The sequence below is a fragment of the Takifugu flavidus genome, chromosome 2, assembly GCF_003711565.1.
Source record: "Takifugu flavidus isolate HTHZ2018 chromosome 2, ASM371156v2, whole genome shotgun sequence".
Lineage (NCBI taxonomy): Eukaryota > Metazoa > Chordata > Actinopteri > Tetraodontiformes > Tetraodontidae > Takifugu > Takifugu flavidus.
In genome coordinates this window covers 7,089,820-7,233,998 of record NC_079521.1, presented here as the reverse complement: position 1 = coordinate 7,233,998, position 144,179 = coordinate 7,089,820, and the positions used below count along the sequence as shown (strand labels likewise).

General features: G+C 42.4%; 3 protein-coding genes and 2 long non-coding RNA genes across 15 annotated transcripts; 4 read left to right on the top strand and 1 right to left on the bottom strand.

Moving 5' to 3' along the window:
• The first annotated feature begins 28,965 nt into the window (after positions 1–28,965).
• On the top strand, positions 28,966–33,925 carry aktip (akt interacting protein). 4 transcript variants are annotated; one of them, XM_057025785.1, is made up of 10 exons: positions 28,966–29,097; positions 29,740–29,845; positions 30,416–30,621; positions 30,725–30,789; positions 31,010–31,110; positions 31,218–31,306; positions 32,133–32,231; positions 32,387–32,494; positions 32,615–32,675; positions 32,827–33,925. In XM_057025785.1, the coding sequence occupies exons 2-10, from the start codon at positions 29,798–29,800 to the stop codon at positions 32,917–32,919; spliced, it is 870 nt and encodes a 289-aa protein (XP_056881765.1). In that variant the 5' UTR covers positions 28,966–29,097; positions 29,740–29,797; the 3' UTR covers positions 32,920–33,925. The 4 variants fall into 4 exon arrangements, with proteins under 4 accessions (XP_056881765.1, XP_056881764.1, XP_056881767.1 ...); XM_057025784.1 differs by having other exon boundaries at positions 28,979–29,097; positions 29,737–29,845; XM_057025787.1 differs by lacking the exon at positions 28,966–29,097 and adding an exon at positions 29,114–29,228.
• A 488-nt stretch (positions 33,926–34,413) lies between these two features.
• On the top strand, positions 34,414–86,676 carry chd9 (chromodomain helicase DNA binding protein 9). Of its 7 annotated transcripts, none has more exons than XM_057025779.1 (39): positions 34,414–34,570; positions 38,294–39,931; positions 54,182–54,597; positions 61,960–62,068; positions 63,781–63,924; positions 64,448–64,516; positions 64,600–64,655; positions 65,420–65,537; positions 65,873–65,959; positions 66,237–66,374; positions 67,252–67,373; positions 68,136–68,379; positions 69,859–70,035; positions 70,226–70,369; positions 70,605–70,860; positions 70,984–71,194; positions 71,889–71,973; positions 72,075–72,257; positions 72,985–73,170; positions 73,287–73,397; positions 73,482–73,681; positions 73,823–74,022; positions 74,123–74,282; positions 76,104–76,193; positions 76,601–76,704; positions 76,873–76,990; positions 77,112–77,169; positions 77,253–77,301; positions 77,730–77,976; positions 78,074–78,279; positions 78,738–79,607; positions 79,699–79,859; positions 80,145–80,375; positions 81,207–81,384; positions 81,592–81,740; positions 81,858–82,088; positions 82,270–82,419; positions 82,599–82,703; positions 83,012–86,676. In XM_057025779.1, exons 2-39 carry the CDS (start codon positions 38,408–38,410, stop codon positions 83,972–83,974), a joined length of 8,850 nt encoding a protein of 2,949 aa, XP_056881759.1. In that variant the 5' UTR covers positions 34,414–34,570; positions 38,294–38,407; the 3' UTR covers positions 83,975–86,676. The 7 variants fall into 7 exon arrangements, with proteins under 7 accessions (XP_056881759.1, XP_056881758.1, XP_056881757.1 ...); XM_057025778.1 differs by having other exon boundaries at positions 71,778–71,973; positions 80,145–80,324; positions 81,210–81,384; XM_057025777.1 differs by having other exon boundaries at positions 71,778–71,973; positions 80,145–80,324.
• Positions 48,009–50,049, bottom strand: LOC130521912 (uncharacterized). The gene is made up of 2 exons (XR_008949489.1): positions 49,932–50,049; positions 48,009–48,846 (listed from the first exon to the last, which is right to left on the bottom strand). It is a non-coding gene; the product is annotated as an uncharacterized LOC130521912 (long non-coding RNA).
• Positions 86,677–86,915: 239 nt separating the features above from the next.
• Positions 86,916–93,050, top strand: LOC130521910 (retinoblastoma-like protein 2). Of its 2 annotated transcripts, none has more exons than XM_057025781.1 (14): positions 86,916–87,005; positions 87,727–87,818; positions 87,890–87,981; positions 88,657–88,760; positions 88,869–89,006; positions 89,182–89,346; positions 89,488–89,557; positions 89,664–89,725; positions 90,004–90,180; positions 90,242–90,313; positions 90,405–90,450; positions 91,012–91,157; positions 91,241–91,405; positions 91,487–93,050. In XM_057025781.1, exons 1-14 carry the CDS (start codon positions 86,931–86,933, stop codon positions 91,646–91,648), a joined length of 1,566 nt encoding a protein of 521 aa, XP_056881761.1. In that variant the 5' UTR covers positions 86,916–86,930; the 3' UTR covers positions 91,649–93,050. The 2 variants fall into 2 exon arrangements, with proteins under 2 accessions (XP_056881761.1, XP_056881762.1); XM_057025782.1 differs by having other exon boundaries at positions 86,943–87,005; positions 87,732–87,818.
• Positions 93,051–93,249: 199 nt separating this feature from the next.
• On the top strand, positions 93,250–94,062 carry LOC130521860 (uncharacterized). The gene is made up of 2 exons (XR_008949472.1): positions 93,250–93,646; positions 93,921–94,062. It is a non-coding gene; the product is annotated as an uncharacterized LOC130521860 (long non-coding RNA).
• The last annotated feature ends 50,117 nt before the right edge of the window (positions 94,063–144,179 follow it).

Sequence of the window (144,179 nt, the reverse complement as noted above, 5' to 3'; positions counted from 1 at the left end):
GACGCTGTGAAGAGCGGAGAGGAGTACGATGGCTACTCGTCAGACTAATTAACCATACAACCCGGGCCCAGCGTCATAACCCAAGACAATTCCAATCTGAGGGGCTGTAATTGAAGTGACAAGTTAATTACAGGCTGATATTATCGTGCGTTCCTTGTAAACCTTCCCCCATCATCTCCTTTCCCTCCTGTCCTGCTCTCATCTTTGGAAGTGCTCTGGTTCCCCTCCTCGGATGTGTCAATTAGAAGCAGTAGCCCAACAGGTTTGGAGGTTGCACATGTGTTCCTCTGTACCTCTGACCTTTTCACCTGTGCTGGATGCATAATTAAACAGAAATGAGTCCAATTTGTCTCATTTTCATTTACAACGTTTATGCGCCTTGTCGATTCCCAACTCCCAGCAGCCACGCCGGCTTTGTTGCTGTAGCCAGATGCTCCTTCCGCCCAACCCTCTGCACGATCCCGCCCGCACCTCTGTGCACCTCTGTAATTAGCATTAGCATCTTTTTTAAACAAGCTACATAAAGTTTAGTGGCAGGATTAAATCAGATCATTACCATAATGTGGCTGTGCAATTTGCCCCTATCTCCCGGTTTTTCCGCCACATCAAAGCCCGATGGAGCTCTGGTGTAATTGGGCCATGCTGCCTTGTCAAGATGATTCAGCCTGATGGCTGCTCCTCTCCCTAGAAACCTCCTGGGCATGATAATTAATGGAGAAGAAAGTCAAGTCAATGGAAGGAATAAAAAGGAGAAGGAAAGAAAAGAAATTTTAAGAAAAAAAATCAAAACTTAGGACAGCTCCGCATGAATATTTCACACCTCTGACTTATTCAAAATGAACATTACCAATTTGATGTATAATGAATATTAACTTTGTCAGCACGGTTTTCTACTAATCCAAGCGTGTTTTTCATTTATTCTCCGACTGAGCCCTCATTCTGTGACCTTTTGAGCGTCTCTAATGATGTAAGCGTGGTGAAATCAAAGTTTGTTTGGCTCATTGTGTCTCTCTCAGATCAATGTTGTCATTTGCGATGAGGTGTCGACATAAGGACAGCTGCCATTCAATAAGTTCACATGCAGACAATCGCGAAGCTGATTTCCCTTTGGAGTTAAGATAACAAACAGTGCCTTGTGTATCTATTATAATTTCCTTTTCAAATAGTCTCGGGGGACCAACGCCAATGACATTACAGCAACCTCTGCATCTGACACACAAAATCAGCTTTCTTTGATAATTTCCATCATTATGTCACCTCGTAGGAAGCATGCAAATTACAGGCCTGCTGAGCTTATGTTGACATGCTTTGCCAACACACTTGTGTTAATGAATAAGGCAAAGCTTCAAACACAGACAGGTGCTGGGCGTATCGCAACGCTCAATACGAATATCCAGCGTGGAAAGTCAGCCCGGGTCACCGTTGATTTGTTGCAAATTAGCACCATATGTTTTATCTCTGCTTTTACATATGAATGAGTCAAAACAGAGCGAGAGGCTGGAGGTGGGCGACGGCGTGAATGTCGATGATTCCTCTGTGGAGCGGCGGCGGGGGCGCAGAACGCTGCCTGCCATTCAGATGTCCGTCATGTGTTCAGCCAGTGAGGGAGCGGAGACAATGCTGGTGACAGTTGGTGACGGGGACAGCTGGTCGTCCCGCCGTAGCTGCCGCCCGCGAGGTGACGCGCCGCCCCAAAGAGTGAATAGGAAATGTGGGGAGGAAATAAAAGCTGGCTTTGATTAATCAAAACTGCGGGGCCAAGCGCCCTGAATGAGCCGACAGGAGATGCAGGGCCACGAGGAAGCCCAGCCCAGCCTAGTCAGACAATACCGTCCCCGTGAAAGTGGCGCGCTACTCTTCTGTCCTCCATCCATTTGCCCTTCCCGGAGCGTTCACCTACCAGCACTGGGGGCACGGGCGTTCTCAGCTAAACCACCTAACCTTTGCGCTCTCTCATTTTTTCCAGCCCCAATTTGAATATGAAAAGGGTCGTCTCTTTCCCCGTCAAAGACCATCACTTTAATGACATTTGGCAGTCATTTGATTTATTAGGTTTTAGAGGGAGGGGAGAAGAAATCCACTAAATATTTCATATGCCATGCTAATCCTTGTAATATTGCCAGCTGAAGCCATGTACCTGCGCCGCTAAGACGGGAGGCACACGGATTTCTCGCCGTCAGAAGGCTGCAAATGCCTGTGAGTCTGCTGAATAATAAAATAGGTGTATTGAAATATTTAGACTTTGATTCCCATTAAAGGAATCTTTAAAACATGAGATTTACATTTCAGGGAAGAAAAGAATAGTGATAGCGGAGACAGCAATCACAACACACTCTCACATAACGACCTTCAGCCAGTCTGGAAAACAGCGTCTCCCCCTGTACTCGCGCCGGGGAGCAGATATGAAGGAAGAAGAAGCCACACGGGTTCAAAGAAAGAGCGCGCAGCCGAGCAAATGACTCACAAGAAACAGTTTGTGTGATAGAAGGGTCGCGCTTCAATGATCGGAAACCACAAGTGACGAGAGATAAAGACCTACACGTATATAAAATATTCCGGGACTAAAGTTGTTTCAGAGCGGCGAATGAAAGGAGATGAGGTGTCAGCAGTTTCATTTCACTCACACACTTTGCTCATCTCAGCCCTGGTTGACGTTTCCTCAACGGCTCCTAGCGGCAAGCCGAGGACGCCGCCGCTGCTTTTGTTCGGGAAGCACTTTGTCCATCCGACTGTGCTCCACAGAGACCGGGACAAAAGACGAAAAGGAAACACATAAAGAAGAAGTTTACAGTCGGCCTCCCGGGCGTCACAGCTTCAGTCTGCTGACAGGATATATTATAGGCCTGACGTGCAGCTATACTGGGCCTCCTCTCCATCATACTGGGTCGAGTCTTTTAAATGGAAAGGTGGACGTTACTGAATAATGTCAATTGTGTGGACATTCTTCAGCTTCTTCAAAGACTGTCTGAAAGGCAGAAAAGAAAAACTAGAAATGGTTGGAATAATGGGCTTTGACTTTCAACTCTGCAGATGGCACCAAAGTTTAAATGGACTTTAAATGGTGAACAGTAAAAACTGTTTTGAAAGAGTAATGACTTGCTGTGGAAGTACAAAAATGAAGTCCACAAACGTCCAGAAGACGTTGAAGCTGTGTACGTGATGGAGTGCTGGCCGACACCTACGGGTGCTGGGTAAGAGAGAGGACTGTTCTCTTCCATCGCTGCTCTCTAGACGGGGTTATTTTTCTCTCTGGCAGCCACTTCTCCCTCTTTCATATTTGACATTGACCCGACTGTGACATCACCCTCTCAGGGGTTGTTGCGGCGACCACCATGGCGACACACCAACACAAAAGCGTTTGTGACCTTCTTTTGTTTTAAGTGTAAGAGCAGGGGCGTTCAGGAGCCAACACACCAACTTCATCGTCTCCAGCCGCGTGGCGCTACAACCTGCAGCCACCCAGCGACTGAAACAAAGGCGGCTGCGCGACGGCGCCCTCTCCACATCTTACATTTCACTCGTCACCAAGCAAAACCAGCGTGCTTTTTCACGCTGTTCCACATAACTGCACTGCTGTAGGCTATTTGCAATATGCAATACCCAAAGGTTTTGGAGCAGCTAAGACGAGAATTCACTCAGTTGCCTAGAGAAGAAACCATGATCTTTGTGTTCCCTGCAGACGCCTTCACTTTGGGAATAAGTGTCACAGCGGCATGTGTCACAGAGCAGTATTTGTTTAGAATAGTGACATCTGAGCTCAACGGCATTCCCTTTAAGATGTCTTGGGCGTTACGTGAATACAGAATAGATACATGTTGTACACATGCATAACATCTTTACAGCTTGTTAGAGGTTAATGTATCTTATTCTATAGCAGGGAACAATAAAGGCCGTGTTAAAGCTAAAAAAGCAGATGAAAACTAAAAAAGAGGTATGTACACGTTTATACATGCACTATAGGAGTGTTGCAGTGCTGCTAATCTTACGTGTGCATCTGAGCTATAGTGTTGTAATTGGGCATAACAAGCGTCACTCAGGTGGGATAGCTGAGAGGTGGCGTGGTTGCTTTAAGGTCAACACATTTGCACGCCGCGTCTATCCGGCAACTGGAGGTAAATAAACGAGCCGAGGAACAGTAGCCGCCACACAGCCGCTGCTTCATTTGCCAGCAGGGCTCGGGAACCTGGGTAGCGCAATTACTGCCCGTCGTCTCTCCCTAAATTGTGAAGCGGAAGAGAAGTGACACCCATAAGGCATACATCACTGTAATCGAATCTAAATGAAGGCAGTGCATAACCAGAGATCCCACCTGAGACAGCGCGAGAGATGTGACCGCGCCAGCCTGTCAACACCGTGTCAACATAGCCGTTCACAGCCCCGTCCGCATGCATAATCGCGCCCGATCATTACAGTGTCAATGGCAATATCGTAAATATAAAGAGCAGAGGCAGAGACGCAGAGGAAGAGGAGGGCAACAGCGCCCCAGACGAAGCAGAGCTATTGTAGCTATAGGAAGGAACAATGTTCAGGTTCACTTATATATAAATGAAGAGTATGTGCCAGCTATATGATGTAACTATATGAGTATTTTTAAACATCCAACTGGGCCATATGTTACTATCCAAAGATAATGAGCTACGTGCACTTGGTCTGACATGTTTGGACTGTGACATGCGTGGCACAGGTCACTGCATGTGGCTCTATCAAATAGCTGGTTAGCAAAGTAGCTTGTTAGCTCGGAAATGCCGCACAGACAATGATAACTCCTGTCACAAAGCCAATTACTCTTACTGGGAAGAGCCGTGACACGTACGCCTTCAGTATTCTTGATGATGGTTTCCTACGGGGCGACTGTGCCAGCTCAGGGATGCTGGGAAAGGGGACATGCTACAAGTATTTGTGGCTATTGTAGCTCTGTTTAATACTTTGCTGCAGTTGAATGGCTTGCTTAGAAAAAGGTTTGGTTTCTTTCTCTTTGGCATTGTAAATGACTTATGGGGTCTATAGAATGAGCCAGAGAGGATGTTGAGTCTCAAGTTTATTGCTTTATTTCTGTTTTAATAAGCATAATAGCTCTTTATACAATAAAACCCAGTAAATTTCAAAAGAGACCTACAGTAAACCAGAGTAAAAGTAACTGGTAACAAGAGATTTATTCTAGGGTTTTAGTAATGAAGTGTATCCATCCTGGACGAACTCGACTATATGTTCATGACATTGGTTTTAAAGTGTTATGGGTCGCAGTTTGTATTAATTGTAACCTGGAAATGTTTATGGTGGCACAACAGAGGCTGAAATGCTTGTTTTCTCTGTAGCTTTGACATTTTGATGGTTTTTAATGATGGCTTGGTGACCAGCTCTCTTTGTTAGGCCTGACGGATCAATTGAAGACGTCAATAGGTTACATGAGGCTTCATTTACAATAACGGCGAGTGCGCACGTCTCTGAATGTGTGTATATGAACTTCTTCACCATGGCAGGAGTTTAAATCATCGCTGGTGTCAGAAGGGACGTGCTCTGTGCCAGTCATCATCATTATCGCCACTACTGCGGTGCTAAAGGGGAAGCATTAAATCCTCTCCACCTCCCAGCGATGGAGGCCGTCATTAACCTGAGGTGACTGTGTTGGGGGCCACTTAGCCTGTTAACCAGAGTCCCCACAGACACCCAGACATCTGAACCTCCTGCAGAGGTGAAGCCCAAGCATAAAATCTGAAGATTCCCAGCAAAACTTGCTGACCATGAATCAAACTTCATTCATTTTATCTCATTGAGGATGAGTAAAAGAAACTCATTTCAATTTAAAGCCCATTTTCAATCCAGGTTTTCTAAAAATCGTTCCCAGGATCACCGTCACATCCTCTGATTGGCTGACAGATCTGCGTAAATTCAAACACAACGCAGGTCTCTTAAAAGTGAGCATGGTGACACCCTGTTCGGCGACAGCGTGCACTTTACGTTGAAATGTTGCATGTGATTTACGGTACGGTGGGTTTTATTTTAAGGGATCCGACTGCCTTCCCGGGTGATGATGAAGTATCAGCGCAGGGAGGAAGTGGGACAGTCTCTGGAGGCTCTGACCAGACATGTTTTCCCTCTTTCTTTAGTCCACAATTAGAAGCGATAGTCTCCCACTCCTACGACGGCTCCCTCTCCTCAGCAGAGATATATTTATCTGAGGATAATTGGCCATTAAATCCTCACTTGACAACTGTGAAAATGCCACCCCAAGAGTAATCTGGCTGCCAGAAAATGACAACGGTTGGCAGAGCTGTCGACTGCAAGGAGCCACATCAGGAATGGATGGATCTATTCCACACACACACACATACACACACACACAGAAGAGCTGGCTGTCCTAATCAAGTTCTTTCCTGTTCAGAGGCTTGTGGCTTTATTTATTTTTATATGTATTCGAAGGAAACCTGTGATTAGGCTGCACAAGGGATAAAACGGCATCCCTTTAAAGGCCTCTGTCACTGCAGAGAAATAAGCTTTTTAGCTTTATTTATTTTCATTAACTGTACAAGTGCCCCACTTTGATCACCTTATCGGGGTACTCAAGATTCAATTTACGTGATGTCGCACTTCTTCGAAAGCGCTTATGTAAATAGGATGTTGCTAGCATAGCATCTGTCGGACTTAAGCCGATCTGTATCACCTGTTTCGGAGCTCGTCGGCTTTTTGAGGCTGTCCAGCTTCAGGGCCAAGGCAAGTAGGAAGACAAGCATACCTATATTAGTTTCTGCGCTGTTTTGTCCGAGTCTTGGCTGGGTTTCAAGCCGCTAACACAAATCAGGCCAAGAAGCCGATACAGTGTAATTATTACTCACAGGATGAAAAAGATAAAAGATCTTTGATAACATTTCAAACCCTGACGCGAGTTATTTCCTGGATGAGCCTCATCCTGTATGTTTTCTTTCTTTTTCTGATCAGTTCCACACTGAGCTACTTCACTTATCTGTCATGCTCTTATTTCGGTTTTTAACACACACAAAAAAAGAACTTGGAAAAGGTTTTAACTAAAGTGAATAATAACCAGTGAGGCTGGAGCCGCACTTGGGGAGAAGGTGCTTGTGGTTTTATTGCCTGCCAAGAAAACCATCAGATATATCAGGCGCTGTGATCACACAGGAGGTTAAAGGCTTTTTCTGAATCTGATAAAGGTGTTGGGAATGAAAGGACAATTGTGTTAGTGTATTTGTGAAGTGTGAGGTTATGGAGCAATGGAAACTTCTGGAAGACTGTTATAAATTTATGGCTTTTTCTTCCTGTCCATGTCCACTGTGGCAAAAGATTTCACACTGGATGAAAGTGCCGCATTTCCACTTCTCTTTAAATGTAGGCCGAGAGCACGACTCTGGCACCTGTACACGGAGAGGACTCGGCTGAAGGTAGCTGAGGAAATGGGGAAAGCATGCTCGAAGTGTAGCCTGTCTGTTTCGATGTCATTTGCGTTGCAGATTCGGGAAATCACGGCGCCCTGCCAACCCGTGTCTCAGGAAACACGCGTCCGAGAGGCTGAGAGCTTTCCGTGATATCGCTCGAACGACCACCGAAACAACGGGCCCAGGATGAAAAGTAATATTCCTAATAATACAGCGAGTAGTGGGGAGAAGTGCAAGATCTGGCTCTGAAAGCTCCAGACGACGTTGTTTATTAATTCAAAACAGTGTTTCAGTTTCACAATCCGTGTTATCAAAAATTCCAACATTGTCTTGAGTGCAATCTCATGTTGGAGCGATAATGGGACGGAGAGTACGGCGGAGGTGATTTGAAGGTACCTCGCATCAACTATTCAGGAGGGTGCAGAAGATAGGAGGGCCTGGCAGAGAGGAAGTCATGTTTTTGTATTTCCGTACCTCCAGCCTCTGGTGACAACACCCAAAACAGATGCACTTTACGTTTTAACAGTTTGTCGAAGAGGCTTTTGTTTGTTCTATTGTGTTTTTCTCTCTTTTCATGCCCCCGTTGTTTTCACACACCCCTCCTCACACAGCAGTCCTTACCTCTGGAGGCTTCCCCAACCGCTCACAAACAACAACGCTATCCCAGTCGGTGCCGTTTGATGACCTACATTACATTCTCTTTGCGCGGAGGTACAGCGGGCTTACATGTCGTGTGTGCATAAACTGCGGTGTAAATGACGCGAACAAAAGGAAGGAGCAGCCGAACGAGGAGGGAAATGAAAACGCGCGCCACTGTAGGGGACGCGCCGCATCAAGAGAGCCGAGTGTAGTGTAAACATGGCCACTGAGGGTTTGTGTCACCGCTGACGCCACACACTGTGCAACTCTGAACAGATTTTACATGCGTGTGTGTGGGTATATGTATGGTTCACACAAGTGTGTATGTGTGTTTGTTTGTGTGTGTATGTGTGTGTACTTATCGGTTTGTCCTTCACTCGTGGAAAGCAGCTAACGCTCCTCTGGGACAACGTGCAGTGTTCCCCTCCCTCTGATTTATGTAAAAACACCTATTTCTTTACGGTGGCGGGGTGTGGGAGATTCAAACGAGCGGTGGTGTAGATGCAGAGCTCCAGATGAGTTTCATCTAGCTGGGTGTGAAAATACCCGAGGTGCTCAGAAGTTGGACCAAACACCAGGATGAAATCATGCGCTCGCTTCTCCTGCATGTGAAGTGATTGTGCTCGACAACCCCGCGTGCCTTTTCTATAAAAACCCCATATGTTTTGTATGGCTGTAAAGTCATCTGCGTAATGTTCATCCCTTTGATTGCTGGTTTTTCTTGGTGCTGCTTCTGCTCAGCACGGCCAGAACCCACCCGCAGCACCGTTGTAGATTGTGTAATGTGTCATGTGGACGTCTGTTCTCTTGGAAGTAAAAGCTCACGTCTCGCACAAATTAAGCCCCCTTCGTTTTAGCCTTTTCCAAAAACTAAAAGTTTTGCTGTTATCCCTGAGAGCTGCGCTGAAGCAGAAAGCCAACTAAGCCCCATTAGGAGGCTGCGCGCTGTGACGATCTCACTGGAAGTGCTGGATGAAAATTGCCTGGATTAATGTGTTAATCCGCCTCTTTAAAATGCTAATGTCCATTTTATGCCCATTAAATCTCAGTGTGCGTTTTCTTTGATGCGTGCAATTTCTATCAATTAAACACAGAGGAGGGAAACAGGCAGAAGAGAGATTAGTCCCCTCGCTTCAAGCATAAATTTCTTCGTTTGGTTTCATATTTATCTTGAATAGGAGGGGGGGATCGGGGGGGTCGGGAAAAGGTTTGTGAAATACAGAAGGCGCAGCGTAGCGATAGGAAGAATTCTAGGAGCCTCGTGTGTCTTTCAAAGCTTATAACAATCCTTTAAACATCCACTAGCAACAGGAAGTGTGTAAACATATTATTGACATGACTTTATACTTCAAAATTGCATCAGCGATATATAAACGGGACTATAAATTTAAAGACCCTTCCTGTTCACTTCCATCTTCTTTTATAGCTTTTTCTGTCTCAGCTGATCTGTTGTTATTGCAGGTTTATTTTACATTCTTGCATGATAAACCTACCTTTTGTATTTGTGATGGGAAAACGCTGATTGTTCTTCAATATTCTTCCAAGAGACATTCTGTCTATACTGTTCCTATAATGTCATTTCTATACAATAGATTTTTAAAATGTAAGTCATTATATTTCCAAACAATGATACAGGTTATGTTGGCCATTTGCTGTGGAAATACTCATCACAAAATAATCAAAATTAGATCGATTAAAGCTGAAAGAAGAAAGACTTTTTTTGAAACTATAAAGTGACTGAAGCGGGTCAACAGGAGTAGTTAGTAACTACATTTATTTTTAAATCAATCTGGTTTACAGAACGCTGAAGCCATTTAAGGTCAATTACCAAAAACAGAAAACCTGTGAAAGCCACATTGTAAATTATTTCAAGCATCATTTGCAGAATGCAGAAACGCTTTTTCACTGATTTCACAAGCTAAGTGAAGATAAGCAAGACTCTGTGTTTTGGCTTCCGTGTTTCCATTTAAAACTGAACCAGTTACAGTCAACAAAACAGAGGATGCTTGTTTGACTTCAGACCTGATGGGACAGAAAAAGCTGTGTCTGAGTCACCGACAAACCCAGCAACCATTTAAGAAGTGGGCTGAATCATCTTCAGCAACAGTACGGTCATTAAATGCATCACTCCACACTCCAGTAAATAATGTAGGACTCAGAGAGGGAAGCTAAGTGTTCCCTTAATTCAACCTCCTCCATTATTTCCCACAGCTTTGCTGATATATTCTTATCCCAGGAAGTTTTTCAGTTCATTGGTCATGTCAGATTGGTATTTTCCCACTCAGAATTAATGAAAATTCTTTATTCCCCCGTGCTTTGATGTGTTGCTGTATACGTGTTTTATCATCATTTTATTGTCCTTTTTATTGCAAGTGATTTTGCTTTCCTGCCACATTAAACTTTTAGGTACCTTTAAATGTATCTAACACACCTTGAAATACCTTTTGGAGTTCTGTTTTCCATCCATCCTCCACCTTTCCATGGATGGGGTCACAGGGGGCTCGTAAGGCCAACCCAGCTGCCTTCAGCAGAATTGGGGGGGGTGCCAGCTGAGACAACCATAAACACTCAAAATCACACCTAAGGTGCACCCTGAGAGAGCCCACTCAGGCATGGGGGGACAGGTTTTTGTAGGGGTTCAAACCTGGAACCTGCCCGAGGACTGATTTTGTTTGTTAGTTACCATCTTTTATATAAAATGCTTTTTTTTTTTTTTTTACAGTACAGCTGACCCTACGACCTCTCCCTGGTGTTTCTGGTGAATCTGGTGAGTCTCAACTGGACTTCATGATAACTAAAATGCTCTCCACGGCTCCACTAGCTGCCATAAAGGTCCTGAAGGTTTGGAAAAGCACTATTGTCCTCAGCAGAGACCTTTCTGGAGTGAGAAACCCCTCTGAGGTTTATCTCTTCGAAAGGTTTCTGGTGAAGCTTGCGGTGGCAGAAGCTAAATATTACAGCCCACATGAAAAAAAAAATAGAAAAACGACATTACATTTCCTGGAACGCTCTGACTTTTTTATTCATTTGCTTTTTCTCGGGCCCAGAACTCTGTTGCGGGTTGGTTTCTAATGTGAAACGACGCAGAAGTTTTTTCCATTTGCAGCCTGTTGCTCGTGGCCAAGGGGAAACCGCTGACTTTCAGGCCTGGTTACTAACTGTTAGTGGAAGTAAGAACTTGTTCTGAAGATAATAGATAATGATATTACATGTAAGTACTGATTATGGACAACAGTCACAAATTACTGAGCTGAACCATGTGTTAGCGAGAGCCAACAGATAGAATAAGCAGTTTGGTTAGAAGCGAGCTCTGTGGTGAATCCTGTGGAATTTGTTATCCCACAAATGGCAGGATGACTCGAGGATGCCCTCGCTGTTGTGTAAAACCTTTTAAGACCAGGAGTGGCATAGCTTGTCCAATCACAGAGGCCTTTGTGGCTGACCATAAAATGCTTCCAGATTTGTCACACAGACTTGCACACATGCACACACGGACTCATTGTTCAGAGTCAAAACGCTTCCAGTAAACTCACATTTATCATGTGAGGACTATTTTTTGAGGTAGAACACAGGGAGTGATTTATGGACGCATGTGGACTTCTTTCTCACTCGCACGGGCAAAATATGCTGCTGTAAAAGTAAAATATACCCTGGTGTTACACACATGAACATGTAAATCATGTTTGCTTCACTGATGCAGCGTGTGATGGGGCCGCTGGGGGGCCGACGGAGGAGCCGCTGGATATCTGTGAGGTCTGGGATGCAAAGATTCGCACTCTTGATTAATGTGTGAAAAAGATTAAAACGCAGACTTCTTTTTGCAAAAGTTGACTATTAAATATACTTTTTAAAAATCAATGGATGGAAAATGTTTGGCCCAGTTTTGACAGAATTCAGCGTTTCCCTAGTCTGTGTTCCCGGACCCCCACAGATGTCTAGACCTGTTGTTAGCGCAGGGAAAGAAATACTTTATTTCATAAGCAAAAACTCCCAAGGTCCATTTCACAAATCAAAACTGGAATAGTGGAACTGACATTTGAACTTTTGTGTAGTTGAAATTCACAGTGACAGTATTTGTCCCTTGAGCTCTCATTTTATCACTTCTATAAATTCAATAAACAGAGTTTTTGAAAAAGACGTTTAGCAAAAAAGATAAGTCTTTTTAATACATCTCCTCCTTTAAGGTGACATACACATAAGTCCAGGTTCAATTAGTGGTTTAATCTAGTAGTTTAGAACAGGAGTCAAAGCTCAGACAGTAGAAATCACTGGTGATTACCTTCATTACTGTTACTGCTTTAATATTATTAAAGAAATATTTACAGATAAATCAATTAATGACTGAGCACAAAACACAAATCCAAGAACAAATTTTATATGTAAATATTCAGATTGTAAAACGTGTGTTTACCTGGGGATGGGGGTGCTCAGAATCAGGTTAGGGCCATTGGCAGCTGCAACAGATGTGATTCTATCTCTCAGCAGCTTACACTCAAACAGACACTTATATTTTATCCAGTCCTTTAATGAGGACAAAAGCAGCAAAATACAAATGCCAGATTCCTGTTAAAGTGTCTCCTTGTACTTGGTGCTTGGCGGTCACTCAGTTCAGTTATCATGTGTAAAAATTGATTTTAAATCAAAAGGCTCCTCAGATAGACCAGTTTAGATGGAGGAACGGCAGACAACTGCAGACAGCAGGAGGAAGCTAACTAACTAACTAACAACACAGCCTCTTAGGTGGACTCTGGGTCACATGACCTTTGAGGGCAAAAACACACAATTGCACCCGTGGAGGTCATTGGACCCTAGACTCAAATTGGACACAGAAGAGATGACCAACATTGGTTGTGACTCATCATTCATCTTATCATCTTCTTGGGGGGAAACAATACAGTCATTGAAGGGCCTGGTCAACACAAATGTCCTGCAAGTCCTGTTGTTCACAAACTTGGACCGTTCAACAAGTTTCTTCATCTTTCCTCAAGAGCTAATATGCTGCCATTCGCCTCAGTGGCTGTTTGATAAGGTGTGTTGGAAGGACGCCAGAACTGTACCTACAGTTTTGTTTTGATATTAAAAATAGATCAAAAACTAGGAGTTATGGCCATTAAAAGGAAAGGAAAGGAAAGGAAAGGAAAGGAAAGGAAAGGAAAGGAAAGAAAGGAAAGGAAAGGAAGGAAAGGAAAGGAAAGGAAAGGAAAGGAAAGGAAAACTGCATCATGTGTTGCATCTGGATGTATGGATGAATGAGAACATCACTCTTTAATTCTAATATGTCTTCCTCTCTTAACCTCTAATAGAGAGTGACAGTAATCTAATCCAGGATCCTGATCAGCAGCATCAACAAAGAAATCAAGTTAGCAAAGAGGTCTGTCAAACATGCCATGGCGCCAAACCGAGTTTTCTGTCCTCGGCTTGTTAGTGCAACTGATCCGCCGGCAGAAACAGTTGACATTTGAAATGGAGTTTTTCAAACAGAAAAACTGTTCCCGTCCCAGAAGGAATAAGTAGGCCTGCAATCCCATCCAGCCAGAGTTTTGTTTTGGGCTTTGTGCATGGAAGCAGACAACCCCTGGTTATTGTCATCTTGCTCTGGCTGTTTCGGGTTGAGTCAAAATTAGTTACAACTGAGCTTGAGGTCGTGCGGCGGCATGCTCTCGCAATGTTGAGGCCACCATTTATCATTATACAATTTGTTGGTACTGCTTCCAACAGACAGGAAGTCCCTAAAACCCAGGGAAAGAACTGGCAAGGCCCTTCCTCTTCCAAAAATGTATAAAAGGCTGATAAGATTGGACAGATTTGAGACGGTGTGGTTGCGCAGTATCCGATGGCTGGAACTCTCGCTTCTTACTTTTCCTGAGAACGGAGCCAGTAGATAGAGCCAAAACAGCCCAGTGCTCATTCCTCCATGTCTTCTGCCCTTGTATTCTCTCCCCAAAGACGAACGTTAATGCCTTCCAACATCTTCAGCAGCATTTAGGTTTTTCTTTTCCTCCTTCCAGTGGTTGCAGCTGTTTGTTGGATTGCACTCTGCTGCTTGCTCCTAAGGGGAGGTGTTGTTATGGAAGTTTGGGTGAAACGGACTGGATTTTTTTCCCCTTTCTTTTTCCTGACGCCGTTCAACAGCCTCGCTGTCTTAACGCCGCAGCTGTCAGCGGTGTCACTACATGATGAGCCTTGACACCGCTGAATCTAACAACGCTTTGTCACCCTGATACATTTAAGCATCGGTTACAGAGCCCGAGCTCGGCAACGACATGCTGTCAAGTGAGGAAAGACCATTATCTGCAATAGACACAAAAGTACAGGGGATCCCTGCAGACACCCAGATGATTAAAGGCTAAGTGTCACTCTTCCTGTCTCTGTATATTTTTTAAAGAGCACTATCTCTTACTGTCTTTTATACTGAGCACGTCAGACTTGGAGCAATATCCCTCATGCCAGCTCTGAAGGGACACAGACCCTGACAAGCGTGTTGAGAATTATCCGGAGGTAGTGGCCTTGGTCATACATCCAATCAAGCGAAGGGAGAGTGTTTGAGGAATGGAAGGGAAAGAACGGGGTCTCGTTTCACAGGCCAAAGTAATGTATCCGAGCTGCGTTGATGTGTTCTGGTTATTTGGTGTCCTTTGGAAGGCTGTTTACAGATGGGCTCCACAATACCGGGCGATTAACTAGTCAAGAGACTCTGGCTTGTTTTGAATTGAGCTGCCAAATTCAGTTTCAGTGGAACGATTGGAAGATATTTCTAACGTGCTGCTAAATGGGTGTTGTTTCTATACAGGAGGTGAGATGACGTAATCAGCTGCTTTACGTCCCATAGTTGTAGAACTAGAAAGTATGCAGAGGATTGGGATTTGACATTAGATTGTTGGAACCAGCATGTCCTCCCTCTCTCCCCCACCCACTGTCCAGATTAAACATCTAATTTTGTCCACAGATTCCCAGCAGCCATTTTTGTAAAGCAGAGATATATTTATATTTAACCACAATCGTGTCCTCTTGTGTAGGGAAATGTCCTAACGTAGACAGAAAGGACAGAGAAGACAGAGTTGGACAATGTTTTGGATCATTTAGACAAAATATTGGTGACCGTTGAAGACTCCATAGTGCACATTTTGTACATAGGGGAGATTCTACCACATCCAAATGCATCTGAAATCACTCCCTTGTCTACTCCTCCCTGCTCCCTATATAGGGAGTTTAACCGGAAAACCCATGTTTGGACACTAAACACTTGTGTTTACTGTTTGTTTGTGGAGGCCCAGTTGACTGGACCCATTTGACAGAATCACTGGTTTCAATGTGTTTAAGAATCAATCTGTTTTATGCCTCTATCACTTAAAATGCTCATTAGGCTAATTTAGGGTGATGGCACCATATTTATTTAAAAAAAAGATGTCTGGCTTTTCACATGGAAACAAAAGTCATCAACAAAAAGCTACATTAAAAATACACATATACAAAACACATTATCAATCAATCAATCAGTCAATCAATCAATCAATCAATCAATCAATCAATCAATCAATCAATCAATCAATCAATCAATCAATCAATCAATCTTTATTTATATAGCATATTTTACAATCAAAATTGTTTCAAGGTGCTTTCCAGAATCCCAGGGCCTGACCCCAGACAAGCAACAGTGGCAAGGACAAACTCCCCTTTAACAGGAAGAAACCTTGAGCAGGACCAGGCTCATGTAGGGGGACCCTCCTGCTGATGGGGGGGTGGGTAGAGAGAGAGGAGAAGGGGGAGGACAGGTAGAGGATAGAGTGGAGGAGAGGGGAGGAGAGGAGAGGAGAGGAGAGGAGAGGAGAGGAGAGGAGAGACCATGACCCAGTGGGGTGACAGAGGCCTGTCAGGTGATCATGTTTCCAAACCCCGGCAGCCTTGGCCTATAGCAGCACAGCTAAGATGTTAACCTAATGATTAGACGACCCCCTAAGTATGATAGTTTGTCTGTCTATGATAGTAACTGGAACTGCAGAATTAGCAACAATAAGCTAGGTTTTAAGGTTTTAAGTCTGATCTTAAAAGTAGCGATGGAGTCAGCCTCCCGTACCTGGACAGGGAACTGGTTCCATAGCAGGGGGGCCTGGTAGCTAAATGCTCGGCCCCCCATTCTACTCCTAGAAACTCTGGGAACCACAAGTAGACCAGCATTCTGAGAGCGGAGCGACCTATTGGGCTGGTAAAGTATCACTAGCTCCTCCAGGTAGGATGGAGCTAGGCCTCTGAGGACCTTGTAGGTCAAAAGAAGGGTTTTAAAAATATTCTCTAAATTTAACGGGCAGCCAATGAAGAGACGCCAGTACAGGAGTTATGTGATCTCTTTTGTCAATACCTGTCAAAACCCTGGCTGCAGCATTTTGGATCAACTGGAGGCTTCTTAAAGAGTTGTTTGGACATTGATAATAAAAGATACAATAGTCCAGCCTGGAAGTAACAAATGCATGGACTAACTTTTCAGCATCATGCTGCGTCAGTAGTTTCCTGATCTTTGTGATGGTTCTCAAGTGAAAAAAGGCACTTCTAGAGACTAATTTAATGTGCGAGTTGAAGGAGAGATTTTGGTCAAAAGTTACTCCTAGATTCCTCACAGAGAGACTAGATGTTAATGAGATACCATTTAGAGTGATCATGTGATCTAATCTATCCCTGAGAGGTTCAGGACCAAACACCATGACCTCAGTTTTTCCTGGGTTAAGGAGGAGGAAATATGAAGACATCCAAGACTTTATGTCTTTAAGACAGGTCTGGAGCTTCACTAACTTCTATGTCTCCTCTGGTTTCATGGATACATAAAGCTGAGTGTCATCAGCATAACAATGAAAATTTATCCCATGCTGCCGAATAATGTTCCCTAAGGGAAGTATGTACAAGGTGAAGAGGATTGGTCCAAGTACAGAACCTTGAGGAACTCCATGGCTAACCCTACTGTATGAGGAGGGAACACTATGGACATGAGCAAACTGGTATCTATCAGATAAATATGATCTAAACCAGTCTAGTGCTGTCCCTTTAATCCCAATCACATGTTCCAGTCTATGTAACAGGATGCTGTGATCAACTGTATCAAAAGCAGCACTGAGGTCCAGCAGAACCAGCATAGAGACCATTAAAATTTAGCAAGACTGTAAATTACATATGTCACTTTCATGACAAAAAGTGTTGATTTCAAAGTCAAGTGTCATCTTTTTAATGTCATAAGTTATCAGTTGCACAACTTTCCTACATTTGGGTCACCTCAGTGGGTTTGGCGCTCTAGTCTGCCTCTCCAACCTGGAGACCACAGTGAACCTACGTAGCAGAAGACGTTGCAGTGAGACACTGCAGCATCAATAAAAGATCTCATTTCCAGCCACACTTGAGCAACTGCGCCTCTCCCAGCCTACTCTGTGGGTATCAACTGTGCCCTGGATAATGGAAAGCAATTATGTAGCTAAAGAAAGCCGTGGCAGTAATTGGCTTTTGTTTTAATTTTATCCGCAAAATGAAAATAGATTCTGTGACTGTATGTGGTTTTTCTTTCTCTTGATCCACCAGGTCATCTTCGGGCCACACGCTACCTCACACCAGTCTGCCCCGGCCAGTGCGACGTAGGAGGCTCCAGTCCAGATGAATCAGAAGGAAAGTTGGTCAGACAATCCATCTAAATCAGCAGGAAACACAAGTCGGCTGCTTAGATTGTGTCTCCATTAATAATTCACACTCGCTGGTAAAGAAGCACAAATTATTTAGCAAACTGCCACAGCAATGCATGGGGTGGGTGCATGAAGCATGGCCTCCATCTGAGCTATCATAGGAGGCACCTAAACTGCCACTCAGGATTCTAGTCGGTTTAGCGAGGTGATCACACCATACAGGTATTTATAAATAGCAACATGTCCTTCTAATTAACATCATTTAAAGAATTTCGCTTTCATGTAACGTGTGTCATCTGTAATAAATACCGCTGTGATGACAGAAGTCCTTAATGCTTTTACTTACAGCAACAGGAGCATCCTCGTTTAACACCGAGAGCAACCACAGAAGAAGAAAACCCTTTGAGTTTTAGCTGCTTGGTACAGAAATTTCCCAAGATTTCAGAATCCAGGTTCTGTGACGATGGTTTCCAGTTGTCTCGGGGGCCTTGTTGAACATTTTTAGTAATAATTTAAGTAGAAATCAAGAGAAGACCGGTTGATTCAGGCTGGCCATTAGGGTAAACCCAGTGATCTTCAGTTTTTCTTGTATATGACATGTTTGCAGTGAGGGTTAAAAAAAGAGGAAATGCAGCTTGCTAAGTGCTTTGCCAGCATTCAGGACAATAAAATGAGAGCAATGAAAGTAAGTTAACTAACTGCCGCTGTATTTGCCAGCTCTAATGAGAATTGTTAATAACGTTTCCTCGGGATACCTTCTGGAGGACTCAAAACTTCATGGGCACTGGTCTGTTCACGCTTGGTCCTTTTGAAAGGAATCAGATGTGACAGTTTTGAACGTCCATCCAAACAGACACCTGCAGTGATTTAAGACGTCCTTTCAATTCTTAAACACGCTGATTTCCCCTGTTGATCAAAGGGTGGACTAACAAACCTGCATGTGGAGTTTTGGTTATAAAAATAACCCATGCGCTCCGCAGTGGCAGCCGTGAAGGAAGGCTAGCTGCATAAAGTTGCCTGGAAAGTGATTCATCTGGACGGTATGTCGCACCTTACATCCGTCTTTGACAAAGCTGCTCGTCATACCTGGAACTCGCTCTTGACTTGAACGCAGTGTTCCGTGACTATTTAACCTTGCCTCACTGGCAGCGATCAGAAAACCTGCCATTGTGCTGACTGTTTATTTTAGTCAGATATTCCACTGCATACGTGCATAAGAGCACTGTGTGGATGAGCAGGGCGTCCTGATACTTTTGATTTGATAAAGCTCTTGCTGACAAGCTGCTTTTAGTCTCTCCAGGTCACTCAATGTTTATTACGTGTGGGTAAAACCTAATTGTGCTGTAGCTGGATGTGATTTTGCGTTTTGGCCTCTCACACAAGCAGCGACGATGCGCACTGCTGTATTTCTGCAGCTGTGTCACTGGGAAAAAGTCCTGAACTTGATGACACACAGTGAAACGAGACAGCCACGTCTGACACTGTTATTGTCACCCTGTTATTTTTGTTGCTCTTTAAAAAGCCATATACTTTCCACAGCCACTCAATGTGTTATGATTGCAGAGCCTGCCAGCAAAAGAGGTGGGTTGGAGAGAGGACGGGACTGTTTTCGTGCACGTGTGCAGGTGTTTGTGTTAATTGTGAAGGTGATCGTGAGTTTTAATCTTATTAGCGACGACTGAGGTCAACGTGAGACCTCCCACAATAGGTCATGGGTGCAATTGCCCACTGCCAGGCTGACCTGTAAGCATGTGGAGACTTTGAGGAAGAGGAATGGGGAGGGAAACGCGGGGCCTTTGTTTGCAGCAGCCGCCACATGTCTGCATGTGTGGCAGCGCTAAGCGCTCGGGTGTGGAGCCTTGGCTTTGGGGAGATGATTGTTATAGCACTGGTGTTGGCTTTAAAAATGCCTTTTTAATGGGAATGCATTTCACAGGCAAGAGCAGCGTGGTTTGTGAAGCCAACATCACAGCAGAGGGGTGCAGAAGTTCAGCATGTGTGCGTGTGTTCGTCAGGAGACGGTTGATCAGTGGAAACACGCTGCCATCTACTGGTGAACACCAGAACAACAGGAGGTCCCTCCAGATCATCTTAGTCCGTTTTTATAAAACGGGATCGGTGATGGACCTTTGTCATTCCTGGACACCCTAAACACAGAACATAGAAAATAATTCAAAATATACATTGCGTAATGTAGAATTTTGTAGCGTGACATATACAAGACCTTTTGGGGCCATTTGTTTAGCCTGGTTTGAGTTCTAGGATCTCTCTCCTTCTTTGTCTTTTCCACATACTAATTCCACATGTAAACACACATGATGTGCATGTCAGCAGCCATGTAACTGTGCTTGTAAAGTAGCTTAATTAAAGATCCATTCAATGAATGACCTTTTCTACTTACCTCAAGCACTTTCAACATCTTTCCTTAATGAACAAATGAATTATGCAGTAACCCAGGACCTCCAACAAAAGGCAATTGCTGCCTAATGTGTTTGCCTAAATAGGAGTGAAGAGCAGGTCTACCTTTTAAGTGGATAAGGTACCTCTGTGCAGCTTGCAGTAAGTGTCTAGTTTAATTTAATTCAATAATCCTGATAAATGAAATAAATCCCTTTTGGGACATCCGTTCCTTGAGTAGTGAGATAATATAAAATGAGGTCAAGAGCGAAAAAAATTAGAACATTATGGTTGATTGAGCTTTTACAAAAAGCAGAAATATTAATACAGAGATCTTCTTTATGTTTATAATTTTGCAGTAATGAATGAAGGCATCCAAGTGGAAAACAATCAGAGCTGGAAGAGGATGACAAAGATTGTGAGGCTTAGCGAGAGAGCGCATTAGCATTTCCACATACTCCCGATGCAAATTGTTTCACTTAAACTTTTTAAATACCATTCTGTGTTCGGACTTAATTTTAATAAGGTGGCAGATAAGGAGGCAAAAGCAGCCCCGTGAAAGGCAGATCGCGTCTCTTTGCAGCACATTTATTCACTGTTTGATTCATGAGAGGGAAGCGGGAAATTGAAAAGAATGAAAGAACACGATTTTCTTCCAGAAATAATACATTTAGTGCTGAATCGACATGATTTACAACAGAGTAAAAATACCCAGACTGAATATTAGTTTAAATTCCACATAAATGCTTCTATAATTGAATCGGCCCACTCGGCACGGATGAAAACAGGCCTGTCTGGAAGGTTGCTCTGCCAATACAGAAGATATTTGACTTTTATAAAAGTGTGTCTGTTTGAAACCTATTGAACTGATACTAATATCTAGTAATATTTCCATCAGGTCAATATCATCAGGTGACTTAAATTACCGTAAAGGCTAACAGGGTTATTGTTTTGCATTTTGCTGATCTGACCCGAATGAATGTCTAATTCTGCATTTTCTCTGTGTAAACTCTATAGTCAACCTCTTACATTTAACTCTGCCCCACTCCTGCTCATACTTATTGTTTGTTTCCAGCAACTGCAGCCTCTTGTAAGTCAAATTGATTGAGTCGTCCTTGAACATCTGTTGCTCAGCTGAGCCTCAAAGGTAATCCTGCTAATGGCCCTCTAAGCTCTCCACATAAACACACACATAAATAAAAATGTTTCCAAAGAGATTTGGTCATTGACTCACTGCTAATCAATTCTGCAGCCGCATCTGTTGATGAAGCTTTGCGAGGTATGGAGCAAGATATATGTAGCGATCAATGCTTGGCACTGCGCGGGCCTGGTGGTGACTGACAGTCATAGCTCCGCGGGGAGACAACATTTACACACAGATGGAGAGGTTGCAGCGGATGTCTTGGCAGAAGGCTGCTGCGTGCAGACACACACACACACACACACACACACACACGCCGTTAACACTGACCAAGAGAATGTTGTCCATCAGTGACACGAGAGCGGAAATTATGGGCTCTCGTGACTCCGTTTTCATAAAGTGAAGGAGTGCTTTCATAATCTGAGCTGCTCACGCTGGCACAGACCAGACCGATGTGGCTGCAGCAGGATGGATGCCACTTCAGGAAAGCCAAAGCGTCGACATTTTATTCAAATAAAGAGACAATCGGCCTTTTAGATGGAGGCTGTGGGTCCATATTTAGAGTCTGGGGGCATTTCTGCTCTGCTTCCATGTTGTGATGATCATCTACAGATAATCCACTGGTATAGCCTGGTCAGGCTTGGCACAACCTTTAAAGAGATTATACCCCCCCACCCCCACCCCCACCCCCACACACACGCACACGCACACGCACGCACACACACACGGAGGCCAAACATTTTGCATGACTGCCAGTCCATTCAAACCATGATATTATTGCTAAGAATGATCATCCTTCATTACTTTCTCCCAACTCTTGTCATGTGTGAACAACACACTAAAAAACACAAAAGAAATACCTGCAGCTTGAAGAACACAGATGTTCGGGGAAAGGAGGAAAAAAAAAACTTTCAACAGCTGAGCTTACAAACCAAAATGACTATCTGCGTGTGACGGGCCAGACTGAGCTTTTTTGGATCACTGCTGAGCAATATTCATAAATTTAATTTCCAATCTGCTCTCCTTTTATTAGTTTGGGTGTTATTAAATGAGATTGCTTCATCTTATTATAATATATCTCCAGGAAGTGTGAATGTGGCTAGGAGCTGATATTCAAATTCAATAACATGGCCTGTACTTAGTGCATGGCACTAATAAATGCCAACGTATGATGCATATGAAGATGGGGCTCAGCGTGGAAGTCACGGCGGGCAGTGATATTGCTGTGAGTGTCCTTCAGTGGCGAGAACATGTCTCTCTGAGCCCACGTGCGCTTGAAGAAGCCTGGCTGTTCTACATATAGGAGAGGAGAGGCGGCTTTTCATATTTCCACGTGTTTTATTAACTGGACTAAACAAATCCCTGATGAATATAGACTCCGGCTTCGATGGTGCACGCCACGGAGAGGGCCGCGTATGTAGATCAGCCTGGTGCAGCCGACCTCACAAGGAGACGGGAAGTGTTCAGATGAAGAACCTCACACTGGTCGGGGAGAGGACAAAGGTACGACAAATGACCTCGTCTCTTGGACTCCTCAAGGTTAAAACCCGAAACTTCACACTTTTCGATCAACGTAACCCGACTTTGCTCCTGCAAAGATCGCAGCTTAGGAAGCTTACCTGCAGGAGCGACTGACCTTTACTTTATTATGAATATTTCTATTTCCCTGTTATTATAGAGTAAAATCTATGCATACGATCAGAGCAATGGATTTCTTTTTCATTAGTTGTATAAAATGCCACTCAGAGGGGCAGCCAGGGCTCGCTGCTAGATTAGCTCACCTCCGCTTCTTCCTCCTCCTCCCTCTACACGAGAAGGATCTGACAACTGGAATTAATATGCAGGCAGCTTTAGTCTCTATTTGTTGGCTGAGGGTCTCCAGCCAACTTTATCAGGGGCAACATTAGCGAGATCCTTTCTGGGAGCTTCTTCATCATGCTCACGTCTGAGTCTTCCCAACACTTGTCACTGTCAATCACAGGGCGATAACACGCGGACGAATCCCTCATTTGGTTTAATCAAATCTCCAGGCTTATTTCAACTGCCGTCATTACAGCAAATAATTGCTGCATTGAGGTTTTAGCCAGGCCTTGGCCTCAGGGAAGAGGAAACACTATCGCTGCATGAAGGATCTACCTGTTATTTTATTTATTTTTACTATTTTACTCCCCAGTTGTTCATATTGCTAAAATGAATATCAGATTTGAATCTGGGTCTGGCTTTTTTTATTCAAACTAACATAGTTAGTACATATTATCTGGACACTGAGTCATCTTTTCTCACTTTTTTATGCCTGCACCATCAAGACAGGTTCCACAGGAGACCACCTATTGTAATTCTTTACTGTCACATAAACAAGATTTTAGCTCTGGATGAGTGGCTGTAAAATCCTCTAAAGAGATGGACCGACGGAAGGGAACATATTTCATGTTAAATTTAAATTCAAATGCCAGCTGTGCGTGTGTAGCTGGGAAATAAAAATGCTGAAACCACAATATTTAAACCTTTCGGGCCAGAACAACAGGCAATAAAATAACTCGTTATATACTTGATATAGACACAGCAATGAGAGATGTTTAGGACTTACTCCCAGTGTGCGTTGGACTCCTATTGTGGATTTGTGACATATTTAGAATCTTTTCCATTTAGACTTCTGTTCATTTAAATGAACTGAAGGTAAAGACAAATTTACGGTTCCCACTATAAACTGAAATGCAGCTGCAGCAGGTCGAATATTCAATTAGTTAATCTGCTCTCCGCTCTTTAATTACATTCATTAATATATTGTTTGACCAAACAAGGTCACGATAGTTGATGGGATACAGAATCACTAGCAAAGAAAAAAAACTCATTACAAAAGCAGTGGTGTGAATATTTGCACCCTTGTCAGCCAGTTTATCTCAATGTCGATGGAGCCAGTGCAGGCATGAACTTATTTGTTTGAGGATGCACATGTCCAAAGAGTGATGGTGACCTTGCACCACTGGCTGCTCCAGTAAAGACAGGCCACTAATTATCTTTGTCAGTGAAGTGTACTTGGGACAAATATACAATCAGATAATAATAATGGAGTCAATCATTTGTATTTACTCTCAAACTTGGACAATGTCATTTCTAACAATTAATGCATTCACCCATGCATTAAATTGCTTTTTTTTTATCCCTCACTGGAAAAATAATTAGGGGTAATTGTTAGGAAATCAATCAATCAGTAGAATAAACCGCCAATGAAGCATGGTCAAAGCTGAAGGAAAGTCTGGCACAGATGGTCCGGATGCATCTTAACCTCGGGGGACATTTGCTGTGCAGCGCACTGCAGCACTATTATTTACCCTTCACTAAAGTGTGTGGTCATTTCTTGATCATCGATGTGGCATAAAACACTCTATACAGAGACTTTCTGTTAATTTTAGGACTTCCTGATATTGGAAAAGAAGCAGGCAAATATTGATTAACCTATTACGTTTCTCATAATAAGGAAATATTTGAATAGTTTTTTTTTAACTATTGTATCTTCATCAATGCAGCAGAAGTGAAAGATAGGATATGTAAAATCAGGACCCCATCAGTGTAAATTGTAAATCTAAATTTTGTTAAACATTCCAAGAAAACGCCGTCTGAAGGAGCCATTTGCACCTTTGTGGCCAAAGCTGGTACTGCAATCATAATCCAACTGCCGTGAAGCGCGGTATCCCTCCGCTTCCACTCACGCTACAGGTTGCCAGTTAGGTTTCTGGATCCGGCAAAATTTTGTCACAAGGGCCTTGCTCATTTTGGAACTATTTCCACAGCATCTCATCATTTTGCCAAACAAATGGGCTCTGATAATGCTAATGTTAACAATGACGAGTCACCGCTTTTATTTCTCAATTTAATACCTAGTAAATTCGATAACCCACCTTTCTACGTGCTACTATAGGAAACAAAGGTAAATAATATTATTCAACTGAGGAGAATATTTGAAGTGTCCCCGCATTCATTAATTAGAAGTAATTTAGCTTAACTTAGCTTGTCTAGGAGTAAATTCGCAACTTCGTCATTGGTGTTCATCGCCTTTTCGACTTTCCGCCGTCTCCATCTTTCAAAGTCATCTCCTCTGCAGACCCTTGTTTTGATCCTGACTTTGTCGTGATATTGTTGGGAGTTGTAATTTGGCCTTTTAGGTTAAGTAAGGTCAGACATTAATGATTGGAAAAGTTCACAGCTGCAACTCAGAGGTAACTGGCAACCTGGCCTCGTGATTGGTGGATCAATGGAGGGCGGGGCTACAGGGGGCGTGGTTACAGACCAAAACACAAAATGGAAATGTTAAAATTATTAATGAGCTGACAAATCAGATTCAGATTCAGATTTCCTTTATTTGTCCCACAATGGCGAAATTTACAGCACAACAGCAGCAAAAACACACAGAGGAAAAGACATTTGGAATACAAGGATAGAAAAAGAACAATATGTAATAATAATAAATATATAATACAAAGAAATATAGAAAATATATAGGTAAATGCAGCCATTGTTCTACTTTGGATTTCTGTCTCTTGTCTTGAGCCTTGTCCCAAACTGCTGCAGATTATTATTATTATTAGTATTAGTATTAGTATTAGTATTAGTATTAGTATTAGTAGTAGTAGTAGTAGTAGTAATAGTAGTAGTAGTAGTTTTAACCTGTGACCCCATATTATGGTCTTTGCTGTATATTATGAGCCTCAGCAAACCTGGTCTCATCTATTGCTGCATGCTTCCCTCTGCTGGACACTTGAGGCTTTGCTTTAAAAAGGAGCAGCAATCAGCTCTCAGGCTCTCCCTTTCTCTCACTCTGTCTGTGTCTAGGTCACTCTTTCACTGTCTTTTTCTGATGATGGTGTTGGTAGTGTTAAATTAGAATTAATGAAAGGCTAAATACAATGAATAAAGTTCTGTCTGCTCTAATATTTTGAATCACCTGAATAATATTCTTTTCTGGTCTGTTTATTTACACAGACATTTACATTGTTCCGTCATTGATTGTTTAAGGGTTATTTTTATATGTGCATTGTTTGCTTTGTTTGAGTTTAAGACATTTTATCTTGTCTATTTTCTGGTTTATTTTAAAATACTTCCTGTCTTGTAAACTCTGTCTGTGTCTCCCTTTGTCTTGTTGTGTTTTCATATGGCCACCAGCATTTTTCTACTGAAGATGGTCACTGTCACTGAGAAAGTCAAGGTAGAGTTTGGTTTAGGGAGTATTTGACCTTGACCTTTTGAAGAACCAGTCTTGTCCGTATTTACCACGACGGTCGTAAACATTACATTCATCAAGTGACTTTAATGCTCAGATTGTTCCTTCTTACATGTGCTTATGGATGTGTGGTTGTCAACAGCAGCAAACCTTCAGGACTACCTTCACATTTCAAAATATTCCAGTACATTATGTATTTTTAGTTGTGTTAAGAATTTGATAGTGACACATTTGATGAAAGGCCGTTGTGGCCCAGAACAACTCGAATACTTAGTCTGAGCCAAAAAGCCTTCCTAACAAATGTGCAGCTAGGCTGTGTGTGGGTCTGATGTTGTGTAATGATTTTGGTTGCTACTAGACCTTTTTATGTGCTTATGTGATGAAGATTAAGTGCTTTTTAATCTAACTGTGATGCTAAAATCTTCTGTTTGACATTATTGCTCTTCTGAGATCAGATGATCTATGTCAATCAGTGTTGTTATTCATAAGTCTTATTTAAAACTGTTATTAAAGAACCTTTAAACTAGTTCTAACTGATGTAAATGGTCACTTTGATACCTCTCTTTGTCTTTGTGTGTCTGTGTTACTGTTTCTGCTTCTTTCTACTCTACTTGATTAAGATACTGAAAAAAAAGTCTGACTGAGGTCACTATAAACTAATAGTTAGAACATTTGGTGCTTGAACAAGAGGACGGAGAGTTTTCAGGTGCTCTGAGAGTCATATGGATCAGTTTATAGGGAGAACAACTTCAGCTCAGGACTATGAGCTGTAGCAATGTGTGATTGGGTGGATGCAGAAATAGTCAAAACTTGTGCTATTGATTGTGAATGGTGTAGATGAGAACAATTAAGTTTGAGTTTATTTATTTAAAATGGGGACAACACATACTAATGAACATATACATGTAAATATGCAAGATTAGCCAACGGCTAATTTTGGTCTTGAGTCCCTTGTTCTTCTGCATATCACTATGAGTATGTTTGAGTTAATTCCATTCTGAGAGACTGCCTGGAGTCTCCTTTGGTGGCTTGGCTCATTACCCACATCTGATCAGAGAGTCATGACTGAATTGGTTATTCTTTTAGAGCTGTATGACATGAGCAGAAGCTCTAAGCTCTCCAGTGTGGTTTTGTTTGTTGTGACCATGTGCTCCAAACACATCATACCATCAGATATCAGCTGCCTCATTCCTCACTCAGCCTCGCCTGCTTGCAATTCTGGAAGCACAACCTTCTCTTCCCAGCAGATTGGATTGGACTGATAAACTAAGGCTTTCAGTTCATTTAATTCATCTCCATATTGACGGTTACAACAAGATTCAAATATATAGTTTGCCAAATCTGAGTCTGCTTTTAGTTCTGGATTCTATATTTTTTGTTGTGACTGATACCTGCTTTAGTGGTGCACACATGATGCCCTACAACATGCACAAGGGCTAAATGGGATAGAAGCATCTCTTAGCTAGTTATTGCAACTTCCATTTGTTTGAGTATTTCCAACTTTCCTAGTCAGGGTTTATTTCCGCAGTTGTCAGGTTACATAGGATTTCCAGTTTTTGTGCAATTAGTACTTCACTAATTCAAATAGTACACATTTTTGTTACCTAAAATTAGACTAGTATAGAAACATTTAGGCCATTTAGGTGACCAAGGAATATAGAAAAGAAAATTCAACCCAGGAGATTTTCTTTATGGTTAATGTTAAATAACATGTTGACAAACAGAGGCAACATGTGTCTAAGCAACACAAAACAGTGTAGATCAAATGGAAATTTAATTTACTTGATAATCAAAAGCATAAAGGGATAAAGGAGTCATGTGGGCAAAAGTTGGTTTTTTTTGTTTGTTTTTTTTACAACATTTTACTATTACTAAACAACTATATGATTTTTTTTCCCTTTTTTTAACATCCAACTGGCTTGGTGCAGGGAGCACAACCGGAATGTTTAACATACCAGAGATGCTTTAAATAAATGCCGGAGATTCCGAGGTTGGGGCAGGGACAAAAGTCGATTTGCTGTTTTTGTGGCACATACTGTCCAGATACATATAGTGATATCTTTCTAATAAACCAGGATTTCTCAAAAACATCACTGCACCTCTGCCTTTACGTACTGTAACATTACAAATTGCACGTAGTGTATTTATTACTCATTATTATATCTGTACTTGCAGCTCCTTTCGCACTTATGGTTAGATGCTAAACTGCATTTTGTTGCTCTTTACCTGCATGTGCAAAAACAATAAAGTTGAATCTAATCTAATCTTTGAAAAGGAAAGGGAGGTATTTTTAGTAATGCGTGTGTGTGGTGCGGTCTGTCTTTTTGTGAGTCTTTCTATCCTTTTACTGGATTATTTAAGGATTCATGTTCCTTCAATCAAATGTAACCTGCCACAACTTTGTGTGTTAGTGTATTTATTTCTCGGACGGTCACGCGCATATTGCCTATACTAGATTTGCGTGACAGAAGCGCAGGCAAATGCAATTTCAGGATGTTCAACTTGTCGACCAATGAAAAAGCGCCTTCAATTCAAGGACCCGCCCCTCTATTGTTAGCTCGAGCTCCGATTTCCTGGCTGTCAAATATTTAGCTAGCATACGTGAGCTAACAGGAATGACACCAAAACGAATTGCGGGCAGCTGAAGACCTACAGCAGGTTAATGTGGTTGTTATACATACTTTTAAATATTGATAGCGCTGAGGTGTACTGTTACTGTGGTTATTTTAATACATAGTCTAATTCTGAGAGTAAAAGAGCAGCCTTCTGAAAGAAAGCTACAGAATGACGTGAGTGAAGGAAACCAGGCGAGGTGTCATTATATTTACCAACATTGATAAAGTTAAGCGAAGACGGGTCGATTTTATTTAATCGTTATAAATGCCTTCAGTAGAAATGCATTATTTTAAATGTCCAACCAAAGGCCCATTGTGTCTGCTAACGTTAGCAATGCGAGCCCAGCCGGAAGGGTCTTCGGTCTGAACTACACCGACAATCATATAAAAGTGTGTGTTAAATAAGGGGACGCATATGTGTCTTAAAGCAGATTTATATTTGAAATATATATTAGCTGCGCAATAGGCTTATTCAACGCCGACAATTGTTGGCATCAGCGAAGATAGCACGAAGCTAAACTACCCCAGAACTTGGGATCATTCGACTTTACCCCCATCGTCATCTTGTCCTTATGCACAACTTTCGTCTTAGCTGTGTACATTTTTATTCGTGCCTTCATTAGCAATTGAAATTGAGTGCTGAAAAGGTGATTTGTGCCATATGTTCTATTTTTATCCTCAGCAGCGGATGGCACTGACAGCATTTGTTGTTGTTGAGGTCAATCTGAACCTCTGAATGCGGAATGAACCTCAACCCCTTCTGGATCATGTCTACCACCACAAATCGCAAGGTGATGTTCAACTCATTCAACTGGCAACCAGGTTCAGAGTACCATAAAACCAGGGGAGCATCAAGTACACTCACACCATGTGCTTGGTTTCTTAGAATGATTAGAATAAACTCTTGTGTTCAGTTTGGGAAATTGGGGTCAGTCGTTGAAGTACTGTTGGGCCTGACTGCATGGCACCAAAGAAGAGATTTTGGATGTTCTTGTAAAGAAAAGGCAAACGGACTAGCAAACAGGCAGCACAGTTGTGAGCTAACTTTGTCCTGCCCCGTCAGTGCGACAGCTGAATGCTGAAATCACTGACTGTGCACGTGTCAGCCATTGAATTGTTGCAGTATTCATCACAAACATTCCTAGCATAGCTGTTGGCTTCCATATGGAACACAATGCATGAGATGCTCTCTTAGTTGTACTATCTTGTCTACGCTTTGCCTCCTGATAGGTTTTAAACCTGATGAATAAGTAACCTCAGGGGTAACTCCTCTTGACCTACTGGTTTTACCATTTGTTGTGGCTATAAGATTGTCCAACTAAGTTTATTTTGCTTGCGTTGACATGTTATGTCGGTTTCAGAGATCTGATGAAGACCAGGCTGGGCTTGGGGAGCAGAGAAACAGTCCAGCCCGGCTACACTTTGGGAAAAAGCAACTTCCACCCATTCCAAAGAATGCTACCCCAATCTCAAAGCCTGTATCGACAGGCAATCCTGCCCATTCTACCAATGGCACACATGCATCCTACGGTCCTTTCTACTTGGAGTATTCTCTTCTGGCTGAGTTGTAAGTGTTGGGTCAAAGTTCAGTTGTTGTGTTCTTGTCCCTCATGTTTTTTTGTTGTTTTTTTTTGTTTTTTTCCCAACATAATTTCTTCTGTTGTCTGCAGCACACTTGTGATTAAGCAGAAACTCCCAGGAATTTATGTTCAACCATCCTACAAATCAGCATTAAGTAAGAACTATGAAGTTCATATATGTTGTTTTTATTTGCTACTTATAGATTCTCAGTTGAATGTTCAATCTTCATCCATTAATACAACACCTGTCTCTGTTCTGTGCCTGAAACTTAATTCTATTTCATTTTGGACACTGTACTTGAGACTTTGTATGCTTTTACGTCATGTGATTAATGACCTTGTTAGTAAAAATCTGAATTATTTCTTCTTGTTTAGTGTGGTTTGGAGTAATATTCATTAGACATGGCCTGTACCAGGATGGAGTCTTCAAGTTTACTGTGTATATTCCTGACAACTACCCAGATGGAGATTGTCCAGTAAGTAGTAGTTACTAGTTTGTAAACGGCTGTTGGTTCTCCAAATCTTCAAACATCTTCAACTGTCCTCTTGTTTTTCTGATCCACTTTCATCTGCTTTTATTTAGAAATTAGTATTTGACATCCCGGTGTTCCATCCTCTTGTTGACCCCGTGTCAGGAGAGCTTGATGTGAGAAGAGCTTTTACCAAATGGAGGTATGTATGGACAGACAGATGAGGGACCTGTAGAACCAAACAAGTTCTACACCATCTGAATAGCTGCTGCTGATTTGATTTTACTAAATTTAATATTCAGTTTCACTACGTAGAAACGGTTGTGCCGTTATTTACCTGTTGGATGCAGTCAGAAATGTGGTAAAGGTGTTTGGATAAAATTAAGAGATTTTTAAGTTTGAATACTCTCAAATGTGATGTTTCCTGGCAGCAGACCCACATAGTGACACAACACAGTCCAGATGAGGCCGATGCAGTCGCCTCTGAACAAATTGGTTAATAATCACAAGCAGTAAAGGGAGGATGTATTGACAATTGCATATTTTCTTACTTAAATTAACTTATTTCTACTGGATGTAGTTAATTTAAAATCTATGCATTGGTTTCCTAATTCTATTGTGTTGGTTAGATCCTGGTCTAAGTATGGACATTTCTCTCCGTCCTGCTCATGATCTATGCAGGATAAATGAAGCCCCTTCATAACACTGGAAATCCAGCTTTTAACCCTCCAAAATCTCTAGACTGAAGCAGGCTGACCCCTTATAATCCACCGCATGTGTCAGAGCATGTGTCCACAATGCAATCACAACCGGTATATCATCAGGGGGGTATATGTCAACCTTTTGTTGACTGTAAATTGGAAAGAGAACTTGACTTTTCATTAAAATTATCCATATTCCATGCATGTGCCAAATACCGTATCAGTGAGGTGAGGTTCTTTTCTATTTAGTTATATTTTAGATGACTGTGTTTTAGTGTATATGTATGATGTAGTGTGAATATTTGACCTGGTATTGTCCGCTCCTAGACGGAATCACAACCACATCTGGCAGGTCTTGATGTATGCAAGAACAATTTTCTACAAGATCAGTACCACCGAACCGCTCAATCCAGAAGCTTCTGTTCTGTGAGTGCTCCTGTCAGTGTTCAATATAAGCGAAAACCACTCGTAAACAGATATGAATTGCCTCATTCTATCACTTATAACCACTTTTTTACACAACCATCATAAGTCAAATATCTTCTTTTTCTAAAGACTAAATGTACCTAAATGTATTTCAGATATGAAAAGGATGTCCATTTGTTTAAAAGCAAAGTGGTGGATAGTGTGAGACTATGCAACAGTCATCTCTTTGACCCGCCCAAGATCGATGACCCCTACGCAATAAGGTTGGTTAACCGTCGCCATTTAACACCTCACGCCTCAGCAATTCACTCTAATTTTGTGTGTTTCTTTTCTGAGAATCTCATTTCCCCTTCGCATTAACCTCGACATTTACGTCAATCTAGTTTTTCACCGTGGAATCCGGCTGTGCACGAGGAAGCAAAAGAGCGCATGTTCACATATAAGGTATGTTTAAAAACAGGGAACAGACAGTGAGGTTTTGTGTCTACTGTCGCTGCTGTTTTGGTGCTTGAAGCAAAACCCACAGGGAGCTGTGAGCTCTGTGATTGGTCTCACTTGCTGTTGCACAACTGCTGATTTGGTTTGGTTTCTCTAGAGACGTCCAGAGAACCACCACAAGGGAACGCTGGTGTCAGGGTTGTCTTGGGTGAAACCCGGGTCAACGCAGCCTTTCAGCAAAGATGACTGAGCTGCTCAGAGCCCGCAACTCCGCGCTGTAGCCACTAGATGGAGACACAGTCACCTGCTCTCACGCCCCACGCTGCCCTCAGCAGTTTGGTTTGAACTGGAACCTCAAACAAATTGGGAGGATTTCTCAGCATCCAAAGCTTTCTAGGTAGTTCATCATCTGCTTTAGCATAAAGAACTTTGCTCCATGCATAAATCGGCAACGACAAGTGGAGGTCTGCAACAACATTCAGGAAGCTTTCAGGATCACACCCAGGCCCTGGAAGAACTGATAAGTATGAGTAGATCATTTCATGTTCATAAAGGATGTAAAGTAGAGGACATGATCTGTATCACTTGGTGAAACTGGCTCAGGACTGTTCACTTGTGCCAGACAGAAGGTTGTCATTCACAGTGAATTAAACTATCCTTTTCACTCCTGTTGCCCCAAATGACCGACATGCTTTGTATTAGTGTCTTATTGAGAAATGATTTGACTTTTACTCCTCCAATTTTTAAACTTATTGTCTTATATAGATGCTAATATAATGCAGACACGGTAAGTGGTTTTAAGTGGGATGCTAAATAAGTAAGCTTATGTATTTTATTGTCTGACTTTAATTCTTTTGTTTTATGTATCATCGGTTATTAAAGTTTTGATGTGTAAATAACTAAAATGCTGTGGTAAGGTTTGACATTGAGAGGTTTTCTAATCAGTACAGTAATGTTGCGGAAACTCCCTTATAGAAGTCCAAATAGTTCCCCATACTCTGAAGGGAATTCAGAAATGTTTCTAAAGTTTCAGATTCAGCATAACAGAAATTTAAGGTTAGGAGATTTCTTTGGTTTTAAATGTGGTGCTGAAACCTGTACACAACTGTGATCAAATGCAATTTCCTTTGAAAATTTGCTTAATTTCTACATGGTTGAATGGAGGGCTGGAATCATCCTCCACTGTGGCAACGGACACTACTGCATATATACAGGATCATTCTGAAATCAATAAAGTTAAGCAAATGTAAAACTGACTGCTTGTAAGTGTTTCCTTGATTTAGATTACAGACACTCCCTCAGAGGACTTCACACCTCTAAATAACCCGAGTTATGTGCACAAGTCTCGCTATATTTTAGTCTGTCACGAAACGACAATAAATTGTCGGACCTCGACTGATCAATTTACCAAATTAAAAACCGGTTGCCACCAGAGGGCGCCAAACCCCTACAATGCAACGGCGCTCTCCTGGCGCCCGCCGTGTTTGCGTTGAGGAAAGCGCTGCCGCGTGCAGAAGTAAGACCTCTTCTGATTGGCTGCCGAACCAACGCGGCCATCTTATGCACTCCGTCAACATAGCGACTTTGGACATGTATCCGTCATTTAATCGTCCGCTCCCCGATACAGTTTGGGGACGACACCGCACCTAAGCACAAGAATCGGGGCAAAAATGTGTTGATTCCACCTGAGAGCGCTACATGGTGGTCAATTTCCAGTGGCCCTATCAGGGAGGAGATGACTACTATGCAAATTCGGCGTTATCACAGTCACGTCAGCAGCGGCGGTAGAGCTGCTGCGCTGTGGTCGCCAGCAGGAGTACAACTAACAACACAGTCCCAACTTCGCCGATAACACTCTCCCTACATTAACGCCCGAAGTTGAACTTTTGGGCTTATTCCAGGTAAGAAATGGCACTTATTTTGTAGGAATTTAAGAGCCGTGGTTTATTCGAAGGGTTCCGTTTCATTCAGGCGGGGAGCTGTCAAATGTTTGTCAGTCAGCGGGGCTCGGCTCAGCTGTCTGATGACACACCGCCTCGCTCAGTGCGTATCTTCCGGACACAAATGAGACAGACGAGCCAAACTTGTCGGCGCCAGTTTCACACCAGTTCGGGCGTAGAACAGCAAATGTCCACGCACTTTCTAGCAGTTTGCCGGGGAATCGAAAAGTGAATCCTCCGGGGTTATTCAGCCGCGGTGGTCCTGAACTGACAGCGACCAGTCGAGCTCCGGCTCCGGCAGCGCGTTTGTCTTTGGACGCGGCGGCTGCTTTAAGCGCTTTGGTGGCGTAGGTCACTCGGACCGCTGGAAAGGTGAAGAAACTAGGTCGGCGACGGTAAACTAATTGTCTAATCACGGACACCATCACTGTCGACCTCTTCTTGTATCTCCGGCCTCCTCCCCCTCCTCTTCCTCAGTGAGGAAGCGTCACGACACCTCTTCAGTCCTGTGGCTTTTTAAGTGGAGCTTCGGTAAGCAGCACGTGCGGGCCATCTCAATTACTCCGCGGTGTGCCATTTTAAATTTAAACCCAGGTGCTCGCCGTGCCTTCATGTAGTTTCCACTTGGCGAGCAGTTGGGCTCAAAGTAGCGCAACACATTGCCGCCTCACTCGGTTTATCAGACGGCGCTCTCGCTGAGAGCCGGAGCCATGGAGGATGCTGCTGCTGTCGCTGCTGACTTCAGAGGTGAGCCTCGTGACTCCTAACATTTGTCACCAGAAAACCCCAAAGATAGCTGTGGAAAGGCGGTAAATATAGATGCCATTAGTCGCAACCATGCGCCTTATTAGCACAACTTGTTTAGCGCTGTTTGCCCAAGGGGCGCAAAAACCAGAATTTTGCCAGTTCCGGGCTCCTGTTGTGACCTCGAGACACTTACGTACACAACTCTTTTGTTGACACAGGGCGTGAGTTGCACGTGCCTGGATAATGGTTCCAAACGTCACAATGGTGGATAAAAAAACAGCTGGAAGGCGATGGGGGGCAGGGGGGTCCTTAGCTGCGTCTTTAGCCAGCAGGATCCGGAATATTCTGCCCTGGTTCTTCGCAAAGGCTAAGAAATGGAGGTCCTGGGGTGTATTATATAGTTCAAATCTGATTTGTTTGTCCCCTATATGTGGGAGGAGGGGTATCAACAAATATGATGGTCATATGGTTATGAGATAATTACAACTCTATCTTGAATGGCGCTTTAAGGCCAAGGCCATTGCTCAAAAGTTACTCTTAGTACATTTATGCTGAGGAAAACATCATTATTTTACTCGAGCTGGCCCCCAATGCATCATTAACCAGTGTGCCCAGCTAGTTGGGCTGAGTTATCTTTAGATATAAGCACTAACCTTAGTGGGGGACTGCTAATGACAACAAGTTGTTGTTGACATTACCATCAGGACGCAGCAATTCCGAAAACCTTGTGAATGTTGATAGAGAAGAGATGAATCTATTAATTTACTTCCCATTTGTTTTTTGTTTTTTTTTAATTATTATTTCAAAGCCTCAACGATTGTATGGTTTCATTTGGATGAGGTCCCTATCTGGGGTCCTGGTGACTGGAGCCCTGAGCGTTTGATGACTTGTTCTGGAACATTTATCCTCAGTGACTCCACATTATTTTCCTAATCCATATATTATCCTATGGAGCTGCAGAATTGCAGGAAAAATGTGCCACTGATGGTCCTTGTTGCAGTTACTGTGACTCAGTTCTATGAAATGTCACAGTGACAGGGAAGCAGTGTGCACCTAAGAGGACCTCTTCTAAAAGGAATGCAGCAATTTTCAATACACTTGTGCATTTTCTGCTCTAAGAATGTGTTCACGGGAATCCTTTCAGAGAAGTTATCGACATACAAGAGTGCTGAAAAGAGATCCGATCTCATTATTTCCCCCCAAAAAAATCAAGAAAAGGATGAACAAAGTGAATCTGAGTTTGAATTCCACTGTGCGCAAAGACATGTAGAAGAACAGGTGACAGGTGATTTATTGATGGGAGAAATGGTAAATGATATTCAGTTTTATTTGGTGAAAGTAGAACTATAGTTGAACTGGTTACTAGTTTCTGGCTGTGAACAATCCAGTGAAGTTGTTCACTTCCATTTGTATAGGAACAGTCTGCTGCCTCACTCAAATTCTGAATAGACCAGTTCACAACACATTTAGTCTGGCTATACATTATTGAAAGGAATTATTGTCTTTTAAGACGGACATAATTTTCCGTATATTCATAGGACAGATTTGTCTTTTATCGAAACTAGTGTTGCCTTCTAGATAAATATATTTGAACAAATAGGATGTTGCCACCCCCGAAGGAAAAATCAGCAGCACCGAAGTGATGAATGGTAATTGAGAATAAAGAGGGGGCTGAGTTTCCCCTCACTGTTCAAACACACACACACACACACGTTAGGTTAAATGGTATTGGGGGCTGTTAAGGGGTTTACCCTTGCTACTGATTTAATGTCAGTTTGAACAGGTTTACACCCAACAATATGTAACAATGTATTCCTCCATCTTAATCCATTTAGTCACACACTCATACCAGATTTTCAACTTTACCTCCAACTAGTTAAGTGTGGAGTTGCTTATTTTTGACTCCTGGTCTTCTCAGGCATGACCAGTCAATGATCAACAGGTGACACGGGTGGCACTTCTTCCCTGTAGAAAGGAAGAGTTGGTGTTGGAAACAACCCCTAGACTCATCTCTAGAGTGTCGGAATATTTGTTCACCTTTTATGAAGAAATGTGGGTTAGTTTTGTGGGTGTTTTTCTATTCCTAGAATGCTTTAATATGCTAATATTACGCAGTATGTTTTGCTCATAAATACAGAACAATACACATACCTACAGAGGTATGCCTCATCCAGTAGGTATATGTATTGGATGAGGCATAAAAATATCTTGATGCTTTGACATATTATTTAACTCATATGAGTAGTTGTGTGCTTCATCTTAGAACTCTTTAAATCAGGATCCAAATTGTGGTTAAAATGATCTAAAGTGTCACCAGCCTAAGGTATTTTCTGCTCTGTCTCTTCTTATTTGTACTTTGTATGGCAGGACAGTCTATAATGACTGACCTGGGAAGGCTTCTGTCATTTTCTGCTGCTCTGTGGTTACAGCACACACACACACACACACGCGCGCGCACACACACACACCCCTCATCTGCCTTGGTCCCCAGTGGATGAAATTCTATCAGCTGTCTGTGCCTCCCACACATTCTGCAGTAGCAGGACAAGCAGCTTCACTGGAGTACGTGTGTGTGTGCGTGTGCGTGCATGGGGGGGGTTACAGGAAGAGGCACCTGCTGATAGCTGCAGTTTATACCGGTCTCTGCTCTGCTGATGGTTAATAAACAAATTTCCTCTGAATTGGGGTGACCCTGCCATTACCTGTCCTCAGACAGGTTTGAGGACCGTGCAGTGGCACCCGTGATCCTACATGAGGCAGTGATCATTGATTAGTGTGTGGGAAATGATAATGCTGTTGATATTCTTTTGGAATTATGGCAGAATTTAAGCTGTTCGCTGTGATGAACGACTGTTTATTGCCATATACATTTAGATTTCTACGCCGTAAATGCCGTGTTTTAATATTCCCTCCATTTTCTTTATTTTTTAACCACAGATCTGCAATGTAATGGATGCGTACTAGCAAAGTAAAAGGTGAAGGTGAGGGTCATTGGGACCAGCTTGGATCCAGTGGACTTCAAAGGGTTCCCATTACCATCCGAGCTCTGCCATGGACTTCTTTAATGACCCCAGCCTCTTTGTAGGGGGTTTGGAAGGTCTGGATGAAGATGATGGCTTCCCAGCAGCACCATCCCTTGTGGATGAGCTTAACCTCAGTGCTGACTTTGAGCCGCTCCAAATGGAGCCTCCAGGTCAAGAGAAGAACCAGGACATGATACCACATGTTTCTACTCAGCAATCCCTTCCTTCGTACAATGATCAAATGGGTCATTATATCGGCATTAAGGCACAAAATCCTGTCGGGCAGCCGTTTACTGGTGCCGGGGCTGCAGGTGTTGGAAATGGCCGTATGATTGGAAACCAACACGGTCAGTACCACAGTGACATGCGCCAGATGCCTGAATCCAATGGGATGTTCTGTAACAGAGGCAGTCCAATGTGGGGTAACCAGAACCAAAATGGGAATATGTACCACAACCTACCGCAGCCTCCTCAACATCAGCAGCACCTCCACAACCATCAGCTCCACATGAGACAACAAGCACAGCAGCAACACCATCAGCCGTGTTATCAGCAGCCGGAGCAGCAGCAAAGAATACGTCAACAGCAAGGACATCACCAGCAGCTGTTAACTCAGCACCAACAATTGAACACGCACACTATTCCCCTGCAACAACATCACAATTTCTCCTTTCACCAAGGAAGCCATTCTCAGAGTCATCAGCAGCTTTACCACACTCAGCCACAGGTTCAGCAGCATCTAAATAGGCCGAGGTTTCATCCAAGGCCTCTGCCAAACAAAGCTTATTTAGATGCTCAAGGTGCTGCTCTTAGTAGCACTTGCTTACAGGCGCAGCAGCAGCAGTGTAACTACCAGCTGACGGGGGCAGGTCAAACGTTCCCTGGACCAGGACGCGAAGATCCTAATGTCCTTTTTCCCATGCAGTCATCATCCCTGGTTCACTCCCTGCCAACACGCTCAGTTGGTTCTGCGGCTGCTTACCAACCGGCACAGTTCCCCTCCTACCCTGCAGAGCCAGATTTACCCGGTCTCAGCCAGCAGATTTTGCCATCTGTGTCAAGGCCCACCGCTAATAGTGCAGCCCTTACTTGTACAATGCCGGGACTCTCAGGGCCAGGATCTCAGTTTCCATCCACTGACGTTATGAGTCAGCAGCACATTAGGGGCCCTGTTAGTCAGCCAGAGGAATGCCCTTTTCAGGGCCTACGTTGTTCTGGAGAAACCCAAAGAAATTTGAAGTCATCTGATATGTTTGGCAAATCTATGAACTGTTATTCCAGCATGGCCAGCCCACTGTCCTCTGAGCAGCCTCAGAGCTGTGGGGCTATCGGTGTGAATGGATACCAAGCGTTGGGAGACGGCCTCCTTTCATCGGGGGCCCATGCTGGAGACTTGGACGACCTGGAGCCTCCTGACCTGCTACCCGACTTACTTCCCCAGCTGGAGGCGGCTCTCAGCCAACAGGATGAAACCAAATGTTCATGGACAACTTCCAGCCAGGAAAGGGGACACGAGCACAGGAAACCTCCACCTGATGAGTATAATAAAGAGGTAGGTGGTGTAATGTTGCATTCTTGACGTTAGTTGCCACTGTGTAGAAGCAACTGCATAACTGGATATTGTCGTCTCTCCGCGGCTTGAAGAGTCGATTCAACTGCTTGATCCCAAAGAAATTATAGGCTCTGTCTCATGAGTAACCCTCAGTAGGGCATGACGAGGTACAAGGGTGCTTTCCAAGTTTCTGCCTCACACAGTTGTCTTGTTCATGTACAATACTTAAAATATAAAATGGCCCACATTTCTGTGAGTGATCAAGTCCTAGCGTGACGGTAGTAAATGGGCCGAGGCTCCTCAAGCATGCTCTGTCTCCAGGCCAGTAAGTTAGCTAATTGTTTTGTCAGCAGCATTAAGGTACGCTAAAGTGGCTAACGCTAGGCATTAGTTAGCAGCTAGTGGATGGCCTGAGTGGACTTGTCATGCTGACGATGCTATCGACAGTTTGGAAGCTCCATCCAACCCCAACCAAGAGACTGAATGTCAGCAGGCAGTCGCAGCAGCAGGCCCAATATTACCTGATTACCTACCGTAACTTAACACATTATTGTCTGACTTTACTCCTACGTCCTATTTTTTTTAACTTATCCACTGAGGGCAGTTATCTCAATATCAGATGTAAAAGTGGTGAAAATGCAGTTAATATAACACTTTTAAAAAGCACACTAGATGCACCTGGTATTTCAGGTGAACTGTATCACACATTCCCAAAACACATAGATCATAAAGGTTCCATAGATCCTTGTGATTGTGTGATTGATTAAATATTCTCTCTCATGTCAGAGAACCGCTGTTTGCTGCCATAAGTTGGATTGTTGTGTTCTCCCCAGTACAATATGGTCTGCAATCTTGCCATTCATGTAATGTTTAACTCTTTCTGGAAGAAGAAGCGTTTTTTTTTTTTGGTGGGAAACGTGTAATCAGTAAATGTGTGTGTTGGGGGTGGACAGATAGCACCCAGGACATCTGAAAAGCTTCTCCTTGTGATAATGGTGTGTCCAGCCTGGTCTGTCTATCTGACCAGTTCACCGACAGCAGGTCAGGCCTGATTAGGCTAAGAGTGGCAGGAGTGTCTTCAGGACTTAGCTGTAAGCATACTTAGTGCTATATCAAGATGTGGGTCAGGGCAAGCTAGAGGCACTTGCACACTGCCTAGCTGGAGTGTGGGGGAGGTTCCACACTGGTGTGTGTGGTGTGTGCACATGTGAGTGTAGGCAGGAAGAAAAAAGCATGGTGGAGGAGAGTGGTTAGCACTCGGAGGGGGGAGGGGGCTCAGGGAATGGAGAGGGCAGTAGCTCATGGAAAAAGGACAGCTTAGGAAAGAAAGGAGGGGACGAGATGGAGAGGAAGAGCATGCGAGGGAGAAGACGAGCAGAGCGGGAGGCAGGGGGAATGCATTAGCTAGCTGTTAAAGGCTCGGGGGCAGTTCCCAGACCTCATTTGGATAGTCACTTCCACACAGCTTCCTTGGTTACAGTTGACACGTGACCAGGAGCAGAAGCAACAGATGGTTCATTATGGCTCTGACGTGTGAAAAAGGTCATGTGAATTTCACCACGTCGGTGGTTTATATTTTGATGGATTTCTGCTACAAAAATGTGGACAAATTACATATTTAGTTGTTGGGTTCTACTCGGATTGTGCCTCAATACAACACACACATGTCTACCTGATGGTATCGGTGCATCTTTGATGCCTGTGTCAGTGTTCAGGTGGTACCTGAACACACTTTCCTGAACCACTGACCATTGTGGCCCTTTATTACACATTGGCTTTCTTATTGTGGAGCTGTTTGGACATCATTCTGTCACAAGTGATGCTTGTTAATGCAGCAAATATAAAGACTTTTTAAAGCTTATGGCTCTAAATACAGCTCTATAGCGCCGTATCAAATTTTTTCCATCAATTTCTCATTAGCAGCTGAGGTTAGAAGCTCAAGAAGACTGCTATTATTTCTCTTGTATGCTTCCTCCTTCTGGTGTCAGTATTCAGAGGTATTCTTCTTCAGTACAGTATTAAGTAGCATTTTTATTAAAATGTTGGGAATGGCACAGATGTTTATGTGGTTTGCACATCCGTCTGGACATTTGTGGTGACATCAGAGGTGCTTTGGAAGACAGGGTCACCAACTCATTATGGTTAACTGTCATTTTTCTATCATTAATAATAGTGACAATTCATACAGTAACAGTGTGAGTCTGTGAGTCAGAACGCAACTTGTGTAAAACCCTGTCTGTGTCATCCCCTAACCAGCATCAGCGTCGGATAACAATAACTTGTGCGCCGCCCGTGAGAGCTCATCCACACAGGCCGTGGAATGAGGCCATGAAGCACAGCCGTACAAACGAGCCTCTCCCCGTCTGTGTCAACACCCAACTCTGTGCTGATGCTCAGGGGCTGACTGTGCGCTTCATGTGCACTGATGTGGAAAGAGCTCGCTCATAATGTACAAGGCGAGGCATTAGGGGATAGTTGTCCATTCCTCATTTCCTTAAAATAAATGAGGCCAGTTAGGTTTTCTAGCGGTTGGTTGCAGCCATGTCGAGGGCTGTTTGTTTGTGAAGTTGATGACTTTGTACACACCGGGTAAGACTAGATTCTAAAACAGCCTTCATTAAAACTTTTTGTATTTGCTTTAAGTTTTTTTTGTCAGGTAAAACCCAGTATCAACATGGCACAACTCAAAAACAGCAGAAAGGCTAGCTAATATAATATGATATGCTATTTGAGGCTTCCATGTGCTCCCTGTGTCTGATTTGGTTCTCCAGGTTCTCCACTTTACACCTGTCATCCTAAAACCTGCAGATTATGTTCATATGATACCCTAAATTGTCCTGAGGAATTGGTGTGTGAATGATTGGCCTGTGACTGTCACACCTACCCCAGGTAGGGTAGGTTTATAGGGGGAATCCTTATTCTAGCGTATGTAATAAATGTACACTTGTTAGCTATGTGATTACTTCAGAGTAAAATTCAACAAGTGAAACAGTGACTCTGCATCAAGATTTCAATGATCTTAAGAGTAATCATTTAAACATAGTCATGACCATTTATATCTATTTTGCATTGACAAGTTCCGTTTCAGATTTTTAATCAACATTGCATAGTAGCCAGAAGTGTCCAATTTTTCTGTGCCGTTTGAAACCAACCGCTTTATTAGAAAGCGTTAAGTTAAAACATGACAGCTTGAAGCAAGCATGCTAATATTAAAATGCAAATCATATTCATTTATTTAAAACTATTTTACGTCATGCAAAATTGGGTGCGTGTGTGTAGATTATCTTGTGAAATATAACCATCAGAACCACCAATACCAGTCATCATTGTCTGGAACAAAACTTGGACCCACTGTGTTGAATCATTTACCATAATGTAGACATTCATTGTTTTTCATTGAATCAGTTTTATGTTCAGATTTCAGGCGTTGTGTTTTGGTATTATGGCATTTAGCTGCTGTTGCTAACTGTTGCTAGCTGCTTTGAAATCAGCTCGCAAACCCCTCTAGTTATACTAATGTGATTGTGTTGCTGCCTGGGTTCCCCCCTACCTGTTATTACCTTTGCTGTTGTCTCCAAAACAGAACCCCCATTATGTGTCTGTATAATTTATACCGACAAAAGAGCTCTAACACGGCTGCATGTAGAGGCTGAGTAAAAAGGGTTTTACTTCTTGGATTGCAGGAGGAGAATAACACTAACATTAGACATTTTGGTGCTTGGATTGTAGTAAATTAGCCTACTGTGGTAAATATGTTTGCTTATTTTATTTAAATGACATATAATCATTTAGCTTTTCTTGCGGTGTAGTTTTAAGTATTCGGCTGCAATATGGTCTCTTGAAAATGGAGTGGAAAAAGAGACGGTAGTGAGGCTTGATGGGTACTAATGGGCTTTGCTGCAGAGGCCACTGCAGGCCCTCTGGCAGTGGCAGTGAGCGGGTGTCTACTTCCTGCCTGCATTGCTACTTTAGTGTTATTATCTGCCTGGATGTCCCAGTATCCTGGCCTCTTCAGCCTGCATCTTCGGGTATCCTCACACCTGAGGCCGCCTGTCCGCTGGGGTAATATAAGGGTTATATATTCTGGTCAACCACACTTAGTTAGGATGAGTTAATGCCTGAATGAGTCTGGTTCTCCCCTCACAACCACATGCAGCCTACACAGGCACACACCCTTGTGAAACCTGCTCCTCCAGTGGCCAATAGTGACTGGCTCTAATTCACGTGCTGTCTCTGATCACCTCCCCCAACGTCCATGTGCACCATCTCCGTCCGTGGCACTCTCTCTCCCTCTCTCCCCCCCCCGCCTCTCTCTTTTTGTGTGTTCTGAGTGTTTGCATCCGGCCTCGTTGGCCTGGCTGCTTGGAGGACTGCCAGATAAGGGTAGGGGCGGAGTGAGCGAAGGGTCAGAGGTAAACAGGAAGTCAGGCGATCCTCGCTGTGGGCGGAAGGGGAGGGTAGAAGGGAGGAGGGAGTTGTACTTAGACTGTGTGAGTAGCATGTGGGAATGTTGCCAGCCCAAAGTGCACAGTAGGTCTGAATTTAAAACATTCTCTTTTTATTCTTTTCTTTCCCTTCACCCTTTTCACAAGGGATTAAATGGCTTTGAATATTTTTTGAGGGTAATGGGTGGGTGACTGTTTGCTCAGCGGTCAAATGTGGAGGACGGGGCTGTTTTGTGTGTATGTGACTGGAATGCAAGATTTATTTGTGAAGCGAGGCAATCTCCTTGAACTTGTATTAACCTTTAAACGGTAAAAAAAAAACAAAGGGTAAAGGGAAGCTGCCTGGGTACACTACAACAGTACCATCAGTAAAAGAATAGTATAAACTGTGATTAATAAAATGTGTAAAATGAACATGACCTTTGTTCAGGGTGCAACAGGTGAAATTTAAAAAGGCACAATGGGAAATGACCCCTTTGCCCATCTATTTACAGTTGGCACAATAATAATTGTCTTTTGAAGCAACTAGTCTGAGATCAATCCTGCAAGAAAGGCTTTTTAAAAGGTGATTAGCATACATTTAGTGACCTTTTGAGGCTGCAATAACAACTTATATTTCTCTAAATTGTTGCAGATTATGTCAGTAACGGCATCCATAGAAACAGCCGTTAGTTCAATAGTCACTGATCTTAGTTTGGCAAGCAGGTGTGTTTATTGGGAGTCAATATTCAGTTGCCATGGTCACGTGTTTTCGTTTCTGTTTTTGTAATAATTAGGATTATAGTTCTCAACAGTTAAGCTCTGCTAACTTGGCCGTCCATGGTCAATAGCGATAACTTAAAAATATTTTTTATTACAAGTACAAATTTTGCAGTGTGATATCCAAATGGGTGAACATTGTTAATCAAGACTTAGTTTTTAGAGGCGGCACGGTTCACCCTGAATATGTAGCCAGGTTGACCTTTGACCCTTTTAACCTGTGACAGATGTAAAGTGTAGAAATTAGGCTGTTATCTATACAAAGGAGGAAAAAAAAATCTAAATAACTGAGCAAGGCTGAGACAAAAGCTTCATATAGTTGTGTAAAGGTGCTGGTTACTATGTCAGTATTTTGTGTTATCTCTTAGGGGTTTTCTTTTACTGCATAGAAGTATTAAACTACCAGGCATTGCTTTGCTGTATATTTTAAGATATTCTGATATTACCAAAGACGATAGGTGTCCTTTTTAAGTTGTGATTTAAAACATACATTGGTATTCCTGTATTTCACTAAGTTCACCATTGGCAAAAGTATTAATGAAGTACTAAACATTAAAATCAATTATATATTTTAATATTTTTTTGGGCGCTAAAACATGCATTTCATTACTAATTGTTGTGTACAAAGGGTGGACCATTTATCTCCATGGCAACAGGAGTGATATGTATGAAAATGTGAGCAGGCATACGTGTCGGATATATTTCCCCTCTGGGATGGGTGGGAGTTATTTATATATAAAATAATAGAAAGGCATGAACAGGGCAACCATGAAGCAGTAAGTCATGTTTTTAGGGTAGCAGGACAGTATTCTTACGGGTGTGTCCTTAATCATATCCTGGAGGTGTTTTATTGTTCAAACAGTCTGTTGTGAAGGTGCGGCAGTGAACACTTTAGCTGTTCATCCCAATCACTGAATTTAATTGTTCTCTCTAACTTTGTTTTACATTCTAAGGGAGCTTCACTCACCACCTACGTTTCAGATCATGAATGAGGGAATGCCACCTGCTTTGCATCTGAGAGAATTACACAGCGGCATAGTATCCTAACAAGAGTTTAAACAACTCCAGTGTGTGAGGTCGTCACTGTGGAGCTCTCGCAGAAAGAATGAGTACCTTCAAACCAGTAACCTGGGTGAGCTGGAAAGGTTTTCCCACTACATGAACTGGAGGAACGCAGGTTCAAGTCATGGAGGGTGTCCTCCTGTGGGTTGAGGGATTTTGCTTTTACCTACCGTAATAATGCTCAAGTACCCTTAAGTAAAGTCTTAAATCTTGCTGAGCGACTGCCCTCAAGTTGACACAAAGATGCAGGAAGAGCAGATGTCCTAGCTGAAAGCAATGTTGACGTTTCTCAGACCTCTCCATCTGCTAGGCAGACTCTGCTGAATTGTCACTGCATTTTCACTAATGTCTCATTCAGCTGAGGCATTTATGACGGTAAATAAATGTAATTTGCACGTTGCTCGAAACTTTAATGTGATACAGTGAATGATTTGAAGCATATTCATCTCGGCGACATGCGCCAGAGGCCACGTGGTAAAAATGCAACCGGTTGTCTTTAATTTGAGCATAAAACTACTGAAATGTGCTTGAACTTAATGGCATTAAAGCAATGACAGAAATCCCTCTGTAAACGGGTGAGATCTAGAAATCTACCACAACAGCCACGAGGAGCTTTCTTGGACTGTAACTTCTTTCTGTGTTCTGATCAAATCATAAGTTTTGATGTTGATTTTGGGCAATGTGTTGTAGCCAATGGGCAACAGCATGGAGGCAGCATTGAAAAATATAAGAGTAACTCTAGCTGGCTCGATTGTTTCGGGTTATGGCAAAACATTTTTTTTGAGGAAATCACTTTGGTTGCCCTCCTAAAAATTACTTTGAGCCCGACCGGTATTCTTCCACGGCCTCCTTGAACTTCTCCCAGGCCAGCCGTGTGACATGGTCACTCGGGGAGAGGGAAGTTTGGGTGTCCCTGTTCAGACTGCGGTGGTATTAAATGGATGGAACACTTGGGTCCAGTTTAGCAGTTTAGTGGTGTGATTACAAGAAATGCCAGCATACATGACATGACCCAGAGCTGGCCTGAGATGGTGAGCTGACCCAGAGCTGGCCTGAGATGGTGAGCTGACCCAGAGCTGGCCTGAGATGGTGAGCTGACCCAGAGCAACAAAAAGCAGTGACCAGACCAGATGTAACTACAAACGGCCATTGAGTATTGACCAGGAGAGAATCGGCACACTGCAAGAGGAAGACGGACAGGAATGAAAGGCAGACTTTGCATGAGCAAAAGCACCCCAAGATCAAAGATGTGAGGTGTGAGGAGACGGGGAATAAGATTTAATCAGATGTTGTCTCATTAACACATCTGTTAAAGTGTGATTTCCCCTCTGTTCCCACCAACTAATTTCTTCCTCAGACACAAGAAAGGAACCATCTAAACACTAATGATGCTATTTTGAGTTGAGATTAATCTTGATTGCTCTCCAGCTATCCTGATTACGGTAATCTAAATAGTATTTTAAATCATTTGAGTGCCCTGTTGTTGATAAATGTGGAGTATATGGGCTAAACAAATTATAGTTATGTTGAAAAATGTGTTGAATTATTAATTTAAGTCATTAAATCAAGCCGCTGTGTGTGAAAACTAAGTGTAGATTTTCGGTTTGTCATAGTGAATATGACCTTTTACACCTTAAAATAGAGCTGTTGTCCATCGTCTCAGATAGAAACACACAATCCCAACATCACTCACACATTGAACATTCCCATCATTCCATCATTAAACTTGAATAATTTGCACAATCCCAGAATCTATAGTGATCTGAACGAAGGTAACAGCGAAACTGATTCCATACATTTTGCCAAATATAGCCGTTTTTGTAAAGCTTTATTATTTTAAAGCATTAAGCGAATGTCTGCGCAACGATTTATTGTGATAGGTGGTTTCATGGTTGATGTCTGACTGTGAACTGTGAAATGGTTCATTTCCACAGGACACGCTAGCAGTGCACTGCGCTGTGTCGCAGCAAGTCTGTCCAATCCAGATCTGTTCCATTTGTATTTCCACCGACGGCATCACTTGTTTAAAGCATTCCGCTAGCAGGTTGGCACCCCACAAAAAACACACGGGAAGGCTATCTTGTGCAAGAATCGCAGAGTGTGCAAAATTTCTGTGAGGATTCTGTTGAATCATACGCTCCACAGCTGTCAGTCAACACCAAACAAAATCTGCGGTCTCCGCTTCAGTACAGTATCCAGTGGAATTTTGTGGTTAGATGATCATAATTATAAGTTTTGCCATTTCAATGTGGCAAGCTTGGCTTAGTCACAGAGGAGCAAATATGGATGAAAAAAATACTGTACTTTTGTGCTGCTCTAGAGGGCACTATGTTGAGACTCACCCATCATTAATGTAAACTGCTGGCTTTACAGTAATTGTTACTGTTTATTTATTTATTTAGCGTCTTTTACAATCAAAATTGTTTCAAGGTGCTTTCCAGAATCCCAGGGCCTAACCCCAGACAGTGGCAAGGAAAAACTCCCCTTTAACAGGAAGAAACCTTGAGCAGGACCAGGCTCATGTAGGGGGACCCTCCTGCTGATGGCCGGCTGGGTAGAGAGAGAGGAGAGGGGGGAGGACAGGTAGAGGATAAAATGGAGGAGAGGAGAGGGCCGGAGGTCATCATGCAGCTCCGAAAGCGGCGATACCTGTAAATGAATACAGAAGGGGTAGGGGTGGTAGCAGAAAAACTACACAAGAATCAGCATAACTAGTCTACTAGGAGAGGAGAGGAGAGGAAACCATGACCCAGTGGGGTGACAGAGGCCTGTCAGGTGATCATGTTTCCACACCCCGGCAGCCTTGGCCTATAACAGCACAGCTAAGATGTGACCTAACGATTAGACGACCCCTTAAGTCTGATAGTTTGTCTGTCTATGATAGTAACTGGAACTGCAGAATTAGCAATAATAAGCTAGGTTTTAAGGTTTTAAGTCTGATCTTAAAAGTATAGATGGAGTCAGCCTCCCGTACCTGGACAGGGAACTGGTTCCATAACAGGGGGGCCTGGTAGCTAAATGCTCGGCCCCCCATTCTACTCCTAGAAACTCAGGGAACCACAAGTAGACCAGCATTCTGAGAGCGGAGCGGCCTATTGGGCTGGTAAGGTATCACTAGCTCCTCCAGGTCCAACTGTATTACTGTCCTTCATGTTTCTTTTTATTCATCAACTCTGCTGCCCCCAATGGGATTGTAACATAACTCATAACCGTCGGCGTAATTCGCAGTAATTATTAAATTACAATGATTTGTAGTTTAAACAGTAAATCTCAAAGCAAATGTTCACCAATTGCACCATGAAAAGCACGTTTTTGGCATTCTGTGCACCGTGGATGAAGTTGTTCTTAGCGTTGTGTAATGTTTTATTCCTCTTGGCTGTGTTTTCTAATCCCCACATATGAGGATAGCGGCTAGAATTAGCGCCTGAACGAGCGCCGGAGCGTCAGCCGTGCCCGTGCTCTGCTCTCATATGTCTAATGGTGACACTCTCGCTGTGGTACAGGCACGAAACGAGAGCTGCGGTGCACAAATACAGTCGCTTTGATGGAGAAGTAATCGAGTGTTCAGAGTCAGCCACCTGTGTCTCAGCAGCCTACCTCTCCACACAAACAAGCTCTCCCACTCTCCTCCCCAACCCCCTGCCCGTCCTCTTCTTTGCTCATCGGCCTTTAAAGGAAGCCCCGCCCTCTGACATACAGAGCTGCATCTATTTGCATGTTAACTGTTTACTCACCACAGAGCTGTGGCTCCCTGCCATGTGCTTGATGGAAGCAGCGTCATACCGTTGACCCTGTTATTCTCTCCTAAACTGGCTGGACGAAGGAATTGAAGGCCAGTTTCAGATGCTACTCGCTGCGTTTTCTGTGAAAGACGCCTCTCTCGATTCCTGCCGGGTTGGAGATTTTCAGCTGATAACTGTAGAGTATTAATGATTTTACTTTTGTCCTTGTTGTACCTTCATGCGGAAGAGTTTGGTCCACTGATGGACACCATCCTGTCAATGTGATCGTTGGGTGGACCGTGTACACAGTGTTTACTTATTTTGTTAGGGACCATTTTTAAACCGGTTTGTGGTCGTGCCAACCCAAACCATGTTGAGACACTGGTTAGTTTGCCCAGCTGTGACCTTGCCAGTGCGCCTGACACTTGTTCATGTGCTTGTGTGAGCAATGCAGCCACTTGTGCAGAATGGTATATGTCTCTATGATATAATTCTGTAAAATAGTAGCAGATGATTCAGACACACACACATCCTAGTTAAATGAGGCTGTCCACACTGTTGCAGTTGGTTCCTTAAACTTTATTGAGGTTATCTTACAATATGCACCATAAAAAAAGCATCTTCTGTAGAAGTCCACACAGATATTCAAATTTTAATGGCATAACTGAATAAGAAAACATTAGAAGTCTGCAACCTTTATTGGAACAACGTTATGACAGTGTTCGTATAAGTTTAAGTCTGGCACTTTTAATACATTTGTCTGAAATATATGAAAAATTTGATGTTTTTTACAATTGTCAATACATAAAGGTGGTTTTACGCAAGGAGCATTTTTAGAACATTTTTGACTTGTACTAGACATGATTCCAAAGTTGTCCTGAATCAACTCGCACTAATGTGTACAATTGCATGGCAAATTAATAAATGAAAACCTTTTCAGCAAAATATGTAAAGTACATAATGCTGTTTAAAGCTGGGTTATCTGTCAGGAGCTCAGTCCTGCCCAGTGCTCCAGCTCACACTACCTGGCTGCTATCCAGCCATGTGTTTCTGCAAAAGCTCCAATACCATGTGCACACTGGTGCACATGGCTCCCATTTCATGATGTCAGGAGTCCCTTTACAAGGCTGTCAGGCTTTGGCACATTCAATAATTCATATTTTTAAAGTTATAGTTAGCTCAGAAATGCTTTATATCATTGGGTTTATGCTTGTGAAGGAGGAAAAAACCTTCATAGAAGCTTTTACGCTGCTATTTCCTAATGTGCGCATTTGTATCCCTGTTAGTTTTTTCTCTTTTTTTTACTTTGTTTTTCAAGACTAGATTTTTAACATCTCGAATCTCTAACCGTTTTGCTGGCACAGCCTAATAACTGGCAACAACTGGCTTTGACACGACAGCACAAAAGTAGTCATTCAGCAGTCTGGGTGAAATCCAGTAATTTGGGGGTTAAGTTCTGAAAGTTAATGTAATAACTGCTAGCACCATCTGCTGGCCTACTTCCTTACAAAGAGAGAGAGAGCGAGAGAGAGAAAGAGAGTGAGTGAGCGAGCGGGCGAGAGAGAGAGAGAGAACGAGCCTGGGTTTTAACGACATCTCTAATATTCATGCTGATGCATTTTGCTGCTTTGTGCTTTCATTTTTCACTGCTCTGCCTGTCTGAGTCTGGAGCTCTCAACGAGCGCCCCTGCCAGGGACAGAGGGCAGCCCGGGAGAACGAGGCAAAAGACAGTGGAGGGAAAAAACAACTGACCAAACAAGCAAGCCAGCTAACACAAATGCCTTTTTTGTGAGTAAGTAAAAGGACTAACGTACCTTATCCCGGCTTTGTGAAGAAGGCAAGGAGAAGCTGAAAAGGTGAGGTAAGAAGAAAAGAACAAGGAATAAGAGGAAAGCGGATGGGAGAGCGTGTACGAAAAGCAGGCGGAAAGGGGAATCAATGAGAGGGGAGGAGATAGGTGGCACGAGAAGGCAACTGACAGAGAGAGAGAGAGACTTGGATGGACTGGACAACGCCGAAGAGGCACACAGCAGCAGAATGAGTGCTTCCTGGACTGCCACGCACCTCCTCTACCGCCCACAGAGCTGCTCCCTCATCACCGTGTGAAGACACAAGCAGGGTGAGGGAGAGAGAGCTCCCATGCACTCCTCTTGAGCCCTGCCCGCTGGGGGAGGAGGAGACGAAAGACTCCAGCACTCTGTCGTCTGCCCGAGGAGAAGAAACTGACCGGGGAGGAGGGGAGGCAAGCGAGGAGTGAGGGAGGGGAGGGGGGGACACACAGCTCCAGGAAGAGTAAGAGAAAACGACTGTTGAAGGCAAAAGAGTGAGTGTGTTCATAAGAGAACGCGTGAGCAAGCAGTGGGGACAGGAGAAAAAAAAAAGGCAAAAGGGCAAGGCTTTTGTTAGCCGGTTGAAGAGGGGGAGGAAAGAGGAAGAAAAAAAAAACACCATGTCTACAGTGAAGAGGCCAAGAGGAAGGGTAAGTGAGCCGTGGAAGGGAGGAGGGACAAGGTAGGGGGAGGAGGTGGGGCTGGCAGGAACTGAACAACCTTCTCTGCTACTGGCTCATGCTGCACTGCCGCCATCTTGAACTCATTGCTGCTTTATTTTCCTTTCCTCTGTACTCATTCACTTTGCTGCCTGAGACCTTATCAAGGCTTAGTCTTTCTCCCCACCCCCACGCTCTGCTCATAACAATCATCTATTCCCATCGTCCTCCGAATTCATGTCCACGAACTGCCCCGTGTTTATCTACTGTGCCGGATATGTATAGGTGTATGCGTGTCCTCCATGTGTTGAAGCTGTCAGTCACCTCAGTACATGTGGAAGTGAAGGGGGCAAGCTCGCCTGTCCGGTCCGAGTGCTCTTGTTTTCACGAGCTGTACCAGTCCTCACCGTTTTTGTGAAACTGCTCGTCGTTAAAGAGATTGAAATCACTGCAGTGCTGGCAGGCAGTAATTTCAGTTATTTATAGATGTATTACACAGCTGCAGCGCTCTCAGTTTTGCTGCATATTTATCTTATCTCTCTCTCTCTGTCCTTCACTCATATGTTAGCCTGCATTTGTATTTTTTCTTTTTCTTGGGGGTTCTTTGGCTATGAATAATTACTTTGAACCTCTACACCCCCCACCTTTTTTGTCATTAACTTGAATATGAACATTCCAGCATGATCCATTCAATTTCTCCCTAATAGCCTCAGCAGCTCTGAGCACGTGAAAATCATAATGCAGCTCTTGTGCGTGTGTGTGAGTGTGTGTGTGTGTGTGTGTGTGTGTGTGTGTGTGTGAGAGAGAGAGAGAGAGAGAGAGAATGTTTCTCCCCCTGTTCATACCAAATGAATCCCTAGTTATTCTATTCCCTTCCCCCACTTTGTTGGCAAGGTTCAAGCTAATTCTCTTTATTTAGCTAGCAGTGTGGAAAAAAAAAAAAAAAAGCAACCAGCTCGGCCTGGTTTATATACGCGTATGAAATATATTTTTAGATTAGGTCATCCATTTATTAGTTCCCTCTCTGCTGAGCTTGTCTGACTGCAAGGTGCTAGTCTCGGCATAACCCCTGTCACACCATCTATTATTCAGATATTATCATGTATCAGTCAGTTTGGTTTATTTATGTCTGCTGGACTGTAACCTGCTACTTTGGGCCAGTGTTTACACTACTTTTGCGTTGTGCGCGTTTGAAACCATTTTATTTCTCCGAGGTTTTGAGTTTTCATTGCACACGGTCTTCCAGCTCCATGTGCTCGGGGAAACACCGGCCAGCTCCACCGGCAGACAGAGGGTCTGCAGGTGCAGCATGCAGAGCGCTGGGTCCACCCCTCACCTGCTGCTGCTGCCACTGCTGCTAGTGCTGCCGCTGAGACAGAAACTGCAACATGCAGTGTTTTTCTGACACACTTTCTACAGACGTATTATTATTTACCATAAGCACACGGTATGGTGTTACCTCGTGCGGTCTTTTTCAATCTTTTTGATTATATATGTATTTATTTATTTATTTTATTTTTTTAAATGACGCCTGTTTCTCATTTGAACACTGCATTCTGCTACCATTTCACATGAAATGGCATGAAGTTTTGAATTGTATGACTCATTAAGGGCTACCTACATAAGTTAATTCTTCAATGACCTAGTACTTAAGTAGTAACAAATGGAAATAGCACTGTTATTTGTGAGTTTTGACTGTATTAACATTACATCGTATTTGCTTTAATGAGAGTGCTTTGTATTAATTATTGTTCCTTTAACCCTATCCTTTAGCCCCGAAAGAATGCGAATGGTCCCAGTGGCCAGGTACGGGTCCTCAGTCCCCCAATGAAGAGCAGCTCATCATCATCTTCGTCATCCTCCTCTTCGTCATCTTCATCATCTTCCAGCTCCTCCTCGGAGAAAAAGACACCACGAAGGACACATCATCAGATGGAGCCAGATTTGCAGGACAAGCAGGAGAAGGCAAACAGGATAATATCAGAGGCTATTGCAAAGGCTCGGCAGCGTGGAGAGAAGAACATTCCCAGAGTTATGAGTCCGGAGAGCTTCCCAAGCTCTTCTTCACAGTTTAGGGCACATCGTGACCGCGAGCACAAAGGAAACGGAAAAGCACGACTCAAAGAGAAGGCCTGCAGGAAAGCCTGTATTGTACCTTCCTCCAAGCCAAAGCAGAAGGCCAAGATCGGGTATGTACTCAGTCATTAATGCAGGTCCTTAAACCAGTAAAATGCATTTAGCTGAAGTAATCCAGGCAGCAGAGCTTAGATCACCCCCTTGTCGGGGTCAGTTTGAACCTGAAGAATTTCTTTAACTCAAGACACTTAACAGACACTGTTATTTTCAGTTGAGAATTAATTATTCATTTAAATTAATAATGTAGCAGTATTCCAATAGTTGCCGTGTCACAGGGCTAATCTTGGTTATTCGTATTACAGTGACTGGAAGATCAGTGATAAAAGGTGTCCATGCACAACATGACAAGAGTTTGGTTCATTAATTAATTTAAGTTGGGTGTCTGATTAATGGATAAATTACACTTATTCCATTAATCCTGCAGGATGGAAGGAAAATAAGATACCACAGACTGGTATTTTTAAAAGGTTATTTGCTGAGGGTATATCACAGATACATTCTATTTGTCCTTCTAGACAATCTAGGTTTAATTTTATTGGATGGGAACTGAAAATGTGTTTTACCCTATCAACTGTTTTATTAGTGATTGTGTCAGTCACAGGTGCAGTAAATATGTGTGTTTTTCTGTCTTGACACCTGAGGTTGGCGTTTCCTCTGGCTTTGAAAGGAACCTAGCTGCGAGACTAGCACTGTATTTTGCTGGGACATTGTTTTAATAGTGGACATTTTCTGATTTTGGTTGCTCAGATGGAGGCTCAAAGTTCAACAACATATACTGCACACCATAAGAAACCAGAGGCAGTCATTGGGAAAGACATGGGAGGAGCAAACAAAGGCTGCATTTGCATGTTGAGAGCACGAGGCACCGTGCAATGAAAGTAGTGCTGATGTATACGCTGCACCTGGCTCCCATCCCCCACTTTACGGCTCGTACCAAACTTAACTGCACTGCTTCATGGAAATGAAGCCTTGTGCAGGATTATGGGTGTGTAAAGACCAGATAGCTGGAAAGACTTGGGCCTGAAAAGCAGTAATTTAATTTAAATAGCCACTCGGAAAGATTCTTGTTTTAATTGTGGAAAGAGTAACTGATAATGGTCTTTACTGTCAGCCTGTCAGCTGTGTTGATTAAAAATGAGATGAGGTGGACAGACTGAAAAGCCGGAGCCACAAGCTTTACGTGATACGGGTACGTGATAACGAGAGAGACGTGGCTATGCAGATGGTGGGGAAACGGCTTCTTTCGCCTTTAGCTGGGTGGACCCACACTAGACAGCCTCTGGGCTCTGGGAGCCACTCCTACCTGTCAGATTTACGTTTGATGGAATGACTGATAGTTTCACATCACTGACTCTGCAGCAGTGATGATAACTGGCTCAATGCTCATTTTTATCATGAGATCAAACTTTGAGAGTTTGTTATTTTGCAGTCAAGGGGAGGTTGGACTGTACCCACTCTCTTTATTAGATTCAAGTTGTCAATACTATTGTCTATACTGCGTCAAATCCAAAAGCTTCTGTGGTTATTTTAAATGTGCCAATGATTGTGCTGGTCCTTGTTCCCAGCTAATGAGCTGTGTAACCATACTTGGCCTACATACAGGAAAAGCTCCAGATAGGGGTTTGTACAGCACAAGGAAGCTAAAATTGTCTTAATGTTCATTACAACATGCGTTCCCATCATTTTGAATACCCAAAGTCAGTTACTGCTGCTGAGAAATGTTCAAGAGGTTTTTAAAAATAATTGTTTAATACTTTACTAGAAGGGAGTGAGTTAATTTTAATACATTTAGATCTACATTTCATTATTTTTTTTACCCCGAACACACTGTTTAGTCATGGCTTTTGACGTATGTCCCTCTTGTTTTACGCTTCAGAAATTCAGCATGGGTTTCCCCCTTTATAATTTATGCTGGTTTTTCTTTCCTGTTGAAAGTAGGACAACACCAGTGCAATTTTCTTCTTGGAAGGTCTATCAATCAACCCAAAGAGAGGCTTTTGGTTGGTTTCCTTCACATAGATGTGCATCATAGTTTCTCTGAAAGGATTACTCACAGGATCTCGCTCTGCTCTGCTGGGTAAATTCTGGTACTAGTTGATTTTCAGCTGATGTCCATGTTGTGTATTCCAGTGCCACAATGATAAGAACTTTATGTTGACATAACATAGGGTTCTGCACCATGGCTCATTCCTGGCCTCCCTACTTTCACAACCCTTTGAAATGTGGCAATGGTAAATAACTAGCTTTGGCATATACTTTCTAGGTTTTTGTCCTTGAAATGTGGGGGAAAAAAATACAGGTAGTACCGGTACACGCGTGGGTGTTTCTTTTACAGTCTTGCGGCTTTCGGAAGCAACACGAAATGCGTCTTGATGACTATATCTGAGGAGCAACTGCAGTGGAAAGTCTCACTGACTCAGTTGGGTCTTACTAATGGAACGAATGGAACCAGTCAGCTATAGTTATCCCTTTTAAGGAAGTTTTTAAATGAAACCCTAATGATGAATGAACCACTGTACTTAATTAAGTAGGCTTTACAAAAACTTGCTGTTGCTGTAAAAACATCATCAAACATCTGTAGTAACGCCAAAGTAAAGTAAAGAATCATTTGGACTTGCCTCTGTAACCTGCTATAGCAGGCTTGTACCACCACATATGGGGAAAACTGGCACGTGAGCTAGACGGTAAAGATGTTGTGTCTGATAGCTGTTATCTGAGTACATGAAGCCGAGCTTCACTGACAGAGTCAAAGTCCAAGGACGCTCCTGTTCACAGACGGGCACCACCCTGTATCTCCCTATCAAATATTAATGGATTTCAGCTACAGAGGTACTAACCTTCTGCTAAAATCATTACCAGAGCCTCTTTCTCTTCTGAGGATCTCAGCGGGCCTACATCGACTGGATTTGGATTTATGTATTTGTTATACAGTGCAAACTCTCTGGTCTTCTTTAATCAAGGGATAAATCCAGAGACAGAGTTTTTGTTATATTGCTTTTGTAACATAAGGTCTCGCTGAACCCTGTGCAACAGAAACTGGTAATAAGTGGATTTTGTAAATGTTATGTTACGCACTGAGCATTATACCACAAAGATCTGCACACCTGAACTCACAAGGTACTTTATATAACCAAAGCATAGCAGTAAAATACCAAGAAGAGGATATTGTATGTTCAAGGAGACACTGGAAAGCTGCCATGTAACACAGTGCAGCACCCCCTGCACAGCTGCTCGGCTTCATAGACTCTTGTATAAAATGGATAGTCACTGTTCATCTAACATTTATTCCATTTCAAGACTGAGTTGAATCCCTTTGAAAACACACATGGTAGGAGGCCGTGTATTAATATGTACACAAAAGACCGTGTTAACTGACAAAATTCAGCAAAAACTAAATTATTCATTCACTTTCCCCCCTTATTGTTTATTTAAATTCAGCAGGCATATGGACTTCATTGTTTTCTCTGAAATCCACTGTGGTGTGTGCATAACATATCAAAACCTGTCCTACCTTTACATTTAACTGGTTCAGACCAGATCATTCTTCTTGCCGGCTGGACTTTGCTACTCTCGACAGCTTGCTTTGTGAACAATCGCGTTATATAAAGATCTGAAGAAAGCCCCATGTGGCTCGCACCATTTAAAAACATTTTTACTGATTTCCCCTAGTTACATTTCCCTATTTTCTATAAATTTGTTCTGTGGGCATGCTCCAAGCCACGCATGTAACGATTTCCTTTAGCAGGCACACGCTGATGTGATTACAAAGCAGCAGGGTAGGAGGAAAATATCAAACAAAATGGTGTTCATGAGATCAATTACATGATAGAAAATGGAGGTTTAAATCTACTGTATACAGTATGTAGCTGCGTTCGGATTTCAGTGCTTTGCTCCAAGCTGTCTAATCGCTTTCCTCCCATTTTTGAGGCAAAGCAAAAGCTCTACTGTCTGTTTTTTAATTGATGATTTCCTCAGTTAATCCCTTGCATGCTAGGTAAGTGTGTTCTCATGCTTGTGTATGACTTAGAAATGTGACTTCGGGTTGCCGTCTATGTGCAGATATTTGTGTGCTGAATAAAGCCGGAATCCCCAGTATGGCTGTGTGGGCTGTGCTGATATATTATTTGTCTTTGAGGGGCCTTGGTGGTGCTGCTACTGCTGTTTCCGGCCATGTGCTGGGTGGCACTGAGATTATTGCGCCTTATTCACATAAACGAGGGATTTCCTGACAAGAACCAGAAATGGTCACGGTCAGCTGCTCTGGTGGAGAAACACATGCACATACTCGGAGTAAAACAGATTTGAAAATCTCTGAAACGCAGCTAGTGAAGAAGATGCTGTGGCTTCCGATGCCACAGTGCCAGCACGGTTTTGGTCGGCAAAGTACTATCATATTTACACACACCCAGTGGCAGGAAGCCAAGTGGGCCAGGACAACTCGAGGGGGACAGGAGATGGAGGATTTGGCACAACGAACAACACAAATCTCGCCTGGCTTAAAGGCGAAGCCATAATTCACTATTGTCATCAGTGATCAACCTGTAACATCAGATCAGGGGAGCAGTTAGGTTTCTGATTAGACATTCAGGATTGACAGTCAGTTTTTTCTTCATCAATAATAAACATCGCTGTAATCATCATCGTTCAAGTGGAAAGAATTAGAGTGTAGAAATGTAAAATCAACCCACACTGCTAAATATGGGGATTTTAAAAAGATTTGCTAGTTTTTATTAATGCCTAGTCAAGTTTATCATACCAGACACGTGTCCTGTCCACATTAGGACACTGTTAAATGCAATGCGATACATGTTAATTATGTTGACAAAAATGGATATTAAATTATGTTAATTGTTAGCTCAATTTCCAAAAGACAAATACTTGTTTGATTCCTTCCTTGCCCTGCCTTTAATATTTCTCAATAAAAAATAGTTTCCCAATGCAGGAGTGCATTAAATACCTGTTATTTGTTGTACTCTGGACATTGTTTGAAGCCGAACTTCTGGATTTCTTCCAGTGTTGTAGGTCAAACTAAAGGCACTGCAATCAGCCCTGGGTAGGTTTTTAAGTGATTTGTACTGCTAATAAAATGGTGGTCTCAAGACCTTGAGGTGTGTAGTTTGAGTTGCCCTAAAATTGGCCAAAAATGTGTTAAATATAAAAACAGTTTATTGTTGTACACTATCATCGTTAACAATGAGCCTTTAAATGGTTTCTGGGAATTTTAAAATTGAATCCAAGATAGGTGCATTAGATAACAACCCAAATATTATAATGCGTATTCCTCGTCAAATGAAGTCCCTAATTTTTCATGTTCCTGATATAAAGTCCTTCATGTTCTGTACATGAGAACACCAAAGGGCTGCTACCGTTGGTCGCCAGTATTTTGTTTCACAGCTAAGGTTTTCCTATATTAGGTTCATCCTGAAGCTTTAGTCCTGTTATATGATGTTAGCTGCTGCCTGGTAATCTGACACTGTTATTCACCGACACTGTAAGGCCTCATACAGCTTATTGCTGAGAAAGAAAATTGTTTTCTTCTGTTCAGCTGCGTGTGTTTTTACATTCTTCCGCATATCGCTAGGATTACTTTTTCTTTGAAGGTTGTCACTGTGACATGGCATATTTGAACTCGGTCATACCAGCTGTGGACGCATGCAGGTGCTGGCTTTCACAGGAAATGATGTCGCCATTATAATCCCCACCTCCAAGCCAGATACACTCCAAAGGGCAGGTTGCGTGGCAACGATAAAGTGTCATTGTCATGAGGATTTGTGAAATGTAATATCATTCAGAGAGGGTAGGAATATTTCTGTAGAGCTATTATAATGGGCTGTCTCCGACTGCATTTCCTTTACTGCACAGATCAGTTTAGCCATCGGAAGAGTGTTAACTGACTGCTGCCGTAATTCCTGCTGTTTGAATTTATTGCAAACAAACTGGGATTGTAGAAATGTCAAAACCACCAATACACATAAAAGTACAGCAATACTGTTAATTTGTTTTGCTTAAACTCTCATGTACAATTTAGTTTAAAATGCATCAGTGCATATATTTTAAAATTTAGTGCGTGTATTGCTGACAGACAGAAGATTCCATCTTGCTTTAGTATGATAGCTGTGTTATTATCTATTTATCTATTCTATCACCATTAAACAACACCAGAAATATGGTGCCTGTATCTTTTGATAGATGATAGATGAAGAGAGGTGCAAGATACAAATTGTCTCCATATAAGGTAAGAGAATATATGGTAAAAGGTCAGAGAAATAATATGCTACTGTGCAGAAGAAAGCGGATGAAGTGCTTGTGGGAAGTGGCTGCTTGTGCAATCCGCTCCTGTCTGCGCTGCTGATATGATTACACCTCAGCAGGCTGCCTCACTGCATTAGGCTGGGGTGGGAATCTGCAAATGCAAACTACTAATGGTCGTTTAAAGGGAAGAATGCTCACAAAATTAGGATTAAATAATGTTGCTCTACATCCACGGCTAGTTTTAGCAAAACACCGAGTAATTTATCATAATCCTTTCTCTATTTAAATATTATTCTCTGTTATAAGCATGATTAGATGCAAAAGCACTTCCTGCCAGTTCTTCCAATTTTTAAGGTTGTTTAGGCTCCAGGAGAATAACTACTGTGGTTAAAAGGGCAGGAATTTCAAAATAAATAGTTTTCACTGAGTATTTAAAGTTCAGTGTTCATTATACCCAGTCCTTCCCTGTCTAATTGATTTAAGGAAAACAAAAAATCTAATCCTCACATTAACATTAATTGTACAAAGTTCAATTTTGTGCATCTATCCTGGTTTGCACTTAAAAATTAGGTAAATGTTTAAATTTATGACTCCATCCATCTGGTCAGACTAGAAGTCATGAAGTCATCAATTCTTGATTCTGGACCAAGAGATGATAATTGGAATTGTTAGACGGATAAAAGATCCCTTCCTGGTGCCTTCTTTTGACCCAACCTTCCGAATGGATCTGAATGTGAACCATAAATAATTTCCTTAGAGATACCATTTATGAATTTGAGAGTGTTGGCAAAAGCAGAGGATCTAATTACCATGTGTTATACATAAAACATGTATTTAAACTCTCCTGGTGCTTCTAATGCTTATATCTGAACAGTAAATGCAATTCTGTATTATAAGTAGTCTAGTGTTTGATACAGTGATTCACATTGAAGTTATTTTTGCCATTGTGAGTTTTATTTTAGATCGTTTGTTATTAGTAAAAACACAGTGAGTGATGAACGCTGCTTCAACGTGGTTGTTGCTGTTCACGTTTGAAGAAGATTAAAGACCATTTATATGTCGGAGCAAAATGCACAGGAACAACCACAATGTTAAAAACTTTTGCCATTCACCAGGAGTGTTTTTTATTCCCTCTACTTATAGTATTGTTATCTGTCTCCCAGAAAAATTGTCATCAAGATTGGAAAGAAGAAAAAACGAAAGCCAGAGTCTTCAGAGGAGGAATCTGATGATGATCCACCCCCTCGACATTCTTCCAAAGATGTCGATTCTGTAAGTATTCAGGCATTCTGGTTATCTTCCAGACTATTCATCCAACATCATTTATTGTTCCACAGAGCTGAAAAGAGCAGATTACAGGAAAATCTGTTCTCTCTCCATGTCCATGTTCAGGTTTCAAAAGTGTGTGACAGAGGGCTGGAAGCTAACTAGCACTGTTCTACTACATAATAGACTGAACAATTCAACTGCTAATTGATTTGTTCTCATTAGCCATTATATGGGCAGTACCTGGTTAGATGTCCTGTACATATTGTCACAGAATACAAAATCCGTCATGATTGTAGTATTCCAGTATTACTTACTGGTAATAGTGTCACTGACACTCTAAAGCACTTGGAGCTGGATGAAAATGTGATTCCTAAACATTGAATCGCTACTTCAGTTGTAAGAATTAGAATTCTCTCCACTATCTGGGACAAAGGAAAGAGTGAAGAGTGAAGAGGTGTCCTTGGCCTGACTGTTCCATTACTTCTGTAGGAAGGCTTCACTGCTTTGGTTTGAGACTGCCAGGATTGAATGTGGTTCACGTGGAGGTCATGCAGTGGGCGGTTATCTCAAATACACATTCATATCTGCGTAGATGATGACGACATCATCAAAATGGCCATGAAATATTACAACAATAAGTCACTTCATGGTGGAATTTCCATCTCAGTAAAAATGTTACCACGACGTATTCGAGTCATCTTTATTAATTTGCCCTTTTCTGAGAGGTCTTTTGCATTTCTTCCACACTCATTACTCAATAGATTAATTAAAATGCAAGTTAATTATTGTTTTAACATAGTCTTAAAAAAAATATTGATTTAAAGAAATCAGAAAAACCACAAATTGTCACATGAAACAAAATTTGATGGCATTGTGCAGGAATTCAGCTTTTTGCTCCAATTCTGTGGGTGAAAATGGAAAAACAAGCACATGTACAATTAATATAGCATTAACATTGAAAATGTTCCATCAGTGTTGATTAAGTGCAGGGCAAAAAACATACGTATATACGTAATTCACCATTTTTGTGGGGTTCCCTGACTAACTTGCTCCATTTAGACGACCCATCAGAGTAGTGAAAAGTCGACTGTTGGTAGGACCGATGGTTGATTGTTGGGCTGGTATGTGTACACATAAGATCATCATGTAAGAATGAAGATCCGTGAACTGACCAAGTCTCCTCTGCTTCACTCCCTCTCGTTCTAATTATTTCATCTCCACCAAACGATTGCTCATGATATAATTGCACTCATTAAATAACGCCTGTGGTTTTAATTAAAGCAGTCTGTTGATGGCTCATTTAGGTTGATCTTGTGGAAGAATCAGTATGGCAACCTCAGGGTTGTCATGGCATGTGGCAGGTTTGAATTTCCAGCTCCTGGTCAGCTTGGGCTTTGGGATGTCAGGCTGTTTCTCCATGGGGATCTTACATTGAGTACCTAATTAACTTTGGCACAGTGGCATTTATTACTAATTAACCACCCATTAGTATTAGGATGGGTCTGCTTACATTGGATAAGGACAAAACCTTAGGAAAAATTAAGAAGAGGCAGATTTTGCTTACTTCAATCCTTATTTTTCAACCACCAGAGTTTTACAGAAGCTCTAAAAAATCCCTCTCTCCCTTTTCTCAAATGAAATGCTTATGATGAATGAAGGACTGCACGTGAGCGGAATATTTTTGTGAACATGCGTCATCCATCTTGTTTTCCCAGAAAAGACGATCAAATCGCCAGGTGAAGAGAAAGAAATATGCTGAAGAATTGGAGGCCAGGTTGTCAGATGATGAAGTCAAGGTTATTGTCAAAGCTAAGAAAACCAACGCAGCATCCAAGGGGTCAGGTCATCAACTGTTTGTTGTGAGTATTTCTGCCAACACTGATGTAGCCTGATTAGAAAAAACCTTTCATAAACAGTTATTTAAATGAGCAACCATTACAAAGAGGCGCGCTTTTTAGGCTGCAAAGTGAAAAAAACATTTTGTGCAAGAAGAATCAAATTACATTCCTTGTTCAGCTGCTGTTCCTATACTCGTAGTTGCCCAAAAGCCTTGCTTTCTTGTAGATGCCAGAAATATGCTTTTTCACAGTCCAGCTGCAAAATAACAGACGTGATATCTGGAAAAAAAACTAGTAATGTTCTTCCTCACAGCTATTTTAAAATCTTAAACACATTTGGTTTTGTTTCAAGTTTTTTCTGTGGTTTCATTTGGTCAAATCAGGTTGCTCATACTTCAGCTGAAGTAGCTAAATCAACACCTTTATACTCAGATTTTTTTTAAATTATCCATCCATTAAGAGCCTGCAAGACAGGTTGAATATTTAAACACAATCATAGGTTTTTTTCTTTGACAGTAGCACTAAAATAGATATTCATTTCTAGGAAAACCCGACTGAAGAAGATGCTGCTGTTGTCGACAAAATCATGTCATCTCGTATCGTCAAGAAGGAGGTAATTATTATAAAAATGATTGTCATGTAAACAGCTGTAGCTAAGAGGTGAACGTTTCAAGTTAATCTTGTCTTGTATTGCAGGTGTCTCCAGGAGTGCTGATTGAAATCGAGGAGTTCTTTGTAAAGTACAAAAACTAGTAAGTGCTAAGTAACTATTAACTATAGTAACTATTAACTATAGTAACTAGTAACTATAGAAATCAAGCCTGATTATTTCAGATAGCTTTTCACACCATCTCCCGGGTCACATGCTTCGTCACCAGTTGTGAACCCTTCTTAGATTTAAACTGTGTGCAATCAATTTTATGCTGCTTCTCCACTGAAGAATTGCTGTTCTATTCATCTTATCTCTATTCTACCATTTTTTTATTTATCTATCATTTCAACACTCTGGCACAAATACTGTTATGTCGAGATCTGTGCTTTTTATTAATTAAATGCAAAAAAACATGCTCCATTTTAGGAGAGCCTCAAAGTTAAATAAGTAGAGAGACCCCATCTAAACCTCTGCTATATATATATATATATAAACAGAGCCAGAGTCAATTATAGCATTAGAGAAGCTTGCCTGGGGTGTGAGTACTCGCCCTTCTGACCATGACCAGCTTTATGTTGTCTTTTATACAGTTCTTGAGCCACTGTTGTGTGGTAATGCCTTCCTCCCTACACTAGTACATTTACATTTCTTAATACCAGAGAGATGTTTTCAACAGTGGTCCAGCCAATTTCTAATGGTGATTTTTGTGATTAGGTCTCTTTTGCACCTAAATTATATTTAAGAAATGTAACCAATGAATGAGTAACCTTTAAATCAGCATGCAGTTAGTGCTGACACTTTTATGTTATTTCAAGCATTTTTCTTATCCAGGTTCCTCATTTAATTTTATTCTGTGTGTTTCAGCTCATACCTCCACTGTGAGTGGGCCACGGAGCAACAGCTGGAGAAGGACAAGAGAATTCAGCAGAAGATCAAACGTTTCAAGATGAAACAAGCACAGAGGGCTCTCCTCTTTGCAGATGTAAGACAATTTGGTTGTCCGTGCACACTCTTTAGTGGTATATTTTGAACACAGTTGAGCATTTTGTGTGAGCAGGTGAGCATTTTCATGATGTGTTGTGTTTGAGGTTCTGCCTCAAACATGTCAATATTGTTTTCAAATCCTTGATTTACTTTATTTTGTTTGTTGCTTGTGTGGGCAGGCACATCTGTCTGCATATATTTGAATTATTTTTACTTGCTCAGTCTTTAATGTGGTGCAGCTGATCTCTGTTTCCAGATGGTGAGTGGGTACTTGGGTTCATTCACTCAAAGTCTTTTGAATTTATTCCTCTTGTCATTCCTGTCGTCTTTCAGATGGAAGAAGAGCCCTTTAACCCTGACTATGTAGAGGTAGACAGAGTGCTGGAGGTGTCATATTGCGAGGACAAAGACACAGGAGAGGTAAAATAAATCCTTTTTCATTTCTTAATTATATCACAGTAGGATCTGTGTATATTTAATTTGTGTCTTATGCGGCGGAACCCTTTTTCTTTCCTTTTTTTCCCCATTCTGTGGGTGCTGCAAGTGTATTTTTTTGCACACTAGTGATGTCTTTGTATGTCTGAAGTGCCCAAGGCCATCCTAATAGGCTTGCTAGCAGCTTTTGTCAATATTATAAAAACAGAGCTTGGCCTTGCTTTCGTCTTTTACAGTGTTAATTCTCCTCTGCCTGTTGCAGGAGGTGGTCTATTACCTGGTGAAGTGGTGTTCCTTGCCGTACGAGGACAGCACCTGGGAGCTAAAGGATGATGTAGATCTAAATAAAATTGAGGAGTTTGAGCAGCTGCAGGCAGTCAAGCCCGACTCACGCAGAATGGTGAGCTACACATGCAGAGTTTCCTCTGTCGCTCTGTAACTCCGCATATATTTTTCTTCTGTCACTTTTATGCAGTGCATTGCATAGAGTAGGTATGAATCGGTTCAAGATAAGAAAACCTGACTTTTTTGACAAGGTGCAAACAGGTTTTTCACTATGACTGCATAAGCAGAACGTCATCATGTCGACAATGATAATGAAACAAAATACACCTGTGAGACACCACACATTTAAAAAAAAAAAAAAAAAAAAAAATCCCACAACTGAAAGCATCAAGAGAGTTATGACAAATCATTGACGCCATGGTATGATTTTTACCAAAACCTCAAAAACTGGGAGATCACGCAGTGAGATCAAATGAAGAAAAACAGAGTAAAAAAATTCCCCAAAATGCTAAGAGCAGTCGCTCACCCTCTTTTTCTTGACTGCTTCATCCCATTTGGGGTGGTGGGGACGGTACTGGAGTCTATCCCAGCTGTATAGTGGCAAATACAGGGAAAACTCCTGAATAAGTCACCACCTCATCGCAGGGCCCAATGTGAGCATTTGGGGGTTCGACACCTTGCTCAAGGGTACCTCAGCAGTGCTCTGAAAGTGTCCTGGCACCTCAGTCTCAGCCTGATCTCCTACAGACTGATCATTTGAATCATTTTGAACTATCCCACGCTTTACTTTCAGACAAAAATTAGTTTAACAAATAAACTTCTATGTCTGTCTCCTTACTAGTATTTCACTAGTGTGTCTGGTGTGTGATTGCAACTGTTCCACTTTCAAAATTTATGTAATTGCTGAATGTTCTGATAATGATCATATGGGAAATGGTTGAATTACCCAGAAATGTTTTTACCTCTAACTGAAATCAAAATGTATTCATTAGGAGCGACCTGCCACCAATCTGTGGAAGAAAATGGAACATTCGAGGGAATACAGGAATGGCAACACCCTCAGGGACTACCAGTTGGAAGGTGTCAACTGGCTTCTCTTTAACTGGTACAACAGGTCAGTTCTAGATAATGAATTTATGCTTCACCTTGCTGTAGATTTGATGATGTGAAGTGTATATTAAATTTGCCTGGCCAAAATGAAAGTCTTTAGTTTTTTGCCTTCACCATCGTCTGCAGGAAAAAGCTTTGGAAAACCCAAAGATGGATTATGTATTGAATTAATCACAGCTGTATTTCAGACCAAGAACAATCACTTTGCCTGTCTGTGTGTATTCATTATATTTATTTGGCAAAGAGCCAAGCTGAACATGCCTGGGGAAAAAAATCTTCAGTTTTGATCCTAGTAAACTTGTGTGCTTTACAACCAGAGCACACTGTGTCAGTATACTTATATTAACTCTGGGAATTGTCTTCATATGTGAGCATGCAGAATCTGTGTACTCTAAACCCAGAGATGTTCTTGAAAAGCACTGTGGAGAGCTGCTTAAGAGGCCAATGGGAATATCTGCACATTACAATTAGTATCAAGACATAATACCACCACCCACTGGACAGCTGAATAAGTGGTTTGCCAGAGTACAGCAAAACAACTGAAGTAACTGTATTGTTGTATTTCATCTTCTGCTCTGTTGTAATTTCTGATAATATATATTTTTCTCCCTTGTCATTATTGCAGAGAATATCCAACCAAAGATGCATGCGTGTGGCGCTAAACACTTCATTATGCTTTTTCCTCTCCACATATGGGTTACTGATTTTTAAATCTGCATTATTTAGCGGACCCATTTTGCATTATTTTTTTTTTGTCTAACCCTAGACGAAACTGCATCCTGGCAGATGAGATGGGCCTGGGAAAGACCATTCAGTCCATCACATTCCTAGAAGAAATTTATCGTATGGGCATCAAAGGACCATTCCTCATTATTGCCCCCCTTTCCACCATTGCCAACTGGGAGCGGGAATTTCGTACTTGGACCTATCTCAATGCCATTGTGTACCATGGAAGCATGGTCAGCAGGCAGATGCTTCAACAGTATGAGATGTATTTCAGGGATTCACAGGTAAACATTGTGGTGGTTGTTATTTAATCGGGCAAAAAGTAATTTTATTGTAAAAGTCAAAGAATACTTTTTATTCATTCACATATGTTCTTCTGTAAATGTCAGTTACAAAGCAGACACGTCTACATGACATACAATCTTGCAATATTTTTGTTTTTTTAAAGGAAAGGCTTTGTAGCTTATTAAGAAGCAATTCCTTATTTTAACCAGTCATGTGTGTCTCCATCATTTAAATTCGAAGGGGACATCTTGTGCTTTTGGTAATGTGCTTTGGTTGAAACAAAAAATGGAGGCTTAAGCACAGTCAGACTCTAAACACACCAGTTTCACAGCTCTGCTCTGAATGGCCGGTTTGACTGCCGAGCCACTGTGAGCACCGCCCACAGATGGTCTTTGCACCGCCCACAGAAGGCCTTTTCACTGCCCACGTCTTCTGGTGGAAGACGTGAGGATGGCTTAGCGTGACCATGGTTTTCAGGTGGTACATACATGGTGGTCCAGACAGTTGCAACAAATATGGGCGGGGGGACGGGTTAATTAAGATCACTCAGCTTGTTGCCTAACAGTCCAGTGGAGATCCAAACGGAGTGCTTTGAGATACTTAGGGCTCTGCACCCAATGCAAGTTTACTGTTTCAGATTAAACATTATGAATGTAGACGGCTGTTCCATGATTGAAAGAAAACATCTAAAAGAGACAAATTGACTAATTTATATATCTTTTCATCATTTGGTTAAGTTGTAAGCTGTTGATAAAATATAGTGGTTACCGGTAAATTAAATTAAATTATCACATTAATGGATCTTTATGAACGTCCAGCTGCATATAACATCAACCAAAGGGCAAGTTCTTAACAGTAATTGGGGATTTGGGTAGTTTGTGTGCCTTGTATAGATAAAGGCTTCCTGTGTTTGGTGAGGCCATGTGATCTGTCACAACTGGCCGCTAAAAGTTCCCGGTGTTCAGACAAAACGATGGAGGAATTACAGTGTGCGTTCAAAAGCAGAACAGAGCAGCTCCACCACCATTCTGTCTCCCTGGCAGCCTGTGATGTCATAGCAGCCTCTGAGGGGAACTCGCTGTCATTGCTGCTCAGGCATATCAGAGAGACCGACTCTATGGCAGGCTGCTGCCTGGGTTGGCTGCGGGAAGAGGGGACTGAGGATGGTTGTCAAGGCAATACAAATGAAGAGGCGGACCAAAGCTTCCCCAGACAGACAAACAAACAAACAAAATTGCATAACAAGCTACTATGGGTATACTACCGGTACTCGTTATACCATGGCTAGTCTGTCGACTAAGAAATATGATTTGTCTGTCATCCAGACGTTTCCCATATTACTTGAAAAAGTGTCTTGAAGTGGTACTCTGATCAGTTAATATTTTTGCATTGAAATATTTCTTGTATTCCACTATTTCTAATAATAAGTAAACAAATAATGATTTCTTATAAAATTTCCATTTATTTTTTTCCCTAAGGGCCGTGTGTTGCGGAGTGCTTACAGATTCCAGGCTGTTATCACCACGTTTGAGATGATTCTGGGGGGCTGTCCTGAACTTAACGCCATAGAGTGGCGCTGTGTTGTCATTGATGAAGCCCATCGCCTAAAGAACAAAAACTGTAAGCTGCTAGAAGGCTTCAAGCTCATGAACCTGGTATGTATTGTAAATCATAAAGATGAAACTTAAAATGTATTATTTGCTTTTTGAAAATCATTATATTTAAGGTAAAATAAGATGGTGTTGTTTACCCTTCGCAATATGCTGTGTAATAAAATATATTACTATTATGTATTATTATTACTGAATGCCATAGAAATCTTTGAATTTTCATTCATCCCTTTAGGAACACAAGGTCCTGCTTACAGGTACTCCTCTCCAGAACACAGTGGAGGAGCTCTTCAGCTTGCTGCATTTTCTAGAGCCGGCACGCTTTCCCTCAGAAAACACTTTCATGCAAGAATTTGGAGACCTTAAAACTGAGGAGCAGGTGAGCATGGAGCTACACTATCAGTACACAAAAGCACTGAATTTCACACAAAAAGGCCGATTTTCTTTAGCATCTTCTTGTGGTAAGCTTCTCTCGTCATTTCGTCACATCTAGCAGGATTAAGAGGGAATTTGTCTTAGAAAATGTAATTTCATGTTTACAGTACAAGCTCAGCTTGTAAATCCACAGAATAAACTGTGAACTGTGATCTGATTCCTTTTGCTTTGGCCTTCAGGTTCAGAAGCTTCAGGGTATCCTGAAGCCAATGATGCTGCGTCGATTAAAAGAGGATGTGGAAAAGAAGTTGGCTCCCAAAGAGGAAACAATCATTGAGGTTGAGCTCACTAACATTCAAAAGAAATACTACCGTGCCATCTTAGAGAAGAACTTTTCTTTTCTGGCCAAAGGAGCTGGCCAGGCAAATATGCCGAACCTTGTCAACACCATGATGGAGTTAAGAAAATGCTGCAACCACCCCTACCTCATCAAAGGTATCACCACAAAATAAAATAAAATCATTAGGAGGTGTAGTTGTGATATTAAAAACAAGACACATTTCTTCATGGGGAAAAAAAACGGCCTTGCTCACCATGTCTGTCATTGTTGTCTTGCAGGAGCAGAAGAGAAAATCCTGGAGGATTTTAGAGAAGTGTACAATCCAGCTGCAGTTGACTTTCACCTGCAGGCTATGGTACAGTCTGCTGGCAAGCTGGTCCTTATTGATAAGCTGCTACCTAAGATGAAGGCTGGAGGTCACAAAGTTCTCATCTTCTCCCAAATGGTGCGCTGCCTGGACATCTTAGAAGACTACCTCATTCAGAGAAGGTAACCTTCAGAGGAAGTTCTTTTGATAAACAGACATCATTGCACCATCACACATTTCAAAACCCATTGTTTTGTGTATTGTATGAAAGTCCAAAAAAAAAAAAGCACCTAAATTACTGGAATAGACAACAATGAATTTAAAAATATCCTTATGGGTTCTCTGAAATAACTGGATATTTGGTTTTTGTTATCTTATTTGCTGTTGTTTTCGACTGCTTGACTACTTTAACTACTTGCATTACTTTTTTGTCACGATAGTCTGTGGTTCGAGTCCCCTTTCCCCACAGCAGCTAAAGCAAACCACAAAGCATTATAATTGTGTGAGATATTAGAGAGCACAGACCTATGAAAGGGTTCCGCAGCAGGTTACAGATGCCTCGAGGCATCTGCCACATTAAACAAGCAAGAGGTTTTGTTAGGCTTGGAAGTGGATTACCCAGTGACAGGGGCAGGGGTCAGGTGGTAGGAGGGGATGGGAAAGAACATAAGCATAACCAGTTCTTACAGAGAAGCTTTCGGTGGAATTTCCAAGTGTGTTAGAAAAGCATTTATGATTTTAATTTGGGTCTTCCCCCATCTATAGGTACTTGTATGAGCGGATAGATGGACGTGTGCGTGGAAACCTGCGCCAGGCGGCCATAGACCGTTTTAGTAAACCCGACTCGGAGCGCTTTGTTTTCCTCCTGTGTACCAGAGCTGGTGGTCTGGGTATCAATCTTACAGCAGCAGACACATGCATCATCTTTGACTCTGACTGGAACCCACAAAACGACCTGCAGGTAAACACACATTATGATCAAAATGATTGAGGTCAAGATCTACAGATGTGCTGCAGAAACTCTTGTCCTCCAGTCCATACTCATATTTCCTCTCCTCACAGGCCCAGGCTCGCTGCCACCGGATCGGTCAGAACAAGGCAGTGAAAGTGTATCGTCTAATCACCAGGAACTCATACGAGCGAGAAATGTTTGACCGTGCAAGCCTCAAGCTTGGCCTGGACAAGGCTGTGTTGCAGAGTATGAGCGGTCGAGATAACAGCCTGGGAGGAGGTCCAGGGGGAGGGGTGAGTCCACCAAATGTCTAATTGAAATTGTCATTCAAATATTTAAGCCATCAATCAAACTTTTTCAGTTCAGGTATCTCCTGACCTTTTTTAAAATACATTTATTACTTGGATATTTACTTGGAAATTTCCAAATAAGTTTAATTGTAAATTTATTTATGTGAAATGCTGCTCTTATCTTTGTGGTATAATGAATTGAAAAGAAAATTAAATACAGGACCTTTCAGCTGTATGTGCCAAGAAAGAGACAAATAAGCCAATGTAATCAATTTGTAACTGATCCAGCCCAAAACTGGCAACTCAACTAAAAATGAACTGCTTTCAACTCTCAAAACTGGGAGCGCATCGCTAACTATTAGCATAATCTCGCTGGGAAGGAGTGTGTCAAAAATGTGTGCTGTGTGTAGGTGGCTGTACAATATATCTGCCATCGCCATCGTCTGAAAATTATCTGCGATTGAGCTATGAGGAGCTCCCACATCTGTTCTGACAGAATGCAGATTTGCATATTAAACATCTGCTATTGTTAAACAGCTACTATTCAATAAATGGCCTGTGAGATATATATATATATTTTTATTTTTATTTTTATTTTTTTTTTTTTCTTTTAAATAAACTGATGTGTCATTTTTTCAAAGAGGACGGTATGTGCAGCTCATGTTGAATATAGGATTATTTATTTTGCTAACTGATCCACAACTTATTGTCCGTTTCCCTTGCATCTCAGGCAGCGCAGCAGCAGTTATCAAAGAGGGAGATTGAGGATCTGTTGAAGCGTGGTGCATATGGGGCAATCATGGATGAGGAAGATGAAGGGGCAAAGTTCTGTGAAGAGGATATTGACCAAATCCTCCAACGGAGGACAAAGACCATCACCATTGAGTCCGAAGGACGAGGGTCCACATTTGCCAAGGTCAGTAATTATAGATATAAACAACTCAGGACAACTGAAACAGCTCAGTCTGTTTTTACACCTGATTGCAGTCAAAAATTATTTTATCTTAAAATGATTTTGATGTCCTATTTCAGGCTAGTTTTGTAGCTTCTGGTAACCGTACAGACATCTCTCTGGATGACCCAAACTTCTGGGACAAATGGGCCAAAAAGGCTGACATTGACATGGAAATGGTCAATGGCAGAGTATGTTTTTCAAGCGTTCTTCATATTTATATTCTAATTATCTTTTGTGAAAATTGAGTCATATTTTTTATTTGCCTTCTACAGAACAGCCTGGTGATTGACACCCCCCGTGTCAGAAAGCAGACAAGACCGTTCAGTGCCACCAAGGATGAGCTGGCAGAACTTTCAGAGGGTGAAAGTGATGGAGATGAAACAAAACCCAAGTTCAGGCGAAACAACGAACGCCTCAACAGCTATGGACGCACTGAATGTTTTAGAGTGGAGAAGAACCTGCTGGTTTATGGGTAAGATGATTATGATCGTTGAAACAGATATTCTAAAATTATAATTCTAGTCATACAGAACCTTTTATGATACCCTTACGACTTGAAATAACCATGTCTCTTTAGAATGTATTGGCTTATTCTGTTGTAAATTCCCATCAGGTGGGGTCGTTGGAAGGACATTCTGGCTCATGGGCGGTTTAAGAAGCAGCTGACTGAGTGGGACGTGGAATCCATCTGCAGGGCCCTGTTGTCTTACTGCCTGGTCCATTACCGTGGAGATGACAAAATCAAAAGTTTCATGTGGGACCTGATTGCACCCACGGAGGATGGTCGCACCAAGGAGCTTCAGAATCACTTGGGTAAGTGTCAGATCCTCCAGACTTCACTTAACAGAAAGCTGTGATATTAAACACTTGAAGGATTACTTTATCATCCCTAAAATGTCCCCTTTGTCCCTAGGTCTTTCTGCCCCTGTTCCACGGGGCAGAAAAGGCAAGAAGGTGAAGACTCAGTCCAGTTCTTTTGACATTCACAAAGCCGAGTGGCTTCGGAAGCACAACCCAGAGCACATCCTTCAGGACGACGGCTACAAGAAACACCTCAAACACCACTGTAACAAGTACGTGTTTCCTTATCCTACTTCAAAATAGAGGAAATTAAAGGATACTTAATGCCAAGTATTAATATGTAACCAAGCATTTTAATTTTTAAATGCAGCAGATGATAATTAAACTAATCTTACTAATTGAAACATCCAGTTATTATAGCCAGTGTTTTTAGTGTTTACACACTTACAGTTAATGTGCTGTCAGATTTTTTGAAGTGTATTTTATTCCATGTGGACACCATTGTCCTCTCATGTTGTTGTAAACCTGCTTCAGCAACTGACATTTCGTCATCATTTTCTCAAATACATTGATCATTTTAACTAAATTGAATCATGGCTGCATGCATATATGATTTTCGCAGGCACACATTTTAACAATGGAATCTTCCACCGACAGTAGGACCTGCTTTATTGGACAATGGACTGACTTACTTATTGTTAGGCTTTAGTCTTAATGAGAGAGCTCCTGCCTCAATGCCACTGTCAAAATAGGCTGCTGAAATATCAATACATGTAGATTGCTGCTGCTTTATGAGGACAGGGGCAGTCTGTTGGGCCTATTGGTTGTATTTGGCTTTGGAGGCAGACCGCTTAAGCTTCCATAGAAAGTTCTCAATTGTTTCCTGGTCCAGTTGTGCTGAGTCCAGAATAGTCTGTGTGACGAAGGACAAATGTGGACAGTCAGCAGTGGACGCTGATCACTGCAATTTTGGTCCAAGGAATGTGACTTCTGGAGTTGGACAGTGGGCCATACATATAGGAGGGAGAAAAATAAATATTTAATAGATATTGTGTGTGTGTGTGTGAGTGAATCCCCATATTAAAAATGAGTAAACCACATTATACAAAGCTAACACAGACTTTGAGGTTGTGCAGACTACTGTAGGAAGTGGTTGCTCCAGAGTAGGTTTCGATAGGAGGTTAAGGGCTGGAGAAAGAAGCTAGAGGAAGTTCAGAACTAAATATTGCCCGAGTTACAAGTCCAGACTGGTCACTGCAGACATCATCACTCAGGCCACGACCGCAAAATGGCATTATTCCTGACAGTAAATCAAAGGGGAATTTAATTAATTTATTTATTTTTTAGGGGTAAAAGGAAACCCTGAATTGTATTTTTTGAAATGTGTTCGTGCTGTATTTCAATATCTTAGCATTTCTGGTATCCTGTAAGAAAGAAAAAACAGCATATTTGGGAGCTGTGGCAGAATAAAGGGGACAATAAAACTATGAAAATCACAGCCTATAAAAAATAAACTGTTTAAAATTCAAATTGGTTTGTGTTCAGGCAAAAATCATTAAAAAGAACAGTTTTGTACACCAAACAAATCTCAAGGCATCCTAGATGTTACAGCCTGGCACGCCACACTTCCCTCTGCCTGACTGTCGCTCAGAGCCTGTTAGCTGTGATCATGCATCACAGAGCTAATGTCTCCCCTGTGAGTCAGCCATTCTCTCTCTTTACTATGTCAGTCTAGGCTTCTCAGCCTTCATCTGTTGCCAGTGTACAACCCTGTAATGACTAGAGAAATGACAGAGTATTCATTCCCTCATTTTCACACGTGACATTTTGTAATGGCCATTTAGAATTATGTTCTATGCAAGGCCTGAAACCTACAAATGTAAATGCAAGAATTCTAAATTTTAGGAACATGTGAATACATGTGTGCTATCTTTCAGCTTGTGGTTACGTACATGTAGGTTAAGGCTGAACTGTCACGCATTTCATTCATTTCAACTATGTTCATCAGGCTGCCCTGTTTGTCAATCCTTTGGTTTCTGTGCCCTCAGCATTTCTCTATGCTTTGTGGTGACTGGTGGGTTTTCTCTGTGCAGGGTGCTGCTCCGCGTCAGAATGCTCTACTACCTGAAACAAGAGGTAATAGGAAGCCTGGCCCAGAACGTGCTGGATGGGGCAGACTCCAGGTGAGCTATACAGACATTCTCTTAGAATGGATAAGAAAATAGAGAAATCAGAGGTTTCCTGTAACTTTGGACTGTTTTTCCTAATGTTCTTTATATTCTCTATTTTCTGGCTTAGCAGTGTGAAAAATATATTCTATGCACTTGTTGAATTGAAGAAAAAACTCATTAACTTCTGGTATTAGTAAATTGTAGAGCTCCATCTGGTGGTGGATTTTGGGAGGTTTGTGTTGTTAAAAACAGTTAATCACAAACTATGGTTCAGTTATCTTTTGTATATTTTAAAACTTTATTACTTTTTATTTGGGGCATTTATAAATATATATCTTGATTTATTTAAAAAAAATGAAAGGAAAGAGAGCACACATCTATCGACACATCTCCCTCTATTTCATCCCTGTTTTATTTAGTGAGATTAAGATTTGGGTTCCTGATCTTGACAACTCTGAACTGCCAGCCTTGTGGTGGGATGCCGTCTCTGACAAGTGCCTACTGCTAGGAGTCTTTAAGCATGGTATGAAACCCTACATCCTTTTTCTATCTTCATTCATTTAATAAGTGAGAAAAGTGTAGAGTCATAGTTACATCTTTTATCACTATGCTGTATTTTTTGGGTGTTTCATAATGTTTTTTAAGATACTGAAGTCACAAATAATTGAAATGTCCTCATGTACTCTTTCAGGTTATGAAAAGTACAACACCATCCGTGCGGACCCTGCTTTGTGCTTTGTAGAACGTGTGGGGCGACCAGATGAGAAGGCCATCGCAGCTGAACAGAGAGGCAATGACTTCATGGATGGGTGAGCTCATTATTCCATTTAAATCATGAAAAACATCCATGTGGCATTCACCCTGATGTTCCGGCTGCAAATTAAAATATTTCCAATAAAAAAGACAATTAAACCTTCAAATCATGTTTAGGGATGTAGATGATCCAGAATACAAGCCCGCCCCTGCCCTGCTAAAGGACGATATTGAGGTAAGGTCACAAAGTGCATGATGGGAATTCTGAGCACACATTTGTATTGCACCTCCATTAATGCACATCATCGTCTCATCTAGGATGATGCCTCCTCTCCCGGAGATTTGGTTGTTGCTGACAATGCTGGAGGTGAGTTTTTAGAACCTCACAAAGCCCATTTTCCGCATAATGCATCTGCCTCACATAGCTCCATGCACAGCTTAGCAGATACACTCCCATTCTAGTAAATAGCTACATTTCTCCAGCGAGTGCCATGTCATGTCTCTCGACCATGCCAGAAGCGCCTCGGCGCTACGCAGCATTGGAGGAACACTTCAGGTCTATTTTTCAGCACCTATGCCTACATTACTCATCATTCGTTGATCAGATCACATCAAACATCATAGCTTGCAAACTTTTGCTGTTGGAAAATCACATCACATCCTGTTACAGAAGTTATAAGAGCGAACACCCCAGCAAGGCAATCTCGGTTAAATAAACTTTTTATTGACTTTATCAATCGCTTTGGAAAAGAGTTTTTGTAATTCATGCATGTTTTTTTTACCTGTGGCTTTCAGAACCAGTTCCGCAGACAGAAGGTCAAACCATCTACTGGCCTTCACCCTCAGTGCTGACAGCTCGATTAAGGCGTCTGATCACAGCCTCCCAGCGTTTCACCAAGAGCCGACAGATCCTCCAAATCCACCAAACCCAGTCTCAGTCACAGCCAACCATGATGCTTTCTGGTCCACTCTACCCTTTACCCTCTGCATTCAACGACACCTTCAACCCCAAAATGGCTGCTAAGATAGAACGCCAGCAAAGGTAGGAGGAGAGAGTCGATGTTGGAACTGTTGGTCAGTTTATTTCAGCCAGTGCTAGAATGCACTCGGATTCCAACGAAGGTATTTCTTTTCCTCAGATGGACCAGGCGAGAAGAAGCAGATTTCTACCGCGTGGTCTCCACATTTGGTGTTGTTTTCGACCCAAACCTTGGCAGGTTTGACTGGACCAAGTTCAGGGCCATGGCACGGCTGCACAAGAAGACTGACGAGAGCCTTCAAAAATACCTATGTGCTTTTGCTGCCATGTGTCGACGGGTGTGTCGCTTACCACCAAAAGAAGGAGGTCAGAACTGAACTTTTGCATTTTTTAATTAATCTTTTTGTGCCATTAACTATACTTTCATGCACTATTGCATATTCCCCCATTTTCATTTTCTAAAGACCCTATCATTACGTGCAGCTTATGAACAAAAAAATCTATAAATGGAAACGACAAAAGACCGCTGCTTATTCTCTAATACTGTATGTATCATAATCAGTCCTGTCTGGGAACAATGTGAGCCTGGAGAAATCAGTCGCACCTGATTTTCATGAAAGCTGATCTGGTTCAACAGATTTGGCATAGACAATAAACAAGCTGGCTCAGCTATATTAAAGAAGAGGGGGATAAAGGTTAATCATTCACAGATAAATAAATGGTGCGATGGTGAAACCCCAGGCAAAAACGGAACTTTCTTTGTGCCTTTGTAGCAGCCCTATTATCTTTTCCTTTCTCTCACAGTTTATCTTTCTTTCTTCCAGACTCTGTGGTGGACCCCTCACTGAACATTCAGCCCATAACAGAGGAGAGAGCATCTCGAACTCTTTACAGAGTAGAGTTGCTTCGCCAAGTTAGAGAACAAGTACTTCGCCATCCATTACTCTACGATCGCCTGTCTCTGTGCCAGATGAGCTCTGACTTACCTGTCTGGTGGGAAGCTGGCACTCACGACCGCGACCTGCTAATTGGTGCAGCGAAGCATGGAGTTAGCAGAACAGACTACCACATCCTGAGAGATCCGGAGCTCAGCTTCATGGTTGCCCAGCGCAAATACAGCCAAACAAAAGCTCCACAGCAACAGCAATCATGCACACCCACGTCTCTTCTACACCCTCAGAGCCAGGTCTCCAGCTTCATGTTGACAGGCTCCCCGCTGCCACCACCAGCCCAGAGAGATGCAGATCCCTGTAGTATTGTGCCCAAAGTGGAACCAGCATCTGAGGGGGAAGAGGGCAGAGAGAAGCAGGGGGAGAGGTGGAGTCCTCCACCACCAGCTACTCCAACAGGACTAGAAGAGAAACCTGTTCCAGAGGTGAAGGACGGCGAGCAACAGATGGTGGCAGCTCGAACCAAACCTCTGACACCCAATTCCTCTGAGAGGAAACCCAAAAAACCCAGCAAGAGAGGCCGCAGAGAGGCGAGGCGTGGCTCCGAATCGGATGGATCTTCCTCAAGTTCTTCATCACGCTCCTCCTCTTCCTCATCCTCATCCTCTTCTTCCTCATCACACTCTGGCTCCAGTTCCTCTTCCTCTTCATCATCGTGCTCGTCTGGTTCTTCTTCATCATCGTCTTCCTCTTCATCATCTTCTGATGACAGTGAAAGTGAGGGCGAAGAACGGAAGAAGAAAGGTGAGAGCGAAGTGCATCTTACATCTTCACCTTGCATACTGTAATCATTTTGGAGTGTGTGTCTAATTTGTCTGTGTGCTTCCCTCCTTAGTGCCTGCTGCAACGAGTGTGAAGGGTTTTGATGAGGACAGTGTGGCGTCTCTGAGCACTACACAAGATGAGACACAAGTAGCTGAAAATGGCATTGCCAACAGCTCATCCCATCCTTTACAGGAAGGAGGTTACATGCTTGCTGCATCCTACTGGCCAAAGGTGACCCATTGTACATTTGTGCAACTTCACTGTAGCTGATAAATTGCACCAGTGATTTGTGAAGCTTTTATTGGAAGAAATGACAACAAAAGGAACAATTCAGAGTCATACTTGAAGCTACTACCATTGTCACTGCTGCCCATGCAACAATGTAGAATATGTGACATGGGCAAATGGTTAAAGAGACTAAATTTATTAAAAATGAATACTCAATAGAATTAAAGTTACTGACTAACTGAAAGAAGCAAAACAAAACTGTGCTGATGATCTGTGTTGTTTGTTCAGGATCGTGTGATCATTAACCGCCTGGACAGCATCTGCCAAGCAGTGCTAAAGGGCAAGTGGCCTGAAACACGGCGGGTATATGAGCCTGGAGGTGCTGTGGCCTCTTTCTACACCACCAAGCTGCTAGACAACGCCAACAGCCTGTGCGAGGACCCATCGGCCTCACCACAGGGGTCAAAGGTGACCAAGCATGTTGCAGAAAACAAGGAGTTCTCAGTAAAACTCAATGAAGTATGTTGATATTTCCCTACTTGCCCCTTTCCGTCCGCTTCGCCCTAATCGTAGGACCCACTTTTGCTGCCATGACTGGTGCTAGCTGCCATGTTCAGCATGTTTCTCTGGTTTTCCTCCTTCGTCCCTCTGGGTATGATTAGGGGTTTTGTCTGGCTTGCAGGAGGAGAGATTAATTTAATAGCAGCCTTCCTCTCTGTTCCCACACACTCAATTTGAATTGAGCTCCGAGGCTGTGATTACATGAGCTCAAATCACTCAGTCATGAGTGTATAATAAGGGTCAGTGTGAAGCCACTCTCTACTAAAGATGTCTTGCTTATAATCAGATTGATATGGAGAGCATGGCTGTGGGTGTTCTCTGATGTACTTCTGGGCAATGTTGTTATTAACTTAGCGGGATTCATACTTCCATCTATTTCTTCTTCGCTTGAGTGCGGCTCTCTCAATAAGGATGTTTTCCTTGGTGTTTTTAACCACAGGTGTGCTATGTCCACCTACTCTTTGGTACCTTTAAAATCTTCAAATGCTGACAGCAGCTATGGCATGGCTTCCCACTGCAGCCCCAACTATTATTAGACTTCCCCCGATCCTACAAGCCTCTACCATTTTCTATGTCTGCAAGTACCACTAACAACAAATTGGCAAAGATATGTTTTTGTTACGAACTGCAGTATTGTTGTGTAAAGAAAACAAAAAAAAATCAACATAGCAGCCGCAGTGTTCATAGATATAAATGTAGATTAGAGGCCCCATATAAAATAAATTTGTTTTCCTTTCGGAAATATATACATGTTGCAAAGTTTCTTAACCCTTGTTTTTGTGTGTGTAGCAGGAGGGAGGTCTGAAGTTGACCTTCCAAAAACAAGGTTTACCTTTAAAGAGACCGCTGGAGTCAGAAGAGGGACCACAGGCCCAGCAGCAGTACCTGGCCCGCCTTCACGAGCTACAGAATGCCTCGGACACAGGCCTGGCTGATATCACCAAGCCTCAGTGCAGCTTCCAGACTGGTTCGTATTCATTCCCCTCTAGTCTCAAGACTGTGACTGGGCTGTGCTAATTTTTACTGCCACGAGATGGCAGCAAAGCGTACCATTGGCACAATAGTCCTCTTTTGCCTCATCGCCGACATCTCAGAGGAAAATCGCTAAACCTTTACAGAACCTTGGGTCCTTAAAATCTTATAATTTACAACTAACTTGGCTTTTCTTTTGCAGTGCCTGCAGATTTTGCTGGTCAGATGAGATTAAATGGTGTGCTTGACAGCCAACCAGTGGTAAAGAAGAGGAGAGGGAGGAGAAAGAATGTAGAGGGAATGGATCTCCTTTTCATGAACAAGAGTAGAGTCCCTGCTGTTCCTGAACAGGTAAGCATGTCAGCTTCCTTGAAAATCCCTATTTTATTTTTATATAGCTTATCCCCCTGTATCAGTGTGTGCTGTGGGTCTTAAAGATGAGCTGTTAATGTCTTGAATGTATCTCAGATGCCTCAAGGATGGGGTGGAATTGGCCAGGTAGGCATGGGTGCAACCCCTGCGCTACAATACTGCCAGAGCTCCACTCAGGGTACCCCAGATACTGAGAGCAGGGTCCCTGTCATCAACCTTAAAGATGGCACCCGGCTCGCTGGCGATGATGCACCCAAGAGGAAAGATTTGGAACAGTGGCTAAACGAGCACCCTGGCTTTGTGGCAGACACAGGAGCCTTCATTCCTGTAAGTCCATAGTCTTATGCTTGCTTAATAGCATACAAAGCTAATTTTTCCTAGTCATTTGCTTTCTGTAGTGACGAATGGCCAATGCCCAAACACTCCCATGTTGCATAGCTTGATAATGCAATTGATAAAAGAAACAGTCCAATATTCTCAATGTAAATTAATTCTGTTTTGTGACCAGGGGGTAAATAAGATGCAGATGCAGTTCCATTTCCAGGATGGTCGACCCAAACAGAAGAGGCATCGCTGCAGGAACCCAAACAAGATAGATGTGAACAGTCTGACTGGAGAGGAAAGGGTTCAGATCATCAATAGGAGGAATGCACGCAAGGTTTGCTAAAACCTACATTTAAAAAATGACAAGTAATCTCAGCTACAGGGTTTTTTAGTGGGTACTGCATGATGTAGATACATACATACAAGTGCTTCGGCACTGTCTGTATTAGTTTTTAAAGAGTTTATGGTTCTCTTGTCTCTGGGGGACTTCTATCAATGCTGTAATCTGTGCAGGTCGGTGGAGCTTTTGCTCCTCCTCTGAAGAACTTGTGCCGGTTCCTTCAGGAAAATCCCGAGTACGGAGTTCCACCCGAATGGGCTGATGTTGTCAAGAAGTCTGTAAGTATCAAAGTAACTCATCAGATTGAAGCTCTCTCTCTGAGCTTGTGTCAGTGTGCCAAAGCTAACGTGAGATGCATGCTGTGCCTCCAGCCCCGGCAAAGTGGAAACTAATTAAGAATGTGCTCATTTTTTTTTCACTGATCATTGTGGAAGATGTGAAGTCACAGTCAAGAAGGTTAAATAGGTTTTTTTTATTTTTAATTAGCCAGCATCTAAAATGAGGGAGAACCTTTCTTCACCTCTATATATTTATAATGATCTTTACAGCTGGCTGTGCTAAACATCGTGTGTCGTATACCTTCCAGGGTTACCTTCCAGAGAGTATGTTCGACAGGATCCTGACAGGACCCATTGTTCCAGAGGAGGTGAGTCGACGTGGACGTCGACCAAAGAATCCTTTGGCGAAGGCAGCGGCAGCAGCAACTAACCCGTCAGCCTCTGCTCTGGGTTTGAATCCCATGCTGACCAATGGCCTTCTCTCCGGACTGGACCTAAGCAGCCTGCAGGCCTTCCAACAGAACCTGCAGAGTTTACAGTCCCTGCAGCTCACCACAGGCCTGATGGGGCTGCCGTCTGATGCTAGCAACATGGCTGCAAGTAACTTGGCTGCCATGTTTCCCATGATGCTCTCTGGTGTGCCCGGATTGCCAAATCTGCTCGGTATGAACAACTTGGTTGGAAAGTCCCCTCAGGACGGCACAGAGGGATCTGAGGAGAAGGCAAAGGGAACCTCCTGTGGTAGAGCCGCCGAGCCGTCAGACTCGAAGGCAGCACCTCACACCTCAGACACCAAAGGAGAAAGGACAGAGATCACAACTCCTTCCTCCACTTCCAGCTCTTCTTCCTCTTCCGCTACCCCATCAAGTGCTTCGGCTGCGTCTGCAGCATCCAGTCACCAATTGTCACTTAACCCCTTGTTACTGTCCAGTATGCTTTACCCAGGGATGCTTCTCACTCCAGGCCTTAACCTTCCCGTGTCTGCCACACAGTCGCAGAACTCAAACACTGACACAACCTTTTCTACTCCCCCTCCTCCACCACCTGCCGTCTCCCAGTCAAACACACAGAAAACGGAGCAGCCGGCAGTGAAGGAAGAAGAGGAGGATGAATTGGAAGGCACCTTGGATGAAGAAGATGAAGAGTCAGCAGAACAAAAGGAAAACAGTGGTCCTGAAGGTTCTGGCAAAGCAGAATCATCGTCGTCATCGTCAGATTCAGGAAGCTCTTCATCCTCATCTGATGATTCAGACTCAAGTGAAGAGGACTGATTCAATATTAATATAAATTTATTTATGTATTGACTAGAAATGTAAACATATATACACATATATATGGATTTTCCAGCACTTGTGTTGTGATTTCTTTACATGTAAATATACAAACTAACTAAAATATTGAAGATATTGTCTAATAAAGGTTAAAAAAAGAAAAAAAAGAGAAAAAAAACAGTAAAAGAAAAATGACTTTAAAGAAACTGAAATCAAATTTCAGTTGTGTTCACCGGGTACAGTCCTGTTTTGAGACATTTTGCATGTCAGCCTTTAGTAGATTTCTGAACTCTGTGAACTTGTACCACACAATTATGTACAATTGCAAAAAAGGCATTATTGTAATTATGTCAGGTTTTAATTTTATTAAAAAAAAAAAGCTAAACTACAACACGATCATTGAGCTGTACTATTAATATATTTTGATTGTTGGGGGGTTGAGAGAAGGACACTTGACAAACATTTTGGCTTGTAAAAGTGCATAATTTTACAGATCCGTAGACACGCTTTGCAGACAATATGTTGGATATGTCAGCAATAACTTGGGCAGCTAATGAATGTCACTGAAGCTGTAGATTCTCTGTCTGCCATGTTCCACCCCAGTGCACAACAACTTGCGCAGCCTCGCTTAAGTGTCATTAATTTGCGAACGTAATAACTGGGTTGTCTGTGCAACATGGTGTGGATCTGAGGGAACCATGTAGATGCTTTGTTTGTTTTGTTTTTTTAAAAATCGCACATAAGCTCAAGTCTCTTATTGTCGAGTGGAACTTAACTGTCTAATTTTAGAAACTACGCATCTCCCTCACCTTAACATGTCGCAGCATGGCCAAGGTGCACTTTAGCTACTCGCAGTCGACAAAGCCCTTCACTTGCACACATGTTGATGATGTTGTCCAAAACCTTTCAAACTGTGGAGTCAGAAAAACCTTAGAAAGTGTGCCAAACCTAGTGCTACAGCCCTGGTCTCTTTGACTGCATGTTACCTCCACTGTGTTGGCTTCACTGTGCTGACGTCCACGTCACACGCGTGACGTCCTCACCTCTGCTAGAGTTGTTGTTTATTTTACTACTCGGAGCTTCCACTGTGCTGACTAGTTGCATCTCACCCTCTATCTATTGCTTCCACAACGTTCCAGTCTGAATGTTGTCTTAAAGGAATGGGGCCTTGTGAGCTTTGACGTGTGCTAAAACATGTAACAAGTGTATTTGACCTTAAATGCATCTCAAATTGGATTGTGTGGAACACCACCCGCCTACCAAAGTCTTACCGATCATACCTGGTACAAGCACAAAATAGTTTGTATGCTGTCTAAGATTGTAGTAACTGTTATCGTGTTTGAGTGTTAAAGCTTCAGATGACAAAATAATAACATCTCGGTCACCTATTTACGGCATCATTAAATCCACGAATGAGCTTCAGCTAGTCGTAGAAGTGCCCTTATCCCGTACCTGTCGAATCCTGCTCGATTTTGACAGTCGTGCGCGGCGTCCACGCGTTTTGGCGAGCTGTTTTCTCCATGTTTCGCACGCGTTCATGCTCCGACATCACCAGAATACACATTTACACTGGAGTCCACTCAAACCGAAGTACCTTTTTTAAAAAACAAAAACAAAAAAAAACACCAACAATTTTCTCCTCCAGCACAGCAGTGCTGGCTGTAGGACTGCTGTTACACAGTGGACTGTTAGATCCATGCTGAGAAATGATCTGAGGCCTCTGCTGGCTCTGGGGGCAGTACAGCAGCCCCTCTGTGTTGCAGGACCCCTCCCCCCCCCAAATACATTTAGTTCTCAAGTTTTGCTGTAGCATCTTTCTGTTGTAGGTGAAGATCCTGTACGTCTGCTTTCAAGTTTGGTTGTTTTTTGTTTGTATGCCTGTTAAATATAGAGATTTAGTCATGGGCTTGCTTGCAATGCAGATTTTTTTTAAATGATTACTAACAGTACAGTATTTTTCTATGTCTGAGCAACAAACTTAAACATGCCACTGTCATTTTGTATCTCCACACCTCTGCTTTCTTAAACTTATAGTGCCCTTATGCAAACGCCCCACTGCTCCTTCTGCTGTATGTGATCGATCTTTTGTCCCCCACACAGACGGGTTCATGGTTTAAAGACTGTTGCTGAGCCTCCTTAGGACGCAGCCGGAAGACGGTTTGACGGACATGAGATTGGACTTTTTCGCTTTTATTTCGCCTCTTTTATAGACACTGCAGGATGATGTTGCTCCTCCAGGTTGTAATGTATTCATAAAGTGTTGCTGTTCTCGGCGTTAAACCTGCATTAAACACAGACACAAATCAAAACAACACACACACACACACACACACGTGCACACAACACCCATGACCTATATGCAAGTGGAATGACAAGAACACACTACTGCTGTACAGGGAGGTTTTCTTTCAGGTTTCATGTGTTTGATCACTGAGATGATAAAATCGGCATCATCGGTTGTATTTTTATTTCAGACTTGATAATATCCTAAATGTTACAGGTTCTGTCCCCCCCCCTCCCCCATTTGGACAGTTGTAATATTTGCAAGTTGTGGTCTGTGTAGTCTAAATAATTCTTTATGTAGTGCAGGAGAACACATCTTCAAAGTAATTTGTAATTTATTGGATTACTTTCTATGAAGTTCTATAGAGGAAATTGAGGTTTAATTATTTTTATTAAAACATATTCTTCTGACTATCAAAGGCCTTTGCTTGTTGGTTTGTCGGTGGGTGGGAAGAGAAATCTTATTTCTGGCCCATTGAATATAAGTGAGCTTGATGAACGCTCCTAAATTCTAATAAATCGCTGCTGTTCAGGGTAAAATAATGTTTAATTTTAATAATGCGTTGACCGCTCACTGTACACTGACATGACGTTCATAGATCTGCCCACATGGTGGCGCCATATCTGTCAAGTACAGTGAAAGGCGGGAAAAGGTAAACGTCAGAATAATCACATGACTTTTCGCGGGAAAAGACGAAGAAAACTTCTCGAAGCTTTCAGCTGTGATCAGACGACCGTAGGCAGGGTGGTAAGTGGATCTTCTCCCACTCTCATCACTGTGCTGTCAATAATCTGATCCAGCCACTTTTGACTATCCTGTAAAGTGTTTTTTAAAAGTGTCGGCTAAATTTACCACATGGTTGTAAAGTGAAAGTTAAGTTCAGGCTTTAACATTTAAAACACAGGCTGTTCAGGCAGGAAGTAGAACAACCACATTAGACGATCAGATCGAGTGAAACATATTTAGACAAGCAGCTGGATAATGGTGTATGAGATCCAGCAAGCACTTCAAATCATTTATGAATCCTACATAAGTGTACTATTCTAAATAAGCCATGTTTTTGTCCTTGTAAAGTGTCAATATTTCCATCTCATGACACCATCTAACATTCATAATCAGCACTGTAAAGAGCATTTTATCTCAGTTTTAAATGAGCACCACACCCTAACATGACCTGTCAGTTTGGTGCTTCCTCACCCCAGCCACAACACAGATTTATAACTTTCATTTAGCATGAAATGAATCACACACGGGCCACATGTGCTCTGGTGTCTCCTTTGTGGGCCACACCTACAGGAAACTAGTCATACGGTAACTGGCTGTAGTAGATCACGTGCACAGCTGTGACTAAGCTAATGTGTTAGCATGCAAACACACACCGACACACGGTGCCTTTCAACTGCAGGAGGAAAACAGTGAACTGAACTCCAAAGTTTAGAAATGTTCTCCTGTCATCTTTTTTGGTTAGGAAAGTGTGAAGATAACGATGGCGAGTCAGGCTCCAGGTCACCCTGAGAGGCGGGACATTAAATTGAGTGAGCGCCTCGAGGCTTTTTTGAGGTTGGTTGCCTTTTATTAAAAGAACAATATCAGAAGTAAAGTTGCTGAATCACACTGACAAACTTTTTCAGAAATCAAATTGTGGTCCTTGGAGACAGACTGACACCCAGGCTGGACATGTTTCTGCAACACTACAGGGACACTGCTGAAAGGGACACAATTGGTACGGCTTTACGGATCGCTAGTCTGACTGATACGCCAACCTGTCGCACCGATTAAACCCTAATTACTTTGCATAATGGCCATAATTGTCCATTAGTCTTTATAAAAGCGGCTGGTATCAAATATACAAGACTGACGGTCCATAACAACAGGACTACTCATCCAGCTCTTGCAAAAAACAACTAAAACAATAAAGATTGTTTGTTTTATAAAATATAATCTTCTGATGCCTGTTGACAAGTTTGCTCCCCTTCTTTATAATCAAATTCTCTCCTCCCTCCTGTCGGATTGCCTGGAATCATTTTCTTCCCACATCGCCGTCAACCGGAAAATAATGCAAGGCAACAAGTTTGTCAGAATTATGCAGCATTTTTAATATCAAATAATACACGTTGCCAGCTTCTTTAAATATGAGCCCATACCTGAGGTTAACCACACACCACTTCACCACAGACTGGACCCTAAAGAAGATATACAATGTTTAATGATACCAATAACCAATACAGTATAAACTGCATTCTTATACCATAACAGATGCATAAAATAATCAGAAATTGTTAGCATAATTATTTATAGAGAATCAGTTATTAAGAAAAGTTTCCTAATGGCTTAGATGTGAATGATAACATGTTCATTTGTGGTTGAAAGCGGTCACATTTCATCCTTGTGTTGGCAGAGTTGGCTTTGAAGTGCTGCGCCGAAGCAAAGACCCAGTTCTGGCAGATTCTGGGGAACCTTTTCAGAGATAAGAGGAACAGTCGGGGTATCAGGAACATCTTGGTGAGAGTAGTTAACAACCAGTGAAAGACACCTGTATTTACTGCATGTTTGTGTCAGTGGGGAACTGAGGAAAACACTGCCGTGTGTGTGTGTGTACATGTGCTACAGGGCTTGTTGGAAAGCAAACTTTTTCATAGCTGTCTGGTGGCCTTTTCCCTGATGATCCCCATAGTCTCAAGGAGCTTCCCATGTGACATTCCTCTGCTCCTTAAGATCCTCAATCTGCCTCCATACCACTTCTTGAAGGTGTGTTTCTGCACACACCCCCACCCCCATATTATCCATGCTTGTTAGATCTAGATTAGATTAGATTATAAGAAAGATTTTAGTTCACACATCAAACATTTAATGGCACTAGTGGATAAATTCTGAGAAAGTGAGAATGGACTCGTCCAAAAAGCTTGTTAAATGTCTCTGGCAGGTAATCGAGCCGGTGTTGCGCGCTGATGTGAAACCATCCAGCCAGCTGCTCAAATGCTTCTGCCAATTTGAAAGGCAGATTGTGGAGAGTTTGGCATGGACCAGTAACTCACCGCTGTGGGAGGAACTGCAGACCAACGAGGGCCGTCTGCCCCCCTGCCAGCAGGTCTGTAGTGGTTCTAGATAAGGGTCCGCACTGGTGACAGCATGCTTGACATGCTAGTGTTTGCTGATAGAACAATGATCCTCTTAGACACAGTATTTCCTGTACAAACAAATAGTAATCTAATCGTGGTGTTCTGTCCAGGTGATGCCGTCGACACTGTTGGAGGAGCCACAGCAAAATTATGTTTACCCTGAAGTAAACATGGTATTAGGTACAATAAGCTGCATTATTGTTGTTAGAGTATGTACACATGCTGTCCATTAGTGCACTTCCTCCCTCCCTGACACAAGCCAACATGTCTCTTCCGTCTTTTCCAGTCGATCATAGTTATTCGATCCAACGGAATCCCTCATCATCCCTCCAACTGTTCACCCGCAAGGTTTGTGTGGCTTTTCCATCCTCTATTTTCCTCTCCGATAGCAATGCTATTCTACTCTGTGGCTCCAGATGATCACCTGCTTGTCCAGGAGTCGTGTCAGCAGATATAAGGTGGAACATGATATAGGATAACCTGATCAAATGGTTTAAGGTGCTTTAATATCAAACAGAGGAGGTGTTTATGCCAAAGCCGGTCCAGTGTTCGAATAAGATGTTGGGGGATGATGGTACCAGTGTGCATGCAAGTTGCTGCATGTTGCTTGCTCATCTTGTCCTCAGGTGTACACCTTGATGGGGGAGCATCTGAGGGAGCTCTGCAGGGCACTGCAGCTGTCTGATGAGCTCAGGGGGAAGATCTGGACCTGTTTCGAGCACTCGCTGGTCCACTGCACTGACCTGATGGTGGACCGCCACCTGCACCAGCTCCTGCTGTGTTCCATTTACATCATAGCCAAGGTGAGTAAAACTGGATTTTACATTTTTAACACTTTATATAATAAATGTTTGACTTTTACAGGTCAGCTCTGTGGAGATCCTTTTCAAGAACATAACAAGTTGCTACTCTTCTTGCCTGGCGGCCGACATGAATGCAAGTTTGAATCAATTCTCTTTGCGTATTTTACATAGTTTTACACGGTTTATGACTAAAGTTGGCACGTGGGAATGCTGTCTGTCCTCAGGTCTGGAAAAATGTGCTGATTTCCAGAGGAGATGGAGAAAACCAAAGTAAGAGAATCAGCCACTACCTGCAAATGAACCCACTTAAGACTTTAGAACCATGAGTGCAGGGCAAATTTACATATATTATTATTATTATATTATTATTATTATATTATTATTATTATTATTATTATTATATGCTTGGCAGCTTTAACAAGTCAATAATAATCATTGATTTCAGACTTAGGTTAATGCTTTTGTTGCCACAGTTGCAGCCAACAAGGATGTTTTCAGTATCTTTTTTACTGCCACCTTGTGGGCAATCAGTGTAACCGCAAAAAGAAAATTCTTTCACAAAACCAAAATGGCTGCCGGATCCTCAGAGCGCCGCTCGGCAGTTTTCTTCCAGACCAAAAGGAAATTTGGTGACCTCAAGTAACAATTAAGGAATGATGTGTGTACACTTCTCAAGAAATTAGGGTTAACATCTCTCCATAACTTTAGATCTTATTTTAAATTTACTCAAACTCTAACTCAAACTGTATGACCAGCACCGTCCCAGTAATGTCAGTCATCACAGTTTATTCTGTACTAAAGCAGCTGAATTCTTCCCATTGCTGATTACAGGTCATGGAAACCACAGTCTGACCCCCACCACACCATCTTCACATCACCCAGGAAAGGAGTTGAGGGGCAACCTCATTGGCTTTTACAACCAGGTCTACGTAGCCAGGATGAGCCCCTTCGCCATGCAGTTTAAACCCATCGCCGGAGTGAGTAGATGTGTCCAGAATGCTGGCTGGAACTAGTTTGACTGTTTCATGGGTTTTCTCATGTGTGTGTGTGTTGCTCTCAGATGGAAACTCCTGTTTCGTCTCCGTACCCGCGACAGAGGAAAAAAGCTTCTCACAGGCAAAGGCTGTCCAGCAAATACTCCATATACATTTCTCCATATAACAGAGCCACCCCATCTCCCGGTTCTCCCATATTCTCGTACACAACCAACTCAAGCTCCAGAGAGGTCTGTGAACCCCGCTGAAGTTATGATTTAGGTCAGCGTTTAAATTTGCTTTTTTTCAAATGCTCCTTCTATTTCCAACAGTGTCTGAAGGAACTCAATAACCTGCTCAGACGCTACACGCAGCCAAGAGAGGAGGATGAAGATGAGCCCTTAGTGAGGAGACCTCGCTGGGGAGGAAGGTCTCTGCATCAGCAGCAGCTGAGAGATGTTGAGAATGACCGCTTGGCAGCAGCTCAGAAATGAGCGTGCGTTAAAAAGCCAAAGCTGCTGAGCTCCGGGCAGCGGTGTCGAGTGATGCCGGAGCTTTGATTAACTCTGTTCCTTCAGGTATTTTCAAACCAAAGATACTCGTTGGAGCTTGCCCACATCCAACTCACTATTTACTCTTCTAGGTTTTGCTCTCTGTATTTAAAACAGCTTTTTTATTGCTTATATCTTAATGTTTATTATTGTATTGCTAAAATAATGATGATTTCTTTAAATGATCTTAATCATATGCCCGTAAAGAACTGGGGGTCATGCTGCTGAATCTAGACTGTAAAGCAGCCTCTGCTGACCAAGATGGGCCTCAAATTTCTTAATTTAATCTATAACCTATTTAATCTAATCCCAACAACCTGGATTATGCTGCTGTTTTAGAGCTAAATTCTTCAGCCTTTATTAAGCACCTTGATGCAGTTTTGATATTTGTTGTAAAAGGACTCTTTTAGCAGCTGTGGCTGTTATATAACAGGAGTCATCTCTCTCCAGCAGAGCTGGAAAGAGTTTTCCAAGCCTGTATTGCACTAAGGCTGGGCACTGAGGCTGGGCTAGCATCTTCATATGTGACCTTAACTTTGTCCCCCGAGTGACGCCTGCAGCTCGTCCAAAAGGCCTCTGCTCACTTTCTCACTGGCACTTTACACGTCCTGTCCTTCCAGTCTGGCTGTTTGTGTTTATGATGTTGATCTGCCCTGATGAAATCCTCCAGGTTTAGCTGATCAGGTGATTTACAATCTCCCCAAGATGAGGCCCAAAGCAAAAGGTCCCGCGAGTCTCCAAAAGTGGACCAAACAAGTGGCTTGAGGTTTTTAAATCAGCACTAAAATCTCAAGTATTGTTATTTTATTGTATCATATTTAGCTTATCTTGTTGGTTTTTAGTAATGGCCACTTTGGTCACCCTGGTTGTTTTTAACTGTGCGCAATGAATACATTTGACCATATTATTGGATTAATTAAGTTACCGGAACTTTCTCAAAACCCATTCAGAAGCGAGAGGAATAATGAATATTTCCTCTGTGGCTTTTCACTGTGACACCCTTTGGACTGAACCCTGGACAGTCCATCAGTCAGGCCTGTCGACCTGTTCACACCAGCAAAGCTCAGCCGACTGCTGGCAGAAATATTTTATACTGGTTTATAAGGATAAAGCTGTACTTTCATTATGATGACGCTGAAGGAGTCACCATAATGAGCCATTATGTTTTAGTATTTAGGAATGAAGGGAAAATGTGATTTTGAAACATCATCAGGGCTTTTGAACTACTTACACTTTTTTGGTACATTTTATATTAATCACCAATAACAAACATTTGTCATGTGTTATTTTATCATTTTTCATTCTGTGTTGTAAAACAAAATGCCAGTAAAATGTTGAAATCCTATCGACTTTTTTCCTTTTTTTAGAACTAAAACTGAAGAGCATGTTATACTGCTGATAATAATAATAATAATACATCTCTAAAGTGAATGTTCCACCTTGGTAACCACGGCTGACACAATTCCCTCGGTGTTTATCAGTAACCAGGTTGTGTCGTGCTTTGCGGTTAATTCTCAACCTGCGCAGATAATTATGCTAGAAGAGTCAGCGAACAATGGTAAAATAAAACCAGCACACAAATCAGACCGGCCTCAGAAGGAAGTCAGGAAGTTGCCATGGAGAGCAGAAGCACCTGAGCTCACAACACTGGCGCGGGTTTGAAGGTGTGAATAGCTCTTTCCCACTCTTCCTGCCTGCGGACTCAGCTCAACAGCTCTCTGACGACTCCCATTTGATCAGCTCATGGGGTGCAACACGAGCCGGGGCGCCACGGTGGTGGAACCCTCAGAGAAACCGCAGGAGAGGCCGACCACGGCCACTTCCACCGAGGAGACCACGGTGGTGGAGACCATGGACGCTGACGGCAAAGACTTGGAGCAGGAGGAAAATGAGAGTTCCAGCTGAGCTCCGTTCGCCCCCTTCATCTTTTCTCTATGCAAGGTAGGAAAAATATCTATTTCTAAATGTTCTCACTACACATCCTTGTCTTCCAATCATCTGCTGAACAGCCTCCCACTGTTTCCACTTCCATCACCGGAGCAGAGATATATCACCTGACCGTAAAGCAGGCAATTTATGACCATTGCATTGGGGTCACTTTGATACAATCACCTCTATAACTTGACTGGTTGTCTCGCTGAGGCGATCTGACATGACAAATGGACTGTGTGCTGACTGAGATGGGCTCTGTGTGTCTGTGTCGCTCTGTGTACAGATTGGCCCGTCTGGGGTGAAGGAGGGCCTGTCAGCAGCAGGAGGCGACTCTGCACTACTGTCCGTCAACCTCGGGGCCTCTGACACACACACACACACACACACCCAAACGCTTTTTAAAAATAAATATACCGCGTATAAAACATACCCTTGTGGTCACTGTGTGTGTAGCTCATATGAAGGCCTATCTGCTGTGCATTGGAGCACTGGTTTATGTCTTTGTGGGGCTGCCTGCAGCGCTCTCTCTCTCTCCCTTTGTTTGGTTTATGTACCGTCTCATCTCCTCCTTCACTGAAGTGCTTACACACCTCTGGTAAGGGCTGATAGTTGCAGCATCCTGTTTTAAATGCTTCCAATTTAGCTGCAGGCTAGAGCAGCAGCTTTATAAGACAGTCCGTTTGTATTGCAGCAGCTCTGCTGCTCGGTACTGTCTTCTTTACATCAGAGGACTCTTCCTCCTGTCCATTTGAACCTTTCTGCCGAATAAATGAGACACCTGCCAAGAATTGAGGTGGCAAAGATAGTCCAGTTTGTGCCACCAGGGGGCGGTATGGGTGTGTATCGTGGTGCAGTACCCACTGTTACCACCAGGGAGCAGAAGTGATCTTTCCTCTGTCTCCATGATGCCTCTAAGGCTGACTCCATTTGCTGGAGACATTTAATCTGAAATATAGGTTGTAAGTTTATTACCAGGCAGTGAATGGAGCTGGAATGGAATAGCCATTTCACAAAGCCATATCAAAAATAACCATCTCAGATGCAGTATGAAATTACATGAAAATATTACCATTACACAAATGGAAATTGTGATTGAATAATGTGCCAGAGAAGATAAATGAAAAGCACTTTGTTGGAAAATGTGCTACTAAATCGGTTTTTAATTTCAGTAGTGGGATAAAAGAAGCACATTTTTACCCCATTCCGCTGCCGATTGATTAGTGGCCTCACATCTGCAGATAGAGAGGGAGCCTTATCGTTTCATTATCAGTTAATTAATATGCTCACACACATGCCAATTATCTTTTCTCTGCCATTTAACAGGAATGAGACATTGATGTTTTAATGTGCCAAAATGGATAACTTCTTTGTTGCTTTAAAGACAAGGGAGGCACATTGATTGACACAGCCAGCCAATGTGAAGAGAGACAATTGAATTAAAAGCAACCTGAGACACTTGATAATTTTATTAATACTTTTTTCAGCAGCTCAGCTTTTTGCTGCCTCCTTCCCTTCTTTGCTGTGATCTGAGCTGTGTTTGATCAATTAACGTCAAACAAATGTGCAAATGCACCAAGCTGGGCTTGTGTACTGTCCGCTCTAGTGTGTGTGTGTGTGTGTGTGCCTGTGTGTATGTCAAATCTAGCGGGACAAAACCATTATGGAAAATTGTATTTGAAGGACATGCAGAATAGCAAACCATCCACTGTACCATGGCTATTAAAGGACCCAAGGCCACAGCAAGTGAAGCAAACCCAGATGGGAGTTGGATTCATCATTATTCAGTCTACTGTAGTGTGTGCTCTGCCTTTATGGCCACGAGTCACAGGCCAGTGTTATATGCCAGTGGAATAGGCAATATTATGGAAGGAAGAACTATTGACATTTTTCATTTCTGCATAAATGCTCTTGGTTGCACGTTGAGCCCGAGGCCGTTATTCTTTTCTATCACTGGTCTTTAAGCCCAGCGCTCCAACATGACTGTGGAAAATAAGGAAAAAAGACCGTTGACATTTCAACTTGAACAAAGAGAAGATGAACAGAGAAGAGCAACTTTTTTTTTTTTTAAAAGAGCCCCAACCTGTGTAATTAATGTCCTCATTCAGTAATGGAGCGTTTATATGATTGTGTAATGGAGCCGCCACAAACAGCTCTGATCTGGCGTCTCTTCAAAGACGCGTTCTTCATCTTCTGTGAATATATGATCTGAGGCGTGACAGCCCCGGTTTTTAATCTTACACTGGCCTTGAAGAATGTCACTGATTTCACCCCCCCAACGCACCACTACAGGCTTCACAGAGCGTCCTATTCACAACGCCGCGCGGCACAAACGCACCTCCCAGTCTTTACACAACTCAGGGCTTTTCTTTTATTCAGTTTGATTCAAATAAAATGGATTCATTTAAAAGAAACAGAAAGACTAACACCATCCTGAGGGGGGGCTGTTACTGAGTGCTGTGTGAAAAGGCTCCTCATAAAGGTTTTAATAAACACAAATCACTGCTACCTGCTTTTATGTGGCTCATTTAATCATGTTTTTAACCTCCCCGGATGACAAAGCCCTCCGATGTGCTCTCGTCTCTGTTTAGATTTATTTTAGGTTGAATTCAACCTCCTGATTAAATGTCTGCTGAGTCCAGGATACACTGATACATGACCAGGCAATATTAAACTCTTTCTGGGTCACACAGAACCAGGATCTACCTGTTTATTTTAATATTTGATGTAATATGCGTATTTAGTCCTTTTAGCCGTGAGGTTATCAGCACTGATGATGTTTACGCTTTATGGTACGCAACATTTGCACCATATACACACACTGAATGTAATTTTCATTCAATCTAAACACTTTCTTTGTTTTTTGTGTTTCCTTCAGTGATTCTTCTGAAAGTTTTTGGATGAGCTGAAGTGAAAAATGAAGCGTTACTGACTCATTCATCTTTTCCTGATCTTCTATTATTTGACAGTAAACAACAGCAGCTACAGTTTTGTTTTTTTGTATTAGAATTTTATTTTTTTTTTAACAAATCGAGGAGCTGCTTAATGGAGCACGCATCCAAAAAAGTAATCTCCTTGAAGTACAGAGAAAATGTCCCTGGAGCAAAGCCGCTCACATCCATCCACCCGCCGCTTCCAAACGGATTCACTCAAAGTCGACCACAAATGAATACATGGACTGAAATATCTTACCATTAAGTTTTTTTGTCAAATGTCATAGCAATGAAAAGTCTGTAGGACACTGCAAATAGATTATGAACGAGTGGAAACCCCATAAAGTCCTGAAGGCAAATAAGATTTAGCTGAAGATAAAGGTCAGGGCGCTGGAGGAGAGATACGGGGAGGCATGTGGACCAGGATGACTTGATTATCCTGGATGGGAGCACAAAGAGACATGTCCTTTTCCAATAAGGTTAGAAGAAATATCAGCTTCTCATAACAGGAAGAGAAAGCGGCTGATATAAATGCTGAAAATAGGAATCCTCAATGGACGGCGATACACTCGTTGGATCCAACCGCGAGTGTGGAAACTCACCGTGCTTCTTCGTTAAAGGCTTTGATGTAAAGTTAAACTCTCTTCCGGGGTGTACGTTTACAGAGTGGACCATCCGCCGTGTGCTCGCGCCCACGTGCACCCCCATGTGTACATGCAGAGTCACGCTTGAAAGCCATTGCTGAAAACCAGCAAACCCAATGATAAATGTCAGTCATTCAGCTCCGGTGTCGGGGTGACCTTCAGCACAATCGGCTCCTCCCATTGTGAGGGTGGACGAGTGGGCTCAGTAAAATACCACATTTGATAAGGAAAGAGATGGTTCCTGCACGCACTCAGGAACACTACTGTGGTTATCATTAGATAAGCAGGACAAACAGAACTCCTAGAGAACGGGAAGATAAAGAGAAGCACCTCTCTAATCCTCTCACGCATTTGAATATTTTTAATCAAACTCTTTAAAAAAAAAAGACATTCAGCAAACACACTGCACGCTGTTTATCTAAACCCTCTAAGGATTCTGGGTCATGTAGTTCAGTAAAGTCTGAGGTGCACTTGTGGCAGCGGCTCATTAGGAGGGTGTTGGGAATAAGGGCAAGAGTTCACATTGAAGCGGAGCGTTGCATTTATCTTCCATGATGCACAATAAAAATGACAATAACAAAGTAGATTTTAGCACGAGGATCAGTCTTATAAACAGTTATGAACTAAAACCCTTTATGGACGCATTTACAAACCTGAGTTCAGCAGTGACGCGGCAGTTGTGTCACGTGATCAACCAGAAACACGTGCAAATGACGCCATTTCACATCCTGGCAGGAAAGTATCTGTGTGTGTGTGTGTGTGTGTGTGTGTGTGTGTGTGTGTGTGTGTATGTGTGTGTGTGTGTTGTGTAAATGATCTTTTGACCACAGCGGCTTCTCATTCAGCTGAATGTTAAACACATCACATTTCCTACAACATTCTGTCTGATTCGGTTTTGATGGATATTTTGTCTGGAGAACTGTCGACATCTACATTTATATTCACGCTGCAAAGCTCAGAAATGCGTCTGCGAGTTAGAATGGTCGACATCTGGAGCTGTAAGTTTGGCTGAAGCAGCTGTAAAACCTTCAGCTGTCTGGAAAATACATAACAAAATGAGCAGATATGTTTTTCTATTAAATACACGGTTTTCCTGTTAGGCCAAATGGGATGCACACACACACACACGCACACACACACACACACACACACACACAACACACACACACACACACCACACACACACACACACACCACACACACACCACACACACACACCACACACACACACCACAATACTACCAAAAGGGATCTGTTGGGCTAAACTGCCAAATATGGACTTGAAAAAAAAACAAGAATAGAATCTAAAATTTACTTTTAAGGTGTTTTTTGTGCCCTTTGATTAATATTAAGAAATGGGGGACGACTACCTATCAAGGAGTGGACCTCCATATAGTGCTGTGCAACTATCTCTACTGTTTCATTCACCTCTTGAGGATTTACAATGACTTTCTTTCAAAAATGGGTGATTAACTTTCATGTTGTAATCATTTATATATGTCTCTGCAGTACAAATATGGCAGACATTAAAAAGAGTTATGGCCACATTTGAGAGGAAATAATCTTTTGTACACGATTCAGAAGCAACATGGCTGCGTGCACTAATATCAGGGTCTCAGCACAACATACTTTATATTAGCAACACAACATACTTTATATTAGCAACACAGCATACTTTATATTAGCAACACAACATACTTTATATTAGCAACACAACATACTTTATATTAGCAACACAGCATACTTTATATTAGCAACACAACATACTTTATATTAGCAACACAGCATACTTTATATTAGCAACACAACATACTTTATATTAGCAACACAGCATACTTTATATTAGCAACACAGCATACTTTATATTAGCAACACAGCATACTTTATTACATTGCTGTTGGTTGTCTTCAGTCATGGACAACTTAGGGGAAAATGCTGTTTGAGTTAAAACTCTCATTGGAAGACAATTTATTTTATGTTGTTTTGTTGAGTTTTTCCTGAAGAAACTCGCAGAGTTTTGCCTTCTCACAGGTTTATTTGTTTGTGTGCAGACTGTAAATAGTGAGATTTCCTCTCTTCATAATTGGAAAATGAGGAATGTGACCTCATCTCTTGGAAAAATAATTCCAACAGCCATTCCGAGCTTGCTGACAGCCCCCCTCTGTTTGTCCCAGAAGCAATACTGCACAAAGACAGTTCTTCACGGTTTCCCTGTTTTGATACTTATCTGGCCTGGCTAAATAATCAGGTGCTAACCAGAAGCACGTGTGGGGCCTGAAGGACAGCTGCTGCATCACCTAAGTGCAGGTTGGCCAGAAATAAAGGCAGTCAATCAGGTTTGATCTGTCTTCACATCTGAATAAACAATTGGAAGAGAAAATGACCCCTGCGACAGCTGAAAGATGAAAGGTACACGCGTCCTGGCTGCCCCCCCTGGTGGTGGTTTGCAGAATCATTATTTGAGGGACCGGGTAGGACAGTTTTTCTGTCCCATTTTAGCTTTGGCCTGATTGGAGTTATTCTGAGTTGTGAAACGCCACCATTATCCAGGTGATTCTAAGTCACATTGTTAAAGTGCTGCTCCCCCATCTCGGAGTCTGAGGTTCGAAGCTACTCTAAACAAGTGGGAGCAGCTGCTCAGGGAGATGTTACAAATTTGTTCCAGTAGGAAAACGATACAGTTGTGGCCAAAACTGGCCCTGCTCCGTAGTCATCCAGGTGTCCATACATGCTCAACTCCCTGCAGAGAACATTCTCTGGTTCATCTCCAGAACACAGGAACATGGAGCTCTGATGACCCTCCCCAACCCAACCCCCAATGAGGCTACCGCTTCAGAACTGTTGTTCCCATCGCCCACTAGGAAAGTTAGCTCGTTGGACAACCTCTGTGCACGTCTGTGTTGGTCACACACACTTCAGGGGATCCTAAATTGGGAGGAACAAGACAGGAACATTTAGTCTGAGAACAAAGCTGGTGGTGGAGCGAACAACACCAGCAGCACCAGCGTCGCCTGCTTTCACCTGCTCATTCTGCACATGGGCCAACTGGATCTGTATGGTTATTCGAAAGCTTTATTAGTCTTTTAAATACTCAGAAATTCATTTACTAAAACTGCTTTCATCCCTCAGTCTATGTGAAGATTAACCAAGAAGATTTTTAAATGCTTTAACCTCCACCTCTGTCATGTTGTAAAAGTGTGCCAGCAGAGTGTGGTTATTGTAGAACCAGCATTTGCTCCCAAACACGCCAGCACAACGCTGGTGTCTGTGGACAATAATTCACTCTTTAATGGATTTTCAAGGTCAGCTTAATGGTGATACAGACATGAGGGCACACTTGGATTTTGTTGCGAGTCCTGAAAGCCCTCTTGCATGTGTGTGTGCGTGTGAGTGTGTAGCATCTTTTGATTGCTGGTGAGAGCTGGGATGTGTTGTGCTCAGGTGCAATGGCTATTGTCTCCTGTTGCTGTGATCTTTGAGCTGGGGAGGCATTATTAGCAGCTGGCAGCTCTCACAGTCTCTCCCACCCTAATTACATAGCCATCATTAAAATGCTAATTCAGAGTGTTAAAGGGGCAATTAAAAGGGTAATTAAAAAAGCTTAGTTCCACCAGTCTACCTGCACCAACACTTGGACCGTTGCTGCTCCAGTCCTGGTTTCATCCTTTATCCTGGATGAACTGGGTGCTCCTGGAGGAGTAAAGACATCCAGATATGTGGGAAAATTGGAGCAGCAGATGAAGCAGTACAAATATTTATGGGAGACATTCCCAGACTTTGGGAGAAGACACGAACAGCATTCTTCCTCTTCTTTATATATTTGTCTGACATTTTTACCCTATTAAGAGTCAATTGTACCCCTTCATAACATAGTATCACCACAGTTTAGATCATGTTTGAAGAGCAACAAACTAGCTGTTAATATGAAAATCTAATCAAGAATACAATTAATTGTAGGATGTTGAAAATCAACCAATATTTGCTTTTTAATCTCAAATTACACTCTGGATATTCCCCCCATCTCAGATGCTGTTCCCTGGAGAGCGGGCCCCGGTGCTGTTTATCTATTATAAAGTGCTCCACTGCAGATACAGCCAGTGCTAATGAAAGTTAGCGCAGATGGAGCCCTCTAAAAATGAGAAATGATGGATTCGCTCCAGCTTGCCGATGCTGCCGGCCCTGTTTGGTGTCAGGGCCGGTGAAGTGTCAGTGGTTTCATTTTGTAGCACCTAGTTTTCCCTGATTTCCCCCCGGAAAAAGGAGCGCGGCTGGAGGATGCAGAACATCTGCCGCCACTCATGAGAGAACTAGACGTAAGAAAACATCATGGCCATCAGTGCGAGCAGCAGTGGAGCCAATGGAGAAGGCAGAGCACTCATTAAAACTACTGACTCTTCCCCCAGTCCGGTGTTGTGGGGATTGGCAGCCGGGCACCTATTCAATTATCGTGTGTTGCTCCAGCATTTCTAACATTTCAACTATGAGCCCTGGGGCGAAGCTGGGGAAGGTGCGATATTAAACGCTGTTTTATAAAAGCCTGCGCACTCTCCTGCAAATTTAATAATAACATCACGCTGCAAAGCAACATCATAATCTCCCTTTAATGTTTCATAGAGCATTAAACTAGGACTTGAGCTGTCAGGGAGCTTTCAAATGTCATGCGTTCCAAAGATCATGAGTGGAAATTACAGGAACTTAATTTGCCAAGTAAACAAGAGCTTTCTCTTCTTTTAAAGAGTTTCATGGCTTTAAAGGCGGTGATTTGACTTTGATGATGGCAAAAAGAATGCATGTGTCGGAGCGTCATCTGCAGAAGATTACCCTGCATACAGGCACATTTTGGTAATCGTATATTGAGGAAAAAGCAGTTGAGGGTGCAATTTTACAAAAGCACATTTTGAAAATAGGATAATAACTGCTTCCATTTGGGCCCCATAAACAACTTTACTCATGTCCTTTCCGCTGTTGTGCAGCGTTATTGCATCATGATTGTATTTCTTGATAGTTCCGCCTCGTTCTCTATTTGTTATTTATCCGCCGTGTGTTTGTCACTGAGGGTATGTAGCGCCACTCCTGACTAGAATTGAAGTAATTTTAGTCTGTCATGTCTGCTTTCATTTCTGGCAAATCAGACGGAGGAGCCAGCGAGTCATTAGAGGAGAATGAAGCAATAGACTGTGAAATGTAATATATATACAGAGGGAGGAAAGCAAACAATGACCTTCACTGGGAAAATAAAATGAAAATGAAGGTTAGCATAGCTGTGGGGAACAGTAAACACATACCTATTCCAAGGAAATGACTATGAAAGTGTCGAATGTGTATGTTTTGAATTACTTTGACAATTGTGGAAGACGGTGCCTCAGATTCTGTGGCTCTGTGACCAAAAACAAATAGCTATATTTTGATTAAATACTGTCTATTGTGAGAATATTGAATGTCACAAGTTACCGTATCACAACCATTTAATAATGAACAGGATTTTGTAATTTCACTCCATTTTTCCTGTTTGCTAACATGTGAGCAGTCCAAGTCCTTCAAACACGACGTGCTTTGACATTTTCCTGTAGTTAGTTGTGTTTTATTTAAATTGTATGAGTTCTGAGGTGCTTGTAAGGACAAAATATTGCTCTTACCTGCACAACTTTAAACATCAGAAAATAATTAATTCAGAGGTTTCTCAAAACAAAATCCCTGAAAAGAATGGAACGAATAATTATTTGGTTGGTTTGAGTGACAACACGCTCAAATAAACCCAATCTCCTTGAAGTCAGCTTTCTTTTATAACACATTTTGAAACAGTTTAGATGTTTGAAGAGCAACAAACAAGCTGTTACTGTGAATATCCAATCAAGAATCTGTAGCAGCTTAATATTTTTAATAATAATTGTCGAACAGCAGCTCCATTTGGGTTTTATATACAATATAAGCGGTTCATTCATATGGCAAAAGTCTTATTATGTGTGATCCATGTTATCTGTCATCAGTGTTTTCACCTCTTTGTCTGTGTTTTCTTGCTGAGCACATAACCCAGAGGTCAATGGACTGAAACCATCCCCTGCTAACTAAAATAATTTAGTTCAGCAAAAAAGCTGAAAAGCAAGCTAGTCGCAAAAGCAGAAGATGTACTGTGACATTTCCAGAGCGTTGCCCAAGTGTCCTTGAGCCAGACGCCGTGCTCTTTTTTTATGTATACTTGCTTGTTTTATGTCTACAAAATGGATGGATAGAGCGTAGCCATTCTTGACAGCACCCCTCACCTTTCTGTGGCGCATGGCACCAGGCAAATGTGATCTGAACGAAATTGTCAACATTTATTTAAAAAGAAGAAAAAAAAATAGCCTCTGCTGGAGCTCCAGAGTTGCATTTGCAAATGTCACATTGGCCATGGAGCCGTTTGGGAGAGGAAAAGAGAAAACAAATAGACAGGTGGTTCCAATTATGGTTTTTACAAGGCACTGATGGGCCAGTAATTACAGGATTAGAGCATGTAGCTGCACTCAGCTCTGGGTGCTGCTTTCCAAGTTTGGAGAGACAGAGAATGGAGTGCAGACTGAAGCCAGAGCATGTTTGTGCATTAAAGCAGCAGAGCCCTTGCACGTCATACAGTGTGTCCGTTGGCCAAAGAACTGCTGAGGCTGACATTTAAGGGTTCTCTTCGTGCTGATTTACTACATGCTGCAGCCTTTGCAGTGTTTCTCCTACAAAGGATAAAAGAACTGGAGCGGTTTTTAATGCAGCATTATAGTTTGAAGAATGCGTTTAAACCTGCAGCCGTGATTACACAAACCCTCTCGATCGACACGGGGAGCCGTTCGGTGAGTCGAAAGGTTCCAAGGCTCAAACTCAAGCGTTCTGTGTGACAGACAACATGCCTGCATATTTTAACCATGATGAGAACAGTAAATGTTGGCGTCTGGCACTGACGTGACATTTTGCTTATACACTGAGCTGCACTCTCTAAACAGTGGAATAACTAAGTGTAATAACTGCAGAAGAATGTTGACAGACCAGCACACACCTGGGGCCTCTACGCTGATCTATGGTTAGCATGATAACTTCAGGGTCAGTGGGTTTTTCTGTGCTGCTCTGGTGTGTACCGCCACGATACCGTATGTGATAGCTGGCAGCTAACGTACACCGCTGCGCTAAAACTGAAGCGTACACACATCAAGAGAGCAGAGGAAATCAATAGATACATAAAGCTAATTGCAATAGCTCCTCTGACAGAGTAGAAACAGCAGGAGTTTAGCCAGGGCTCAGGCAGATGTGGTAGGCGGAATCTCTGGACTCTTTCATGACATATGTTCACATCTGTTCTGGTCTGTGATCACACGTCCCACAGGAGGACCTCAAACCAACTGAGCGAAGGCTGTTTCCAAGAGTTTAGGGAGAAACATGTCAACCAGTAGCCTGCTGAGGGCTGGAGGGCTCTGGTAGCGCTCTTCCTTCCTTCCTGCTGCAGCAGATCACCGTCCCATTTACACGTAAAAGCACGTTCTTTGTAGACTCTGGCGGCCGATTTGCATAGTTGTCAGTCTAAATGTGAATGTGTTTGTGGTGTAACTCATTTACTCCTCTTCATAAAACAGGGTTTTGTCAAGCTGAATGAGTAAAATGCAGCGTTGAGCGTGTTGTGAGAGCCTGTGCTGCACAGTCTCAGTTATGACAAGACACGAAGTTTAAAAAAAAATATAATTACAACATCTGCCCTCATAAAACCCTCAGCTTGACATTTAAAAGACCCAGAGCTTCACTCAACAATGTGTTTCTCTTGTGTTTATGAAGCACCCGATCCAAAGCGCGGCCACAGTCAGAGATGGAAACGATGATGTAAAAAAACAACTACCGTGACAAGAGTGTTTTCACCAGCACTGAATCCTTTTGTTTCAGTCTTCTCACTCAGATGTTAATACTCACTGAAGTCCTTTATTAAATGAATGCAGCACAAAACCTCAGGCTGTCAGAAATAAGGTAAAAAATATTTAACCCTGATTCTTCATTGTTACTCTTTATTATGTGACAGTAATAGAGGTGTTTGTAAAGGTTGTAAAAGCAGAACTTGTCAAACGTGTTTAAAAATGTAAAATCAGTGCCTGGAACACACCATGATGCATTCTGGAAGCTCATTCTGTATTTCCCTGAGGTTCTAACAGAAAGCAAAGACAAAAGCTGTGGACAAACTAGCCTGAGGACACAGGACCTAAGACATTTATGGAGATATTTGTAATGTGCGTGCACACATGCCGTCCGCTTTGATCCAGACCTTTGGCCCAAGCTCATGCAATATCAGTGACAAACGCAAGAGATGTGACGGTTCAGGGCTCCACCAGAGGGGGACCGACATGTGACTGATCCTCCTGTAAGGAGCTGCTCCTTACAGGAGGATCAAAAGTGGAAACTTGCTCGGAGCCACGTTCATTCTTCATGTTGGTTGGGAAAAACAAATAAAGCCTCTTTCTGGAATATCATTCATGTAAACCTAGAAATCTGCTCATGCCACTTGCCTGGATGTTGGAACTCTCTCAAGGACCCGTGGCCCCGGGGACTGTGGCCCCATGTTGTTCCCCTGGATCATGTCAAAGAGTCCTGCTGTGTGTCACGGCTCAGCCTCCCTCTGAAGGGAGAGCTGCTGGGGAGCATATGTTGGATGTGATGCATGGCTGCGCTGACAAACACATCCACGGTCACGCATTGATGCAAATAGTGCCCCCCCCCCCCACACATGTACAACTGTACACACAGTCTCAGAAACACCTAAAACAAATAAAATAAACAGGCGCATGCATGCATGCATGCACACCAATATCCAGGGACTCACTCCTCCTCATCTCCATCTGCACTTGAACACATCTCTGTTTCCCCCGGCAGCACAGTTTCACCCAGCCCCCCTCCCCTGTAGAGGCACCAGCACCATAGCAACCAGCTGGCTGAGATCCAGCCTCATATGTACTAGATCTGATAGAGTCAAAGCACTGGCCACAATCTTATTAAAGCTAATGTGTTTATATTTGTGTAGCGCACCGATGATTGCGGTCTCAGAAGACTGGCTAATGCTAACATGGTGAGGCCAGTGTTTTTGGCTGCTCAGACATCCCTGTAATTGAGGCTACTGAGTAGCACTTGCTGATTGGCTGGCACTGGTCCTCCTGGTAAAACACACGCTGTGTGAAGGCCCGCGTCCACCGGGTCTATTTTGAATGCTTAATGTCCACATGATTGAGTGTTTTTGTTCAGTAGCGTGTACCTCAGCACGCCTGGAAGGTGGCGTGACAGCCAGAGTGGAGCCTGCTGGCACTTCTGCTTTACTCATTTTCGGACTATTTGCATCCGTGTGGCAATAAGCTGCGTTGCGGCGCACGTGATTGAACGCCTGAACACATCCCAGGCATCCTCTGTGTTTCAGCACAAGCTGGGATGTTGCCTAAAAGCAGCCTAAAACCATTGAGGAAACATTACACAGTCCATATGTGCTGTCTGAGCAATATCCACCAATGCCATCTGTAGTTTTTCTGTACAAGTAGAAGATTGATTTAGAGGTTTTTGTGTGCCCGAGCTCTGCCGTATGTCGCGTGTACAGTGTAAACATGATAACTCATGCAGTGACACGTGTGATTTTCATATTATGATGAAGAGAGTCAATCTGCGGCAGAGAGATTCTCCTCTCAGCCTTGTAAAGTACAGAGTGCTCCACTCTCACAAGGTAACCGTCCTCCTTGGCTGTCCATCTCATTCACTTGTAAAACATAGCTGTACTTTATAGGCTTGTTACTGCCACGGGGTTACCGCTTTATTTATTGGCCCGTCCAGAGTGAATGGATGTCTTTCTGACTGTGACGTGAACCCTGAGAAGTGAGTCTGATTCTTGTGCTGCCTCTATCAGGGCAGGACAGGAATGCTAATGCTATCAGACAATCAGTCCCCTGCCCGTGGGTGGATGCAGCTAGTGTGGGTGTGTACATTTGTACGTATATGTGAAAGAGACGTGATGGAGACCTTGGCTCTCAAATGTAAAATGTCCCTTTTGTTAATACTCTTTTCTTAAATGGCCGATCCAGGTTGTCTGAAATATTAAACTGCGGCTGCAACTTTTCCGAAGGCTTTCAGAGGCTAAGGGTGCCGGCAGGCGGACATAAAACACAGAGGACCCATTTTCAATGCAACGCCATCGTATCTAATTAATAGCAGTTGTTGCTGTGTGATAACTGTGCCTCTAAGTAAGTCCCTATAACGCTGGCTGTGCAGTCAGGATACACTCCGGAGCGCCAGGGAGCCGCTCAGTGCTTCTCTCCACTGACGGCGAGCAGGGAGCCGCTCTGTTTTCTGCAGCCGGGTTCTTCTCGATTCGGACAGGGAGGCAGAGCATAGAGGGGAAGAAGAAAAGAGGAGAGATTTTAGTGCACTCTGTTCTCGGCGATAATGAATGCTTTGTCAGGGAGAATCCATCAACGGTCACTGTGGGGGGAGAAAATGTCAGGCAAAGTTATGGTTTGTTGGCTTTTAACCCACGTGGCCCAGCGCAGCAAAGTAATTGAAGTACAGAAAATGTCATGTTGTTGCACTTCATCTATTTGTATAGCTGTCTCACAGGATAAATAGAAAAATTGCTGTGGCAACGCCACTAAAAACAAGCGCAGTGTCTGTTCAGATCTGCAAAGTGTGGGTGGAAGGTTGATGTAGCGTACAGCACGCCGCACTGCACAGCTCCTGTTTTGCAAAAGAGAATCTGTATTGATTTGTGTTCTTCTGTTGCTTCTGTGCTTTAAATGCTCTGTGCTGCCTTTAGAAACAACTCATTCCTCCATCATCATCATCATCACCACCCAGTGGAACTGAGAGTACGACTAGAAACAATATGAATTGAAGGGATAATCTGGCATGAAGGAACGATGTTGTGAGTTTCGCTGAGCTCAGCTCAGTTATGAGATTTTCCTTTTACACTCAGTTTGATTAAAAAGTAGTGGAAATTGTTCCTCCTGGGGCGTTGGTGCAGATCCTTTTGTCTGATGGCAACACAGTAATTGAGGCTGGTTGTGGATGGAGACCCCCCCCCCCCCCCCTCTCTCTCTCCAAAAAAAACAAACAAACAAAAAACAGGTGGAATCAATCTGACCAACCTGATGAGAAAGCCTTCAGAAGTGAACCAGGGAGCACAGCCTGGTTATCAGGAGCCTCTAGCTCCCTCAAGCTAGAGGCTAACTCTTATTTTTAAACATTTAAATTGTACTTTTGCAGCTTAACGTCTTGCCTGTTGAGTTACGCCCTCTCCTCCCCCCTGGGTGTAAACCCGTCCACTTCCTCCTGAAAGATACATCGCGGTCAGTTCTAATTGGACAGAGGCTCTCTGTCTGTGTTGTTTAGTGATCCATGGATGGACCCTCTCCTCCATTTAGAGGTAACGGGGCTTGAATGACACAACCACACTGGAGAAAAGGTGCAGAAGCTCAAGCTGGTCAGCCTCTTTAACCGGTGAAGCATGGCTCTCCGTAAAGCCTGCCTCATTCTAATTCTGAGGCCAGGAGGAGCTGTCAGTGTTTGCCCAGCTCAGCTTGTGGAATCCACCATTCCATCCGTCAATGATGGGGCAGATGTTCTTTATGTGAGTAAGAGGAGAATGTGTGAGGTTTCATCTCCCATCCATCCCCTGTGCTGTTTGACTACCCTAACCCTGGTAATGTAAACGCCAGGAGGGAAAGGGTCGCCGGGGTCAGGTGAGGTATGTATCAACCTCAGAGGGTTGAGGAGACAAAAGAGGATTTTCCCTTGTTTTAAATGAACAGCCTTTTTTTATGGAACGTCTGTCATAAACGTCACGTGATGAGAAGCAGAGAACAGCCGATGTGTTGGGAGTCTGGCTGCTGTGTTTGTTGAGCAGCCCGCAATGAATCGATTCAAACGTTGGGACTGGAATGACAGAGGGGGGAAAAAAAGTCTGCAATCTTCAGTAATTGTTCCCAGGAATGAAATTGATTCACACCCAACCGAGCGTGAAATAACATTGGCAGATGACACTGCTGTTACGGCGCCTAAAACACAACATGATTCTAATATGAATAATCAGCAGCAGAAACACACACGCACACACACACACCTCCATATCTTTAACCTAATAGCCATATGTAAGCTGTTTAATCTGCAGGAGGCTGCTGGAAGAGTAATTCATCTCTGCATCTAAACAAAATGTCCAGGCTGCATCTTCCATTTCTCTACTTTTTGGTCTCCGTTGAAAATAATTGTTTTTCTGCAAACGGCTAATAACCGGTGCCAAATCCGTTCTTGGGTAAACCCATTCTGCACAAAATGATTGCAGTTCACAAATGACTCAGACTCTCTTACATCATTTTTCCAATAACAAGTCTGAAATGGTTATTGGTTTTTAGCTGGAATGATTCTTGCATTAGTGCTCCAGATGGTGGACATCAGTACAGAATTTACTGACCGGAATCAATGTTGGAACACCACGAATATAAGCAAATAAATGAAAAAAAAACATATTTAGAGTATATTTACGAGGAAGAACACTACAGAGCTAGTTTTCTAACAGATCAAACTCAATCTGTCAAACAATAAATTCAGTGATCATTTTACATCCTTTATGATTTCATCATTTAGATGTGATAAAGAAAATGTCATTTTTATTTAAAGAGTTAATGTAAATGAAGCTTAATGCTGGATCTTCACAGTAAGAAACTGACAGGAGTTCCACCCGGGTCTGATCAGTTTTAGGACATTTGTGTGCTCATTTATGTGCTGATTACACACTATAACCTTCTACTACAATAGTCATTGTCCAAGTTGTTCATACAAATCTCATTAATATACAATAATTGTGGTTACATGGTCAGTATGCTTTCAATCAGCTGCAGAGAGACACGGTCAGAAAATCAGTCGGTTCTTGAAAAGCTGGAGATGTTTGCTGTCTCTGTTTGCCACATTTATTAACTTCTGATATGGACAATGTTGACTTTCCTCTGACATTAAACAAAGTCTTTTAAACATTCCTGTTGTTGACGATAGTTTACTGGGTAAACACACTGGACCATATTTTACACCCAGTATGTGTCTGTATGATGCATGTGTCTTACTGGCTTTTACTTGGGTTCATTCTTTATACTTTTTCTTCACGCCGGGCAGAGTTTGAATAAAAATATTTTTTGTATGTTGTTCACCTGTTCTTTCCGCGACTGTTGTTCATCACGTCATACTTCCTATTTCCTGTTTTCTTTACTTCCTGTTGAAGCTGCTGCCAGTGAAGGTCAACAACGTACTGGTGAAAAACCCATTAACTCACTCAGACTTTACTGATTTTTTAGTTTGTGTTTGGTCCAGATATGTTTGACTTCATGATTATATAGCTTCCAAAGTTTATTTCTTCTTCTCTTGTCAGCTGTTCATCTTCTAATGGTTATATAATTCTGTGTGGATGGATGGATGGATGGATGGATGGATGGATGGATGGATGGATGGATGGATGGATGGATGGATGGATGGATGGATGGATGGATGGATGGATGGATGGATGGATGGATGGATGGATGGATGATTGCTCACACTAATACACATGTTGCAGTTTTCTCTGTGGATTTGGGTGCTGAAGGTTGTTGCATGTAGAACCGCCTCCCTCTGCAGTGTTTAGCCTGGGGCTGTGCGTACCTCCAGCATGTGTGCTCTGAAAGCACTGCACTGTTAGCTCGGGGCCTCTCCGGAGTCTCGGGGCTGATCAGTAAACACACTGACCTGATTCTGATGCTCTGCCTCCAGCTCCTCAGTCCAGAATCATTAAGTGCACAGAGATCCTCGAGTGAGCCGACAGACACGACACGTTCTTGGTATTTAGTCGGCCACCCACCCTCCATTTGTCCTCCGTTCATCCAGCAGCTGCAGTAATAACAAATGGTTTTTGGAACCAAACACAACACTTTGGTTATTAGTAAAGAGAAAATGATACCACTTCAGTAAAAATCAATAGGCCCAATTGACTTGAGGAAAACGTGAGAATAATTTTTTTAAACAAATCAAGAAAAAGCCTCATGCTTCTGTTGTTTTGCTACCAATAACCTAAAAGAATCGTTGGTTTGATTCAAACAGTGACTTAAACTATTATTTTCATGGCTTCATGCTTTGTGTGAGAAAATTGGATATTTGAGAAATATCGATGTTGATGTCTCTCTGCTCAGCTGTAAACCTAAACAGTCTAAATTTCCATTAATCCAGCCGGAAATGTCAGGGAGGAGTTTTTCCATTATCCTTTTTATTATATTTGGAGAAAACATTGCTGAGCTGCCCCGAGCACAGAAAACAAGGAGCGCTGATGAGAAAAGCAGCCAGCAACAACTCCAAATAGGCTCAAAATCCTCTTTGAAGGAGTGCTGATTGCCATGACTCAATATGAAAATCAACAACAGCAACCAGCAATTACAACCCAATAAAACCACCCTGATCATGTGGATGCAACACTTCTGTTTTCAACTGCAAAACTTTTTTTTTTTTCCTTTAGAGCTTTGGATTATTTTTACTGACTGGAATTCCAGACTGACACAGAGTTGGACAGAAATGCTGAATCCATGAGATCAGGATGCTTCATCCAGGATAAACACCCAGAGACCAGACCCCCACTCTACAATAACACTCTCTCCCATGTGTCAATAGATCTGCAAACTGAGCTTCAAGTGCAATCTCAGTGTGGTGTATGAAATCCTTGACCCTAAACACGCAGCATATGTGGGGTGTAAACATAAAAAGTCTGCCTTTACACTCCGTTCGTGGACCGGTCACGGCGTTCTGCCCCCACCCGCTCAGCACACAATCTAGCACACTTACAAACACTCCATATTTACAGCGTGTAATCCGCTACATTGTAGCAATTTTTGGTAGAGACCCTATTTATTGCAAAGATTATAAGCAACAACCCTCTTCAATGTATAATGACAGTATCAAACGTCCCTCTTGGCCAGAGAGCCACTTATGGCAATTTATACAAATCCAACATTGTTTAATTAATATCAACTATTTCTAAGCACTGACAGGGTGCAATATAATATATAGTAAGTCAAGCCAGTTGATGCATTTTAAAAAAGCTATATGTTGTACATGCTAACCCTGCTAGATTTCTGAGCCAATGCACATAAATTACACTCGTGGTAAACACAGTAGTCCTCATCACATCCAAGACTCTGCACAGAAACTATTACTGACTCCCACTCAGTCGATGACATTATAGAACGTTATCTTCTCCATCGCTCTCATCCTGACGTGTTTAATGTGCACATTTGGAGATCCATCATCTTTCCATCGCTCCTCAGAACACAGTATAGGCTCGGTCCCAAGAGGGGCCCGCGCTGTCTCCATTGTCTCTCCTGGAAATTAGCGATGAAAGGAATTAAAGAACAAGGTTAATTAAGAAAGAGCTTAACGCTTAATCGCTCATCGCTGGAATTTACAAACCGAGCACAGCATCTACCGTCATTTATGTTAATGAACAGGAATGGAGACGCAGAAAAGTGCTGGAAACAATATAAGAGGATCATTAAATTGCTGACGGTGTCTTGGCGGAAGGCAACAAACTCATGGAGGAAAATGGTTTCTCCTAAGGTTTCCCCTTTCGCTGTAATTAGGGGTCACAGTGTTTGACAGCAATGCAACAGCACTGATGAGCAAAGTTCTCCAAAGTCACCAATCAGGATGAAGTTGTGGACTGAGCCACTACAGACGGCTGTACCTTCTGCATGCACACACTGCATATGGTGTTTGTGCTTGCGTGCAGTTGTTTACCTCCCGACCGCTCAGTGGATGCAGAGCGCACATGTGGATTTGCTGTGACATGTTTACAGTAGAGCAAATATGACCTTTGTAGGTACAATGAAAGCACATCACATGAGATTAAAACAGAATCTTCCCTCTGGTTCAAGCGCTTTAATGAAATTATCCTTCAAAACACGCTGATGACCTACTTGTCGTTACTTTATGCTGTTGGTGCAAAGCTGACTTCCTCCTGTCATATCAGGACCTCATTTTTTTTGGCAGTGTGTAATATCGCAGGTGGGAAATAAGGAATGCCTTAAAGGAGAAAATAAAATGAGGTGCAGCTTCATTCTCAAGACTGGCAGCATTGGGCTGCACCAGCTGCTCATGAAACCCCCACTGTGGGAAAATTTCTCCTCGGCTAATGGAAGACAAATACCTCGGAGAATGGCAGAGATAGCGTGAAAACGATTAAGGCGTGACCCAGATTCTGTTGTGTCTCTGGCCTTTCACTGCAGTTGACAAACACAGGAAGGGATCTCGCTAATGAAAACACTGGATTCTAATGAAGACAAGCAACTCAATATCCCAGGGTGCAGCTGGCACACTGCTGGCATGATGGGAGAGGGAACGCTTGGTCCCTCAAAGACACACTGTTAATGGCAAAGTGCAATAAACACATGTGGTACATTTACATGTTGGAAATAAGATTAAGAGGAACATGAAAACACTAATCAGCAGCTGACATTTAGCTGAATATTCCTTAACGATTCACCATAAGCATGTATAACAGTATAAAATAGCAGGTAAATTTAAAATTCTAAATCAGTGTTGACTCCATTCACACTTGTGTTGGCTCCATTTGATCCTATTTACCTCTCCAGCACACACATCTTGGTGCCAGCAGAGCTCATTCTCCTGTTTGTTTCCTTCTCCAGAATCTGGTTTTGCAGACACACAACACAATGACACTATACCTTTCTAAAACCTCTCAGCACTTGAACACCTGTGACCCAGCTGCAGTGATGTGTTAATTGATGGTTGGTTGATGCTTGTTGCTCAGCTTCTTCTTGGGAGAGGAGAAAAGGAGCGAGAGTCACATATGAAAAGTGCAAAAGCCCCTTGATGTCTGCTAGTGTTGTAGCACTGTATGATGGGACTCAGGGGAGAGGTGCTCACATCCCAGTCTGGGGAATCAACCCCCGCCTTTAGTGGCAAACCTGCCCCAGAACTCGGCTGGGTTTATATCAATGTAAGGCATGAATGATACATGACAGTTGAGGCTTTCTTCTGCATGAACACCCAACCCCAAGCCTTGCTGTAATAATGTGTATAGCGTAGCATTTAGCATTAAAACACACATTACCATCTAACTCTCACTGCATTTTTTTTTCTGTTTTTGATTAGCTTTTAGTTTCTACTTTACAGTCTCCCCCTTGACAACACATATCACAATAATGAGAAGAGAGAGAGAGAGAGAGCGAGAGAGAAAGAGCTAGTGGTTGAGGTAATTTGGATTCATTCGTGTTTTGTTGCACATTCACTGGCAGTCTGAGTCATCAGGGATTCATTTAGCAAATATTCGAGCAGCTCAGCAATGAATCTAAGCAAAGTAAAACATTCCACAGTGTTTGCAACAGCCCCTAATGCCGTGCGAGCCACAAAACGGTGGTGTAGTAATCCTCACTACCGGTAGGGGGCACTGATACAATTCAGGACTCTGCCAGTCTGTTATGCCTGACTGGCCCACAGAGATGTTTGCAGTAATTTAGGTCCACTGCCAATATATAAATAGGAATTCTGCTGTTAGCACAAAAGTGTGTGCATGGATGTGTGTGTGATTGAAGGGAGGGTACCTTCGGACGAATGTGAATTGCTCCCCTAGTCCCATTTCAACATCAAAGTAATCAAGGAAAACAAGCTTTTATAATCGAAAGTATGCAATTAGAATAAAGCAGAACTGTCCTGGCTGTGTGCGCTGCCAGAGTGAACAGATTAAATGGGTAAAGAGAGAAGGGAAGCACAATCACTGGAGCCGCAGCCATCGGACACACTCACAACAGATAATGTTGCGCCTTTAATTTTCTCCCCTGTTCTGTTCCACCAAAGACTGACTGACTCAATCGTGGAAATGCCAATCACTACAGACAGCAGCGAGATCTCTGGTGAAAGAGAAGGACATAAAAACAAACCTGCTTCTTTTGTACTTAACACAAAACACCAGAGATGTGGGGGAAAAAGAAATAAAACAGACTTCTGTGTGTTATTGAGTTTGACACAGCGCTTGTACTTCAGCATCAAGTGGAAGCACACACGAGGATGTGTGTTACAAGGACGTGTCAAAGAGCACATAATCTGCTACAATATAGCATTCACTGGTGTACACACGTGCACACACACACTCTGAAACTCGACACCACTCTCTATAGGCAGACCCCATGCTGTCCTATCCTATGCAGTGTCAAAACAATGATCAACATTTGGCCGCTATAGGAGCTCTCTGGAAACCAGCCAAGCTGAATGGGCTGTTTTGTTTCACCGAACAATGGCTCTGCTAAACGTAGTTAACAGCTGTGCTATGCTGCCAGTTCCCCACAGACCCACACCAGCACTATACGCTAGGAAGTGTTCCTTTGTGCAGTTGCTCATTTCTTTAACCAACTGGGAGATACAGTGTATTTAAAGACTTTCAGCATTCAGTGCTCCGAATGAGGAACATGAAGCACATTTTCTACGTTACGCTTGCTCCCTACCTCTTAGAGTCTATTACTGGTAGTCTTCGTACCAGCATACGCCCCCTTACAGAGAGGAAAACTCCAAATAATCAATGTGACTGTTTGTGCCGTCGGATTGGGGTGTTTTGATGGTCGTTTGCTACTTTAACTTCATCTTGCATTTTCAAAAAGTAAAATCCGAAAAATGGTGTTGGATGAATCTGACATGAGGACGGCTGTGATAGCCACACGCCTCGGCGTCAGGTACATCGCGTTGCTGTCGCTGCAAGCGGGTCAACGCCATAAGTCTGGACCTAACAGCTGCCATTTTAGATCGATTTCTCCCCGAAGCCCAGAGTAATAAACACTTGAGAGAGACTGCGGCTGGCTGATGCGTGAGTGTAATGAGCCTCTGCCACATGACTGACATGCAATGTTCCTGCCTTTTCTCTACTTGGATTCAGATGATCCCTGTGGAAACCATGTCTATCTATTGTCTCACATACCAGTCATTCCTGCTGTACCCGCTCAGGGGGGGAAAAATCATATTCATGCAGTAAAACATTCATCTGTTGGCCCGCAAGCGATTTCAAATATTTTTAATTTATTTTTCAAGGCCTCTCCATTAGCCTGGGCACACAAAAAGCTTCCCAATAAATTAGATCATCTGGAGTTGCCTTAAATCCAATGTTTAATTTACTTTGTTATCTTTGCTTTTTTTCTCCTTTAAATGTCAGTTGTCTCTTTGCTTTGGATTTTTGTTTTCATTTCTTTGGGCACATTATTTTATGCTCTCAGCATAAAGCTGCAGGCTTTGCTCGCTGTCAATCACCCGAGACGCTAGCCAGAAAACACCTCAAACAACAGTAATCTTTCAACACGTCACCTTGGAAACTTGTCACATTATTTTTTTGGCCCGTGCTGCTTTGGTCCAACACGGCACTCAATTTCAAGCTACCGCGTGTCACAAATTGCGAGTTCTCCCTTTAATAAGTCATAAAAATCTAAACAAACCCTGCCGATGTCAGCGTGTGTGCTGGACAAACCTGCCGCTGCACATGGAGTCGTCACCCCTTGTCACGCTTGTGATCACGCCCATCTAGTGCACGTTCCCATTCGAATACACATGCAAATGCAGGCAATTCACGCTTGCTTGTCCTCACATCGGCGTGTGGTGGCGAGGGTCCACCTCTGAGCCTCTTTCCTTCCAGCAGCTCCAAAAGTAGCACCACTTCTAATTAATTTGATTCAGCTAATTAACTTTATGGCTGCGTGTATTTAAAACATTACATCTATTAGCTGCCACGAGCCGCTTTGTTCAGCTTCTTCAATGAAAAGCTTTATTAAGCGTTATTGATATCTCTGCAAGTGTGTTGCTGTGTCGGAATCCATTATTCTATCTCAACTGTACACTAATATTTGTATAAGCGCTATAACGAGCTGAACGGGCTTCCAGCCGACCGAGCGCATTAACTATTTTATTAAAATGGTGATGCGCTGACAGGGCCGTATGGAGAATAAATTGTTCCTCTCTGCCAGGCAAGTATTGAACTGTGCTCATCGCCGGAGAAGGATGGTGGTGATCAGCGTCCTCTCGCTGCCGGAACCACGAACACCGGCTGCTTAAGCACGCATAAATCTTAATGGAAGTCGGTTTGAATGGACCTGCTCTTCGTAAAACCAAATCCAATGAGCAGCTTCGGTTCTGTCTGGCAACAGTTTAATATCGAGGCAAACCCGATTCTCATTTTATCCGTGAGGTTTTAAAAACGCTGAAAAGGTGTTGAGTGCGTCGCGATAAATCAATGAATGGCAAACAGCTTTGATTCAGCGAGGACAGTAGTCTTCAAGTTCCCATTGAAGAGCAGAGATTAACACGGATGCACTCCTTGGCCTATAAAGCAAACATAACTCTTATCCTTCATGAGCCACAGCAGGTCTTCCTGCAGCAGAACAACAGCCGCTGATGTGTTACAGTACAGATGGGATGTGTCAGTGCGGCTGGCAGTGGACAGAGAGGCCCAGTGATGTAAAAGAACTCCTGTTTCCCATTATGGGCCATTCTCAGAACCATTTTATGTCCCTGCTGACTATATCCTGCTGAAACCTGAACATTTTCTATGTCTGCATTTGTTCTCCTGTGACCACTAGTCTGTGGCCAAAATATCCTCAAATCAGAGCCAAGATGGGGAAGAAAATCCTCATAGTGGGTGGATGTGAAATGGTTTTGTCCTCATAAGTAGATAGATGTAGCTCTCTGGCGTAAGAATGTCATTTCTCAGTCTGTCATTTAGGTACATTCTCATTTTAATGACTTTTCCAATGAATTTTCCTCTTACTGTTTATTCTCTCACATCCCACGTCTGATTGCTAAGTCCAAACAATAGAAATGGATTTATATTAGCGGCACCACCATAAAAATGTAAAAGCCTGTTTGCGTGATTGAAATGAGTCACGGGGACCAGCTGTGCCCTCTGACCTTTTGTACAGACTACATGTTTAGTTTACTGCCTGCTCATGACTGCTGCTCTACAGTAAAACAGTGCATCCGGACACGGCTTTTAAAAGCGGCGCACATGTGCCATTGATTAAATCAAACCAGCTGATTGACTTGATTGAATGCTAAAATTTAATTAGACCGACTCGAGTTTGCATGAGTAGCAGCAAGAAATCCCCGTGGCGCTCAGTCACGCTGTGATCCACTGAGCAGCGACAACTCTCTGCATGTTCTACACGCTGAACTCCCAGCCTCCCTTTATTGTATGCAGGGATCGTCCCCTTCACTCCCTCAACAGGGAGACCTCATTAAGGCAGGTTAAGGCAACCCTTTAATGGTTCCTCTCAGCACTAATAACACCGGGTCAGCTAATATTACACACCGCTTTGTTCTGCTCATCCAGCTATTTATCATGTAATATTAACAGGCAGCTATCAGGAAATCACTGCTTTAATCAGGGTGGCGTTACCTAAGTCTGGGTTAGGACTGACAACGCTGCACATGCTAGCGGGCGACGTTATGAGAAAATTGTGGGGGAGGTGCTCCTTATAGCTGATGAGTTACTTTGCTGCCCCTTGAGTTACATGTTACAAGCAGAGCAGTTTCCCAGATCGACCATCTCTCATGTACTTCCTTGAACCAGGAAATTCTTCTTTGTCCCTCATTTCTGAACTGTCCAGAGTTTTGCGGGCCGAGCATGTGAACGTGAAGCGTGAGGCTAATTCTGGTACAGGACCCGCTCCAGACTTTGGGAATGTTGCCCGCGAAGCTGATGTGATTTAGCATAATTTAAATAATGCCATTCATGGAAATGTGCAAGGGTGATGAAATTTTAATGGAGGCTGGGAACACCCAACAGCACCAGCCTGACGCCTCAATCATTGTTCCACCACATTGCTTGAAATGCCGTTTTAAAGAAATAAGCTCAACACTGTATCTTAAGATATTTTGATCAGCATGGCACACAGAGGAGCACCAAGGATAAACATGCTTTATTTTACACCAAATGACAGGATTATGTCTACAGCAGATGTGCTTTTCTGGCTGGGTCACAAAAGGCTGCTTTTAGCCAAGTTATTTTATTGGGCTAGAATGATTTTTCCTGCACTGTGGATGATGTATGCGACATTCATGAGGCACAGCCAACTTACACCATCCTGTCCGTCCTACCCAGTTACAACCAACTGGGTCTTTCCAGTAATTTCACATACAAAGCCTTAATGTTTAAATGCCACCCAGATATCCTTCAGTCTCACCTCCCCCCCAACCCTCAAGAGATTGCAACACCAATTAAATTGTGTTTTCCTGACATCTTCCCATCAAAGCACGTTGGTTTTATTCTTCACATCAAAGCCCATTATTCTTTTGTCTCTCTTGAAATCAACATCTGCCCTGAGGTTGTGGCACTTTTTCCCTCTGTTCCAACTGGAATAGTCTCCGAGCCCAGAAATAATGGAGATGGCAAAACAAAACAAACATAAAGAGTGTTCCTATTGTTCCTATATCACTCCAGAGAAGTGGAATTGTTTGTCTGCCCTTCATCTCTTGTTTTTGTGTGTCATCGCTCATTATTTTGAATGCGGAATCCAAAGGCGGCTCCGCGTAATTTTAAGCACACTGTTACTCAGCCACGTGTTGTGACAGAGGGTTTAAAAGTGTATCTTCTATGTGTGTTCTATAATATAATGTTGCAAATAAAACATCTTTGTCCCTCTGAGACTCGCCTGTTTGGTGTTTGCTGGTTTATCGAGAGCAATTGATCTCTGCTGGTTTTAGCTTTTGCCTGCAGAGAAAGAGAGAAAGGGGGAAGGAAAGAAAAGAAACCAAGCTCAACATAAAACAAAGGTACGAGCACGCAGCCATGAGGGCAAAACCCTACTGACGCCGTCTCCTGTTTGGTTTTACAAGCCGTCCAAGGTGTAAAAATCTGATCACTTCCAACTACGAATTTGAAACTGATCTTTGCTGATCGTTGTAGGTGAAGAGCCAAGACAAGATTCATCTTAGAAACCCCTCGGAAACACTCTTTTCTTTGTTCGTGCTCTGTGTGGGTCTACCTGATCCAAATCTCTTTTCAGGTTAATTAACATGCACTTGTAATGCTAATCCAGCTAGCGTCAAATCTACCATTAATAGCATCGTTGTCTTTGAACAAGACTTGAAATGTCTCCTGCTCCATGTGTGCAGTGCTGAAGGCTCTGGGCCACGATGGGGCGAAGGTGTTGGCTGGTGCGGGGGTAAATTGGTTGCTCCCAGGGTGCGTTCAAGACACAGCGCAGCCCAACCTGATGCACATACATGGTCGTGTGTAACTGCTGCTGTACGTTTGTACTGTTTTACTCAGAGGGCGATATCTGCTTGTTCCTGTACCGCATTACCAGCATAATTAAAAACAACAGCTTTGTTCTTGCTGTTCGATAAAGGTAATGAGAAGAGTGTGTGAAAGTCATAGACACTCAGAGCTGAAGTCCATATACACACTCCTAAAGAAAATGCCGCCTCATTTGATTTTTGAAAAAGAGGCTCGGGCCAAATCTCATTTTCAGCCCATCTTTGCAGCCTCGGTCAGAGTGATTGAACAAGCCTTCAGCACACAGCAGCCAGCTTCTCTCCATTTCCCTAACATGGGTGGAGAGTAAACTGGAGGTTAAATGAAGAGGCTGTGCAGACTGCGCCATCCATCCTTGACACCCGACTCGTAGTGGGTGTCACCGTTGACGGCTTCCATACCGTGTGACAGAATGATGAGCTGCTGGTGCAGAGGTGAAAAACCGAGCAGAGAATGCGCTGTACCGCTAGATGACCTCAGACATGAAAACATCTGGGTGAAGAACGTATGTGAAGGCATGTGAGTTGGATCAAATCCGTTTCAAATGATTTGAAAATGGTTGAATTGAGAGATTGGAGGAATCAAGAGCCAGACCGGAGCACACGCCGTGCATGCTGGGTCCCACAATTCCAGATGCTGTTGCAATGGACAGAGCTCGAAACAGGAGAGAGACATGGGAAAATTAATCATCTGTATACCATAAATTACATTTATTGACCTGATAATTAAGGTAATTAAGTATGAAAAGATGAAAACTCCCAGAACCTGCCTGAAATTGACTCGCTGCATTTGTTTTTTCCTACTTTCCATCGCAAAACCTTTCAATTTTCATAAAAGATTTGACCTTTGTGGAAACGGTTTCAAAACAAATTTCAGCCTAAAAAAATTACACACAGTAATATTAATCTTAAGGTCAAACTATTCAACATTAATAATACTTTAGAAAAGAAGCTACGCTGACTTCTCATGAGGCAGTTACGTTTCGGGGGACTGAGCTTTTGGCTAATGTAAACCAAAAGGTTAAACTATTATTGGATTTAAATAACAGCCGCAACAGGCTGGGTTAGTTCTGTGTCCTGCAAACTAGTCAGAGCGGTTCAACCTCTCCACAGGTTCTTTGTTTGAGTCATGAATAACTCAAACCACAATTCCTTTTCATTTAACTTCTATTTTGCTGTTTAACAACATTTCATTTGAAATGTTTTATTTTTCCAGTTGAGCTAAGGTGGATATTCGAAGAGCGGTATTATTTAGACCTGCTGGTCGTTCCCAGCAATTATTAGAGATTACATCTAATTGGTAATAAAACTATGCAGCTACATCGACGCTCTTATTTACCGCTGATCTAAAATTCTGCACCTTTCAGTTGTGCTTCCCTGAGAAAAGTTCTTTCTGTAGAATGAATGGAAAAAAGGGTCCTGGGTCCATCACTACTGACAACACAAAAGTAAAGTGAATACCAATGGGAGTCTGCTCGGCCCTCGATGGAGCCCAGCCACCAGCAGACAAACACTGCCAATTAGCAGCGGGCCCCCACTTATTAGCCATGTGTTCACTTCTGATTAACAGGACACATTCACTGCATCAAGTCCAGGCAAACAAAACCTTTCCCCAGGGCGCTTGGTTCTATCCTCTTGTCTTCATCGATCTCAATTAAAAAAGGTTTTATTATGATGCTAACTGTGAGACCCCTCTGAGGACTGTTGTGGGAGGTGGCGTGTATGAACTAGTTACTGTATTGCTCCTTTGTTTCCATCCATAAGAGATCTTCAACAAAAATCATGCGCTTAGTTTGACGATCTCGAACACATTCTGAAGAGGACAGGAAATTGGCTCCTTTATGAGGTCCCTTTTTTGCTCATCTCAAGTGGCTTGTGGAAACTGTGCTGAAGAATAAAATTCTCTGGTGCTGCCCCAAAGGTCATGGCTTTGTACAGCTTTGCTGGGACAGCTGCCTCTCGGAGAGAGGCGACATCACCTGGACGGCAGGTTGTCGCCGGATCCTTGCATGTGTCAATTTTTAGGCAATATTAATTTATATTCCTCTTACAGCAGATGTGCTTTTAGCATTACTTGGTTACACCTTAAGGTTCTACCAGTTAAAGTTAAGTTAGCTAAGAAACACCATAATCATGCATGTGGAGACATAAAAGCTTTGGCATTAACTGTTATTTACATGTGTTACACTTTTACTTTGAAAGGTTGCTGTGGGTGGAGCTTAAGTGAAGGCCCAAACAATCACAGAACGAGCGAACAATGCGAAAAATGAATCAGCCCTTTAAAAGTGATGGAAGATGAGGATGATGCCTTCAAGAACATTTTAACACTGTAACTCTGCTTCATAACTGGGGAACTGTTGCACATGGATGTCAATGATCGCTGTCGTTTGTCCTTCATCAGCTTCATCAGAGTTTCACATTTCGTTTTTGAAAAGCTTCCATCTAAGAACTTGAAGGAACAAGTTTTAAAGATGGCTTGTTTCTTTTTTTAAATCCCTCAATTGAAAAACAGTCCTCATTTCCTACTTCTGCTGGTAGAACTTTCAAAAAAAAAAAGAATACTATGATTTCTGTTTTCTTGAGTTCGGCAAAAAGTAATTTTGCCATCTGTGCTCAAGGTCTGATACGAACAGGGAGAAATGATTAAAGAACCCAACCACACGGGGTCTTTTCTGTAGGAGCTGGTAGAGGTGATTAGCACAGACATTGATTCATAGTGGACCGCCACAGAAGCTTTCAGTGAATAAATGTGCAGGCAGTATTGTCTTTGTTGTATCAATTTCATATGCTGACCCCAAGGATTATTTTCCAACACAGTTAACATTGTGAGTCAAAGAATAAATAAAACTTAAACGGTTGTACCAGTAGCACAGACTCGTATCTTGTAGCCTCGCTAATGAATTTTTTAAGTCATTTAGCTGGAATCATAATTATCCAACAGAGTGGAAATGAGAGATGATTTGTGTGTGTGTGTGTGTGTGTGTGTGTGTGTGTGGGGGGGGGGGGCACCAAAAGAAAAGCTCATAAAAGACAATTAGCCCAATGTGGCTTGGCTAATTAAAGAGGAGGAATGACGACAAGGCAGGAAACACGAGATTCTTGTCTGAGGTGTTGATGTGAGAAAAACTCAAACTACCCATAATGTGAATGACTGGAGATGCAGGTTTTGGATTGAAGGTTAATGCTTTGACAAGTTGTTGCCGAGAACCTATGCTACATGGTCATATATTTAAGGGTGGTGAGAAGGTGAATGGATGATTTTGAGGTCTCTCCTCATGAAGTTTAAATGTTCTCCACATGTCTGTGTGGGTTTCCTCCAGGTTCTCCTCATGAGGCTTATTAACTCCAGATTGACTGAGGAGATGTGTATCCTGAAATGGACTGGGGGGATCTCCAGGGTGACCCAAACATGCATCTTCACATATAGCATCAATGTAGATGCTGATGACATGAACTGCAGTTAAAATAGCCAACAGTCATTTTTCAGGGTTTAATTGATGAACAGTGTTAAACTTTAAACGTAATAACACAGCAGTTACCTCAATGTGAGTCACGAAAAGATCATCAGAGTTGAGTATGTCAACAAACGACTTACTTGTTTTTTATGGATACTTGCTAATGTGCTCGCAGGCACCGTAAATTTGTTTACGCGGCGCACGATGACAATCTGTAACATTTATTTTTAATGAAACATGCAATGAACAATGATGCAAATGCACCAGGCCACAATAAAACCCTGTAAGGCTGCAAACGTCCTCCTGCTGCATCGGATCTAATCTGATAAATATCTCTTAAGCGTTACTTTGGAACGTTTAAAAAGGTAGCTTTATTGCAGGCAAAGCCAACAGAGGACGTGGCATAAGAGAGCAGACAGGAATATTAAGTGAGGCAGCCTGAACAATATAGAATATAAATGAGGTTATTTTACACTGCAGAGCTCTGCAAACCGACACACAGACTTCTCTCTTTGTGATAAATCATTCCCATTCAGACAACCTCTGCTCTTAGGGCTTTGTTTAATACTGTCTGCAATAAAGGGGTGAAATAAATTGGTTTACACTGCAAACAGGGGCTCTGCTTGCAATGTATGATGTCGTGAAATATAGAATATACTCGACTTATTGATGATAATGAACTTGCAGATGGAAGAATGTGCACGGAGGGTGCCGCGGGAGTAATATTAAGAGGCAGAACTGGGAAGAAATCCCAAGTAAGCAGTAAATGTAGCAGAGTAAGATTTTCTGAAATAGCATGTTCCTCCCTGCCCGGCCCTTTTCAACAGAACGACATAAAAATGCAATTTATGTCTATAGTCACGGCAACAGCGCTGCCTGTGTCGAGGTGAGATAAATATTTTGTCGGAGGTGCTGAGGGCTGAAGATAAAGTGACAATTCCTCCCCTCTAGAAACACTCCTTGCTTGTCTCCTTGTTCTGGTTATAGTGGCAGAAGCAACCTTTGCTGGATCACTTTTCTTTTGTCTGATTTACAGACACAAAGGGTTGTGTTGTGTGATAAACCCACGCCTGCACGTTATTTCACTCAGATTCAGAGCCGTGATTGAGTGTAAACCTTTTATAACGCGTTACCTGGAACAAGGGGCGAACGCTTCCACAGCAAAGACGGCGCAACAGGGCAAAGCAAACGCCACCTTTCTTCGCTCCTCCTGTGTTCGTCACGACGCCAAGAACTTGGTGACATTGTGAATTATGAGCACATGTCAGACGTGCTCCAGCAGCCCCAAAATGAGAGCGACGTGACAAAGCTATTCCCCTCAGAACAGTTACATAAGTGGGACAGCTACTGAACACAAAGATGTGAACACTTTAAAGGTGACTTCAAGAACTAATCACTTTTATTGCTTTGCCCATTTATGACAATGACTCTGTGTTTCTGTCGAAGCCAAACTAACTTTAAAAATGTTGAATGTGACATTTGAGGCTACTTCTCCAACTACTGCGTGAGGTAAATTTATCTACTTTATTAGGAGACTCTTATCTACAGCCATGGATCTGTTCCAGCGCCACTGTTGGATTTAATAAGTGACCGACAGGAAAAATGTCCACCCAAAGCTGTTAGGATGTGATTTTCTGTTCGTTGTCTCTGAAACATCCTCCGAGGAGAAGAAAATGCTGGCTCTGTACCTGCTCTGGAGAGGAAACGGGATTCTGGAGACCACAGTTATCCTAACTGGTTTAATTTGAGCAATATCTCTGCTGTGATGATTAAACATTTGTCACATACGATGAACAGCCTAATAAAAACGGATAACTGTCCCGCGGGAGCGTCCGGCAGTTTGGAGAGGCTTGGTGAGCTGTAGTCTGAGCTATATTTCCAGCATGTTCCTATTCCCAGCTCATCACATATTGATGATTTGTCACAGCTCTTCGTATCATCCAAATGCACTTTGGACGGTCAGACACGCGACCTTCGCCAAGGAAATCAATTTGAAAATCAAACGACGGGCTCATAAATGAAACCTTTTTAACTGAGGCAGGAGCATCAGGATTAGAGGGACTTTGTGACTGGGGACCTTTGGCTGGATATGTCTGCATATTGCACTCAGACTCATTGAGCATGAGGTCCTAATCTTTTCTTTTTGACAGAGGGTGCAAACATTACTGTCGTCAATTTGCCAATGACAACGTAGAGAAGGTATTTAAGATGCAATTAATCTCTGCAAGGCCTTTGTTAAGCCAAAAAGGAAACACTTAAACAATGCTTAGCGCTGTAACACAAATAATCACAGCAGATGTAAAAGCATTCAGGTTAGACAAGACAGTAGGACAACCCCCCCCCCAAATCCTTATCTGAAACCATCAAAGAGACGAAAACCTGAAACCTTCTGAGAGCCCAGAACTCAATTCCCCACAAAGCCGAACCAACAAAGTGACAAACTATGGAGAGAAGGAGCAGGCTTTAATGCTGTTGACCAGGGTTGATGTGGACCAGGTGGGCTGGTGATGGATGCAGAGCAGGTGTGTAGTGATCAGAGGAGCGAATCGCGGCCAGCCGGGCAGACTATATAAGGGACAGCTGAAGGAGGGTGCCAAGGAAGTGAAGACATGTTTGGTGGGGGTGGAATACTGTTTGTGGGTTTTGGGTTCACTTCAATGACAAACTCACTGTTGGAAAAAGGGAGTAAATATTTGTTTAAAAAATCATAAAAAAAGAAAATCAATTTCCAAGGTTTGACACTGGTTATTCTAGAAACTACATTATGGGACCATTTAAAAAGGTACATTCTTGTTATCTTTCTCTTTAAGGCCGTTTCTTCTTTCCTCGTAATCAATATAAATTAGCTCCCGTTCTGGTGGCAGGCAAAACTTTGGTGCAATATATGGCTCTATCTTTTGCCCAGGGAGTGAAACCTCTAATTTAGTCTGCAATAAAGTGGCTTAGAGAAACTGATTCTTTCCAGAACATTAATCATAAAAATTTAATGGATATCAAATATTTAATACAGTAGAATGTACAACTTGTATTACTATGGCTTTCTCCAAATCGATCATGTAGAGGGAAATCCATAATTAAAATTATGCTAGCAAGGGCAAATCATTAAGCTTCCTATTCGCCTTTATGCTCTAGGAAAATGAAATATATGCCTTGCCAGTGATCTATAGTCTATTAGAGACAGAAATAAATGATGACTGTGCTAGAAAAAACGGGTGCTAGATTATATTAGAAAAATAAAAGCATAATTCTTGTGTAAATGAACCTCAGATACAGGCCTGGTTGTGTGGAAACAGTGAATTAAACAGTAAAAATGTCATTGTCTAAAGAGCTCTTAGTGCTCTCCAACCTTTTTATTTCTCACTTTAATGTCATATTTGTGTGCTTATTTTAGCTGTCTGAGTTAGCGAGGTGGTGACTGAAGACATCTAAATTTATCCTCACCTTGTTTTCATCTCCCAAACAGAGCAACAACCCCAATCTAACGCCGCTTTTCCACTAGTACCTATTCCGCACAATCGAGGTCGTACCCTGGTCCAACAACAAGGTACAGATTATTTTGGGGTGTGTGGCAAGAAGATGGAGCTACTACAGACTAGAAATGAGGTTTTCCTGGGGGTCTCTGATGGGCGGTCAGGGGAACCAACGAACATAAACGAGATATTGAGAAAAGAGAAAACAACAAAGACAATTACTGAACTATCAAGTAATGAACAGAAAGGACTGGAAGAGTTAATTTTTTTAGAAAGGACCTGCAGCCATTTAAGGAACTGGATGCTATTGACAGCAGAGGGTGAGAGGGTTTTGTAACTTTCAGCATAATCCAATTCATGGTGAGCTCACTTTGAACAGAGTTTATTTAGAAATTAATGCTGTTATTTTTTGTACGCAGACAATGAGCTAGCTAGTTAGCCACTGGTGCTAACTCCGCCTTTGGCTTGTAATCTGCATTGTGTCAATATTGATAAAAATGTAAATTTAACCTGTCAAACATTTAAACTAATGTTATTATACGAAACCGGCAGTGTACCCCACCGGCTGAAGCCCAGTGACGCTGCAAAGGAGACTGAGATCAAAGACCTGTACGACCACGTTGATTCTCAAGGGACCATAGCCAGGGGGCCTTTGGCCCCCAAGCATACCAACCCTTTGTTTAACCACTTATTGACTGTACCTTACCCTTCCTTGCAGACTTACAATATATCAATCTGCAGCTCTAACTCACGTTCACGCCTGTATGTATGCAACCGGATTGTAACTATAAGTTCACTATCTCTGTATCTATAACACTGATACCCAATCTCAACACAGAATAAAATATATAAAACCCAGTCGGACTCATCCGTAACTACCTTCAGAAGCGTCCTTGATTCTCTGACCGGACTCCTCGTCCTAGTCCAGTCAAAGTACCGGTAGTTGTATCATGATTTCTATCTTTTCTGTTAAGCCTCTGTGAAAAGAACCAACAAAACAAACATTGTTCGGAGAGGAATAATGAGTTGTGCTTACACGCTAACGGTGTTACAAGAGTTTTGGACCGCCTCCTTAAGAAGACTCCGCCCACACCAAAGAGGTACCCTGGTGTAATTGAAAACTGTGTCGAGTCAACAACGTAGAGCCAATATTGCGTAATGGAAAAGTGCCTTAATTTACATATGCAATTGACTTGATAGACAGCCACACTTGGAAAAATACGATAGCTATAATGTTATATGGCTATAATTAGTTTCCCTCAGGTTCTGGTTTACTTAACTGCACATTTAAGTGGAATATGTTTACAGTTGATAATATTTCCATTTTCACATTCCAATTGTTACATTTATTCTAACTCCAGCCCTCTTAAAATTCAAGCCATCTTCACATACAATGTTGACTTAATACTCAAAGTCCAGCGGAGCGTGTGTGGGTTGCAGAGGTGTTTTTCCAACATACAGCATCTTGATTGTTTTATGCTGTTTATATTCCAGTGTAGCTGTGCTCACCTCCCAACCAAACTCACTTGTGAATATTTTTTCATCTCTTCTGGGGCCAAAACAGAAAACTGCAATATATATGAAAAGCGTACTTATACCATTTTCCATGGTGGTTTCCAAATGAATAAAAATGAGGGGAGGAAATGTGTTTACTGGTATATACTGTTTGTATATCACACATATGAACAATTGGCTGCACCATCTTTGTGAAGACCCTCAGTCATAATTCCAGCCTCTTACCATAAATGTAACATAAATCATCTTCTAACCTTAACCATAAAAACAAGTCTGAACCCAGAGTGAGACCTCTGAAGCTGTGAGGACCAGCCAACATGTCCCCACATTCAAAAATGTCCCCACTTTTGAAGTTAGATGCAGATTCTGGTCCTCACTTTGCAGCAGAGAAGATAACGGACACAGAGACGGATACGTGATATGTGAATATAAACCATCTGAAGGGTTAGAAGTTTCTGACAAAGGTCAGTGACCTATTATCTACAGTGGCCTCAGTTTAAAGGATGTGCTCACAAAGTGGATGTTGGGAACTGGAAAATATAACGGAACCAATGTCTTTGTACACAGCAGGTATTTTTGTACACTCTTCAGAGACTGTTGTGAGTCTCGATTTCAATGATGTCTGGCTGATTCTATACAAGCTTTTTGATCTGTGCAGTTTTTATGACTCTTGCTCTGAACTGGACAACTTTGAGGATAAAAGTTCTGGCCGTCATGAAGACTACTGCTTCTGGTCTCAGTCTTGAACACAGGTGCAGCAGCATGTTTGCAAGGTCTCCGACTTTCTCCTCCGACTTATCATTTGGTTGACAACAGAAAGAAGCTGCAACTGAGAGAAAGTGTTTGTGCTCATAGCAGAAGAGGACTGTTGGATACACTAAGCCTCTCCACATCTCCCCTCCACCGGCACGGCATTATGGAACGAGGCCATTCCCTTTTGGAGAAATTCCTCCGTTCAGCCGCACATACCTCCCCCTCGATCTGAGCAGCTCTGGTTCCTCTTTGATCTGCTTATGTTCTCCTGAAAGCATCAAACACTTCAAATAGAACAGGCCATGAGCTGAGCGCGGCTTTCATATGTTTTCTTCCCGCCCGTCTGCAATCTCATCGATTGCATGAAATGATCAATACGGTTAAATAATGCATCATATCTTGTTCCTCCATTTTGACATCAGAGCATCAGTTGCCTCTTCGTGATGTTGGAGAGGCGCTTTTTAACTCTAATGAGTGCGGACGGTCCTCTCGCAGCACATACTGCACTGCTGCTATGAATTATGGATCAGGACTACAAAGGGACAGTATAGGAAGGACCTGACCGAGTTATGAGATGTTGGACCAGGAACTCAGGAAGATGTTTGAACTTTTAACATTAAACTTTGCCAGAGCTCTGAATGAACCCAACTCTGCATTCGTTCATTCACGTCGAGCCAAATGTAAAAGTAGGCGACTTCCGTTGTTAATTAACATTAAACTCGTGTGTTAAAAGGGGTTCATCATTGACCTTGAGATACCTAAATATTTCCCTTTTTTTTGTTTCACTCACTGCTGCTCATTTCAAAGACTTGCTGCTTTCCTCAGTCTGATACTTTTAGTGAACTGACAAACTCCCTTAAAGCAAGAAAACTACAGTCGGAAGGAGGGGTGGTTCAGAACTAAATATTCATCATGCCAATAATCTTTAGAATCGGTGACTAAATTAATATGCACTATAAAAACTATCAGTTAACATGCTTTTGTTATAACAAGCAAACATTGGTTACATCTTCAGCCTCATTACAGTAGAGGTGATATGCTGTGAAAGGTTAAAGCCCATATTCTAGGAGACGACAATCTTCACAAGCCTGTCTAAGCCATCGTGATATTTGTTCTAGTGAACATTCATCATATTAATCACCTTTGAGTTGACACTGACACTCTCTCTCAATCTTCGGCTTTGACCTGATGTTACCAAAAGATGCAGCTGCACACAAAGGATGCCGGTGAACACAAGATTCTCATGTTTTCACTTCTTCCAGCACTGATTCAATTAGAGTCGGAAAATTCGATTTAAAATCAGGCACTTGACGTTAGAAACTACATAATAAAAGACTCAGTTATTGTAGCCCTGCTTCATCAGGAGGACCATCAGCTGTGACAAAGCTGGACCAGCATGTCCCTGCATTAAATACACACCTGCCTTTCATTTAAATGGGCAACAATGCACCACTGACCTCAAACATCATGGCCAGCCACCTCCATACTCTTGATTTTATTATGTTGGTTTTCCCCTCACAGAAACAGAGCGGAAACTTTGTAAAAGGTCATCAATCATTATCTTCCCCACAGTTGTTGTGAAAAACATCACCTCAGCTCTCTGCACAGACTGACATGAACAGTCTGACACTGTATAATAGCCTGCCCAAGTCAAAGCTGAGGTCATAAACTTTGTTAAATAAAAAGAAAAAGAAAAAAACGATGGAAAGCTGAAACAAGCTGTCTGCAAAGTGGCAAAACAGTCGTAGTTTCACAGCAATAAAAAGACAAACCAAGATTGCCTGTGGATGTGAAGCAACATCACTGTGAGACTGATGAAATCACTTGTATGTGAACCTTTGGAGGAGATGTTAAAATACTGTCTGCCACGCACGCTTCATCTCATTTTCTCTGCTGCTGAACTTGTGCTGTGATTGGCAACTGCTCACAAGCTGTCTGAAATTCCTTTTAATTCCAGCGTTTTGAGGGCACGTCATCTTACCAGAGGACTTTCTGTTCAGATCAGAGGAGCACTTTAACCGGGACGTCAGACGAAATTTCACAGAAACACATTTTCCAGCAGCTCTTTTCCTCTCGTGCCTGTATTCTTTTATTTAGTTGAGTTTAGCTTGTTGGGCAGGAGGGACAATGGTGGTTAATGCAAACGCTGCAGCTGTATGTAGCTCAGCTTGTTAAACACCAACACGCTTTATTTTCTACGCTGCCATCTCTGAAAACATTAAATGGGAAGTAATTATATTTTCACCGTAATGTGGCGTTACTACCTTTGTTATTATTGTACACAATATACAGTATAATGGGACTTAATGGAAAAGGATAAATATTGAAATTACCGGTAATGAGAGATGGATGCACACACGCACACAAACAATCCAATTTCAAAACCGACAAGCTTGAAAAGCCTGTAACTGTATCACAGATGGGAACAAATCTGCTCATGGATGTTTCTGCAGGAAACAGAAAATGACATGTGGGAGGCCTCCTGCCTCATTAAAACATATTTTCTTTGCAATTTATTTTAAGATCCGGTTGGCAGTTAGCTGTGAGCGCATTTTTGCTCTTAGCCATGCCAGCACTTGTCCAATTAGCCTGCCAAATTCAAATAACCCAACAAAACCGATACTGCAGGAACAAAAACAACAACAAAGTTTGGGGTGTAGTGAATTTTGTGTCACAGCGTCTTGGTTGTCTTAGCCTTTGTAGCGTATTTGAGCAACACCGCTCTCTATTTTCCGTGGAACAGCTGGAGCTACAGTGCTACACTCTGGTCTAAGGTGAGCATGACTGCAGCTGCTGATTCACTTTTGGTTATAAACAGTCACACATAATGAATGAGCGTATCCCCTCTTTAAACTAATCATTCTGGTGATAATTACTAGCACACACCACCTGTTTTATAGTGCACAATGCCACAAACACACTGTCTTCTTTGTCCCCCATTTGCAGGACAAGCCGCTGACATTTATCAAAGCGCTCAGTGTCTGACGGGAACATGGTGGTTGAACGTAACAGGATGATGATGATGAAGTTTCGTCCTGTGGGGTAGATGGAGAATTGCTGAGGCTCATGTTACATAAGGGAAAAGAGACCTGCAACGGCTTCAAACCATTCATCAAACAGTTATTTTTGATGGCCCCGGAGTGATGGGGACATTTCTGCCTGTCTCATATTTTCCATCAAACTATTAGATCTATTTGGCTAAAATGGGGTTAAAACTTGATTGATAATCTTCTGAACAGGTCTACACTGGCACGTGACAAGGAACCTGTCAACCTGCTCAATTTAACTCTCCCTTAGAACTCCTGTTCATGTCTGACTGGTGTGTTGGGCCCACTGGTCATTAGACAACCTGAACACGTCCATTCCACACTGACACAGGGACAGCAAACAAACTGGGCTCTGGAAGCTCATTATCTGACCACCGCCACAGCATTACTGCTTCTCAACTGTTTATTTACTCTTCAGCATGTGTCGTTTTGGGGCGTTGATCCATCACCGAAGCAATTTACAGACTTTGGAAGCACTCAGTGATCCAAATTTAACCGTACATATAAAAATATTTAAGACAGTGAAAATAAACCTTGATTCTGCCCAGAGCAGAACATTTGCCACCTTCGTGGGGGTGCGGCTAAAGTGTATCAGTTCCTCCGCTGCATGTGGAGAAGGTGCGAGCTCCATATTCTCAGCATCTCTATAATTATCAGCCTGCTCTCACCTGGCATGACTTCACAGCTATAGTGAAACCTTCTCACAGGATCACAAAGTAATTGAGCCGACAACGAGATTCGCAGCTGCAAAAATAACGCAGCTATATCTGAGGAGACGCTTCATTCAGGATGAGGAGTCAGCAGACGGCTGCAACGTGACGTGGTCTTCTCCTGGAGCTCCTGTGAGATGGACCGGAGCACAGCTGGGAGCATTTTTCAGCTTTACCAACCTCTCAGGCTTAAATCATTCATAAATGTTTACTCAGTATTGTTTACACTAAACGTGCTTCGGTGTTGACATTAAGCCTCCTAAAACTGGCGAATCAGAGCTTGTTACGTATCTCTGTTCAGCATTTCAGTGCTCCATTAATAATGAAGTGCTGCAAACAGGAGGTTAAGGGCCTTCTGATGCATGAGCAGTGAACTGGCTCCATCAAAGCGTGCTCCAAAGAGCTCTCCGCCTGCCCCCTGTTTGACCTTCTGTCACACAGAAGTGACAATATCAGCTAAAGTCACTTCCCCGAATACTGATTAAGTCAAAAATCTGACCTTTAGAACAAGGAATTAAACACAACATGTTTTTTGGTTCATTTTTTTCCAACTATTTGTTAGTTCCCCTGTGTTTTGGCTTTTGATTTATTCACATGTTGATGATGATCCATCTCTCCTCCGGCTACGTGGCCAGATTCTCTCGATGTGGGCAGCGTTCCAGGATTCTCTCCATCTGTTATTGACAAAGTTTACATCACTGACCTCCAGCTTCATTGGTGAACTCTAAGCTTAACTGAACCTAAACATAATTGCCGGTGATTATGTCAGTCTGCAGTGGTATTATTAGACCAGACAGATGAAGAACATAAACATTTCTAAGATGATTTAATTTCAGAATGAAATCTGCAGATGGCTGCTCTGAGTACAACTATCAGATGAAGTGAGTCCTATTAATTTTATCCCCTTTTTAACTGGAGTATTTTTGGCGTTACAGCAGCAGAGCGCTCTCTGTGATTTGTCCCTTGAGAACTTCAACACTAATGCTCTCTCAAGTCTTCTGCAAATCACACTACAAGCTTTTAATGGAGAATAGATCTGTACAGTTTGGGGTTAAAGTCCAGCCTTTGAGGGTTCCAGTCCATTATCTTCAATGTTCCTGCAGATTCCATCTGTTGCTGGTAGTTCTTATCGAAGAATCAACATTCTTTAAACTACTGAGTAAGTAATGGAGATTCTGGAACCTTTTTCAGCTGCATTCTCCAGATCGTTTTAGTCAACAATCTTGTTTCATGTGGCTCTCCATCAAAATAACCCTTTAAGTCTTTGGCGTAGTGTGAATTGTGCAAATTACTTACTGGTTAAACTTGTTACTAGAAGTGAAGGACATAGATGTTTCCTTTACTTAACCCTGAAAAGTGATTGCACATGGTCATTTTCCCTCTGTCTCTGGCTGCACTTTAACACATGACAACATATGTCAGTGCTGGAATCATGACCAGAGAATGTGATTTAGTCACTCACAGGTATCGCACCCTAGTGTATCTTCATTTTACTACTTTAACGTGATACATTCAGTGAAACACCATGTAGAACGGGTGATAGATCTGATGCCAGAATCCAATGTGAAAGGCATCACATTGGTCAACACCTTTGTTACAGGAGAAAAGGACTAAATAAATGTAATAAACTAGCTGCAGCCTTTTAGGATGGCTTTTCCTAGTGACCAGATTTCATCTCCTTAAAAGGACCCATTAACTCCTGGTGACAAGAAAATGAATTCCCTCTGTGGCGGGAACTGCTTCTCATTGGCGATCATTAGTTTAGCACTCTGTAATCACCCTTTCGTGCTGTGTGTTCATCAGTAGGCCAACTCGGCTGCTGCTCACACAGACCCAGGCTGCTATCATCAAGGGCAGCGTGTGAAAATTGCTCCATAAAACAAAAGTAATACCCAATATAATAGGGAAGCAACTGGCACTTCCAACATAAAACTGACAGATTACCACAGAAGTACTCGGTAAACACGTTGTTTTTCTTCAGAAGTCTATCCAAACTGTGTCCCTGTGGTGCTGCCTAACCTGAAGACTCTGAGGTCTCATCTGTATATTAAAATAAGAAATGAGGCTGATGGATGAGAAGCTGTTCACTAAGGCAGATTTTCCAGGTGAGGGCCAAACGATGGCTCTAAGAAGGAATTAAAACAGGATGCAAGGATTAGGAAAAGAGATGTGTGGTGTTTGGGGCTCTGAAGCTTCTGTGGGAATGGAAACGATCCATCTTCATTGAAGCTCTCACTTGATGAGGCAACCCGAAAGGTAATTAGTTTTGATATGTTGCCTGTTCTTTCCAGTCCATGTTTTGAGAGAGTAACAAGCTCAGACCACAAATAGCAGGGCTGTGATATTAATGGGTGGTGTTGTTATCTTATATTTTAGCCTGCTGATAATGATTTTTCACTGAATCCCACATCACATTTAAACCCTGTAAAATATAGTGAGTATCTGAAAAACCAACACAAATCTCAGTACATGTTGTAACCATGCTTATGGAAATACATGAAACTAGTGTTATTTCGACAGCTTGCAATGTCAAAATGAGTTATCTACAGCTCGTTATGAGATGTCAAACACTCCATATTCCAGCGCTGAAACACTGAATAAATTAAATCAAATTCTACACTACCACCAAAACCAGGAGGGATCAGATGTCAGTGTCTGCATCATTCTTGATCACTCACATGCATGTCTGTTTCTCTTGAATGTGCACTTAAGTGCAATGTTTGTGTTCTGGTTCGGATTGGTCTGTCATTTTCTAACTACAGTGACTCTGTTTCAACAACTTATTTAGGAGTGTTCTAAGCAGACATTGATTTTAAAATCATGGATAGAGGCACTAATGATATTGAACAAGCCCATCAAATGTGATAAAGGCTGTTTTCAGAGAACAGCATGTGTGTGTGTGGGCGTGTGGGTATACTTTAGAATGCTAGACTGAAGATTTTAATGGTGTCACACTATATTTTCTCACATCATTTTGAGAAAAAGGGCCACTTTATCCTGCACAATGATGACAGGTTTAAATTAACATGCACACTTGGTTAAATGGGCTTTGACCCAGGGAAGAGCTGTGTTGTACACAAGCAAATCTAAACTAAGGGTTTTTTGCTATTTTCTTTTTTCCATGAAAAGGACACGACGAGAAGAAGGCAGTCTCAAATATATGACAGACGTTGACTTGGGACAAACAGTCTCCTACATATCAAAATATTCATTATAAATTCATTACAGATGTCATCATGTCAGCAGAGTGCATAATGGAATATGTAGTTGGGATGAGGCATCCATTCAGCTTCTCTTTATGATTTGGTTCTCTGTAGGAAAAGAATTGGATAATTTAGAACATTCCAATAATGATGTAGACTTAAAAGAACTTGTTGAATACACAGTCTCTGGTGCATCAGTAGGTCATCGGTTTAAATCTTTATTAGAGGTTTACTTGCAGTAATGATTACACTTTGTTTTACAACATTCCCTTTTTTAGAGAATTTAATGGAATATAAAACGATTTGTGTGTGCGTCATTGTTGTTTCAAAGTGTCTGCTCCAATCTTTTCAAGAGTCTTTGCTGTGCTGTATTTTCAATTGAGTTAGCTTGGTGCAACTGCTGTCTCTCTAGCTGCTGAGGATTGAGTTTGAAGTCTGAAAAGAAATAAGGACGGAAGGCGAGTGAGCGACCGAAGAGGAGAGAAAACGGAGAAAAGAAAAAGAGAGTATCTTCATCCTTCCATGGCCACAGTGAAATGAGTGCCCATATACTCGTTTTCAGTGTGACACTTGAAAAACCTTTTGACAAGCGTGTCTAAGCCCAGAGGTTTCTCGTCTGGGCAGCACTGATTTACAGCCATTAAAATCCAGCATCAGAACCGGAGGCTTCTGCAGGCCGTCCCTCCGCTGTATGCAAAATAATGATTACCGGACAGGTCATAAATTGTGTTATTTTCTCCATCTCACCAAGAACTGCTCATTCATAGAAGGGGTGATTTGATCAGCCCACAATTACATAGCATGAGAGAGAAAATTGCACACTTGACTCTGCCAGGGTCCATTTCATTCCAACTTCTAGATGATGGGCAATCAAGGCTGTATTTATTTGGTCATGTTTGGGTCCAGGAGTTGATTGAATTTTGGTACCAATTCCCATCTCTGTTTTGTACGTGATTGTGTATGCAAAGTGCATTGACGAGCACTTAAGTTGTTTATTTGCTTTAGCCGGAACATGCCAGCCATTCCTGCTGCATGGCACCGCTCCTCTTTCTGTCTCAGCCTTGTCATTGTTCTGTCGCTTTGATCGGCCTCGATCTTCTTTCCCATTGCTGCCAAAAGCCATCACAGATTGGCTGGGGTGTGTGACAGAGCCAAACTCAAAGCCTCTCTTTTAAAAACAAACACACTAAAAAATTACCCTAAATTTGGATTGTGTTGTCTTTTATTTCCTTGTACGGTGACCATATGGGTCCATATGGCAGCGCCTGTTCAGAGGACCATATGTTATCGGGCTGTTATATTTATTTGAATATGAGTAGTCCAAATAAGGCCATATGTTGCTGAATACCATCACGGTTCAAAAATATGCCTTCATTGCTCTGGAATTAAAGATATTAATGCTGCCATCCAGAGATTCAGTGTTTAAGTTATACAACAATACTGCTACATTCAACAGCTCCCCTATATTGCTACTAAATCCTTCCTTTGGGTATTGAGCTTCAGGCTTCTCCTCAGAAGAACACCACCCTTTTTCCCCCTCCTGTCAGCTGAGGTTAGCTATGGATCTGCCCCTCCCCCTCCATTGTAAAGCAAAGACACAGACCCCCATTCTATAGCAGGTTAGAGTACATTTGGTACACTAGTTACAAGTGAGGATGTTTACAAATTTTAAATTTCACCATCCAATAATGAATAATCATCAGTAATGCATGTCTACATCGCATGAAAACCGTTAGGGCATCACAAATTTAGCATCCAGCATCAAACCTTAAAAATGAATGAAAATGAGAAGAAGCTCTGCAGGCTTCTGCTTATTAAATTCAGCCATTGTTTGTCAGTGTAGATGTCCAACACAAACTGTCAGACCTCAGTTTTGGTTGGAGGCACTTGTCCAAGCTTGGGACTCTTAACGATGCTTCGACTGCCTTTTTTTCTGGGGCTCCAAAATGGGTTGAAGCAAACCTCGTGGACTTACTGATTACTTGTCTATCACAGTTGTTCCTCCTGTCCCCTGATCATTATTACCTCAGAAAGTAAACACTGTCGTGTACAGCCTCACACCTCCCTGTTGGCTGGTTGTTGCATAGTTTAAAATGATTGATCTATTCTCATAAAACGGCTCTTTGCTTTGAGTTTTGCTGGTTTTGGATTCACATTTGAAGGGGCCGTACATGGTGAGAGAAAATGGAGGCATATCAGTCAGAATGTGAGGTCGGTTCTACATGTTGCATATGTTATATGTATGTATGAATTCACACCAAGCAGCCTAATCTGACATGACAATTTGTGTCTTAACTGCAGTGGGAAACTTGCTTATTCCATATTTTACAACTGCTTCATTAATGTTAAGAGTGAAAGGTAGGAAGAGCAGTGAGTTAATGAACTCTGAGACCCGTAAGAGGCTCAGCCTAACAGAGCTCCAGTCCTGTTACAACCAATGTTCATCTCCCTGCATGAGACATCAGCTGAAGCTGAGACACGCTGCAGAAATAATGCAAAGGCGCAACAATCCTCAGAACCAGCAGGCGCGTGAAAGTGTGTCAGCACAACAATGGTGAGGCATATCTGTGACAGACATCTGTTCAGCTTAAAGATATTCTGCCCTTTGTCTCCAAACCTAAAAAAAAAGTCATTGGTTCCTCTGAAAAGCTGTTGCAGGTCAAGTTGTATTTCTCCTGAGCGCAGAGGCAGCCTGACACTAGAGGTGAAATTAAAGGGCAAAGCAGCCGAGCGTCAAAGAAGAGCTGTGAAAACCAAACTTGGAGTATTGCTTTACAACTGTCATGCTAAGGGACATACAGTACACTCCCAGCCTGCTTCAAAGAGACTGCTGAGGATAAATAATTCAGAAAGCGCAGCCAGGTATATGTTGTGGGGAGTTTTGCTCCATCTGACTTTCTCTGGATATTTTGTTTCTGTTGTGTCTCAAATAATGTATGAAAAAGGGAGGGGAAAAAGCATGAACAACTTCTCTGTGGAGAATTGGATCTTTCTTCCTCCCTCCGAACAGAATTTGTAAACAGGGCTGCAGAGGTCTGATGAGGTCCTGTTGAAGGATGTCCAGACGCCTTCAGATAAAACAGGAGAATGAGAACAACGAAGCAGTAGTTGACTTATTTCATCCTGCCACAAGTGAAAATGTAAAACGATTTCTTGGGTATTGCTCCATTGTGGTTTAAACTGTAATAGATTTCTCTGTAACTTCTATTATCTTTTTTTGAATTTGTCACTGTTTTCCCTCCTAAGTGAATTATTTCAAAAGATCTGCACCTCCAGCTTGTCAAATATTAATGTGAGGTCAAGCGGAGTGTCTGAGAAGAGAAGATTGGTCCAAATAGATGCTTGAACAGCAATAATGTAGTCCAGAAAACATATGTATTCCCTGAGTGATGAATCTGTATCACCCCACCAACAGCCTAGTAATGTATTAAACGTCTACGTTATCAGTCCAGCAAAAATATGAATAATACAGATGCATAAGGAATAATGTGGTATTGTGGCTGTTTAACCACTGACTGGAACTCGCCTGGATCCACATCTCCCAATATTTTGAAAACAGAACAAATCTCATTCAGAGAATCATGATTGTGCCAGTGGAACAAAGAATGCTCTCCCAGCTGACCTCTATTTGGAGTTACTGCTGTTCCATTAGACCAAAAACACTTGAAAGTACTCTGCTGAATCAAAATTTAATTCTCTCATCTCTCGGCTTCATATCAGCAACAGTGCATTATCCTGGCAAGGTCAGCTGCATCACAGCTCAAGACTGCAGTGATTTACTTCGCAGCAGCTTTTATTTCTGCAGCCCAGTTTGGCTGATTACCGGTACAGGAACTGTGAAGCACTAAGTGGTATTATGTTCTTGTTAGAACAATGTCAGTGGCTTTTTTTCAGCATGTTTGCTGGAGTTTTTAGCTGAAGCCACAGCTTTTGCAGAGGTAGATTTAAGGCCTGATTAGTTCCAGAAACAGAAATGTCTTTCATAAGTGCTGCCATTACTGAAACTAAAGTTTAAAAGCAGAGTTTCTTCCACATTGAGTGATTTGTACCCCAAAATGTTGCTATTTGAATGACGAATATTGTTGTTTAACAAAACATGTAGACAGCAAAGTGTAATAAACTCCAGATTGAGGTTATGTACACAAACTGTTTTCCTCTTTTGATTTCCTATAAAATAAAAATCACATGCACACTTTCACAGGCGGGTGTTGAGGAATAGGAACATGCATGTACGGTCACATAGCTTTGAAATGAGTTACAGAAGCACAGCTTCATCGGCAGAATAAAGACGAGTATCGAAGATCACATCATTTTTGCTGCACATCTTACCTGGTAGATTTCTGTTGCGAGTCCCTCTCTGCCAACACCTCGCAGCACTGGCTATCAGTCAACTGCAGCACGCTGGCAGGAGCTCACGCTCACATTGGCTGGTGACAATGGAAGTCATCTGGGCTCTGTTCAGCATGGATCAAAACACAGCAGAAGCAATTATGGAGACAAAGACATATCATTAGCAGATGTGTTTTCCCGCAAAAGGTTCGAGTGTGACTGGGTTTGATTGTGGGTTTTGGCAGGTCGCGTGCAGACATTTATAGTATTGGCTTCTTTCAGTTCGATGCATATTAAATTTTCCATCCGCTAAGGTGAGACTGAAAGATTTACAAAATAAATATTAGAGAATTCATTTTGATGTAGATAAGCATGTCAGCCTTATCAAAATATACGGAGATAAACATTCTCATATTATATTATAGAGCATATATCAACATTGAATTGAAGTGTGGGTACATTTCATAATAATCATTCAAATATGCTGTCATGGTGTTTTGCTGTGGAGCAATTTTATAACACTTGAGAGGAACAAAATAAACAGGCTGATCAATGGCTGACTGATTCCCTTGTGTGTTGGGGAGGAGGATCCTGTCCATGCTTGACCATGTGCTAACTGTGTGTCTTTAATTAAGGGCGGGTGGATTTACCAGATAATGTCCAGAGTGAGAAAAGGCACTGGTGTCATTAGGATAATCAGCGCTGTAAATGAGCTTTTGATGCAGTGTGTCCGACAGGTGTAGTGGCAAGATAGGGGAGGGAGAGGTTCCCCCAACACGGCTCCAGCTGTGTTTACTCTCTTTGTTTGGAACAAAGGGGTCTTGTCATATCTGCCCTGATTGATGCGACTGCAGGAGGATAGTTAGAGCATATTTACATGAAACACCAGAGGGAGAAACACCAGCAGGCCGGTTTGTGTTGCCATTATTTGCCCTGCACACTCCTCAGCTCGCCAAAGCACGTGCGCTTGCAACACAACCCCAATCAGTTTACATTTCTGGGAATGATTCATCATGCCGTACAGGCCCTTTGGCCATTTCTCCCAGCGTATCCCTCAGTATCACGTGTCATCGCCAAGCAGACCCGCCTTAGGGAAGATCACAAACATCTCAACAAGACTTCTCCCCCTTGTGTTTGTGTCATCTTCATATCATTCTGAAATGCTAATGACAAATGATATTCTGAGAAGAAACCATTTCACTGTACTTGACAATAAAGAGTATTTTACAAAAAAAAGGCAACGATGGCACTCTTGGCTGATCATTCTGGAGATCTCATCTGCAGCTCTGTTCTATTCTGAGGGCTTCAGATGAACTCAGTGAGTTTGGGCTGATTTGAAGAACAATGAAGTGGATGTGCTGTTCTATCGACTGAATAATGAGGTTGTGTGCTTCAGAGAGCAGCTCCCCCTAAACACCCCAACCCCACCCCCATTCTCTCTCTCTCTCTCTTACACACACACACACACACTCACACACAAGGACACCATCCCCCACCCTGCCTCCTCTTTGATGGAGCTGATATATGCATAAGCAACACTTTCATGAGGTGCCAAGCATTGGTGGTTTAGAAGCATGGTATCCTATCCACTGTAGGTCTCACATTCTCATCGCGTCATTTCCATGAGTTGAATGAAACCTGCAGATTTTAAACCCAGTTGGCGACTATAGTGAAATAGCTGATTTCATTTGGTTTTGCTGAACTGGCTCAGACATTACCAAGAAGACAAAAAAAACCCATCCTAACCTTTCTGACACAATGGAGGAACACTAACCAATGGCTTCTGACTGAGGCAGGGCATTCTTTCTGTTTTAATGGCTGCCAAACCACACAGGGAATATGATTCATGTAGAGCGAGCATAGTTACAGCAGAATGTTGTCTCTCTCTGACTCTGAAATACCACGGCCTTGACCAGACTCCCATGGCTATAATTAGATACTGTGGTTCTGAACCCAAGGTGAATCAATGTCTTAACATCTCATTCTCCTGCCGGATAGCAAAAGACTCATCCACCCTCCTCCCCCTCCACTGTTCACTTTATTTGGGCTGAATGAAAAATAAAAAATAAAACACGCAGCCAATGATGTAAATGTGCTGCATTATTTTGTTGCCCAGTGCTCAGAGGCTGGACGCATCAGGTTCTGTGTTCCTCACAGACTCCACATGCAGGAGGATGTAAGCCAAGGTTCGGCCCAGAGGGGATAGGCTTGATAAAACTAATGACCGGCCAATAATGAGGACAGTTTGGCAAAGATCTGTTGTGTCAGTAAAGGCTCAGCCTGGAACATTGTTGTTCATTGCGGTGTGTTTTACAAGCGAGGTCAATGTCAAAGCCTCATTGCCCACTAATGAAAATATTTCCATGCATTCATGCCTCGGTGCTTATGAATCCTCACAACAATAAGTTAAATGAATCCAAACAGATAAAACCCTCCAGGGTGCTTCCATTTAAATATGTTTTACATGGAGGTTTTTTTTTTTTTTAATGCTTTACATGGAGGTTTTGTTCCTTACACGATTTAACGTGTTGTGTGACTTGATTATTGTAAGCGCGGGAGTCTGCGGGCCGCTGTTTGGCTCTGAAGAGCTGCTCAGAGTGGGCGAGTAAAAAAATGTAAAATAAAAATCGCAGCATAGGAACAGAACACTTGGAGATTTAAAAAGGGATTATAGGGTTTCTCTCCAGAGATGGATTTGTTCCATTTAAACAAAACGCAGGAGGCAGGTCTGCGTAGTGTTGATCAGCTGTTTAAGGTGCAGTTTATGGAGGCTTAAAACTCTTTAATTGATGCGTTCTCTCTGAATTAAACAGTGGGTCTCTGGAGTAATCACTATGCATTAAACCTCCTCTCTCTCTGCAAATGTAACTTCCACACGACACTGACAGCCAAAATATTCCCATGGATTTTTTTAAAGATTGGAAATTTATAGTCTAAACATCTGTAATTACCTTTCTTTCTGTCTTTCCTTCTTTCAAAAAAGCATGTCTCACTTGGGGGAAAAAATGAATCTGTGATTACCAGAAGAATAATGGATGTGTAATAGAAATTACTTTTTGAACATTCATAATCTGCTCCTCTCTTTGTTCAAACACAAATGCTTTGGGCGCCAATTTTCATTTTCCCTTTGAATAATGAGATGGTAAATTGAAGGGCAGGCGCAACTAAAAGAGTCAGAACTTTCAAGTTCAGTTAAAACCTCCTCT

Coding starts and splice junctions, on each gene's coding strand:
- aktip (XM_057025785.1), top strand. CDS start 29,798: ATGAACCTCAACCCCTTCTGGATCATGTCTACCACCACAAATCGCAAG. Junction 31,111..31,217: donor ACCCAGATGGAGATTGTCCA/GTAAGTAGTAGT, acceptor GCTTTTATTTAG/AAATTAGTATTTGACATCCC. Junction 32,495..32,614: donor GATGACCCCTACGCAATAAG/GTTGGTTAACCG, acceptor ACGTCAATCTAG/TTTTTCACCGTGGAATCCGG.
- chd9 (XM_057025774.1), top strand. CDS start 38,408: ATGGACTTCTTTAATGACCCCAGCCTCTTTGTAGGGGGTTTGGAAGGT. Junction 68,380..69,858: donor TGTATTTCAGGGATTCACAG/GTAAACATTGTG, acceptor TTTTTCCCTAAG/GGCCGTGTGTTGCGGAGTGC. Junction 81,385..81,591: donor TCAGTGCAGCTTCCAGACTG/GTTCGTATTCAT, acceptor TTTCTTTTGCAG/TGCCTGCAGATTTTGCTGGT.
- LOC130521910 (XM_057025781.1), top strand. CDS start 86,931: ATGACTTTTCGCGGGAAAAGACGAAGAAAACTTCTCGAAGCTTTCAGC. Junction 89,347..89,487: donor GTCTGCCCCCCTGCCAGCAG/GTCTGTAGTGGT, acceptor TGTTCTGTCCAG/GTGATGCCGTCGACACTGTT. Junction 91,158..91,240: donor AGTTTAAACCCATCGCCGGA/GTGAGTAGATGT, acceptor TGTTGCTCTCAG/ATGGAAACTCCTGTTTCGTC.